The 144,179-nt window shown below is 39.8% G+C and overlaps 1 protein-coding gene and 1 pseudogene across 1 annotated transcript; one reads left to right on the forward strand and one right to left on the reverse strand.

The window, feature by feature from the left end:
• Nucleotides 1-13,490: 13,490 nt before the first annotated feature.
• Nucleotides 13,491-80,172, forward strand: DCHS2 (dachsous cadherin-related 2). Its single transcript, XM_061373798.1, has 19 exons — nucleotides 13,491-13,727; nucleotides 20,587-20,818; nucleotides 35,164-35,400; nucleotides 36,562-37,581; nucleotides 39,003-39,190; nucleotides 39,658-39,757; nucleotides 45,090-45,247; nucleotides 46,317-47,166; nucleotides 48,123-48,362; nucleotides 53,158-53,292; nucleotides 53,530-53,739; nucleotides 55,010-55,867; nucleotides 61,747-61,857; nucleotides 64,488-64,699; nucleotides 66,148-66,299; nucleotides 69,178-69,308; nucleotides 69,873-70,159; nucleotides 73,830-73,968; nucleotides 76,515-80,172. Exons 1-19 carry the CDS (start codon nucleotides 13,491-13,493, stop codon nucleotides 79,139-79,141), a joined length of 8,124 nt encoding a protein of 2,707 aa, XP_061229782.1. The 3' UTR covers nucleotides 79,142-80,172.
• Nucleotides 71,604-71,701, reverse strand: LOC133223839 (U6 spliceosomal RNA; annotated as a pseudogene).
• Nucleotides 80,173-144,179: the final 64,007 nt, after the last annotated feature.

Here is a 144,179-nt window from a genome sequence, read left to right on the forward strand (position 1 = left end):
TTATGAAATAATGAATAGTTCAGAGTAGATATCAGGAACTTTTCATTCCTTGTCTAACAACAAAAAATACTCCAGTAAATTGAAAAGACATAAATTAAAAAATATGAGATAAAATTCTTACTGAGTAGGGAATTTGTACCCATGACTTGTCTTGGTTATTAGCCTATTTAACTATTATGTTGAATCCTTTCAGGGATAGGGGGAAGGAGAAGAAGGGAGAGAAGTAGAGAGTAGTTTTATTGATTGTGGGGTTCTTGCATGTCAGTCATCAGGCTCTGGCACTGGCCATTGTCCGGGAACAAGGTCCTGGACTAAAGACTCAGTTGTTCTGCTGCAGTCTGGAAGCTTTATATCTTCATAATGTTCCTTCAAAAGCTACAGTTTCATGTGGGAAAGAAGGAAGGGGGGGGCGGGAAATAAATGAGGTTTTAATATGGCAGGACAAACTAGAAAACAAGCTCTGATTCTGTAGAGTGGAACAAGATCTTGAGAATAAAATCTGCTGGTGTATTTACAAGTAAAGTGGAAACCAGTGGAGCAAAGTGGAAAGAGCACATACTGTAGCTCCGATACCCCCATTTCTCTACTGAATGCTCTCCAGTGTCTCTTGTGTGGCTGAATTATAATAGCTCTGTTGTGAAACCTTAGATGCTGTGATTCCCATTTGTGTAGTTTAACAGGAGACAGGTCTCTTTAAGAAACTGTTTGTTTAAAAAGCTAAATGAAAAGGCTGTTGCTATGTGTTTGTGCTACAGCTGCTGGTGAGGGGAAGCTGCCCCTCTCTGTGGAGGTATGGGAAGGATGGGACCAGAGCTAGGAATGGAATGACATGGCAGCGACTGAGAAAAACAAGCTATTTTTTTGTCCAGATGGTGAAAAGCTCACATAAAGGCAGCCGAGACTGACTAACATCATGGACAGGTACCAATAATACACATGAGAGATGGAAGCACTTGAGAGCAGAATCTCTGTATTCAGCAGTTCCCTATTCTAATGTGTCTTTCTAGTTTCTCCAGAAAATGGAGGAACATTACACAACAATGAAAATTACAGCTACAAATTTAGCACATAGATGTGACAAAACTGCTGGGATCCTTTTGGCTTAATAAGAATATCTGATCTGTTTATAGTTTAAATACCATGCTACAAATGGTCTCGACGTTAGTTTGAGAAAAATGTAATGAGGAAATAGGGAATGGATTGTCTAAAAGTAGCACATGTGATAAAGTGATTTAGTATTAGAGACATACTGTCTGAATATCCAGGGAGGCCTCAATCCGCTCTAAACATACGGATACACAAATTCTGCATACACCAAGTTGGACATACAATTCTTTTTTGGGTTGCTATGTTTTCAATTTTTGTTTCTGCAGATCAGATACTGAAGAATGCCTCTACTTGCCAGCACCCGCTTCTGATCACTGAAGCTGAAATTCATTCCAGTTAACTGTTTTGATCACTGAAAGGGTTACATCCAACATGTTCAGAACAAGGCCCCAGAACACAGTATTTCCTTTTCCTAAGAGAAAACAAAAGACTTCAGAGAATTCTGGAGCTGAGCAAATGGACCTAGCCATCTGATTTTCATCATCTCCCATCTCCCACTTCAAAACAGTTCTAATGCTCTGCAAGAAGTGTAGGAACAGTGGACTCCAGTGTCATGTTTTTGAGAGAATTCCTTATCAGAAAAAAAGGGATGCTTCCCTCTGCGTCACTGATGTGGCTAATTTATACCCTGTCAGCTCTTCTCATTTCCTTCCTGGAACTTAATCCATCTGTTGCTTTTACTAATTAAAATTTGCTGCTAGTACACAGTGAGCTTTCCTTGGATGTTATACTATAAAACTCAGCCTCATTTTGTACTTGTAGATGTGCCTAAGCTACACTATGTATGATGTTCCTTTCGTTATGTGATGTATTTTGCAAAGGCTTAAGGTTCTTCAGGTATTAGATCATGCTATTTAAAAGCTCTCAACACATGCAGCAAAAGGTATTGCTGTATAAAGTATATGGAGTTTATAATACATCAGATGTAACGGGCCGTGATCCACTTGTGCTGCAGGTTTGTGGCTGTAGTACTGGTTATTCTCTCCCCTTTTTCTTTGATTTGACTGTTAGTTGGCTCTTGACTCTTCTGGCATGCAAACTTCTCTAACTTGGCAATTCTCAACTTCTCAGCTGTGAAGCAGGACAGTCTGCTCCTGGGTCCCCATCTGATGAAGGTGCATCCATCACATTGTCAAATGAAACATGCATGTAATGCACCATCTGGCTGTGTATCCTGACTTGCATGCATGTGATATGCTGGTTTCATGGTCGCCATGTAATTGGGGTTGTGCACGGAAGCTGTATGAACAGAGATGGATTGCGGGAGGAGGAAGGTTGGTGCACCTCACATCAGGTGCACCTGATGTCATTCAGACATCTAGCCCCATCAGAAAGGGGATAGAGATACTTCTAGCCAGGTAAATTCTGAGATGATATAGTTAATGGTGTTACTGGCTTCATTTGAAGATCTGTAGCCTTTAAAAGGGTTTTAATTATTGATATGTAAGGCTTAGTTGGCATGATATGTATTTGGTAATTTTTGCTTACTCTTCACTGAATGGAGTTTTCGTTGTACACATAAGTGCAATTCTCATAATACTAATTAGGATTTGTAGTTTAGGAGCAGGAAGTAATTTATGGTAAGCTCTGGTTTAGATACTGAGAGTATTTTTAGAAAAGCTTCTGTTAACTGTAGAGTGGTGGTGACTTTATGATGCTTCTGCATATCATTGCTTAGACGTCATGGCTTATAGGTGACATCCTTTATATTTTTGGGAGCTTTGTCATGTCCACATACTCAAAACTGGGCCATCTGAATTATATTTGTAAAATTTATAGCTAACTTGAATTGAAAAAATTGCTGGTTTAGTTACACACATTTATTGTGCACTCAGTGGGTTTTGTATTTCAGATCAAATAAAGTGCTAAAGGCTTATGCTTTTGTAGACAGTATCACAGATACCGCTTCATGTCGTGCAGTTGAGGTTAAGATCTTGCATATTCTGTGTCTTTTGACCTTTCTGATGATTGCTTATTTTTGCACACTGTAATCTGCTAGCCTCTAAATTGTGAGTGGAGACTATAGAGGAAATATAGCTAGAAATGTAGACATGTAGTGTTGGAGAGTAAGAAAACAAAATCGGTGTGTATATGAAAAATTCATTTAGAAGGAAGGAGAGGAGAAATGTCTCTACATTTTGTGTCAGGCTTCATTTCTGCACTAGATAATGCTAATGTTTTTGTCTATGATGAACAAAATACTTTTTTTTTTTTTTCCAAATTATATGGTTATTCAAGCTGTGAGTTTGGCCATGGTTTAAGTTTTCCATAAAGGCAGCAGTGAACTAAGAGAGCCCTTATCTGCTTAGTTCCAAATATAAACTGGCTATGATTTATAAGACTCCAGTCACTCAAAATGTATGCTTCCCTTAGGAGAGAGTTTATTCTTCTTTTTAATGCTTAGGGACACAAATTCTACAGGAATAACTGAAAGTATCGCAGCATGTAAATGAGCAGTGTCTGAAGACTGGAAGGCATTTCATATTTGTTAATATTTGACTATTTGAATGAGCATTTGGATTCCGAGTGTTAGAGGTGCAAAATTATAGAAAACTTCACCTAACTATGCTGATGTGACCTGAAAAGCCTGTCTTGAGCTAGTGCTGTTGAACCTTAGCCTGCTGATCAAAACGAGACAAACAGGATGATGATAATGATATTGCTCTTATCTGACCTACATTAGTACCATGGGCTACAGTCATTACAAAATCTGATTTTTAACGGGTGTAATAAAAATGCCTGTTTTACGAGTGTGTGTGGATGAGAGTAGGTAAAGTAAACAAATCCATTGTCACTTAACACACTGACTCAGGCAGCGGTCAAAAGGACAAATACTTGTAAAAGAAGTATGGCTAGAAGGAAGCCTACCACTAATTGAGGAAATAAATAAGCTGAAGTGGCAGGTCAAAATCTGATGTCGCAAAGAATGCAAAAGAACCTGTTTAGCTTTGATCAACTTGCTTTTTTTGGGGACTTTTTTCAGGAGGACTCCCTCCTGATTTATGGAAAGGTGATGACCAGCCAACTCACTGCTTCAGCAAACACCCAGGTGCAATGCATAGAATAGCCACAGCTGTAATACAGGAAGAGGAGGGATTGGGCTCTGGGTGGACCCTCTCTGAGGCCTTCTCTGGGCTTGTGCAAGCTGTACAGTTTCTGAGGTAACCTGGTAGGGCTCTTTGGGCCAGTAATGATAATTCAAAGGTTCCTTCTCCAGTGACAGTTGGCCTGCTATGCTACCCTTTCCCCTACATTAAGCCACCACATTTACCCGATGAGTGCAGCAATTTACAAATGCAAGTGCCAGTTTGGGCAGCCCACCCATCATCTTTGTTTAATACAAAGGTGCATTAACAAACCTTTTTACTCTGACAGCAAAATCAATTTAAGAGATTTGCACCCTGGCTGCTCATTGATTCTTGCTAGTCTGACCCTGGGGTAAACTAGGAAAAGATTTTTTTTGGATAATCTGACTATAGGCCAATAACTTCTTGGGTTTTATTTTGTTTTCTGTTTCTTTAAATGGAAGGATTAAGCTCTGCTCTTAGACATCTTGTTCACAATGTAGTTCCATAAATAGTTGTATCAGTCTAGCCAGAAGCACTGGTTGGAGCATTGTAGTTCATGAGCAGGAATTAGCAGATCAAACTGGTTTGGGAGCTTGGAAAATGTTTACACGAACATGTATAAGTGTGCAGTTTGTTCCTGTCTTAAATCCATGCCAGTGCAAGATCACGAAAATAACATGTCTTATACCAAATATTCCTTTGTGAAATAGATATTCTAATTTATTATACCCATGACTCCTTGCTTTGTGCAATTAGCACAGAATAGGGAATTTTTTGTGTTCTGCTCTTGCTTGGCAGAGATATTCAGTCTTGAAGCTCTGTAGCTTACTCAGGTTAATGAATAAAAATGGATTTGTACTTAAACTCTTCACAGTGCTTTGCAAGGTTGTAGTATGTTATAAAATCTAAAATTATAGCAGGCTATAGCAGCATTAATGAATGGATGGAACTACTTTTACTGAAAAGTAGGGTCTTAACTTTGATGATTAAACAAAGCTTTAGTCCTGCAAGTATTTGCTAGTTGCTACAAAAATTAGTTTTCCTTCTTCAAAAAATATATTCTCTTTTAATTTCTGTTCTTCCAGTTTATGTAGGCAGTAAAAACAAATGCTGCTCTATTTGGTTGTATTTGCATAGTAAGAAGGAAGGCAATGTAGACCAAATAGACTGACAGAGTAATTGGTCCTTTTAGTGGACATTTTTGATGCTGGAACCTAAGCTTCCTGCTCCCAAGATGCATTTTGTAACCACCTCTCTACCATATAATAAGGCATCAGCAGCATTGCTGCTTGCTATGCATTCAAACGTCGACAACTGTTAGTTATTTTGTAGTGGTCCAGATCCTGTTGCTGTGTTAGGAGTGATAAGGACATGCCTTCCAGATTGGACCTGCCTCCCACACTTCTGGATCCTGGCTAGCATCAAGAGGATTTAGCTGCTTGTGCTGTTTTGCAGGAGGCGTAGCAACAAAACTGAAGGCATGTCAGGAACTTTTTGGTTAAATAGGAGCGAATTCAGGCTCTGGATAGCATCAGAGCAGGAATCACAGGTTACTATAAAGACTGAATTGGCCAGTTCTTCCTGGATCTGGGCTTGGCTTGCTGGATTATGTCTGGTTTCCAGAATGAAAGCATAATGCTGTAATGTACTAATGCTGTTTTCTCCTCTGGTAATTTTAATCTTTCTTTCTTTTTAGAGACTAACTGAAAGCAGTAAATCAAAGATATGTCAATATTTCTGTTGGCAGGTTTGTTTATTGTCCTCAGTTATATACTTAGAAGCTCAGAGAAGGCTAAAAGCTAAAATCTCATAATCATTCATCAAGTAAAGTATGTTTACTTTCAGTTACTTGTCTCGGGGAATATACAGAATGTTAAAAAAATCAATGCGTTATTAAAAAGATAAAAATCAGTGGGATCTTTTAGGAGCGATTCATGTGTCAAATGGGATTATTCTTACCTCATTTTAAAACCTTGTATTTTATTGGGAATTTCTGTACAACTAATGGGCCACCCACAAACAAAAATAAAAAGGCGGGTAGCACAAAATGCGTTTGCTGAACCATTTAATAACTGTTTGAAAGGCCAAACCCAAAAGCTGTATCCTAATTAAAAAATGTGATGCTTGAAGTTACAGGGAATCACACATTCCACATGCTGTCACTGAGTACAATGTGTGTCCACTCTCTTTTTCTTCTTGAGTTTAGGCTTCTGTACTTTCACTTTAAAGGCTGTTGAGATGTAGGTGGGACTTGACTGAAAAGGTTATGAGCACCTTTGGAAAACTGACAACAATTCTGGAGTGACCTGGGGAAGTTGGCATCTGCTGCAGGCGAGATTAGTTAGGTCATGTATGTGTTGTGCTTAGTGTCAGTGGTTCAGCTGTAGTAGTCCCCATGTTATAGCAAATGAAAAGAATGCAGAAATATAGACATTAGTGAAGTGGAGATATTTTGCATCAGAGCAAAGATGAGTGCTATCAATTTTACTGCTTGTTTTCTGGAGTATGTGGTACCTGTAGTGGTTGGCAAAGTGATCAACAATGCTAGTTGAACCTTCAGCTTAAATTACAGTTATTATTTTGGCTTGTGTCTTTCTAGATGAGGCCCAGTTTGAGGATGAGGAGTGGGGCTTTTTGTGTTGTCAGTGCAAGTTCTCTTTCAAGTACAGGCTGTTAAGTTCTCAGACAAACTGTTCCTGTTGTTGAAGTCAAAGCTTATACCCTTAGGACTTCAGCAAGTAGTTCTGAGGCTTTATTCCTGTTTCTGTGCATTAAAACTCCCATACGAGTGAGATGGTGACTGAGCATGCATATTGAGACAGATAGATAAAAATCCAGAGACATAATGTATTTACTAAAAGTCTTCAGGTTTAGTGTTGGCGTTATTGTGCTTACTGCCTCAGGAAGCTATGAGGTCAAGATCATTTGAGTGTATTTTATATGCTATTTTCTTGCCAACCAGGGTTATAAGTGAGGACACTAAATTGAAGACACCTGATGATGTGTGCTTCTGGCTGCTCATGGGCTAATCTCACAGGTGTAGTTGCACCTGGATGACTCTTGAGGAACTGTTGGTATTTCTGCAGTCTCAATTTACTGCCAGCATGCCACAAAAGCAGGCTGTTCCCCTCCTTCCCTGTGGCCATGGACTTGGCATGAAGATCCGGAATAGCAGATAATTCCACAATATGGTTGTCAGCCATTTGGGTTGTGTTTGAGTTGGCTGCAGGTGAAATTGCAGTGTTTCTCTGGTAAGGGTCTGCAATCAGGCATTACTATATTGCCATAAACAGGCATGCTCTCCTTTGACCCTTTGATTGGAAGGATGTTGGATTTTGTGTTAGTCATGTCTGCAGACAGGAATATGCTTACACCGTTCATCATCAAGGTAACTCTATCACTGAACAGTCTCCTTTCAGTTGTCTGATAATTTCCCTATGTCTTCATCCATATATTTTGTCCTTTCTTACATTCTGATGATGAATATATATGATGAATATGTATTCCAATCTTCTTTGAAACTGAGTGCTGGAGATTAACTTGTTTTTCATTATATTAGTACAACTGACAGAATTAAACACACTTTTTATGCACAAAACAGAAGTCTGTCTTATGCTCTGACACTGAGTCCCTCCAAACAGATTTTATGAGCTATAAAAGCTGCATATTGGTTAGCTGAAATTAAGTGGAGTAAACTTGACAAAAATGTGTTACGGGAGCAATTCCTAAGTCGTAAAAAATTGATCTAATATTTTTTTTAGTCTCATTTAATTGCTATCTGAGATGACCACTGTCGTAAGTTATTTGGCAAACTGTCTGCTCTTTCCCATCATAGCCTACTTTTATGCTGTTTAGCTGAAAGCCATAAAATTAATTCTGGTCACTCCCATGGAAATTCAGTGTTGCAGAACAGTCATCTTTCAGGCTGCATACTCTAAATCCTAGAAATGGTCTTCGTATAGATTCTTAATTTTTGATCTGCACAGTTAATAAGATTGTTTTTTTCTGATGTGGTGTTGTGTGCACAACTGTTTTCTCCATCTTGCATATAACACAAAATATTTGCTCTGCTTTTCAGCATGTGCTCAGCTAATATAAACCAGGAAACAATGCCTAGAAAAGGAAGTAATGGAAGTAAAATCTGTAGACAGGAACTTTATTTTAATCTGTTGATACTGAAGTGGCCCAGTTCAATATATGCTTGAGGATTTTTAAAGAGTGGAAATGAAAAATAAATTTAAAAGGGAGGGGGAATGACTTTGTTTTAAAAACTAAACCATTTTAAGGGAATCTGGGCTTTAAGAGCTGATATAATTCTTTATGATCTTGTTTATTAATCATTTATTGGTAACACTGTTTCATGCATGTAAAATATAAGGACATATTGCACATTGCTGAGTTGTCATTGCTCTGCTGAAGTGAAGGGAACCAGCTGAGCATCTGCCAAACGTTTGCTTTCTACAAGCTCTAAAGTCTCTCCTTCGCATAGCACTGAAAAAATGTATTTCTATCTCCTCCTATTTAAGTGTATTGTCAGCATTTTGTTCACCATTCAAACCTGTACAGGTATTATAGGATTAAATGTACATTTAGGTGACATTAATTAATTATACAGTGATTCCCTTTACTTTCTTTTCCCCGAGATCAGCCTCTTTTCCCATATGCAAATGGAAGGTTATTTCTGCACTTCCAGCACTGTCTAATTTTCTTTCTCTCCTTATCTTCTTACAACCTTTGGTGTCTACCAGTTTCTACCATTTATTCTTCTCATGAGCTTGTCTGTTTGAGCATTGCATAGATGGATCAACTCTTTTTTTTTAATTGTTTTCCATGCGATTTCTCTAGGTCTCCCTTTTTTCTTCTCCTGGGAGAATGTCTGCATTCTGCTCATTTGTTACTTTATTGGTAGTGTCAGCAGGACGGAAGAAACTTTCTTTTCTATAATGGATTTGCAGTCTAGACAGTGTAAAAACTGTCTAAAGGAGTAGGCTACTGAAAGCATGACAGAAGTCCAGCCAGGAGCTACCCATACTGTGACTTTTGTTGGCTTTTAAAAATGATTCTGTGGGATATACTTTGTCCTGTAGTTACTTATTCCTAAGTTTACACTCTTTAATATTATAATCTTCAACTTAGTGTACTGAAAACATATTTAGTGAAAGAATGAGAAAGGTCCTGTGAGCATAGCCCTCTCTTTTATCCCCTTTGTTTTCTCCTAGATCTCAATCTCATATTCAACCTGTCAGAAAAGAGGTGTTACAGATTTGGTACTCTCTTGCCTCCCACATCTCCAAGGCATATAAATCCTTTCGGCTCTATCACCTCTGTGATGTTGTTGACATATAACACCCTTGATTAATCCACTGTGGAAATTCCTGCTTTTTCCTTCATTTCCTCCTGTTTGAACTGCTATAATTCACAGCTTTTTGGCATTTAACCACTGTAATACTCTGTAGGATTGGTACTTCTTGCAGTATGCTGTGATAACCCGATGTGTTTTGGACAGTGACTACTGTGTGCTGTAAATTCTAAATTCTATGATGACTTGGTCTCTTAACTGTATCAGAAAACTTGAATTTGTTACACATTTTCACCTTCTAAACCAGCTTTGATGATCTTGAGCGTCTTTTCCACCTAATGATTCTATGATTCAATCATAACTGTTAATTGTTCCCCTGACCTCAAGCGTAGTGCCATTCAACATCAGCTCTGTCTGCTACTGTAAACTTTTCATTCACTTTTAATGCCAGATTCTTCCCTCTTCAGTTCGAAGGTGCCACGGTGACTGATTAAAAGAAGACCTATTTAATGTGGGTGGAAATTGAATGGATGTGAAGGACTTTTACAGGGAGAAAGATCATATTTTTATAATGCAAAAGTTGATGCCACTTTGTTCTGCTGCCTGAGAAGTGATTAAAGTAGTTGGAGTGGAACACAATTAGACTCTCAAATTTGTATTACTTTGAACTATAGCATTTTTATTCAAATTTGTTATTCATTATGCCTTTGCATGTGCTCTTCAACGTCTGAGCACTGCATAATATACCAGAAATAAAACTTCTAACGATACCCTTGAATTTCATACCTGTAATTAATCACTCATGCTCAATTGCAGACATAAATGTTAGCGTATGTAACCGTGTGCAGGCAAAGGGAGGCAGAACCTTTCAGTATTGGCACCCATATTATATTTCAGGCATGAGAAATAAATTGCAATACTTTTCTTATAAGGGCCAAATGGCAGAGTACCAATAGCACACTAGAGTTATGGTTTATTATTTTTTATGGTAGAAATAACAAAGTACAAGGCTGGTGAAATACGTGTGTTGTAGACTTGATTTATATACAGCTGTAGAGAATTTTTAGGGCCAAATATTTGTTCCGCTGAAGTTGAGTGTGAGTTCTGCTTTTGACTTACCCAGAACAAGTGGTTGGACTGGGGTCAGCAGTGGCTGCACATTGCACCCTGTGCTGAAGCCATGGGATACAAGCTGCAAGGGTGTGAAAGGGGCATGAAGGGCTCTGTAAACCCAGGGCTCCCTTGGAGGAGCTTTCTATTTGCAACAGCAGCTACTCTGCTATAATGGCTCTCAGTGCTATGAGAAAACATTTTTTTCTTGGGGAGGGATGCATCGGAGTATGTGGTACAATTACAGTCACAATGATACCTCTTCTGAAATACAGCAAATCTTAAGCATCCCATGCAGAAGTGGAGAAGTCCACAGGGTGCTTAAAAATAAACAAATAGTAAACCACAACAAGCAAAAAAATAATTGAAATAACATGTGCATCTTTTGGGCTAGCAGTCATTTTTAAATTCTGACTGAAGTAACTGGTCTAGAGTGAGATTTAGCTTTATAATTTGCCTTGGCACTTTTTATATGGTTTCCCTTTCCCCACTTCTATGATTTTCAGACTTCCCAAGGCATGTTTCATTCATTTGGTTTTAATTCAGTCCCAGTTCAGTATCTTAGTGCCAAAACAATTCTTCTGTGGGCAAAAAAGTGAGTGTGTGATGAAGACACTGTTCTTCAAGTCCATGTCTGTACTAGTAGGAGAAGCAGACAAAGGGTGTTCTGGGGCACTAAGGCCATATGACCAGGCACAGTTTGTGTCCGTGCAGCTAAGTTAATTTACATCCCCCAACAGGATGACCTCATCCAAACTTATTGCTAGCAATAGTCCCTGCCTGTCCTGCTTGGTCTTTTTTGGAACCATGCCTAAAACCATGTCAGATGTTTATTTGTATGGGCGGTCATGTGCAAACCTCTACCTTTGCCCTGTCTGTGGTAGATGGCGGTGAGTCTCACCTTACCAGACCATGTGTAGGCAATGGCTGGCACAGGTCTCCTCTTTGAACTCCCAGCTATTCTAACTCTTGGACTTTGCGACAGTAAGGTTTCCAAAGCTCTCTTAAGGTATTGTACTTCAGTACTTTTTGTAAGTAGGCTGATGGAAAAAACACAGGATTTATCATCAAAAAGTAAGTAGAAAATTAAACCAACTGAGAAGGAGAAAGCTTTAAGTATCTCCAAATTGCAGAACTAAAAATACTGTCTCTCTTAATGTATGCATATTTTTATAAATTGTTTTCTTCCAAGTTGTTTGCAAATGTAAGTGAAAGCTTTCACCATAGAACATGCCAGAGAAGAGCCAAAGTCAGCAAAAAATGTTTTGCTATCAGAGATCTTAGAGCAATAAAAGTGAGGGCACAATATACAAAACTGTTCTGTTTATCAAGTACATATTTAACCAATCCACCCTTCAGCCAAAGAGCAAGAGTTTCACACTGAAGCATCCTGCTGACTTGACAAGGTGGCTGGTGAAGCAGCACTGCTGTGTTGCAGTGCTAATACAGCTGGGCAATATTTTATTCCTTGGCCCTACGGTGGATGTAGGGATCAGCAGGAGGTCTTTGCCACAGCCTTGGCTCCTCAGGGCTGTGTTACCTTTGGTTTCAAAACTCTAAGGATTGAGACCCCAGCCCCTAAGGGCAGGGAGCCTTTTCTAGTGCTGAACCATCTTCACAGTAAATACTGCTTTAGGTCTAGCTGGTACCTCTGCAGCTTAAGCTTATGGTTACTGTTTCCTCATCTGCTGCCCTGCAGACAGACAGTCCCTGAGAACAGAGCCTAGTGTTGTCTTTTTCATAATCTCCTTTAGGGCACAGGAGGGCACTTCTCAAATCCCCCACCCAAGCCTTCTCCAGCCTGAACAAGCCCACATCTCAGCCTTACCTCATGCAGGGCACATGTATGTGGTATTGGCAAAACATATTGCTACGGTAAACATTTATTAAACTGTCTAAGAGGTATGTTGATTTCTGTTCCACCCCCAGGTGTGTAAAAAGTAAAATATTTGTGTTAGAAAAAAAACTTTGGGTAAGTTCTGTATTAAAATTTATAATCACCTGATGGTTTTAAACTGCTGGGGTTTTGTGCTTGCTAGACTACTCAGTGACTTAATCATTCACACAGTTAAAGAGCATGACCTCATACTGTTAGTGTAATGCTGTATGAGTCCTTCAAAACTCAGCTGAAGGAAGGTGATGCAGCATCTTAAAAGTGACTCTGAGTTTTCATGTCTTGTTTGGGATTTACAGCAGAATTTGTGCTGTTTTATAGGTATTCCTAATATAGCTGAAAATAAAAGGTGTTAGGCTTGTTTGTCAGCAGATACAGCTGCTTGCAAGGTAATTAAGTCTCTCACAGGGGCTTGCTGTAGTCTGTGCATCTCTTGCTTTGTTCTGTACATACATGTAATGGTCACGTTTAGCTATGCTGGTAGAACTCAGGTTCCTTGGAGAGATGACTGAAGATTCAAACACTCCTGCCAGTCCTTGTATGAATCACTGTGCCACCAAGCCCTCTTTCAAATGAAAACTAAGCTGAGCTCTGGGGAATCTTTTAGAAAGAATGAGAAAGGTAAAAATGTCCCGCAGCACTTTTCTGATCTAAGTGTGTCATGGATTTTGTAAGACGTACCTCAACAGGTAAAAATAATGTGAAGGGAAAGTAGCTTAAGGTATGGCATCCTGACATAATTTAATGTGAAAGGCTTTTCCAGTCATGGGAAGTTCACTTGACAGATAATTATTGACAGATAAACAAATCATGTTACAGACAGGTTTAATCGATCTTGTGTACTTGTTGCAATAAATATGCTGTCAGTACCTGGGTCATTATTTCGCAAACTGCAGACAGACAGCTGAGGTAGCAGCATGTTTGTATTTCTTTTGTATATGCACATTCGCTTTTACAACACAAGCAGGTAACTTTAAAACAAAGTATCTATGATTTTTTGAATGAATGAGTAATGTTTTCACTATCTTCAATTTTTATCTCTCTTGTTAACCTGCAGGTCAAGGCAACAGATGCAGATGCCGACCAGTTTGGTGAAATTGAGTATTTCCTTTATGATGGATTTCATTATTATGAGAAATCCAAAGCCTTCCAGATTGACCCACATACTGGTCAGATCTGTGTTTCTCAAGACATAGACAGAGAAGGAGATCCAACCATTTATGATCTCTTAGTAAAAGCTACAGATGGGGTAAGTTTAACCTTCCCACACTGCCAGACTTGTGAATGCATTTGCAAATTTGGATGGGCTGTATACTTTTAAATGAGAATGTAATGAGTATGTGAAAGTTGCATGAATTTGAATAAAATTTCTTATCGTTGCAGAGGGCAGAAAGTGATACTTAGTGAACCATAAGTTTTTATCAATCCAAATTGAGAAAATTGGCTGTGAAATCCACATTTGCTCCTAAGCAAGTTATTGAAAACCATTTCTAGGATGTGTGGATTTTTCTCCTCTTCTCAGGATTGGTAGGCTCCAGGTAGTCTCTGCCCTCTGCTTTCAAGATGACTGCAGCAGTAATAAACCAGTGTCTTGTCCTAGAGCTGCGTTGCTGGCAGTGATTTTTCCGGATAAATTCCTTGTCCTTTCTAGCTAGCTGGTGCCATTGCTGCTCCTGTGGCTGAGCGCAGCCTACCTGCAATGGCATGTTTGAGTTTTCCCGCTTTACAAGATCTGATGCTTGGACGTAGGTATTCATGGTACAGACCTGTCTGTAATCTTTACAGTAGAAGTAAGTCTATGTGACCATTTTGGAATTTCTCTAATTTGTGATTTTTGTCTTCAAAATTCCTTTCTAGGCAAAAGTTTGAAACATAAACCTGAGTACAGGTACCTAAGCCTTGAAGAGTAAAACAGCATTACAGTGTATGGCAGCAGCAAATTACGTATTCTGCTATACTTGATCCCTTCATTTTTCTCTCATTCGCTTGTTTTGAAGCTATATTAGCATAAAGAATAGATACATGTATCTGGAATATCCAGATTAGTCTTATTAGTAAAGGCTGTGTGAGAGCTGGACAACAGCAGTCACATTCTGACAAGTTTCTAAGATATCTGGCCTGGGACAGAAAATTATTTTGAAAATGTGAAAGAAAAGAGGTTCACATGAAGACAGCTTGATGCACTTTTCAGTTAAATTATTGCTCTAGAGATAAATCTTATGTCAAAAATTAAAGGAAAACAGCCAATGCGTATTAAATCCTATATGCATTAAATACTGTAGGCTATTTATTTTATAAACTGATCTGTCATTTATCTTCATTTAGAGACCTTGTGTTTTCAGAAGCTCAATAATAGGAAGAGGGGTTCAATTTTCAATTGCCTTGTCTGTGACAAGCAGGACTTGATCTTTTATTGGAAGTCAGCACTTTATAGATCCCATTGATTTCTTTCTAAAAATTTGCTTATCTGACACTTAAATACCAAAACACCTAAATTCAGTATTAGCTTTCCAAAATTTTCAGTATGTCTGAATTTTTGTAGAGCCACTTTCCATCTTTAGTAGGTATTTTAGTAAGACATTTTACATCCTGGCATTCCACTGCTGATTTTGATGGATTAAAGAAGTTAGGTGAGGGGTTCAGAGTAGATTCTATGATCAGGGGAGAAATACGTATGGAAAAGGCAGAAGAAGAGTTGAAGGGTCACTGTTGACAAAGCAGGGGGGAGAGATGGAAAGGAAACAAAATAACAAAGTCATCAGAAATGGGGAGGAAAAGGAGGTGTTTTCCAGTTGGTGCTCAGTTTCTCTTACAGCAAAACTATCAGTTTCCTCCATCTGTTCATGCCTACTCCATTACATGGTTTTGGAACTTGTCGGTCATGTCTTTTATGCATTGTGTAGAAAGTGTAATGAGAGAACTAAAATTGCACACAAGAGCCCATGGAGAGGCAAGATTCTGCTAAACTGGTGTTAAATAAACATCCCACTGAGAGCTTGTGGGAGCACCCTCATTGATTAAGTGGGACACAACTGATGATAATGTTAGCATTAGCCTTTTCAGTTGGCAGCACCAGTTTTGGTCCCAAAGTCACTTACTTCACATGCATATTTGGTGTTGCTCCTTGAAATGCTTTTATATGAAAATAAATTATGTGACTAAGTTTATAGAAGGGTTTTTGCACTGAATTCCACAGCTTCTGCATCTAGCCTTCTCCTTGGGTCTCTGAACTGTGGCAGACTGAGAGCTGTTCCAGTAGTGAGGGTAACCCTTTGGTGATCCACATGCCACCTCAGCCTGGGACACCCAACATTCAGACTGCACCCTTGTGCACTTGTGACAGATCGGAAGGAGTTTCAGTTGGCATCTGGGGAGTTTTTGAATTTACAGTCAGCCAAAAATTTCTTGTGAAGATGTTAAAGTTGTAATTTTTTTTCTCTTTCTCTGGAAAAAAGCAGTCAGAAGAAGGTACTTTGCTTGGGGAACCTCCACACGCAGTTGAGAGAGGCTTAGATCAGATGTACTGTGAAATAAAGACCCGTGAAAAGAAAATATGGAAAACCAGGGATTGCAGTAAAAGTGTTTGCACATTTTGAAAGCATTACAGAGGACAAAATCAGTACTTATTTTGTTCTTCAATATGTGAAAATTAGGCCTTGTGTGTTCTAATTCCCCTGTTTGACTTCTTTTGTTTGCCTTCACAACATGACTGAAATGGACACTCCATTGTATGTTCTTCCCTATTTTCTTGGGGGGTCTCCAAACTATGACATATGTAAATTCATGCTTCCTTTTATGCTTGTTTTATGTATTTCTCTCTTAGTGAGGTAAACTTTTTTTTTAACAACACACATTTTTGCTGCTAGATGGCAGCAAGTTTTATTGCTTTGTATTGTGCATAATTCGATCATCTTGTTTATTCATTTGCATTTTTTATGATGACCATTACCTCTCTTTTTCCTTCAACCAAATAAACAGTAGACTGCATCTGCTAATCTGCCATAATCTAGAGAAATTTCATTGGAATAATGCTAATATATATTCTGTCAAGCAGCATGTATACTATACTACCTGCTTACAGACAACACTTGTCTGGCCTTCGAAGCCAAAATCTGAGTTGCACAATCTTGATGCTGGTGAACAGTGAGGGGTGTTCAGGAGAGTCCCACCTTGCCTCTGGGAGCTGGCCCACACAGGTTTTCTTCAGAGGCTGGGCAAAATTAGATGACCTAAGCCTATGAGAGCTTCTACCAGTTATGGACCAATGACAGCTACAAACACCTCTGTACATAACACAGTACATGTGTCAATGTACCAACTGTTTTCATCAGTAGGGTAAGAAGTTCCAAAAACTGCAGAGCACAGTCAGGGAGTTCTTCCCATCTTAATATTGTATTTGACTCATGTGAGAGAATACACTGCTGCTTCAGGAAAGAATGTTTTGTCTCCATAATAAAACTCGGTCAGTCTTCTGAGAGATTTGATTCCCCTGTATACTTAGAATTAATCAATTTCTGAAGACTTTGCAGTCTTTACATAACTCATAGGTCCCTCAGGGATTGGTGTTGGGACTGGTCTTGTTCAACACCTTTGTCGCTGACCTGGACAGTGGGATTGAGCGCGCCCTCAGCAAGTTTGCCGATGACACCAAGCTGTGTGGTTCGGTTGATACGCTGGAGGGAAGGAGTGCCATCCAGAGGGACCTTGACATGCTTGTAATGTGGGCTGATGCCAACCTCATGAAGTTTAACCATGCCAAGTTCAAGGTCCTACACCTGGGTCGGAGCAATCCCAGGCACAGCTACAGGCTGGGCAGAGAAGAGATTCAGAGCAGCCCCGCGGAGAAGGACTTGGGGGTGCTGGTCGATGAGAAAATGAGCATGAGCCGGCTTCAGTGTGCGCTCGCAACCCAGAAAGCCAACTGTATCCTGGGCTGCATCAAAAGGAGTGTGACCAGCAGGTCGAAGGAGGTGATCCTGCCCGTTTACTCTGCTCTCATGAGACCTCACTTCGAGTATTGTGTGCAGTTCTGGTGTCCTCAACATCAAAAGGACATGGAACTTTTGGAACAAGTCCAGAGGAGGGCCACAAGGATGATCAGGGAACTGGAGCACCTCCCATATGAAGATAGGCTGAGAAAGTTGGGGCTGTTCAGCCTGCAGAAGAGAAGGCTGCGTGGAGACCTCATAGCAGCCTTCCAGTATCTGAAGGGGGCCCATAGGGATGCTGAGGAGGTACTCTTCTTTAGGGACTGTAGTGATAGGACAAGGGGTAATGGGTTAAAACTTAAACAGGGGAAGTTTAGATTGAATATAAGGAGGAAGCTCTTTCCTGTTAGGGTGGTGAGGCACTGGAATGGGTTGCCCAGGGAAGTTGTGAATGCTTCATTCCTGGTGGTGTTTAAGACCAGGCTGTACGAGGCCTTGGGTGACATGGCTTAGTGTGAGGTGTCCCTGCCCATGGCAACAGGGTTGGAACTTGATCTTAAGGTCCTTTTCAACCCTAGCTGTTCTATAATTCTATAGGATAAATACAATTTGGCTGGTGAATGGTAGGTGGAGTTGGGTTGGTTTGTTTTTTGGTGCCTGTGTAGCGTAATGAAACTTGGAAGAAGCAGTTTAACACAAATTATCATGAGTTCTTGCAGATAGGTTTCATGCTGTTCCAACCATCTTTTTAGATGCTTTTTACTTTTGACCTCACTTCTTCTTTTCCCCTGTTCCCTTAAAGATTCTGTGGAGCCACAGAGCATCCTCTGACAGTTAACAAAGCACTCCCCCACTCCCACCCCTTAGCTCCTGTGCAGGGATTTCCTTCATGTGGAAATCATGGTATTGGGTAACGGACTTACAATGAAGTGGAGTTGATGTTTTGGCCATGAGCCTGCTATGTCTGCACATCTCCGTATCAGCACAGGGTTCAGGATTTTATGGCTGTTTCAGTAGTTTCGAGACTGAAGGTAGTCCTGGTCCCCAGGCATGTGTCCTGGCTGCTGGGTGCCTCTGCAGCAGTGTGAGCTCTGAAAGCATGCCTTATTTTCTTCCTGAGAAAACCCAAGCATGCCAGGAGGACCTGGGCCTGATCTCCTAGCTTGCCGTTGAAGCACAGACATGTAATACATAGGATCATCTTAATTTTCCACATACTTGAGCCTTCATGGGCATGTCACTACCACACAGCAGATACAATATTACAACGTGGGATAAAAAAACCAAAACAGAACAAAGCAAAAATCCCTATGGAAATGTGGAAGAGAATGCTGATAGTATTTTTAACCCCAGAGTAAGTCTGAACCTGTGGACATAATAACAAAATCCTCAAAAATAGTTTTGGGGAAGATTGTCATGTTTATAGAGCAAGTCTAAAGAAGCAGCATCCATCTGAATCATTGGGTAGTTTCCTGAAGGTCAGGTTTGAAAATAATTGGTATGAACAATTAGATTGAAGAAATATGCAGCCTAGTTATTTTTCTCATATCATAACTCCTGTGACTGCAAAATTAAGTTTGGGCGAGCTCAGCATAACTTATGTGTAGACACCAACATCCGATCTGTGTCAGTGGTTTCTGTAAGTGACTAATTGGCATGAGTACAGCATGCTCAGTGTGACTTTGAAGAACACAGGATTCTTTCTTCATCTGTATCTTAATGTACTGCATACAGCACATTCAGGCTACACGTGTGCAGTTTTGTGCCTCCATTGTACAAGTCAGTGCCCCACTACATTAGCTATGCCACAACAGAGCAGATTTCTTCTAAAAATGTTGGTAGTTACAGTTGTAAAATAACCTTGGAAATATCAGACCCTTGAAACTGATGGAGGGAGTCCACAGGGAGTACGAGGTAGTGCCTCTGACAAGTAAATTCCTGTTTCAGTGCTTTGCCATGGGAAATTGTGATTTTGCTGTAGCATAGTTTGATAAGCCAACTTGCAGTTGCTCCTTGTTTCTCTGGTTCCACTGCAGAGCAAAGGTAAGTATTACCCTGTGGCTGTCCAGGTGGTATTTTAGGGTATTCTTGGTGGGCATATCTAGGAGGAGCTTCAACTGTGTGAAGAGCAACTCAGTGGCTGGGCTGGGATTGGGAAAAAGTACGGTGCTAAAGCTGTGACCAAGGCTTCACTGTTTTCCCAGCTCTTTTTGTAGGGAAAAGAAACAAGAGCAGAGAGGTTGAGCCAGGCCCCCTAGAAAGTGTGGTAAGATCTCTTTCCCTGTAAAATCACAAATGTGCTGGAAATAATTTTATGGAATCAGTTATGAATTTTACATTAAGAAACTGGTTTCAGCTATGTGCTTTAGTCGAATTTGGTATTTGTTTTGTCTCTGTGTACACAAAATGGATGTGGGTATATAGACAAGCACATATGCATATATAGAGAAATACATATGCACACACTTATGTATAAGCAAATAAACATATATGTATAGACACACACATTAAACATATATGTATAGACACACACATTACATGAGCAGTACTGCTTGAACCTGCCAGGGTGGTAAATTGAGGCTAGCTCTTGCAGGCAGGAGCCTGACAGATCAGCTTTTGACTGTTCTGCACTCTGTGTTCCTAACCAGCAGCTGAAAGGAAAGAATGCCGTCATTCTTTTGCCTTCATGATGCGCATGCTTTTAAATCAGAAAAACTCAAAGATAGAAGTTATTCCCACTTTACTGGAGCACAACAATCACCTGAGGGGCATGTGTTTCTGGGGCAGAAAGCCCTGACTTTTATCTGTGAAAGAATAAGTGATGTGTAGGTTACTACAGTAAAAACAAGTGAGGTTAGACTAGTAAGGGTTTTAACACATGTGCTGCTCGTTAGTATTAACAAAAATAACTTTGTGTTCAGGCCTCGCCAATATAAGAACTTGAATTTAGTGTAGTGTGTCAGCCCATTGGAGTTGTTCTGAGCATTTAGCTTGCCTAACGTAGTATTTTGGGGTATTATAAATACCAGAAGTTGTTTTAACAGACATTTTCATTGCTCAGTATTGCAGCATGTTCTGTTCCTAATGATGGGCTGAAGACAGATGTGCATCATCTTACTGTGTATGCTTTTAAAATTGACCTTGTGTTTTTGGTTTTATTTCTTCTGATTTATCCAACAGGGTGGGCTGAGTGCCCAGGCTTTTGTTCGCATTGAGATAGAAGATATTAATGATAATCATCCTGTTTTTGAACAAGCTGTCTATGTGACGAGCATCAGCAGTCACACGAAGCCAGGAACAGAGATCATCAATGTTGCTGCTACAGACAGAGATTCAGGAATATATGGTGCTGTCATGTATGAACTGGTCCCAGGAGAATTTTCTTCTTTTTTCACAGTGGATACATCCACAGGTATTGTATGAGTCTATGATTCAGAAAGGCTATGAATATACATCATGTGTCTTTTCCTTGATGATACTTTTTCAATTTGGAGTCATGTCATACAATTGAAACTTAAATCCTAATGGAAAATAATTCTACAGGAAGTTGGAGGATTTAGGTTAAACATAAAACCTTTGCATTCACTGAAACAAACAGGAGAATGGGAAACATAGTACATGTCATTACAACACAGAACAAGCAGTATGCCACTTATCCTCTATTTTCAGCCGTAAATGTATTCATAATTGTAAGAAATAATAAAAACTTTATTTTTTTGTAATAACATTTGAATTCCTGAAATGTTTAGGTCTTACTCTTGAGGAGCAATAAAAGACCCTTCAAGATGCTTTTCCTTTCATTTCATCTCTCTCTTTCTGTCATAATCTTTTTTCCCAACACTGCTGGAATAAGTCCCCATTCTGCTCAGTCATAATGTCCAGCTGCCTTCCTGCTTGACTCAGTGACTAGCTTTGTAAATCTCTTTTTCTGTGTTTTGCTTCATGATGTGGCTCCTTGTTCTTCTGGTTTCTGGAGAGGTTCAGTGAAGGAGTGATGAAGAGAGCAAACAAACAACTATGGCAAAAGCAAACGTGGTTGAATGTTTTTGAAAATGGGTGAATCTCACAGATTGAATTATTTTTCCCATGGCCACAAAGCAGCCCCTGTAGTCTGTTTTCTAGCCTTAAGATACTTATCAAGATGAGCTAGAAAGAGCATGAGCAGTGTATTTATAAATGTCCACCACATCTTTCAGAGAGTGGGTATCTAAACTGCGGCTACCATTTTACTTGAGAACCAGCCTTTCCATATGAATGTATCCTGATCAGTGGTTTTGCTTTGTGATGGTCATGGTACAGAGGGTTATTTTATATGTTATAAGAATATTTAGGGCTGTTGTACGTGTATATGTATTAGCTGTTTGGCATACAAAATGTTGGAAGGCTCTATTCTGTCAAAATGTTGTCTATTTTCCCTTTCTTACATGGTCCCCAAAATATTCTGATGAACAGAAGAAACTAATCTTCTTAGGAAGTCGGTCTGCTTGTTTTGGCTATTTCAGAAGTTACTTAATGGCGGACTTTTAACTGCTTGTCAAATCAGATTCTCGGGGGCATAACTGATGCCAAAAATACATAGGTCAATCAATAATTAGGGAGCTGGATCTCCACAGGCATTTAACTGGTCATTTTAAAACTGCCCCAGCAGACCTGTCAGGGAGAGCCCCTGTGGATCATGCTGGCAGTGCTGGCTTTGCAGCAGTCCTGTCTTTTGAAAGGCTTCTTCCTCAGATTGTGACCTTATGGCCTTTTTTTACAGTTTTGGAACTTGTATAGGAAAAAATGTCATGCTCAATCATGAAGACCATATACGTTTATAAGTTGCTATTATCTGTGGATCAGTCATGGTATTTTATCAAAGGCAGGCCAAATTCAGGGTGAAGTTGTTTTAGGTCATTATTGCTGACATTTCATGATGAGAAGAACATTTAGGTCAGAGACTATTCCCGACATCATAGTGCTTCAAATCTGATTGCACTTAATCAGATCTCCAGGGTAATTCATGAGGTCAGACTGTGTCTATTATTTTTAACTTATTAATATTAATGGTGTGTGGAGGTTTTTTTTCTGAAGAATACACCGTTTCCTTTTATATTCTTCCACATCTACCTACAATAGCGCTTACGCTCAGTCACTGGTGAGCAGAATGATTTTTAAACTCTTAGAAAAAATACATGTTATAAACATTAAAATTGCTTATTTGTCACACAGAAGTTCTGCCATCTTTGTGGGTTAAACAGCTGTGAAACCAGTTCAGTATTCATAGTGAGGTGAAGCAAGTGCCTCACTGTTATGGAACAGAGATTTTGAGCACTTCCTCCTTACTTCATTCTAGGACAGTGGCATTTCCCAGTTTTTGTTGTGCTAAGGCTGTCTTCATATGCTCTGATATATGACCTATTTTAAAGGTGTCTCCAGTCTGAAGGTTATGTGAGGAACTTTATGTAATTATGTGGGCTGCATTTTGTGAACACAGGACAATGGACAAGAATGACAAACAACAGGAATTCTTCAGAGCATGGATCCCCAAACCCATAAGCCAAATAAGATCACATTACAGCTTTTGTCTTTGGTTTTCTGATCCTGTGGATGTGCAGTTTGTTACTGATGTATTCTACAGGGGCGTTTTATTTGCATTATGACATATTGTGGTTTATCAGCTTTTTCATTATTACAGAACCTGAAAGGACATGATGGTGTTGGAGTCTTCCATGAACTTGCCTTACTGCTAAGTTTTATTTTTTAAACAACTAATTTTTCTCACTGATAGAGCATTTAGAAATGAGCAATGAAATCCAGTGCGTTTGTCTTTTTTGACTTATTTTCACTGTAGCACTTAGCATTATATGTAGAAGTGGACAGAGACATTTTCAGTATTATGATATATAAATCAGTCAGTAGCTGTTTGTCATATTAAACTATGATACATTAAAATCATATGCAAGATGATGCTGTACTCCATGATGTGTGTAATTTCTACCTTATGGCACCCAGGTTGTGGATTTGAAAACTTGTGTCACTGTAGTTTTCTTTGTGGGTGTTTTTGGAGTTCTGCGCTTAGAATTCACTTTTTTGCTTCATTAAGATTTTCATTTTTAAAAGAGAAATGGATTAAAAAGTAAAAAACTGAACACAAATTGTTCACTGCTGTGGCTTGCTTCTGGCTGTTGTTTTGTTAAAGCAATTGTATGGATGTAGCAACAAAGCTTTTAGCTTTGCATAGTGAACTGAGTTCACAGTACAGGATATATCAGCTGGTCAAGCACTGAATGTACAGAATATATCAGTGATACTTTTGATATAGAAATATTGCGAGGTCAATCCACATTCAAACTCCTTGAGGGGGTTGCATCATTTGTTTCAAGCCCTGTGATGTGAATGTCGTATATAGATAAATTCAATGGGAGTGGGAAGGAAGAGCCTTTCATAAAACAAATAGATATTCCATTTAAAAGCTTTTTTAATTCTAAACAAGACTTTATTAGCAATATTTGTTTCCTATTTTAGCTTTCATATCGTTCATTTATTATATTTATATGCACTTGTACAAGTAAATAACATTTATTGTATTTTCCTTTGAGAAAAAAAAAATGAAATGAAGTATTTTTAATTTGATTAATGATAGAATGTCCACAAGAAAAACCACTTGAAGAACTGTGTAACTAGAAAAATGTATGGATAGGAAACTAAACCAGTTCCTCTGCTAGTTCGTGACTCTTGCTTTTGTTTCTAGTGTTGGTGTAAACAACATCTTGGCTTCGTTATGTTTCCTTTTGTAGATATCTGATCCATGCATGATCTATGAACAGCACTCATGAATTGATTAGAATAGGGCAAGTTGAAGAGCTCTTCTGGCTGAGAAACTGTTTGAGCTATGTTTGTTTATTTTCCTGTTGTTACCTCTGAAAGACAGCTTTTTATAACTATTTATAGTTATAGCTCAGCAGGTAATTCAAAATGTAAGCCACAGGATACAATCACAAGTGTGGCAGAAAACCTGTGCAGTACCTAACTTTAAAATTTTAAGATTAACAGCTGAATTTATAAACTTTTACTATGTTACAAGCATTAATAATTTCCTTCACCCAAAGGCGTGAAGGCATTATATTCACACCAAATATAATTCATTTTTACATTGAGAGCTGGATAAAAAAGATGGTTATCATCTCATTGTAGCCCTGGTTCAAGGAAGCTCTTTTACCTCTACAAAACTAATAGTGGACTTTGAAAATTACTTTAGGCCAGTGTGACTTCATGTGTCAGTCTTCAGGTAAATGGTCTGTTTCATATTCTTAGAGCAAGTCCCCTAGCTAGCCACTGTGTGCAGAGAAAATACCTCTGCAGGCTAAGTAAAAGGCAGCAACCACTGGTTTATGTTTGTTTGAAGGTGTTGATGATTTAAACCTTGTATGAAAAGGATGTGGAGAAGGTAGCATTCACATAGTGTGTGTTACAGCAGTATAAGCATTTAATTTAGCTTCTCTGTTTCTTTTGACTATGTAAGATATTTAGGCTTGTGTTTGAATCCTATCTAAATTCAATACTACACCTTTCCTCCTTTGTATTTTAATGAGAATGTTCCTGTGACTGTGGTGGGTTGACTGTGGCTGGACACCAGGTGCCCACCAAGGCTGCTCTGTCACTCTTCTCCTTAGCTGGCCAGGGGAGAAAAATTATAATGAAAGGCTCATGGGTCGGGATGAGGACAGAGAGACATCATTCACCTTCACAAACAAACAGACTCAACTTGGGGAAATCGATGTAGTTTATTACCAATTAAATCAGAGTAGGATAATGAGAAATAAAACCAGATCTTAAAAACACCTTCTTCCCACCCCTTCCTTCTTTTCAGGTTTAGCTTAGAATGATAGAAAGGTTATGGCTGGAAAGGACCTTAAGATCATCTTGTTCCAATGTCACCCAAGACTCTGTCCAACCTGGCCTTGAACGCTGGCAGGGATGGTGCATTTACCACTTCTTTGGGCAACCCATTCCAGTGCCTCACCACCCTCACAGTAAAGAACTTCTTCCTTGCATCTAATCTAAACTTCCCCTGGTTTAGTTTGTATCCATTACTCCTTGACTTACTGCTTGGCCTTGGCCAGCATCAGGTCTGTCTTGGAGCTGCCTGGCATTGGCTGTGCTGCGTAAGGGGGAAGCTTCTGGCAGCTTCTCAGAGAAGCCAGTCCCCTACTACCAAAACCTTTCTACACAAACCCAGTACAGTGAGGAATTTGGGGATCCTTCTATTGACTTGAAGATACTTGGATCAACCTTTTGTCATAATACATCTGTTACTTATTTATACCAAAAAATACATATTGAGTACAACAGACAAGCCTCGTTACAAGAGCTGGTTTAGCAAGAGCATTTTTAATGCTAATACTTTAGCATTAAAAATTTATTTTTGACACAGAAGTACAGCTTTTTCTACAAAATGAACATCCCCCTGAGGAAACTTTAACTTGCTAAAAAATAATTTATTTCCTTTAAGATGCATTCTGATTTCTTTTTAACTAAATAGCATACGCTATCATACAACTAAAATGTCCTGTAAGAGATGGAGAGCAGTCTAGGAGCTTAGTCCATTGGAGAAAAACAAAGGGAGGAATATATCTGACGGACATACAAATTTAAGAATATAAGAATTATTAACTTAATTAGCCAAAACATAGATTTAAGTCCAGCATCTCATCTTTAACAGTGTCTGACAATGGATACAAAAAGACAGATGCAGTGTAGAGCTTGTGCAGAACAGTCCTTCCATTGATACATTTTTCTTGCTTTGGCAGCGTGAAGTTTAGTGCTGTACTGCTTCCATTACTGTACTGTGGCACCATATGTAAATGTGGTTTAATGTCAAACTGACTTAAAATAAACTTTTGGTTCAGAGCACCAGAATAGATTCATTCTAGTTAAAGATGTTGACAAGTTTTGTTGTATTGAAGAAAACAGAAATGTTGTTTAACAGTCATATCTTAGGATATTTTCCATGCATGATAAAGTTTTGTCTTTTTTTAGTACAGTACAGGTGGAAAAGTAAAGCTGAAATACCAAAATTATTTCTTGGAAAAAAAAATCCAGACTTTGCTTAATTCCATGTATTATAGAATGTAATATATAGCAGATTGTAGTGTGCATCAAAGTAAAATGGGGATACATCCTTTCTAAAGAAAACAAGGCAATTTTTATGATGATTTATGATGTTGTATAGTATTGTATGAAAAAATAGTTTATTTTTAAACTATTTTTGACATTTTCATACAGCATGTACTACATTTGCTAAACATATGAAGAAGTTTGCATAAATAACATTTAAAATTAGGAATGTTTTATTTTTTAATGTTTTGAGGCCACTTTTTAAAAAAATGCAGTTTCTTCAATTACTGTATTTCTGATCTTTCATATGGAATGGATAGCATATTCAGAATGCTACAAATCAGAGGAATATGTCTGAGACATTGTTTTCACTCACCAAGTTTTCACCTTTGAAGGATTTTGTTTGAGTTAAGTCACAAAGGAAAAATTAGTGGTCTTAGCTGAGTAATTTGTGGGCATTTACATTCACTGAGATCTTATCTAATGAAAAACCTAACATAAAGAATACAGGAAATGGTATATTCTCCTTGAAGCACACAAAATTTTGTGTATTTAATGCTGGAGTGCAGATTTTGGCCCTGAAAGTAAGTTGTGCAGTTGAGCAGCACAAAAAAACACCCATAGTGCCAGCTCTTAATGTATTTTTCTTTTTTCTTTTATGAATAAAACCCAATAGAATTGACCACCTACAAAGAGAAGAATTCTTACAGGCTATGTGACAAAACCTCAACCATGCGGTAGTGTGGTGATGTGTACTTGAGTTTCATTGTACATGATACAGTGCAAATTATTTACAAAAGTACTCTAGCCTACCCGTCTTTCTTATAGTTAAGTCAATGTCAAATCTCAGAAACACAAGAACACACCAGATAAGACAGAGAGTGAACTCCTTTGGCATTGCACAGATGATGTGGGCTGCTAACAAGAAAAATGAAAAAAAGAAAAAAAAAAATATGCCCAAACCTCCCCTTTTGGAGGAGACGAGTAATGTGAGATTTCTACAGTAAAGTTCAGGCAATCAACACTTTCCTTGGATAGAGATGATATGAGTCCTAAATACAGATGTATTTAATGTACTTCATGTTCTCAGTTAACATAAAGAAAAGGAAGTGGCAGGTCACACAAAGAGAGCAGACAGCCTTGGCAAAATGCCTTCATACTGTTGGACTGTTAAAATGAATGTAGTAGGGAGTGGCAGAAAATCAATTCATAAGGATTAAGATGAACATCTGTTTTGTGATGCTCTTAATATAAGAATAATAAATGTATCTTACTGGTTATTAGGCATCATTCTGTACCTGTGCTGGAAACATGCATCTTTTGGTACTGTGCCTTCAAAGAAATAGCATTTCCAGTGACGCTGGCAGTTGAGTTGTGCACTGAGCTATTTTTGGATCTGCAGGCTGGCAGCTTGATTGAAAAGGTCCTTGGTTAAAAAGGTGTTTTGGGAAAACTTCAATAAGCTAAGCAAGCAAAGGTGACCTAGTGGGATGCTGCGGCAGTTTAGATTGTGTAATGAAAGCTCTGCCTTTGTCTTTGAAAATACAGCAGTTCAGCAGACCAGAGTCCTGCCCAATTATTGGTGCATGCTTTGATTTTTGGTTGGGGATTTTTTAAAATTCATGTTTTATGTGGAAGCGTTCTCTTTGTATGCAGTCAGACAATAAACATGCTCTGTGTTACTATTATGTCAGATTAAAGGAAACAAAACCAAAGGGAACACAAATTACATTTTTTTGGTTATATGCTGCTTTACTGACAAATTAGCATTTTGGCTGGTGTGGGGTTTTTTTTATTTTGTTAGGGAATAATTATTTAAACATGTAATAGTTAATATAGAGAAAGCTACATCAAAGTAATACTTGTTTTTTCTGTATTAAGTTTTAATTTTGATGTCCCATGGTAAGCCATAAAACCTCTGTTGTATTATTAACATTAGCATTCTACTAAGAAAAAAAACCCCACCAAACCCTAGTCATGTCCTCTGAGTTTTATGGCAGGCTGAAATAATGAGACAACACTGGATTAGTATGACAATCAGTTGGTTCAGTATCTCCAGGTTTCTTTAAATATGTACTGTGGAAAATGAATTTTTGGGAAGCTGTTAGGTTTGACAGTATTCTGAAGGATATGTTGCAAATACAAATTCATTCAGAGTCTGAGGTGGTTTTATGTTGGAATTTAAAATGGGAGATCAAGCAAAATATTTAATTTGACTTGAATGTTAAAAATACAGGAAATGAAGCAATAGGTTTGCAAAGTAAGTGAGAAATTGAAATCCCTCAATTTAACAATTGCTGTGGTGACCAGAAGGACTCAGTTGAGTTCATAAAAGGGTCTGGGTTGGAAGGGACCTTAAAGATCACCTAGTCCCAGTCCCTCTGTCAAAGGCAAAGCAGGTTGCTCAAAGCTCTGTCCAACGTAGTCTTGGGTAATGGGTATAAACTAAACCAGGGGAAGTTTAGATTAGATATAAGGAAGAAGTTCTTTACTGTGAGGGTGGTGAGGCACTGGAATGGGTTTCCCGAAGAAGTGGTAAATGCTCTATCCCTGGCAGTGTCCAAGGCCAGGTTGAACAGAGTCTTGAGTGACATAGTTTAGTGTGAGGTGTCCCTGCCCATGGCAGGGGGGTTGGAACTAGATGATCTTAAGGTTGTTTTCAACCCTAACCATCTATGATTGTATGATAATATGAAATCATTCAACATGAGAGGCTGATGCTCAGGTGGATATTCTGCCTGTGAATAATGGAGTTACCTTAATTAGAAATTAATGTTTTGTGTGTTGATGAATATTTCTTAGCTCACAAAAGTTATCTCTAACCTGTAGTATTTAAAATAATAAAAAGTGCTCTAACAGTAGAGAGCTGCAGTGCTAAAACTGTACATTAGCTTACAGATCCAGGTACTGGTTCCTTATATTGCAGATTACCAGCCTGGTCAGATTTGGATGAAGTACTCTTGAATAGACTTTCATACGCTAAGCAAAGTCTTGTGCTTAAACAGAGTATCTTTATACAGTATTGATTATAGGCACTAAGCTATTTTATTTATAATTCCTTTTCTAAGAGGAACACTGTGGGTTTAGCAGAGAAATCTGCTAGCGAGAGGCCACTGTCAAAAGCATCCCCAGTGCAAGGTATAAGGCTTCTGTAAAATACAAATGTAGACAAGAGATCAATATCAGTTGAATCATTAAATTACTAGAAAAATATTCAAATGCCAAATACTTCTGGACTTGAAATGGTCCTCTTATTCGCTGAAATGCAAAACAGTGTTTATGCCATCAAGATTAAGTTTTTAAAGCTTTTTGTTATGAGCTGAAGCTCTGTGTATTATAGCAGGTAGACTGTAAATAAGAAAGTAAGTCCTTATTAGTTCTATAATTTCCCCTGACAGTTATTAGACCAGCTCTTCAAATAGTGCATTTGGCAGTGTTGTTACAGTTACCATCAAGAATGCAGCTTCACTTAAAAAGGTGCATTTTAAATACAGGTAAATAGCTAAAACAGGAACCTAAATGGCAACCTAAAATTAGAGTGTAGACAATGAGTCAGATAAAGTTCAGTGGAAATGTCAAGTAGAAACACTGTTGTTCTTCCCTAGAACAATGATGGTTTTAATGTTCATGTCTAAGTCTACACCTCCTAACTGCATGCAGCTCTCAGATATGCAGTATTAAACAGCAGGTCCAGCTGCCAGCTTTGAAGGTGAGCTGGGGTGATGAACTGTGCATAACTTTTGCCATCTGCTTACTGTCTGAGCTGTATCAGGTCATGTCAGCTGACCCATCCTAGGATATTTGGTGAAGAAAGACTGATGTTATTTAAAGTTGTTAAGGCGTTCAGTTTTGTGGTCTTAGGGGACACTGTTGATAGTTGTTGATTTTGTTCTTCTTGCTGTGTTCCAAAGTGCCTTCTTATTTAATGAACAATGAGAAAATATTGGAAGCTTTCTAAGCAGGAACACATTCCTATGCAATCTAGTGTCCTGAAGTTAGTGTGTCCTGATTTTTATCTTTGCCTCTGCAGTGCTTGACTAGTGGAAACATTTTGCTTACCTACAAACAGCTGTAAATGTAGGTCTGGTTTTTGCTTTGCTTACATGAGGACCCTGTGGAAAAACAGGTTTTCAAATTGGTCAGCTAGAGGTTATGTGCAGAAATCCTATTGGGATAATCAGTGTTACGTCTGCTGTACAAAAAGTGCTTATGGTGAGTGAACCTACTTTGGTGATGGAGGCTGTTGTAATGTTAGGACTGAACACAGGACCGTGAAGATGATCAGATATATATTTTAAGAGAATCATTAGATGTGCACCCCTGTCTCCTGTATTTAACTCTTGAGAAACAGCCCTTAGCAGCTGACCCAACTGTGGAGTAGGGTGCATCTCCACAAAAGTAAGAACAACAGATCCCATTAGAATTACTGGGAGATAGCAGGTGCTGCAGAATCCTGTCTTTCACTAATGTGTTTGCATGTTCTGCACAAGGATTGGCTTCTTTTATCTTTCATTGTTAATAGGCACAAAGCAGAGAGCAAGAGCTTCTTGGAAATTAGTACTGTGGCATGTAACAGTGAGTGAGAAAGCATGAAGGAGATCAAAGATTTGACAGTCATGATTTTGCCCTTTATTAGTACTAGCTCTCACCTTACATTGAATCCCTGAAACTGCTGTAACCATTTATGCTAGCCAGTGGGCACAGATTGTTCTGCAGCAAAACATCTGTAAATTCCAGTGTGGCTGTGCTGAGCTAACCTGCCCTGGAGCAAGGCCTACAGTGGCAGTTTCAGCAAGCATTGCAGATCCTATCTAAAATGTGTATGTAAATCACGATGGGCAGTCTCTGTGTTATGTTTTTGATTTGTAAAGGTTGGAATCTGCAGTTAGTTATACCCATGCAGATCAAGTCTAGAAAATGAGATTGCCAAGGTGCAAGTGAGGCTGGATGTTAATGCTTCATCTGGTATGCAATTATATGATTGTTCACCTGTGAAGCACAATTGATTCCAGCTCTCTCTTGTGCGCAATGAGAAATTACTTGAAATTACATCTTCAAGGCACTGCAGTAATATAAACAATAGATTTTGAAAAAGGGAATTAAATGTTATTAAAGGCAGCAGATAAGACTGTCCATATATATATATGGGGAGCCAAGCTATAAGAAAGAAAGTGGCATCTTTCACACAGTGCCTTCTTAAAGTGGAACCACATTTGTGTCTGTGTGGTCTCCTGCTGAGAGCCTTGGTCTTGGTAAAATGTTCCTCACAGAGGAGCCATCTCATTATTCCCTTTATGTTGTCAGCATTTCTAGAAACTGTTGTATGAACTGTTATGTGTAATGGAAGAATATATTCTGTACCACAGCAATCTAATTGTCATTTAAGTTTCCTGAAACCACAGATTGCAGGCTGCGAATGACCATGGTAATAATAATAACAAGCCACTGTATTTTCTTAATTACAGAACAGGAAAGAAAAAAACCCAATGACTCCTCTTCAGCCTGTTACTTAGCAAGGCATACCTTGACTTTTCGCACACCAAGTGTGTGACTTACACAGCTAATTCCTGTCACATGCTTCTTGCAGTTAGCCCTCCATTCCTGCCTTTACAATGTAGTACTGGGGATCCCCTACACTGTACTTCAGCAGATCAAATATACCAGCCTGCTCCGAGCTATGCTGGCAGCTGCTTTGGACCCAAGCAGTTGTGGCTGTTCATTTTAGTCATAGTCTGACATTTTTATCTAACCACATAGAAAGTAGGATCCCAGATGCTGCTTAGTTCTACACCTTCTTTCCTGTCATATAGTGCCATAATAGAGCCTAATGTGTCATGTTCCTCCTTATACGGTAGAGCTGTCTCAAATGTCTGTATGGGTTATATATTGCCAGAAGCAAAGCTAATGCCCAGTCCTACAAATGTTGAAAGAAACAGAATATATATAATTAAAAGTCAAACTGGGTTATAAAATTTCCTTCATACTACAGTTTTGAGGCTGGAAAGAACCATATGGAAGACAGGTACTTTTTACTGGCATCTGCCACTGTTCTTAGGACATCCCTGGTCCTGCAAGAAAGGGCTAAATTGGTGAGATGTACTTGACTATTCCCTTTCCTCCCTAGGACACAGAAAAAGAATGAATCTTTTACCATTTTTTTCCCTGTCTCCTCTCTGTAGCTGATCTGGCATGGACTGTGCTGTAATCTGTCTAGATGAGCAGAGAAGGAATTTTGATTCTGAAATATGTCTGTTCCACCAGGTCATCAGAGTTCCTGGAATGGAGCACTATTTGCTCCCCTCTTTGCTAAGGGATACTCTGAAGTTGTTAGTTACTGCTTTGAGAGTAAGAATTTCAATATGATGCTTTTCTGTAGAAGATTTCCCACTCTTCACATCTTGAAGTATCCAAAATGGGAATGAGATATTTTTTGCCTTGTTAATAGAAAAATACCCAATTAGTCAAGTTAGTAAAAAAACAGTCCATTTGATTGGTTTCACTTGATTTGACAGCAACAGTGTTTAAAACCCACGTTTATATGTTTAACCTCTGGAAAAGAAAAGGCTAAGCCCCTTTTTCCTTCAAGCTACAGTTGCTCAGGTTACCTCAGGAAATGCCAAAGTATATGTCTAACTAACTGTAAACCCCAATCATTAAAAGACAAAAAATAAAATATTAAAAAAAGGCCAAAATAAGGTTTAGTCTTGGAAGTGCATCAGTTATTGGCATAGGAGCTGGATCAGCAATGAATTCTGAAGCCATCTGTAGCTCTTGTTTTTTTACTGTGGTTTGTCACACTGGAATGTGACATTTGTTGTTAGTGGAAAGTATTCTATCTTCATCCTGAAGACCCTTTGAATGCATTTTAAGCATGTCAAGACACAGTTTGTTATCATAATGTCCTAGCAGTGTAATTGGAAAGTATACCACATGCGTATTTGAATATTTATAAGGATTTTATATATTTCCATTATTCGGCTTCAGAATGTATTGTAGCAAGCAAATTAGTGTTGTGGCTTCACCAAGATTTTGAGAAGATATATTGTAGTTGAATAATGCACTGATTCTCCGAAGGCACTTTTGAGTTAAATCAAATTTTTACCCTGACAAATAGGACAGTTAAATGTCTGACTTGAATACCAACCAACATTCCTACTAAACCTGTCTCAGGAGCCAGGAAATTACAAATGTAGCTCAAAGTTTAAAGGTTAGGTTTTACCGAGCTGCTAGAAGTTTTGTGTCTTTACCAGCCTACAAAACTGTATGAACTGTAGGAAAAAGAGTAGGTGATTTCTTAAAAATACCTGTTGGTATGTAGAGATTGTCTCTATTGAATGACTTGAGTTTACTGTGACCTTACTACTTAACATACTGCAGTTTTACTATTTACTGCGTATTTAGTTAAACTTAGTCATCGCTGAGAATTTTCTTTCATTTGGTTACCTCCCATCTTCATTTTCACGTTCAAAACCTTACTTTACAAATAGCTTTTTGTACTGCAAAATTTGTGACCACCAAAGAATATTGATGGATTTTTCCCACCTCAAATAATGTTTAAGTGTTCTTCCTTCTGGTGTGTGATAGGGAAGATGCTGGAATGGATAAGATAAACCAATATTAATGCTCTCTAGGGCATAATTACGTTTCCTTATTCCATCTTTTACCTGTCTGTAAACACCTGGTCTTCAGCTGTGTGCCTCACATTATAATTTGTAATACTTAATTATAAATTAATCTATAATTTAGGTTATAGTTTAGTTGTACCATTTATGAAATCACAAACATACTGTGATCTGCAGTATTGCCCTTTGATCTAGTGCTTACCCCTAAATTTTTAACTAGTTGTGTTCACTTCACCTGGACCAGACATTTAATAGTGCTCTGAAGGCTAATGATTTATTTGTGGGTTTACATCTTCATTTACAAATCCTTAATTTGCTTGCAAAGGACAATATATGACTGTCACAGAACAATTAACAAGTATCAGTTTTGGATAATTGTTGTGGACCGTTATGAACATCCCATAGACACCTGTGGTTTGAATATAATTCTCATTGCTCAGTCTGAAGTCTTCACTCAAACAAAGCTTTCTTTGAAGTTCATGCAATTTTTACTCATAGAAGAAGAATGGGACAGGATTCCTGCCATGTTCATTCTTTCTACTCATACTGCCATCTTAAGTAATAATAGTTAGATGTGGGTTTCTGTAGTTATATGGAGAGTATTTGAAAATTGGGCATAATTATCTAATATTACTAAAGACTTATTTTAGCAGTCAAAAGAGAATGTATTTGGAGACAGCTAGTCTCATTCATCACAGTTAAAGGCTGAAAAATGTATTTATCTTGAGGAAGGGACATCCAAAGTGCTGTATTTCTGGACAGAGCATTGTATTTTTAAATAATTACTTATCTCATAGAGTTTATATAAAATGTAATTGTTAGCAGCTTGCAAATTCAACAGACGTTAGGATTTACCATTAAAGGTTATTTTATGAGAAACTTGTGATCAGGCAGCAAGTGACTGTTTCCCAGAAGCCCTACAAAAAGCGCCCATTATCTGACCTTCTCTAAGAGTAGAAGTTCATGTTGAAACTGTTTTGTCAGGCTGTTGAATTTTAACTTATTTCATTGCTCCTTTATTTCTGTGTACTTTCAGGAACTATTTACCTGATCTCAGCTCTTGGTCACCTGACACGTTCTGTGCTCTTCCTGACCATTTCTGCACGGGATGGGGGTGGCCTTCCCTCTGCCACCAATGCAGCCGTCACAGTAAACATCCTTCAGACTGCTTTGGCCCCTGCCATATTTGAGAGATCCCGGTATGCGTTTTCTGTTCCTGAAGATGCACCTGAAGACAGCCCAGTTGGCACTGTAAAGGCCAGAGGGCCTCCAAGTAAGTTGCATGCTCAGTCAGAGATTACATTGAAGTTAGTTTTTTAATGTGACCATTAATTGTAAATAGCTGCAGATAATTTTTTTAAGCTTTCATATTATTCATTCGGGCTGTCAAGCATTAAACAGTATTTACTGTTGGTATTTACAGCAGCTGGTGTAATTGCTGCTGTATTAGGATGCCCTTTTGAAAAGATTGAGATTCATGGTACTCTCCTTGGTGGTTCATGGGGATTGGAAACTGCCTCCATTTTCTTCCAGTTGGATTTCTGTAACTGCAAGTGGGGAGACTGCGAGCGTGTTGTGAAAGTGTGAGGAAGGATCTGTATGATGGTGTGGCTTCTCTTAAATCATTAGCCATGAGAGAAAAATCTCAGAGCAATACTCATGATTAGAAAGTATTCAGAAGCTTCAGAGAATCCTGACAGCCATGTATATTTGTTTCCTATGCAGAGCAGTGGGAGCCATAAGTCCACGTACCAACTTAATGATGGATCTATACATGTAAGGTGGTAGAGGCAGAGGTTTTACGTAAGTTTGATTAGTCAGGTCCTCCTCACTAATTTTCTTCCTTTTGGAAGGACATTGTATTGACCACCGTCCTCAGGGTGAGGTAGCATCTGCAGAGTGGCCTTTGTAATAAGCCTGAACCTTTAAACAGCTTTTGCTTTAGGTAGTGTCTGATGTATAAGGGTAATAACAATGGTTTTCCATGAACAGTAAGTTCAGTAAAATTAAGTTTGTTCAGAGAACTGCCAGCTGTTTCATTCCTTCATATAGTGAAGTGTGTAGTGAAAATAATCCCATAAAACTAATTTATAGATGTGGGTTACTTTCTATGTTTTAGAGCAGAGAAAACCAAGAGGCTATTACACTATTTTGTCTATAGAGTTTTATCATACCAGTGAGATGAAAATCAAACACTGCATAAATGGGCAAACGATATACAACCACACTTTACTGAAGAGCTCCAGCAACAGGAAGAAGGAAACATAAAAAGCCGAAAGAAGTTAAACATTTGTGTAACTTATATTTATTCCACTGAATTTAACAGCATGCATTCTTTACAGATGTTCTTACTAATATTAATGTTATCTTTTTCCTTTTTTCCTTTTTTTTTTTTTTTTTTTTTTACTTTTTTTTTTGTTATTTCCCTTTCTAGATTCTTTGGAAGCGGTTTCTTACAGAATTTGCTCTGGTGACCCACATGGAAGATTCTCTATTGACCCCCAGTTTGGTGTCATTCGCACTCAAAAACAGCTTGACCATGAAACTCAGTCTGTTGCGGTGCTCACTGTTCAGTCACAGCTGGGTAACTCCCCTGTCTACAGTAGCACCCAGGTGAACATATCTGTAATTGATATTAATGACAATCCCCCAGTATTTCTTACCAGATCTGATAAGGTAACTATTTCACATACCCAGCCTCCTGGCACTGCTGTCTACATTGCTCATGCAGAAGACAAAGACAGTGGCTTAAATGGGGCTATCAAATACAGTATTTCAAGCAAGCAGTCAAATCCATTTAGCATTGATCCAAGCCTTGGAGTGGTAAACCTCACCAGGACAGTGTTTGCAGATAAGCAGAGGGAATATACTCTGCATATAGCAGCTGAAGACTGTGGAAGTCCTCCTCTGACTTCTTTCCTGATGTTGACAGTGATTATTGAAGAACAGAATATGGGCCCTACTTTGGTTTTTCAAAACTTGGTGTATCAAGTAGAAATCAGTGAAGCTACCTCTCCAGGTGCCAGAATCCTTCAGGTTAAAGCCCACTCACTTGATCTACACAGAGTTACCTCCAAGCTGACATATTCCTTAGAGCCTAGCATGGATTCTATTGCATTTGGAATCAACTCTGATACTGGTTGGCTTTATCTTCGGAAACGTTTGAACTATGAATGTACACAGATACTAAGTTTTAGAGCCGTGGTCAGCACCTTTGAGGATGAAAACCTCAGACAAAATGCAAGTACATCAGTAATAGTTAATGTCCTGGATGAAAACGATAATCCTCCTGTGTTTATGCATGAGAGCTTCTTCTTTGAAATGGAGGAAAATCCAGTTCCTAGGGGTGTGGTTGGCACCATTACAGCTGTTGACAAAGACTCGGGAAGAAATGGACAACTTTCCTACTTCCTCTTATCTGATGGAAAGTATTTCAAGATGAATTCCAACACAGGTAGCATTTTATGATTTGTGATCTGCTTAATAGTGCTTTTGGAAAGCAGCCTTTCCTAAGGGAATGGAAGTAAAGTGTAAAGCTTTCAGGAACTGCTGTGAATCTCTTGGGTTGGTATGTGAATATCCTAACTCAGAGCTTCACAATTTGGGGAATGAAATAAATCTAATACATGTTCATGAAGAATGAGCTAACCCTTAGGATCTGATTTTTTCATTACTCCATTCTGGTGACTTGGTCGTAAGTTTTAGTGTTTGACTGTAACAAATTAAAAGAAGAAATTCTGAGTTACAGCTTTAGTAATTCATATGAGGAACTTAATTGCCTGTGATCAAGTACAGCTGAAAAGTGCAAATCAGCCGTAAATAACTGTAATGGTAACTATGACATTTGACAGTTACAGTGATTTAAAGTATTTGCAGAAAGTTCTGTAAGTTACCTCAAACCCGAGTTCATGTTGTACATGGCACCACAGAAATCAAATTGACTGAGAAAATTTTTTCACGGCACAGGGTGTACCCGGCAGTGAATCCCAAATGTCTTAATAATAGGTACTTTGTCCACATGGCTCAACACCACTGATCACAGCATGGAGGGCCCAGGGGAAGGGAATCCTGGAAGGAACACCAGCACTGTAAATAATCCTGTTTAGCAAAATGATATGTAGCAAGCAAAGATATGCCATTTAAAATTCCTGTTCACAGATATCCTGTGCTCAGGGGAAGTGAATAGGCTTTCCCAGAATTTCTCTGTATGAATCTCAAAATAAAATTGAGCTTTCAAAGCAGGTTGCTGTTGAGTACATTTATGGAAGTTTAAAGGCAAATAGAGTACTAGGGGTTAATCTGGAAGATCTTAAAATAATACATGGTTATCTGTGTAAAGGACTGTGGTCAACCACAAATCTACAGCTATATTGAGTATGGCTGAGGAAACAGAGACAAGTTTGGGTCAGATTTTTTCACTGGGTTTTCTAGAACATATAGGAGACATAAGGGTTCCTGATTAATATAGAGACATTGTGTTGAGAGCTTCCTAACCTGGGGGCATAATAAGGGCCATTTGTCAGCAGTTAAAACCCTGCATTGTCTGCCCTGAAGTGTGGTGAAGAAAAGGCCAGATGAATTTCTTTGGAAGGTCAGCACAGTGTTTTGTACTGTTTTATACCTTTGCTCCGGGGCATCCACTGTGCGGTAAAGAAAGTAATATGGAGCTAAAGTAGAAGGGCAAACTGACTGACAGGCTGCTTCTGTGGGATGGAGCTTGGAAAGCTGAGGTTTTAATGTCAGCAGTAAGATATATCAGAAGACATTTATCATTGTTTCATGTTAACTTAAGTATGTAATTGCACGTAGTAAGATGACTGCTAGCATATAGTAAATACCCAACTCACTTTCTCCTTCATTTTGTTTGTTCATCAGGTGAAATCATAAACTGGGTTGCACTAGACCGTGAAAAACAAGCTCACCACCAGCTGACCGTGCTAGTGACCGACCACGGGTCACCGCGGCTCAATGCCACAGCAGCCGTGTACATCACCGTGAGGGACCTCAACGACAACAGACCCTTCTTCCCTCAGGCAGCACCGGGACACGGGCTGCACCTGAAGGTGGGTGCTGCAGGCGGGATGCGCTGCCTTGCTCCGAGCACCACCCTGTGGCAGGAGCCCAAATCCCCCGTGCTCTGAAACAGAAATCCTGCATTGAGACTCGGATATATTTGGGAATTTCAAAATATGAATTAATGATTGCAAAATGATTACAAAAGATTTGATATTATTAGATGTAGAGGATATATACATGTAATTTTATTTAGGTGTGCATTAGAATCTCTTTTAATTTCTCACCTCTGAGTCTGCTCAAGTAAAGGCTTTTGAACTGGCAATATATGCAGACTATAGATTGCCAGAGCTGTATTATTTACCAATTCCTGAAACGCTTTTTGTATTACTGTAAATATTAATGAAATGGAAAACAGAGCAACAGCTAAACTCTTGTGTTATGGCAAGGAATTTATTTTAAGGCTCACTCTTATCCATGTGTATCTCCAAATTATATATAAACTGCTTGATGACAGGTTTTGGAGGGTCAGCCACCAGGGACACTTATTACCACTGTCTTCGCAAAAGACCCTGATTCTGGAAACAATGGTGTTGTGTTATATTCACTAGAGTCAGGTAAGAATTTAAAGTGTTATTCATAAGAAAAGATACATTGAAGTAGAGTTTTAAAACTAGAGCTTTAGAGGTGCCATGTATACATACAGGATGCTATGTCTGTTTTGTGTCTGTTTGAATAAATGTGGCTCTGTAAATAGGAATCAGGACATCATATGTCTTACGAAGTATTTAAAGAGGTGCAAACAGTTACCTTTTCTCCCTTCCCTCTCTGTCCCATCTTCCCAGGGGTTTGATTGCTTGACTGCCAGCTGGCCAGAGAGCACTTAGAAAAGATTAGGGCCACGATCTTGCACTGTACAGTTTAGTATTTCAGTTGTTAACATCTTAAAGGAAAAACAATCTCCCTTTTCCCATGACCAATTGAAAATTTTCTAAAAGAATGGTTCATGACAGTCTGAGACAGGGATTGGAAGGATCAGCAGGTAATCTGGGCAAACGATGAGGCTTGTGGTTTTTAGCTCATGTTTCATCCTTTGTTTAGCACTGTGTTAGCCTGACATAGTGTGGCCACTTAAAAACACTTCTCCTCTATAGTTTTCCCTGTAATTGCTGCATGTATTGGTTCACTTCTAGGGTAAGCTATGGTATCCAGTTTTGTGTGCAGTGGAATCGCTAACAGAGGAGTCCTAAATTGGAACATTAGTAGGACTGGGGCATTAATGCTGGTAAGAGGTTTTGCCTCATACCACTCGCTACAGTTTTACACAAGAGATCTCCATCTGTAACCAAAGAGGAAAACATGTCTGTTACTTCTGCCCTGTTTTGCTATTGGTTCAAGACAGCAAGAGGCACCAAGAACAGAACTATTTATTTTATTTCGGTACCTGCTCTATTTACCAGCTTAATGTAATCAATACCTTTTAAGCTTGGTGTTTGTAGTCTGTGGTAATTTGCTCACAAAGTATACTGTTTCATCAGAGCAAAAAAGCATTTCCAGTATTTCCATCCACTCAGTGCATTTCCTCAAGTGTTCTTTTCTGTGTAGGCAGAGCTCAAATAATGGGCTCAGTTGGTTTAAACTCATTACTATTATTTGTCACTGCAGACTAAAGAACAAAATACTGCAAAGCTACATTATTTCTCACTCTTAAAGAGCAAGGGTATCTGTCATCTCTTCCTGCCAAGGCTGAAATTACCAAAAGGATCCCATGGATTATGTTATACTGCATATTTATGTACCCTTTTGACTTCTGTGGAGTAATGGAAAGACTTTAAGATTCGAATCCACAAGGGCCAGGGAGCTAACTCTGCCGTCTTCCAACATGAGATGCTTAAAAAAATGAGACATTTAACAACTCATTGAAAATTTTGCAGTTGAAAATATTTAGATAATAAAATACTGTAGAGTCGGTTTATGGCTGTGCTATTATTCCCTTAATTTGGATACAAGTGACTGCCTCTTCCAGAGAGAATTGGAGAGAATTATACTTTTCTGCATTGTGAATAACAATATTTTGCACGAAATGATCTCCCTTAAGAAAAAGAGAATGAGTAGTGTGCAATCCTTTGTTTGAAGGATTGTGGCCAGGCAACACGGGAAGTGTTCTTCAGGGGTCTCTGCCTGTCTGTATATCTAACTATATCCCCTTTCTTCAAACAGCACATTGGATGTTTTTTACTGGCTTCACTGTAGAACCCCAGAGGGGAGTAAGTGAGAGTTCAAATTAAAAAAATGACTCGCAACACAAAATATAACTGGTCTTGTAAATGCTGTCTCTAGAAAGAGCAAAAGGATAAAAACAGCAGCAAAAAAAAAAAAACAAAAACAAAAGCAAAAAACAAAAACAAAACCAGAAACCACTAGAAGAGCTCTCCCAGCCTTGAACGAGATATTTTCCTGATAAACAAATCCAGAAACAGCTGAGCTTCTCTGATACTAATTTTTGTTGTTGTTGTTGTGAGTTGGCTCACAGCCTTTAACATCTGGTCTTGTGTTTCATGGTGAAGTTCTTGCCTGGTTTATATTTAAAATAGTATTTTCAAGTTCTGGGACATTGTTCAGTACTAATATATGAAGAAGAAATACGATCTGATTTACAGCCTTATTTGTTAAACACAGAGACACCAGGTTAATTGGAGGACTGCATGCAGACCAGTCCCCTTTTCAGCAGTTGAGGCACTGCCACAAGACTGAGAGCTATGAGTGTCAGTGTCAGCTGTTGAGCTTTGTAAGAGTCACTCTGTAATTCTTAATGTTCTTGAGACCTTAAAGAAATGCCAAGATAGCAGCAATAGATCAAGTATGCAGGAGGGCTGATGACTGATGCCAACAAATGACATAAGGAAAAATCTGTTAAAGAACAGAGATTTACACTACAGATTAATTTTAACATTCACAGGAGAAGTGTTTCCTTCAAAGTACCCCTCCCTCTTGCCAGAAAATTAAACCAAATCCTCCTTAGACATTCATGTATATGGGAATGCATGATCAATGGCCGTACCTCCACTTTTGTGTTATCACTGAAAGAGTAACTGAATTCAGAGGGAGGTGAATCTCAGCTATGTGTATTATTCCTTAGTGACACTGCCAATTGCAAAGTGATTTGCCTCGCCTTCTTTATGACTCTCAATAGCTTGTACTATAGCATTTATAACAAGAAACATTCTGTATTTGTAGTGCATCATAAACTATTCCTTTGTATGTTAAGACTGGCACTGGCAAAGTAGAGGCTTTTACAGTTTTATTTGGACCAATTCTGTGCATACATTAGTACTTGACCACCAGAGTGTTAGGAGAAGCCTAGTTTGCCCTGCTAGCACACACAAATTGACAAGTGTTGAACGTATGTCAGTGGACAAGTACTTGTTCTCCAGGGTGTTCAAGCTCTTTGGGGACATGGCATCTTAGTGCAAAAAAACAAAAGATGAAAATGGCGAACACTTTCAGAGTGGGACTCCCAAGGAGTTCTGGTTTTACACAGCATCTCTTTCCAGCATTATTGGATTTTTCTGTCACTTTCATCTCCACCAAAATATGCACAAAACTGACTGTTTCATGCAGTATTAGGGTCTTAATGGAGTTGTGGAGTCTGGTGAGTAACACTATTGGTAATTCCTGACCAGCTCTCTTTTATTCAGAAAAGTAGACTGACCATTCCTTTTTCCTGTCAAGTAAGTTTCAATCATTTAGAAGTTCTAGCTCTGTTCTACTATATGAAACAAAAAAACAAGTATTAGTCTTTATGCTAAGAGGTACTGAGTATCCTCGTCACTCCTGAAACAAGGATGAATCTCCATAGCATCATGCTCAGATTGCAATTACATACTGGGAATGTTTTTGTTCTCTGCTTATTATGTTTTTAAGTGTTGTTTTTGGTTTTTTTTTGGTTCATTTTGGTAACTGTAGCTTTATTTTGGTAGAAAAATAGGGGGAATAGTCTTCTGTTAACTGTTCTCTTTTTCTTGTTAGTTCTCCCTATCAGTTATTTCAAATGTCAGTTTTAGCAAAATGTTAAAATTCTATGCATGCAATTCACATTATGTGTTCTGTTTTTCGTATCTCCTGTGCTTTTTGCTTAGTTGGGATTTTGTGCTGTGAAACTCTATATGGAACAAAATAGTGTATCTGTGAATGTAGACATACTGTTGGGACCTAAACCAGGAAAGTAACCAAAAGCTATTTATGAAAACAGTAATATAGCACCATTAATATTTCAAAACTATCATGAAAAATGCAGAGCGCAGGACTGTCTCATCCAATATAATTGTGTCTACATATTATTTCCTTTGTCGGCAATTTCCTTGTTACATTCCAGACTGCAAGAGTCAACCCAGAAGGGACTCATGGAGCATTAGGAACCTATAGTTAGACGAAAATAGCAGAACAGTACTTGAAAGACCCCTCCTATTTGTTGATTGCGAAACCCCTGTTTTGTAGCTGGTGTGCTCAGTATTGTTTTCAAATTGTACAGGTGCAGATGTTTTCCAGCTGCAGGTGAGGTGGTTGTCTACAAAACCCAACATCTGTATATGCAGCTAACTAATTTGCATGTGCAGATTTGGGGAACATAAACAGCTTCATGCTCACTTAGGTGCCTATGGAAATAAAGTTCTTTATGGATGTTTTGTGTACTACATCTGCACTGGATTTATTTTTACCACAGCTGCTTATTAGAATTGCAGCTGTTGTGCTGCATGACTTTAACCCACTAGCACACCTTATTAAAACTCCGCATAACAAAAGGGTGTTTGCATAGTGTTCTAAGAGAGAAGTAGTAATGACAGATTCCATTTTCTCAGTTTCTGGTAAGGTATACCAGGTAATAGGTACTTTCCCATTTCACTAAAAATTGGAGAGTAATTTGTGTTGCATTTCTTGAAAATGGGGGAGATGGGAGTCAGTCTCTTTCCCCTGTAACAAGTGATAGGATGAGAGGAAAGGGCCTCAATTTCTGCCAGGTGAGGTTTAGACTGGATATTAGGAAACATTTCTTCATGTAAAGGGTTGTCAAGCTTTGGAACAGGCTGCCCAGGGAAGTGATTGAGTCACCATCCCTGGAGGCATTTAAAAGACCTGTAGATGTGGCACTCTGGGACCAAGGTAAACTTGGTAGTGTTAGGTTTATGGTTGGACTCAGTGAGCTGCAGGGTCTGTTCCAACCTGAACAATTCTATGATTCTAAGTCACAAAGAGCTGTTTACTCTTCTATGGTAGAATTTTTCTTTGCAACTCTAGCATAAATGTAATATGATGTACCTGCAAGCAGTAATTTTAATTAGAAGTCACTTGTTATTAGCATGCAGCCAGTCTTTGGTGAAGGATGTAAGCATAATTTCCAAAATTCACAAGTTACTCTGCAACAATGTACTGTGAGACTTTAGCTACCACCAGTTACCTCCCGGTTCAGAGCACAGACAGGGCAGGTGGCATCCCTGCAGTTATGGTGTCTTAGAGGTGGCTAGGGCTCTTTTCTGACCCATAGTCTATGAGGGACATGAGCCAGCTGTATGCCTAACATTACTTACTTGACCATTCATGCCAGTGCAGAGACTAAGACTTAGTTTTTATTCTGCCAGCTTTTGTTGGAAGTAGGAGTACCAATCCTGAGGTGTTTTCTGCTCTCAGTGGTGTGAATAACAATAAAACTGAACAGTTGCTTTAGTACTCTGTAGTGTTTCTCTCTGTAGCTCTCTAAATCCTGAGTGTTTTATAATAACTTTTTACTCAAAGGAAAAAAGGTGAACCAATTGAGCCACAAAGAGCTACCATGAGTGCAGCAGGTTCCCTTTCCTCTGTGTCCTGCTTTTTCTTACTGTTAATTACAATGTTCAGTACTATAGAGGAAAGCTGAAGAGATCTGCAGTAACTTATACCCATTTTATCCCCTAGAACAAGGTAAAGGATACTTCCAGATTGATGCTGTCAGTGGGGAGATAAGAGCAACCCGCTCTCTGTCACATGCTGAGAGATCAGACTACAGAATGATGGTCACAGCCAAGGACCAGGGGATGCCTTCACTTCAAGGACATGCTGCTGTTTATGTCCAGGTACTTATTTACGCCGTACAGATAGAAGAGTTATGTTAGATACTCGGTTTCTTTGAAAATAAAATAGAAACTGGGGGGGAGAAGCTAGGGAAAAAAGCTGAAGAAAGGAAGAGGTTCAAAATTAGAAGCACCTTGTCTCGTGGTAATTTAGCTGTTTTTCTGTTGAGGGAGAAAATGAGAGGGCTGACTCATTTTGATTTGTTAAGAATGCACAACAACATTCTGGATTGTCTTGCAAGTAGATGAGGTTTGTGCTTTAGTAGAAGGTCATTATGAACACTGGAAAAGAGAAGGAAAATACTCTGTCTCTGTAACCCGGTATAAGGATAGCTCATTTTTTTGTGCTGGTTTATACAGCGCTGCTCTGCGTGGGAGTGTGAAATCCAGCGTGTGCTCTTTCCACAGCCAGCCACCTGCTGTTCATTGAGCAGCAGTGGGGCTGCTTTGTCCAGGCTGCCTGTGCGCCCCTTTATGAGGGGTTGAATGTCACTGAGGCTGCTATTTTTATGTCACCCAAAAGCTGGTTCGTTTTGGATAGCTTGGGGAAAAGAAAAAAAAAAAAAAAAGGCTTCAGTCAAGACAAGGCAAATGCAGTTCTCACAGTGGAAGAGATTATTTCATTTTAAAGCATTAACTTGGAACACTGCAGCAATCTGTAATGAACGAAACCCTGTAATGATATAAACAACCCTCAAAAATCCCCAGCTATCTCTGTTTGGCAAACTGCATAACTACCATGCTTTGTCACATCTATGTCAAAGGCAATTGAAGTGCTTCAGAGTAGGGGCAGAGGTAGCAATATTCAAGTCATCTTGTCTTCAGACCCTGTTATTAAGGGGGTGAGAGAGTCTTGTTCCTTCTTTTAACGTAGGAATGAAAAACAGAGTTATGGAATGACTGGCCAAGGACAATTTGAACTTTCATGGAGCATGTTGAGTTTGTTTTCTGGCTTTGAGGCATACTTAGGATAAATATAGTCACAAAAAATAAACTATTAAGGAAAAAGAAATAATTATACTATTTGTACTAACAATGGGAAAGTATTGAGGTCTTTGTGCTTTCGTTTCAGGTAATCCCACTTCCCAGTGGGAGATCTGTCTTCTCTCAAGATTTCAAGCACTTTATCATACCTGAAAATTTTAGACCTGCGCAAGTGTTGAATGCTCTGAAGTGGCCTGATAATCACCTAACTGTCAACAGGAAACTGCATTTCAGTATTGCTAGAGATGATGATGATGATGATGATATTCATTTTGAAATAGACAGCTTGACAGGAGGCCTTTATCTTTCGAAGGCACTTGACTATGAAACAGCTTCGCACTTCCTTTTGCAAGTTATTATAAAGGATTATAATAATAATCCTCCACAGAATAACACTGTTTTCCTAAGTATTGATGTAGAAGATCAGAATGATCATTCACCTTTTTTTCAAGATGACTTTGTAGTGATTGGCATAGAGGAAAATGTACCTATTGGCACTCTGGTTTACACATTCAATGCAAAAGATGGAGATGGCAGTTTTCTGAACAGCAAAATACAGTATTCCCTAGAAATTAGTAACATGGATGAAAATCTATTTCATATTCACCCTTTGTACGGCACCTTGACCACAGCTTTTGCACTAGACAGGGAGATTATTCGCTCTGTGGTCCTTACAGTGTCTGCAACAGACCAGGCAATAAATCTGAGTGATCGCAGGGTTGATTCTCTGGCTGTGAAAATTGTTATTTTAGATACCAATGACAACAGTCCCAGTTTTACATCTTCACCTCTTTCCTATGTCATGGAGGATGTGGAGGTGGGCTTCCTTGTGCATCGCATAATTGCAAAGGATCCTGATGAGGGAAGAAATGGACAAGTTACATTTCACATTGTTTCAGGCAATGAAAACAAAACATTTGTATTGGATAATATCACAGGTACTGTAACTTCTGGAGTTTCTTGTCTTGTGCTTTTCATGGTAATATTTGGGAGTACATACAATGCCATATGCATGAAATACCACGTCTTGATGGTACTTAATGTCCTCAGGGGTGATAGCTTAGGGCAGAGCGCCACACAAGCATGGCAGTACTATGTGCAGTAGGCAAGCTCAATGATGCTTAGCTCAATAATTTCCACATGACACTGTTGCTGTGTTGTGTAGATGTACTGGAGCACCTTCCAAACAGCACATTAAGGAATGTGGGAAGAAAGTGTGTGCAGTGAAATGCTTCATCCTTATTTTTGCATGATGCTTACATATTGCTATACATACACACACGGAAAGGCAAAGTCAAGATCAAGGAGTTGTGCGTTGCACTGTGGTGGAACATGCTTGGTGGCAGCTCAAAGTGCTGATGAATTTCATCAGCCTTCTGAAATTTTCTCACTCCTGAATGAATTGTGCAACTATTATACCATCTGCATGCAAATGCAGCTCTTGCCCTAATGGTTACAGTATTTTCTGGTTCTTACTCTGGTTTTGAATACATTAGGGGATACAGCTGGCACTGATTTGTAGAGCTCCTAATTGTATTACTTATGTGCTAAAGAAGACAAAAAGTTAAAGAAGTTAAAAATAATTAAGTTTAATATTTAAGCTAAAAAGTTGAGACCGAAGTTAAATAAAAAGGAATCTCTGAACTTCACTTGAATATTCTGTGAATCTTAGTTTTTCTTGACGTCAGAATGAGCATTTCTGCGCAAATTGTCATCCTAATCACATGTAATGATTGACTTCAAAGTCTGGAAGCCATGCTGTAGTGGCACGGTGTGCACAGTGATGCTACCGCTGAAGCTGTGAGTGCTGGAACAACTGGGATCCTGACCTGAATCAGAATACTTTCTTAATACCTTCAGAATACTTTATAAATAACTTATTTCTTTATAATAGGACTCTTAACTACAGCCCAGCTCCTGGACCGTGAGACTCAGGAGTGCTACAATTTGACAGTCATGGCTCTTGATGATGGCAGCCCAGCTCTCTCTGCCACACAAGTTCTAACCATCATTGTTGTTGATGTTAATGATGAGACTCCGATATTTCTGAAGCAACTTTACGAGACTGCAGTTCGTGAAAACCAAGATCCAGGGCAGTTTGTCATAAAGGTGGAAGCTGTGGACAGAGATGCAGGTAATTTCTGTCCTTTCGCTATTAATTTTATTGTGGACCGTAGTAGATCTATCAAATCTTGCTGTCTGTTCTGCTTGAGCAAACAGCTGTTGTGATTTAACCAAGGTATATATCACTTTTGAGTCTCAAAATATGGCTTTTGGTTCAGACCCTCAACCTTTATTCAGGTCTTGGAGGTATTCGAACTTGCACACCGGGGTAGTTTCAGCTATGACTGGTAACTTAAATGTAAAATGTACACTTGCATGATGCAGAGTATCTCAGTGTACTATGCCTTTCATGCGAAGGTAGCCGGCGTGCTCTGGTTATAAATCAGCAAGCAGTGCTCAGCTCAGTTAAAGGTAGCATCTGAACGTTTTGTTGCTCTCAATCAGAACGTTTTGTGTAGTTATATTCGATTCGCGAGACAAAAGTTCTGGTTTTGGAAGAGACACTGCAAATATGCACTGATCGTTTCTGACCAGAGAGGGGCACTGTCATCCAAGATTTTCCAGCTAGTTGCGTTGTGCCGGGATCGTGGAACCGCTCTGGATTTCAAATAGGATTTTACATACATTAGTAATGTTAATGCACTGCTTTTCAAACATATGCAGAATAGACGAGTAAGAAGAGGTGGTTCATACGCTATTTGAATCACAGGTAATGACTAAACGTGGGAGAATCTTTGCAAAGCAGCAAAAAAATGCCTCCGGCTCTACAACTACCTGCTCTTTTGAAATATCTAAAATGCAGATGATGTTACAGGTAGTCTGTGTACTGGAGAGAATCTTATCTTAAGTAATACCATGCACGGCACATACAGTTCATGTAACATGAAGCAGTTACATGGAGTCTGTGGTTTGCAGGAAAGATAAAATCTGGAAAGAGAATTAAATATTACAGTACTGCTGCAGCTGGCCCAAAGGTTGTCTCAGCTCTGTGAGTTACTTTCTTTTTGCTGTGTGTTCACTTTCTGCACATCCTTATAACTGTTTACAATTGTGCTACCCAAGAAATAAGTAAAACAACAGATCTCGTCAGCAAAATAATTTTCTGTATTCAGTAACATTTGTCATTTTAATGTAGAGTATGTATTGATTGCAAAAGGCTGATGTGAGCTCGGTTGGAGGTGCTGTACAGAAGGGACGTTTCCTCACAAGTATGTAAAGTATTTAGAAATTAAGAAGCGGGGGGGGGGGGAGAGGGGCCAATAGTTCTTCAATGTTCAATGAAAATCCTTGTGACAGCTGAGCAGCATTACAGTCTACCTCTGGACCTTGCTCTTCCGAGTATTTTCTTTCTTTTGTGGATCACACTATATATATATATAAAGTGTTTGAAGTAAAAATTTGCAAGATAATAGAGAAAATAAGTAGGAATTTGCTTTATTTCCTCTCCCTCCTTTCTCTGTCCCTTATATTTATTTATTGCACATCTTATGGGAAACGCAGCAGAGGAAAATCTGGTGAGCCGCTAGGAGGAGAGCCCAGAGCTGGCTTGACTGGGTGGAGAAGAAGGGCATTCCAAGTGTACTGGCTGGCACAGTGCACGCCTGCCTGTGTAGACACTCTGGACTGCAGCACTGTTGTGGCTGATGGCTCCTTCCTGCCTTTTTCTAAATACATTTTTCAGTAACCACAGTCCTTCTGTTGGCTCTTTTTTTTTTTTTTTGCTCACATTGGCTGATTTGGCCCCTGTCATGTGCATGTAACAGCATAGTTTCAAACAAATGCTGAAGTGATGCTTGTAAGGTAAGAAAATAGGGTTTATGTAGGTGTCATATAAGTACAATGCTACTAACTTTTCTTACATTTTTGGAACTGAATTTTTGAATGAGATGACTGCTCTCATGGTGGTCTTTATTTTTTTACATCATATTTTTTACTTTATTTGCTCTTTAAATTGCAGTTCACATCCCGTAATGTTTGCATAGTTTTGGTGATGACTTTCCTGCTATCACGGATCTTTCTGGGTTTTTTACTTCATATGTTCCTTGGCTGACCACAGGGAGGAATCATTTTTACTGACAGTATCAGCCTTTTGCTATCACTGTGTAATACAGGTAAATAGTGGGGAAAATATTGCATGGGAAATCAAAGATACCTGCAGCATTATTAAAGGTAGTTCAGGGGTTTGTCTTGAGATATGTCTTTGCAGAAGCTCTGAATGGACTGAACTAGCATTTGTCAAGGTCTGCTTTTAAGCTGATGTAGACCTCTGTGGTTTAGTAGTTATGTCTGGAGCCTTAGGAGGAAAATCTCAGAACGTTATAAAGGACTGCTGGCTTAGAGTTATGTGACAGAGCATGCTGTCACATTTCACCAGACATTTGTCTTGCTCAAATTCATGGATTATCATGGTCTTAACAGCACTTGTATTATAAAGACGAGACTCGAGCCCAGGCTTGGGACAGGGGAGACCTTACTCACATTGCTTCTTCACTGGTGTTGCCACAATGTAATGCCACAGCTGCTGCTTTTGAGATGCTGTGGGAGCACAGGGGTTGCAAGGGGCTGAAGCTTTTCTCTGACTGCTGCTCAGACACCATGCATCCACCCTGCCATTTTGCCTGCAGGGAAAGGGGTCCTGCAAGGAAGGGGCTTAACTCCTCTTCCAGCTTGTAATGCAGGGTGAGAATTGTTTGTTTCTAATTTCAGTGTGTAATTTTAGCCTCCCCAATGTGACTAACGTTACTGAATAATTACCAACAAGTTGGATCAATTGCAGACTTGTCAGCTGTTATGCAATGTTATGTGAATGCATAGAGCCGTCATGCTCCTCTCTTGGGCAGGGTGTGCAGGTTTCTCCTGCTGCTAGGTGTACGCTCCTAGCAGCTGAATATAAGAAAGAAGGCAATAAGTACTTGGTAGAGAAATCTAATTAAGGTGTCACATATCTGTGTCCTTGAAGGGTTAAAAGTTTAATTTCAATAGCATGTGAATAGTCAAATTGGATGGCACCTGTATGTTTTTTAGCACTGTCTGTAAATAATGGCCATTGTGAAATCTGCCACTGAAGGCGCTGGGTTGAAGCAGTTCAGTTGCAGCAGACCAAAGGTTAATAGGTAATATAAGCTCTACAATGTCATGTGTCCTATTTTTCCCCATCTGTAGCATATTGGAGAGTAAGAATAGATAAATGCAGGCAGAGTTCATAAAAATAGTTGTTTCTAAATTGTTTCTAATAGTTGTTTCTAAAAATAGTTGAATAGCATCTAATATGGGCAGATCAGGGAGTGTGTGTTGGTAACCTTAAACTTGCAAGACATTCTCCTTGATTGTCATTACTGCTGTGATTTTTCTCCTTCCTGCTGGAAAGCTGGAAGGATTTCTGTAACTTATTTTTCCTTCTGCTGTGTATTGTATGAGTATGTCCTTCCCTTGACTTCATTTAGGTGCAAATGCATTTACAGTAGTAATTCTCTTAATCAAATTTTGAGTAGTGTTGTCAACTATTTAGCAAAGCTATTCAAAGATAAACAAAGGAAATCATGGATGTTAAAAACTGTAGGCTCTGTTTCTTCTCTCATGCTGGTATTTCTCCACCAATTCCAGCTCAGATTGTCCTGGTTTTGGCTGCAGCAAAGAACAGACAGGCAGTGTTTGACTGAATAGCATGTTTCGTATGACTAGAAGTGGTGTAGTTTTCCAGGTGCGCCAACTGTCCCTACCCTAATAAAAGACTGACTGTTGGTTGGGAAAACACAGGGTGATTGAATGAAATGTAGAAAAATTTGAAAGAAAAATAAAAAGCACAATAGTACAGGCCCTTCAAGTATAATGTAGGTTTAAACTCACTAAAATTAATATTCTAAGTGTGATGGAGATGACATTGTACTTTCCTCAGGAGGGTGATGAAATTAGAAGAAATATGAAAGAAATTGTTTTATAACCATAATAGGTAAGAATGTGGAATCATATTTCTTGTTCAATTCAGGCAACTTTGAAAGAAAGGTTTTCAAAAGCCTATACAGTTTTAGCCTATTTCCTTGAGAAAGACAGGAAAGCTAATATCCCTGTGCTACGTACAAATGGTAGGTATGATTAAGAACTGAATGGAATTGGCATTCAGAAAAACTGGGAGGGAAGGAAATTATTTAAGCCTCCCCTTCTAGAAATCCTGCACAACTTTATAAACCCTAGCAGTATCACTTCAGAGACTGTTACAAGTGGGATCAGTCTAAAAGGTCTGAGATGAACATTCCCATAGCACACCAAACTGGCTTTTCTGTTGAAGACAGCTAGGAGCTGGCTAGCCTGTGAGACCTGATGGTGCCTAGACACCTGCCTTCTCAGTATAATGAATGCTTAGAACTGCTGGTCATGCCAAGAAGTGGATGTTTTTTCAGAATGTTTATACTATTCAGAGTTGTACTCTATAGAGGTACTTGCATTGGCTCTGAGTGAAGTTAAGTGGAGAACCAGAGCAGCCCAGTACTTCGCCTGACATCCTGTTGAGAAATGAACTAACTACCTTGGGAAAGCAGAAGACAAATGTATCGATTCCACTAAGTTAATGCTCTCTTGCATCATGTTAATACGTCAGCTTGTTTGGAGGCATGCCCTGAGTGCCTAGAAATGTTGTTGGGGTCACTTTGAGTAGCTGGAAAAGCTAGGCACAAAGCAGCATCTGGACAAAGATTTTGAAGAACCAGATTTTGAATCTGTATCTTGTGTGCTAATGAAAAAGCAGTTAATGTGTTAAAAATAAGATCATACACATAACCCATTTCCCAGGGAGGAGAAGAAAAAAGAGACAAATCTGTTGACCTGAATGTGTGGCTGTGTTCTACTAAGACTTCCATTCTGCTTTTAAGGACTGAATTCCCTGCTTCAGTATGAAATCTTACCAGGAACTGATTATGAGAATTTCAAGATGAACTCAGACAGTGGAGAACTCGTAACAACTGCATCACTGGACAGGGAAACCCAGGAGGTTTTCCGTATTAAAGGTAACTGTGTAATGTCTACAAGTGCCTTAAAATGAGAAGTGAGGGTGGGTATGGTGTTACTATCAGCATTACCCTTTTTGGTGCCATCTGAATTAGATGGAAGTGGTAAGATTTTCAGTACAGAAGAGCACTTTTTACACAGCACAAAGAGCTCTCATATTCTGCTATTATTAAGGAACATCTCTTGCTGAACCTGCAACCATTGTATAAAATTTGCTTTCTTTTCATTAATCTTAGTTTTGGTTCGAGATAGTGGAACCCCATCACTTTCGAGCACAGTAACAGTTATCTGCACAGTGCTGGATGAAAACGATCACTCTCCCGCATTTCTTCTTCCCACCTCTGAGATTTGTATTCCAGAGAATCAAGAGCCTTCTGTCATTTACATTATGCGAGCTGTAGATATGGATGCTGGCAATAATGGAGCTCTGAGATATAAAATAGTTGGTAAGTTATACTCCATCATTTTTGTTAGCATAAATCAGGAAGTATATAAACAGCAGTATCCAAGATGTAGAATTTACCAGGCCTCCCTAGCTCCCACCTTGTCCATATGCTTATTTTGTGTGGAGGAAAAAAAGATTATTCACCCCTTTGTTAGCATTAATAAGCACTTGCCAGGCATACTTTTAGCCTGCTTTCTGGATTTGAAATAGTACAGAAAAGAAAACCAAAAAAACCTACCAAATGTTAGAAGGAGTCATTAATCACGGGGGCATATTTTTGTCCCTTTGTTATAGTTGTGGAATTTCTGAATGTTATATGCCCTTGCAAATAAGTACAATAATCTAATTTTATTTGTTAGTTTTGTCTGTTTTATTTCATGAGAGCTGCTTTCACCGAGAAATTAGCAGTGTCATACTTGGGTTTCATATTGTCAAGCTCTTCCCATGTCTACTGTGCCAGTGTAAGCTCCACAGCTGTTCAAACCCTCCTGTAATATCTTTGCACAAGTACAAGTTTGCTGGTCTTACTTTGGTTTGTGGCCCTCAGCAGTATCTCAAATGTAGGCAAATAGCTACTGTGGTAATAGCCAACACATTTTTCTTTGAAGAAACAGGTATAAATTCCTTTATGTTTTCTTGGGTTTAATTTCACAATCTTTTGTGATCCTTAATTGTCTTTCTACATATTATAAAGTAGGTATGCCATTCACTGTTACCGAACACCCTGACTTTTCTGTTGACTGCTTTATTATACCTATTCATACTTGAATAAATATAATATATTTTGTATTATTATTCCTATTTACCTCCCTCTCCCACACCTCCCAAATCAAGACCTTGCACAACTATTCACTTCTAAGAGACGGGTTTGTAGAAGAGAACAAAGAGCAAGTAATTAGAACTGTCAGCAATGCTTTATTGGTTTCTGGAATTTGTAACTGAGGTTGGGAAGAGGTCACTTTATGCAGCAGCGTAGTTGCAGGAGATTTTTCTCAAAGCAGCACAACTTATTAAAAGATACGTACCTAGCAAAATAGCCACTCTGTAAAATGATATGACATTCTGTATGTACTGTCATTGCCACCCACTGATTTAAATGAAAAGCAGGTTTTAATTCATATAAGAGGAATAAAAGATGTGAAAGGCACATGAGTGCATCAGCTGTATGAGCAATTGCATCATGTTATTGCAATTAACATAGCAGTATTCACAAGTGATTCTTTTTTCAAAACAATTGTTTGTGACTGGTTTGTTTTTAATGTGTTTGAAAGGTGGAAACGTTGGAGAATACTTCACAGTAAATGTCACTTCAGGAAAACTGCTTGTCACTCGTAGCTTAGACAGAGAAGACATCAGCAGCTTCACTCTTGTAATTGAATGCCATGACCTAGGGAGTCCCTCAAGAAGCTCCACTGCACAGCTCTATCTAACAGTCTTGGATGAAAATGACCACAACCCATTGTTTGCAAAGACCCAGTATCAAATCTCTGTGAGAGAAGACCTAGAGGAAGGCTTAGCCATCCTGCACCTCTCTGCTTCTGATGAAGATGATGGTCTGAATGGTGAAGTTACATACTCCCTCATTGATGACACCTTTGGAGCATTTGCTATTGACAGTGTAACTGGGTCTATAGTTACTACGAAGGCATTGGACCGGGAGACCAAATCCCAGTATACATTTAGGGCTGTGGCAAGTGACTGTAGCACACATTTGCCAAGAAGCACCACTGTCAGTGTTGTGGTGAACATTGATGATGTCAATGACAATGACCCCATTTTTTTGCAGAATCCTATCAGGTCCTTTGTGCCTGCTGAAACCCCTGTGAATGAGACAGTAGCCACTGTGCGAGCGGAAGACATGGATCTGGGGTCAAATGGAGCTGTTGTATTTAGTTTGATGATAGCAGAAACCGTATTTCATATCGACGTGAAGACTGGTGACATTATTCTTCAGGAGCCCTTGGCTTCCAAGGACTTCAGTACCCAGCTGGTAGTGATGGCTTCAGATCAAGGTATCTCACCTCGAACAGCCACAGCTATGGTCATCATCTTTACAGAAGAACAAGACGAGGAGATTTTATTCAGCCATAGCCTATATGAAGCAAGCATGCCTGAGAACAGTGCAGCAGGTGGGCATCAAATCCCAATTTGTGTTCTTGAAGTTGCCCATCTCCCCTCATTTTGGAATCATAATTGTAATGAGTAGTATAGGGAAGCCTTTTCCCTGTGAAGCAGCAGGGAAAAGTTAATTTGGATGTAGCAAATACCTGTCTGCTCTTTTCCAGGGCACAAGCATTAAAAAAGAAGTTGGAGACATTATTTGGTGCTTGAATTTGCTGCCCACGTACAGCAGCAATGCTCACAATAAACAGAAGCTTCTTTGTCAAAGTTGGTGTGTTTCCACCCCTCAGCCTGGGATGCCCTGAGCATCAGTGGGTTCATTCTTTTAGCAAAATTTCTTTAGTGATCTCAATGCACATAAGCTCAGGTGAGATGAGTGGTGTGTACCAGTTGCAACATGACATTTCTTGGTTTTGCAAAACCTGTCATGAATGGTAGTAGCTTGCAGAGAGACTGTAAAACCTTACTGAAAATCTGGACTTCCCAAAAGTAGGTGAATGACGAGTACGAGGGATGAAGGTGAGAGGAACTTGGAGACTGTAGTACATTGTCACTTGGACAGATTTCTACAGTGTACCTCTAAGTAGAGTCTGCACTGTTGAAAGCTACCTATAGACAAACCAGTTTCAATCACAAGATACTTACAGACTTATTTTTGCTCCATATAGTGATAAGAATTACTGCTCTACTTTTTATCATTCTGAGACTATTAGTAGTTATATCTCCTGCCAGTTATATATGTAAGTACCTTTTCCTGCTTCATCCTAATAAAGGGCAAGAAGCAGCACCTTTCACATTTTTCTGAACACAAATCCCACTGTACAATTGACCAGAAGTATTTTGAGATCTGACCTGTGCTGTATTCTTGATTCAAACACTGCCTCATCAGGCTGACCTTGAACAAGTCATTTATCCTCTTTATAGTTCAAATTTCCCTCAGTAAAACAAAAGCAATATTCCTTTATATCCTAAGGGTATTGTGAGACTAGTGAACTCTTGGATCTTGACTAATAGCCTGCATATTTGATTAGGAACCAGTAAAAAAGAAATATGTTAATAAATTCAAAAAAGCAATCAATATTCTTGGATAATTATAAACAGAAAAAAGGATGAAAGGTAAAGATTGCTGTTGCGGTAATTACTGATATGTTTGCTCAGCTATTCCTTCCTCTGTGCCTGTTTGGGACTAAAAGCCTAATTTTCATCAGTGTATTTTAAAATAAATATAATGCTGTGAGTACTACCGATGTTTCAATTAACACATCAAAAATAGGCAGTAAGGTGGGTTTTGATTATTTTGTTTTCAATTACATGACATTTTTTTCTTTTTTTTTTTTTTAACCATAAATGAAGTATTTTGATTTCAGGCTATTTTGAAAAATTTAATCAATCAAAGCACCAAACTAGAGCATCCTTCTAGCTCTTTCCTTGTTTGTCAGAAAACGTGGGATTTTGAAAAAAGCAAAAGGCTTCCAATAGGAAAGAGTAGAGCATGCAGTACATGGGTGGTTAAAATGCTCTACTGAAATATGAAAGGTGTAGGTTCAGGTCTTCTTAGGCAGAGGAGTATTTATTTCCCTTTCACTCTATACTGAACTCTCTGAGTAGGGAGCCTTTAGGATATATTCTTTAGTGTGCTTTATTTATGGCTTTTATTACAAATACAAAAACAAAATTAAATCCCTTAACACATTTGTCCTTCAATTTAAAAAAACCCTGGTTTTATTCCATTAATTTGACCACAATTTACAGGTAGTTTTGGACACCATAAAACTGATTTTTTTTTTTTGTGTGAGTGTAAATCACCAACAACCCAAGGCCTCAAAGCCCTGTTTTGCTAGAGTCAGCACTGCACAGTGTTTAATTGTGTGTCACTTTGCAAATGAGATTCTGCCCTGGGAGAGTTGCTGCTTCCAGAAGCTACAGTCTGGATGCCACCACAATGTATGTTAAATCCATCATTTTCTGTCTTTTAATTGATAAAATCAATTGAGAGTCAATTGTGGTGATGTATAGGGCCTTCCATCCTAGATGTCCAGGAAGCAGAGAAACCAGGGTGCTCCATAGGTGAGCTCCAGGCTCTCAATTTTGTCTGTCCCTTGCTGGAGCAACTTGTATGTTCAGAAAATATCCTGAGAACCTGTTTGTCAGGCTTCCTAGCAAAGTAAAGTAAAGATCCTGGGGTTTCAGTCTTTTCAGGAGAGACGGGATTAACCTGCATTAATCCTGCATTAAAATTTCCTTCTGGTTAAGGAAAAAATAGTAAGAGGGAAGATAGGTTTTGTTAGGTTTAAAGAAAGAAAATTAAAATCAGGGCTTTATGGCAATAGATGAACTGATCTGATCCTAAATTTTCCTAAGTGTAGGTAAAATCTGAGGTCAGACTAGAAAATCCGCCCTGGAATTACAAAATGCCCCAAGGAGCTGTGGTATCAGAATGCCATAGTCACATGCTGTCCCATTCAATCTGTAGAAAATATAAATAATTCCTGATTTAAGATGTTTTGTTTAAAGGAAATTGAGCAAAGCTGCAGGGTAAAGAAGAGGGTTTCATCCCAAAATATTAGTTTGTATATTTAATAAAAGTTTATTTACTAAGAAGATCATACTTTTTGGAGTAAACCCTAAAAAAAATGCTTTTTAGAACATGATTTTACTAAATACTAATTTTTTTTGCTGTTTTTTAATACTTTATTTATATAAGCATAAATAAATATAAAATATTTTACATTTCAGGGGAAAAAGTGTGATTATAATTAAAACTCTCATAGAAGTTAGCTTATAGAATATATGTGATCCTGGGACCCCTATAAATATGAATGGTACCAGTGTATTTAGTCCAGGGGAGATTTACATTGTTCACTGATTATTTGTAGACCTGGTATTAATAAATGTGACTTTTCCTCCTAATTTTATTTTTCTACCTTAACTAATAAAGTAGAAAGTTTATTTTTAAAATACTCAAAAATCTGAATAGTGTAATCAACAAAAGCCACAGACAAGGGTCCTTAGCCTTAATTTAGTCTGGACTCGTCAACTGGTCTTAATTTAGCCTGGACTCTCAACTGTGTGAGTGCCTCAGGACCTGGTTCTTGTGGTCATATTTTTCTTTAAGTGTTTGACCTCCAAGTTTGACCTTCAGAAAACTGCATTCTTCTACTTTTTGTTTATTATTGAATATTTAATGTCTTTAAATATTATAAACTGCATTACAACAGGTGCTTAGAAGCCAGTCAATAAATAATCAGTACTGCAGTCTCCAGAGGGTGAGAAACCTTTATTATTCTTCAAGCTTTTACTTGAATGGTTGTGTGCTTCATTGGAGACAAATTCACCAGTAAAACTTGTTAACTCCTCTATGTTTTTTTCCTGTTAGATATCAAATATATAGCCTCTCTGTAAGTAATCTCTTACTGTTTGTGCTGTTAGCTTTTTCTTTCATAAGCAATTAAGGGGTTTCAAGACATAAAGGCAAGGATGAAAGGGGGTTAGGTGGCAAAGGAGGAGGAAAGAGACTACCATAATTGGTAGAGAGAAGGAAAACAATGATATAATGATACATTAACTCAGTTCCAGTGTATATGTTATGGCCTAACACCATGGCCAGTACTTGCCCAGGTAGGCAAATACTGTCTGTGCTGCCATGCTTCAGTTTCAAGCAAGCAGGCATAATGCAAAGGTTGGTGTGAGACAATTTAAAGCAGTTTGAGGTACTTTCAAATGCATTTAGGTGGTCTGTGATTGAACTGAAAAAAGAAAACAATCAAAAAAACCTAAATATAAACATTCTAAATCACTCTTCATTTCCTTTGACATATTAGACTAATTCAGAAGTCAATTGCATAGTGTTTCAAGCCAGTTTGCATTCTTCTATGAACCTGATCTCCTCCCTTCTTTGCACTAGTTTCAGTGTTGATGTCATACACATTGTGCCATTTCTTTACAGCCAGAAAGCTACTTTCCTCTTAATTTTATCCAAGCTAAGTGTTATATTTTGTGACCTCTACTTGAAGCACTTTTTGAATCATGTGTATTTGAAATTGCAAGCTTCATCAGATGGGTACTATCTTTTGTTATTTACCTGTATGGGACCTGTTTGTTTTACACAACAAACCTCCCAGTTTGGGCCATATTTTTTTGACAATGAACTACAAAATTCACTATTTGAAGGAGTCTTTCTCTGTGAAAAGTATTAGAAACGAGAAGTTTGTTCTCTGACAAAAAGAATTGTAAACAATTTTAACTATGTGAAAAAATAGGAAACTTAAAGGGTTAAGATTTGAAGACTTAGAGCAAGAGTTTATTAACCTAAACCCTGAAAAACAGGAATTCAAGAAGAAATGATGCTGCTTCCTTTTCTTCTGGTAGTTTTTGTTCTTAAAAATACAAGCAAACAAACAGAAATACTGTTGAAAGCATTAGAAGATAAATAGTGACATTTTTCAAAAGTTGAACTTTTTTCTTATCTTCAAGTCTGCTCTGAGGATGCCATGAATGATTGTGCTTGCAGGCTCTTGTAGTACATCAAAGTTCCTTGGCAATGAAAATTCATCCTTCAACTCCCTATTTTAATTCCTAAAAAAAACCAAACCAAACCAAACCAAACCAAAAACCAGTGCAGTCTTTACCCATTGTGTGGTTATTTTACTTCCAGAACTTTTTTTATAAATATCTTACAAATATATTAACTAGTGCAGAAAATTGTATCTGTTAAAAGTGGCAAGGTTTTGCTTTTGATAGATTTTGGGAGCAAGTGACAAACCACAAAACAAAATATCCTGTGTTTAAAAATCAGTAGCAATGCTTAAAAAAAAAAAGGTAGCAGATAGATAGTTGTAACAGAAATGTTTCCTCCCTCTCATTATTACACTAAAGATACAGGTCCTTGCCTCTGACATCCAGGACACTGAGTGTGAACACCATGCTCTTTGTAATGCAATAAAATAGCTAGTTATCTGTGATACTGTTGGGAAGAGTTCAGGTTGCACAGTAGCCTCACTCCATCACAGTTGTATGGAATCAATTACAATTAAATTACATAATTAAAATCCATTAAAAGAAATTGCCATACATGCTAAAAAAGTTTGTAACTCACTTGAATAATTATTTGGAAATCTTGATAATGGTTTTTAAACTTAATGCATTTTTGTTAATATATTGTATTTGATTCTCCATTTTTCCTCTAATCCCATTTCAAACAGGATTTTTATTTCATGTCTCTTGTATTCTGTATTAAATTATTGCTCTTTTCATGGAATTTGGATTCTGCTATAATTGACACATAATTATGCATGCAGTTTCATCTCTTGATTCCCTCTGTTAAAAGATGTCTAATTAAAAAATTAAAGAATATTTCATTTATAATATTGTTTAGAAATCCCAACAGAATTCAGATAAATGAGTGAAAATAAACTTTTTATGGTGATTCAGGGGTATTATGCATCCCTATGCTGCACAAAAAAGGACTAATTTTCTTAAAAGAATTAATGAAAAAGTGGGATTTAAGTGACCACAAATGGCATAGCCTGAATAAATGGAATACATATGATCTCAGGTAAGTGGTAATTCGTGTAGTGTGAAAAATTAGGAAATCTTTGCAGTTAGGAGAAGTTAAAACTCATCATTTTATTTAGACAGGTGATGAAATTATAATCAGATGAGTAAGTCACTGGGCAAGAAGGGATAGGCAGTGCCTTGTCTATGAAGTTGTAATGCAGTGTAACTCATAGAAGAGCTGTTGTTATTGTCTACTATTTTAATTCATGAAGAAGCTTCTCACCTAATGCACAGATGTTTGGCTGTGCACCTGCTATTAATCACAGTAATACAAAATTAGAATGAAACCTTCTGAAGTGGACATGATGAAAATGTTGCATTGCTTTCATAGGTACATCACTTCTAACCATAGAAGCATATCAACGCAAATTTACAGGAGAAAGCATAAAATACAGCATCTTCAGTGACAAGGAAAACATATTTTCCATACACCCCATTACAGGTACATTTTTATAAATACATATTTTTCATCAAGTGTCTGTGTGTAGCTTAGTCTCTAAAATAAAGCAAGCTCCTACCACAAGAGCAGGGGGTACATGCCTTAAGAGTATCACTCTCTTGTTACAATGAATAAATCATTAGTAAAACCAGGAATGTTTTACTGCAGGAGAGACCTGCAGTAGTGTAAACTTGATGTGGAAAGAAGTTGAACACCAGTATGCCTGTTTAAAAAACTCAGTTCTGAGCAACTATTGATCATCAGGTGTTGCGAGTTGATAAACTATTGTTTTGTGATCCAAGGCTGAGATGCCGCTTTGTTTCTCATCATCAAGCTGCCCAAAAACTCACTAAACATAATCCTTCAAAACACTCTTAATGTAAGAAGCTTTAGACCCTTGTTGAGTTTGATGCTCTTTGTTTCAGGCAAACCTTGACAAGTCTGACAGTCAATTTTGTGCTTTCTTTTTTTTACAACTGTATCTGCGTTCTGCAGCTGATCTGCTTCACCTGCTCTTCAGTCAGGAAATTTGGATGGCAGGAGAGCAGCACATTCCCCATGTGCATTTACATGCTCTTACCTAAGGCATCTAAGAGAGCATAGCCACTCTGGTTGCCTCTGACCTCCTAAACATCTGCATCAAAAGAATTTGCCTTCTGAATAGCTGTAGTCTTTCTGAGATGACATAGACAGTGTAAACAGTTTTCCTTATAAATAGTGTGAATAGTTGTACTCTTAATAATTGCCTTTCTCCCTGGTTTCCTGGAGGCTTTAGTCTCTGATTATTCTGGTGTCTGCAGGTATCAAGTGGCTTTACTCCTGTAAAGCTAGTATGTTTGATGCTGATGGACAGTTAAAATTGGTTTGGTTTGTTTAGATGAAGTGCACTTAAAGTGCATACACTTGATCTCAACGTCTTTCTTTCACTGAAATAAAGATGTGCTTTAAGATTAATCTTAAAAGACTGAGATAAGTTTATCCTCAAGAAAGTGATTCTCAAATGGGATTTTCCTTTTTTTTTTTTTTTTACCAAACCAGGCTGAAAAGTGGTTACATGATGTATCTAAGAGTCTCAGAAGCACTCTCTTCACAAACAGTAGTGGAATTTCTATAGCAGTGAATGTCATAAGTCTTCCTTTGAGAAATTTGAGCCATTGTGGTTTCTTCTGGTTTCTTTCTTTTGTGTTTTAGAAAATGTTAATTGAAATGCAGCCTTTCAGGACATTTTAAAAGCAGTTCTTACCCTCAGCATTAATTATGACACCAATAGCTCTAGCCATTGTTTCTACTGCAGACATATTTTGAGCTATATTGATGCTGTTTCTGTGTTATGTATTTTTAATACCCAAAGGTCTGCTCTACTTGTCTTTATAAGCACTGATGTTAATTAATTGCACTTCGGAGATTTTCTCCCTTTCTAGGAGGATTCATATAAAAAGTATGGTACAAAGTGATCTAAACACAGATTCTGCAAACCCCCTCAGTAGTCTGTCTTAGCAGTTGGAAAGGTTTTATTCATACTTACCTCAATGCTTATTGAAATGATTTAAACTTAATACTTCTTAACCTAGTAATAGTGTAATAGTAGACGTAAGACAAAGACAAAAAAACCCCTATTCTTTAGATATTTGGAGTCTGCTACCCTGTTTCTTTTTTATGTGTACTTCCCTAGAATGAGCAGCTCTGGTTCTTTCACTTTTTCCTCCTAGGTGGTGTACCTCAAACTTGGTTATTTGCTCCACCCTACACTATAGTCTTCCAGTTACTCTCTGTCATCTTGGAGTGTATTCCTTCTGTCACTGTTTACTTTTTCTGTATATAGAATACAGTAATTTTTAAGTGTTGTACTCAGGAGAGATAACCTGAGGGCTTTGAAATCTTTATGTTCAGGATGCAATTCTTGAACACTGGACAGATCCATAAGCAATAGCCAATAATTGCTGCATCATAGAAAATAAAAACTAAAAAGCACTAGCTTGGAGAGGCACAGTAGATGAGTTGTTCTGCTATCACAACTTGGGATATAGATATTAATGGCACTATTATTGAAAAGTCTATGTGAACCTGAATTTCAGTTCTAATGAAATTAACATACAAATAACTATGTTTGATGTTTAGATGTAATGATGAATTTTGAATATATTACCATATTACCTAGAACATCAAAATAGTGACCGTGGATTTTCAAGGACATTGCAGAAGTTGATACAGCTGTTGCCCAGTTTGGATATAGATGGAGGGCTGGATGTAGCCACTCTCAGATGAAGGACACGAATCACTCAAGAGGCACAGCTGGCTCACTGTCACATGTCAAGAAGCACACATCATGCAGCCACTTTCTTCCTGTGTCTATTCCTCTACAAATAAATCAGCTTTGTTTTAGGAAATTGCCAATGTGGTAGATGTTCAGCAAAAAATCCACTATCCAAGACTTGTACAGTAATTAGCATGGGAGGGTGATGTTAGGTAGAAGAAGAACATGGTGGGAAGGGAGCTTGCTGGAATTTGGTCATGTGTTCGGTAAAGGAGACCGTATATGTTAGGGCCTTCGTGACTGCATTAGTGCATGGTTTTCCCTGAATGCGTATATCACATCTCCCTTTTTTATTCTATTTTTTGTTTTAATAAACCAGGTGCAATCACAGTAAAAGAGCCAAAGTTTCTTGATTATGAAGTTAAGAATAAAATACATTTGTCAGTTTTGGCTGAAAATAGCTTTAACTCAGCACTTTGTGGAGTGACAGTTTTGATACAAGATGTGAATGACAATGTACCTAAATTTGAGCAAAGCTATTACAGAGCATCAGTATGGGAAGGCCAAAGTCCTAAAACAGACATCATACAGGTAAGTGGAAATACACCTTTCCAAGCCCAGTGCTGCAGTTAAAAATACATTTGGTTGATCTGTTCATGATTACAATCCTGATAAGTCTGTTCTGGACCACTGTCTCTTAAAAACTGAAAGCAGGGTCCTTGGTGTTGCTAGTACTTTGTTTAAATACCTAAAATATTCACGATTTTTTTTTTTTCTAGACCACATTTCAGATTTCTTTAAGTTGAATTATAACTCTTTATATAATTCTTTATCTTCTTAATAGTTGTGCAGCTGGACTTGAAATACATTTTTGTTGTTGTGTTTTTTTGGTTTTTTTTTCTTTTTAATTTTTTGTTTCCCTCTTCAAGTAGTTGAAAAACACCATTCAAAGCTGTGGTTCTGGTTATAATATAAGGCTGGGTCTTGCATTAAAGCATCTACTGAAAGGGCTATAGCAATAAAAAGAATACTTTCAACTCATCAGAATAGTAGAGTCAGCCCAAGTGTTCAATTTAAAACCTGATGCCTAAAGAGCAGCTTGTCTCAATTTAAATGTGTAAACATTTCTTCCTCTGAATGGATCTATTCTCCGAAAGTGTTTCCAGCTGGCCATGTTAGAGCAAAAGAAGACATCAGTTGGATTAGAAGAGCACATTATTTCCTCAGTTCATGTTCTTGCATTGCAAGTCAGGTCACAGCGAAGGTCATGTTAGGTACTAAAGATATTCCTCCTCTAGAGAATAAATAAATGGAAAGCTACAAATGCCTCCAAGGCAAAGCGATTTGAAACTGATGGACATTGTATTTAGAGAAACATATGTCCAGGAATGGAGAAAAATCAAAAAGCAGTCAACACATATGTGTAGTCAAAATTTTATGACAAAACACATTCTATTTCCTTTATTCACTCTGTCATGTTGCCTCTGCTATGGTTTGGATCCTGTACTGATTATAATGCTTATTCAGCAACCAGAAAAATGCAAAGACGGCTCTTCAAAGAGACAGAAGAGTCTTTGAGAAACCTGTTCACTGTTGTTAAATGTTACTTATTCTGCTGGTTTTATAGCTTGCCTCTGCCCTTTTTGCATTTTCTGGTTTGTATTTTTAAAAGTAATCAGTGAACTATTCCATGAAAGTTATCTGAAAACTTCATCTAATTATTTTATCCTTTTTCTGTTAGTATAGCAGTAATAAGTTAAGGGCTTGTTAGTAATATAAGCAGTTTCCAATTATTACGTTCAACCCTAGTGCTTTATGTAGTTGAATTTCAGATTACTCAGGGAAAGAATTTGTATGCTTCCTATCATGAGCAGATTTTTGTGACTGCACATGACAGTCATGCTGGGGACCAATATGATTATTTGCTTAAATCTGTGCAGTCAAAAGTAACCAGAAATACATGACTTTAGCAAAGGGGTTTTATTTCTGAAATTGCATTCTGACATTTTGAATTAAGTTTCAGGTTTGCTCCCAAACAGGTATTTGCAACTGACCTTGACAGTGGGATGAATGGGGAAACTGAATACTCAATTTTATCTGGTAATGAAAATGCAGCATTTCTAATTGATTCAGCACGAGGGATTTTAGCAACTAATATGGTCCTAGATCATGAAAACACTTCATCTTACAGGTTTGTATGCAAGGTTCTTATAAAAATGTTTTTTTCTTTATTCACTTTGAGATTGCTCATATTACATATTTTATAGTTTTCTGTTGATATCCGTTGCCCACAAATCCTGTGTGCAAGCCAGACAGCACTGAGAACAGCACTAAAGCTGCTCATTTGTATGCATGCTTCTTAAATTTAGGGGAAGAAATAAAGTCTGGTTTAACCAATGGGAACACTTACCGATACAAATGAGTGTGATGATTCACTATAGGAATGATCACGGTTCCTGGATTTTAGTTGATTAAGAATTGTACAGCTATTCCCTGTCTGGAACCTTTTTTTTTTTTCTTTTATGCATGTAAAGACACAGGGAAAACATTTAAACACAATGCAGGAAATAGACACACGTGTTCTGTTCTTTAATTAGAATATCGTTCCAACTTTCATCTCCATAATCTGATAAAGATGCTTCTGAAAGCTCTTTCCATCTAGAAGCTGTCTTGTACTAAGTATTAAGGTTTTTCCTGTTTCCAAGAAACTCTGAGTAAATATGATCAAGTGGACATGGCAATTTTTCTATGCAGGTCATGCCGTAATTGGAATTAGGAAACAAATAAATCATGCCTTGAAGAGAAAATATGAGTATGTGGATTCATACTCATATTTTTATCTACTGCAATTTATATAAAAAGTAGCTTTCTGTGTATGTGTCTGTAAAAATTACCTTCTTTTTTTTTCATTACATGTTGTTGTGACATCAGGTAAAGTATTCACAAGGTTTCCTATCCTCTGGACCCACACAGTTTTAAACATCCAACCGGAATTCTTAGGAACCAGAATAACTTTTCTAAAACCACATCAAAAAAGCTCAACAGAATATGTTGGGTCTCAAATATCAGTGTAATTTGACAGTAGTGTCCTAAAGGAAATACTTTGTTTTAACTTAATATACAGAACAATTCATTTGAAGTTTATTTCTTCAGTTTTTCACTGACTCAAAAGCGTCCATTCTCATTTTTAGTCATTTAAATAGTGTAATAAATTTTATTAGTAACCAGTACTTTAAAAGAATGCCTGCAATAAATCCTTCAAAGGAAGGATGTTTACTGTTTGTGAAACATTGGATATGTAATCATAATGATTCTCCTATCTGTCTCTAACTGAATGCCTGATGTATTTCACTGTTTAGGTTGAAATTCTAGACTTTTAAATTGACAGTTTGTTCAAGGAATTAGAAGCTTTATGTTCCTTCTCTTTATTAATATATTATTAATCTGTACATTGTTAGGTGAAATGTGAACAGCAACAGAAACTTTCAAAACCATTTTCCTGTTTAATTTCAAAATGTTACAAAACAAAAATGTTTCAAACGTGCAAGGAGTTGTTTATTTTATCTAAATTGAACATTTTCATCTCCATAAGTTCTAAGTCCCTTATATAGGAGTTATAAGGAAAGTGTTGACAGAACCTTAATTTTAATGCCTTGGCTGAGATGTTTTTATGAGGGTTTTTCCCATAGAAAGTGATTTATTTATTTTTTTAGTAAAATATTTCCATATGTATACTTTACCAATACTCATTCTAAAAAAATACACTTCCTATATGGAATTATGCATGGTCATTGTTTGAATACTAGCCTGCAGTTTGAGTTATGTGTTCAGTTGGCATGAGAAACCATGAGGAAACACCAAATTACAGCTGGTGTGATTCAGGAATGGAAGTGCTGCAATCCACTTAAGTAATCACCTTGGTATTCCGTATTGTCCTGTGAACATGCAAGAAGTAACATCTATTTGACACTTTAAACAGAAACTGAATTAGAAGAAAGAGGGAGATACAAAACATTCAGAATATTTTCAGAAAGACACAGAAAACGTCATGCAACATACAAGCATTTGCTAGTACACAAAATACTTCATTGATATGCCAAGCTCTGACTTGTATATCCTTTTGCATAGCTGGGTGGTTGGTTTGGGGGTTTGTTTAGCCCACTTGTTGAGCCTGTTGAGCTAGATTTAATTTTTAACTCCCTTCTGGATAATTTTTAATACTGAAGAGTGGTCTTCTAACGAATTCCTGCTTACAATAAACATTTGCTCTTTGCTGTTCAGAGGATAGTTCCCACAGAGAATAAGCATCCTTTACCTAAATTTATCAGTCATTGCTGACCTTTTTTTTTTAATTTTGCTCCACTGTTTGTGGAAATTTTAAAGTTGTTAAGAGAATCTACAACCCATCCTTATGCAGGTGTAAAATGGAAGTGTACAGGCAAACTCTCTCAATTTGGCAGTGAGATTGTGGTCCCACTAAAATCAGTGAGAACTTTGCAAATGTCAAATGGCGTATGTATCCTGTTTTTTTACTTTGTCGCTTATATTTGTAAATTAAAAGAGGAGACTATATCTCTGCAGACATTTTGGCTGAGTATTACTTTATATGTTTTTATCTTACCCAATTTTCACATTCCTGTTGTCCCTTTAGAAAAAACGAGGACAGTCAGGTTCCTCCAGAGGACAATTTAGTACTTAAGTTTTAATTCCTGCATTGAATTACCATCTGGAGAAATACGTCTTATTTGAAAGAGTCTTTATAGCTTGTTTTATTTCATTTGGTATGAAATTGGGTGAAACGAATACAAATTATACTTTCTCTTTTTTGTATTATTTTGTCATGGTCTTGCCATCTATAATCTCCTGGACATTTTTCCTGAAAGACAAAAAAATAAAACTCCAGACAGTTAAATGTCACATTTGTCACAGAAAGATGGAATTGAAGAGCTGCAATGAGGGGCAGAAAGGGCTAACGTTTTAGTTTGTAAATTTTCCCCTCCTTATAACATCAGTGGATAATTCAGTGATTTCTGACCAGTAGTGAAAATTGCTGCTTCCTATAATTGTAGGTTGGTTGTACAAGCTGCTGATAAAGGAAACCCCAGACTTTCTGCTACAACTATTGTGCAGATACAAGTATTGGATGTTAATGACAATGCTCCAGTTGTCCAACCACTAAGTGAAGTGGAGGTCCCAGAAGGTATGTATGATAGTACAGCTAAGTTTTGTTAGGATTGGGATTTCTCAGGTGATAGTGCTTTTGCTGATTGGTGTAACCAAGCAACTGTAGTAAAAAGCATAATGGATTGCATTAATACCAAAATATCTGCTTTTGTTCTCAGAGGCATTATTCTTAATCTTCAGATATTGTGTTTAAGAATTGTTTGGAACAAAACCATAGGCAATTCAGAAAGAGGGAAACAAACTCTGCAAAATTACGTCTGTAATCTGTTCGTTTTGGACTCCTGTGTAGTATTCTTCAGATGTCTTCAGTTTCTGCTTTTCTCCAATAAAAATACTTGGTGTTAAGCCCAGTATTGCTAAAAATTAGACATTTTGAACTTCATTGTCATGAAATAAATAATTTCTGTAAATTTGAATGGAGTATAAAAATGTCCTATAGTTTGATCCAGTCAAAATACACCAAAAGCTAATACAGAAAGATTACATATATCTAAGATGCAATATTAAAAAATTGGCAAAATCTTCAGAAACTGTAACATCATCTTTTAGCTATGACTTACTCTGAAAATTATTGTTTCAGATGCCCTACCTGGTTTTATAGTGACTCAGGTGTCAGCAAATGATGTGGACTCGAGGCCAGCACTTCAGTTTGGTTTTAGTTATGATAATAGTCCTGGAATGAAATTTTCCATGGATCAACACACTGGTGTAATCAGACTGGTGGAACCATTAGATTTTGAAGAAACTGCTGTATATAAGCTGAGAATTATAGTTTCAGATTCTGTACATCAAACAGAAGCAGAACTTACCATCCTTGTTTTGGACGTCAATGATAACCCACCAGTGTTCACTCAGGATTCATATCAGGTGGGAACATGGCAAATGGACAACAAATATGTGATGTTTGTCTTTATATTATGATAAACAGTAGGAGTGCTTATATTTGTCTTGTTTATGTTTGTCTTATAAATGCATTTGAACACTGAGAAGAAAGGTCTCTGCAAACTATTACTGAGCAGAAACAGAGCAGAGCTCTTCTGGGAAACTCCAGCCCCTTCCTGGGAATTCTGCTAAAAGGACTGAGGGAATTGTTCAGTTTTCATGTTTGCGGTTTCTGACTTCAGAAGAAAAGTGGTGTGGATGCTAGCTGTACTCCATTACCACTCATTCATTCCTAGAAGTTACTAGAGACAATTCAAACCAGTTTGGGGAACAGGGTCCAGTGCTCATAACTCTGTCTTCTGAGACAATGGTAAACAAGTTGGTACATTTATTCTGGCCCCATTACTGTGGCATGAATTTCTGCCATTTCAGTTAGATGGATCCACAGAGGTGTAGCAAATGTCCCTGTGATAGATTATGCACATATAGTTTGTAATATGTAACCCTGCTTCATCGCAATGGCACTCATCCGGAGAGTGAAGCATATGAGTTTTGACCTCCCCAACATTCCCTACTAGACTCAGAAGGGTACAAGGCTCAGCTTTTAGACTTCTGGACAAGCATTTGAAATGCTAGGCTGTTGTAGAAGTCAAGTTGTCCAACAGTGTTTTGAAACAAATCTGGTTTAGTGACATGGACAACTATGGGCCACTAAGCCAAGTAAGGGAATTGCAGCCTGAATAGGAGTAGGATAGACTAGACTAGATTAGAATATTTAGTTGGAAGGAACCTACAGATCTTCTAGTCCAACTGCCTGACCAATTTAGGGATGACCAAAAATTAAAGCATGTTGTTAAGGTCATTGTCCAAATGCCTTCTAAACACTGAGAGGCTTGGGGCATTGACCACCTCTCTAGGAAGCCTATACTAGTGCTTGACCCCCTTCTTGGTAAAGAAATGCTTCCTAATGTCCAGCCTCAGCTTCCCCTAGTGCAGCTTTGAACCATCCCCACGTGTCCTGTCAATGGATTGCAGGCAAAAGAAATTCAGCACCTCCCTCTCCATGTGCCTTCCTCAGGAAGCTGTAGAGAGTGACGAGGCCACCCCTCACCCTCATGAGGTCACCCCTCATCCTCCTTGTCTCCAAACTAGACAAGCACAAAGTCCTTAGCTGCTGCTCATAGGACATGCCTTCCAGACCTTTCATCAGCCTCACATCCTTATACTGTTGGGCTCAGAACTGCACACAGTATTTAAGGTGAGGCCACACCAATACCGAATAGAGTGAGATAATCACGTCTGTTGCCCAGCTGGTTATACTGTGTTTGATGCACCCCAGGGTGCAGTTTGCCATCTTGGCTGCCAGGGCACAGTACTGACTCATACTGAGCCTGCTGTCAACCAGCACCCCCAGATCCCTACAAAAATAAAATATATGAAATGCTTCATGAATTTGGGTGTTGTCCTTGCACAGGAACCATGCTAATCTGTGTCATTCCAATTTTAGCATAGGTGCTGCCAAAGCAAGCATAATATCCTACAAAGCTCTGAAAGGTAGGCTGCTAAAAGGATTTTGCCCTGACTTCATCAGCCCTAAGGCTGTGGGGGTTGGGCTAAGTCTCAGCACATGTAACAGCTTGGAATTGTGGTTAGGGATGGGAGACAGACAAAATCTGGAGCTCCAGGTGAGGTTAGGCTCCATAGGAAATGTGAGGTTGCCAGAGGAGTTGTTTCCTTAGGACCTGTGTGGGGCTGAGCTGTGCAGCTTGGGCTCAGGCCCAAGAGAGTCTAGAACATGGATAATTCAGCCTAGAAAATAGAAGGGTTGGGGATGATCTTACCAATGTACGTAAATATTAGTGGGGGGAGTAAAGAAGACAGAGCCAACCTCTCCTGTGCGGTGTTCAGTGATGGGACAAGAGGCAGTGAACACAAACTGACATATAGGATATTCTGTTCAAACATCTGGGAAAACTTTTATCTTTCCTTTGAGCTCTGACAATGACTAAACACTGGTACAGGTTGTCCAGAGAGTTTGTGGATTCTCCATCCCTGGAGGTATTCAAAACTGAACTGTACACGGTTGTGGGCACCCTGCTATAGTGACCCTGCTCTGAGTAAGGGTTGGAAAAGATGCTCTCCAGAGGTGCCTGCCAGCCTCAGCCATTCTGTGGTCGTGTGAACTGAGCTGTTTGCTTGACTTGGTGCTTTCTGTGTGTGGTAGATGTGCTCAGAGCCAAAAATATGAGGCACCACAGAAGTGGTGGATTTACTAATGCTTCATTTATAAGTCTCAGACAGATTTAGTCAAGAAATAAGTCTAAACATTTGTTTTAGTTAAGAAATTTCAACCTCTGATCGTGTGCAGGCACAGCAATTTAGTCACTTACCAAAGTATGGGGCAGACTGTAGGCACCTGTGAAACTTTCAGGTGCCTGAGTTGTCAGGATTTGTGTAAATTGCCCACTTAAACTCATAAGTCTAAGTTCTGGAAAAAAAAACAAAAAGAAGCACTATTATTGCCCAAGTGATTTTTAGACCTTGACTTAAGTTTTCCTCACCCCCATCTGTGTCTGATTTTGAAGAATAGTTTAGACAAGTACGTGCTTGTGCAAGTGCTAGGAATTTTTCTGTAGATCAGAGCAGACATTACAGGCAGGATTATTAACTGATGCAAAACAGTGCAGCTCTATCGACTGTGCTAACATAAACAGCTGAGCTTGTCTCCCCATAGTCCTTATGTTTTGATGTGTTGCTTGGAGGGTAAGATACACTGCTGCTTTTTGGTTGATGGTACATATAATTCCCTATTCATCATCCTGTAATTTTTACCCTTTTATTGTCCTTTCAAGTGTTTTAGTATTTATACTTTTCATATATAGTTTCATATATGTTTATGGCTATTATATACATATACTCTCTCTGTTAAAATGATTTAAACTAACACTTGAAATTATGACAAAGGTAGCTGCTGTATCGTACTGTTCATTTGAAACTGGATTTATAAGATGGAAGGAGACTTTGGACTCAAAAGTACAGTGTCTAGATTTCAAATAATGGAAGCTCTTAAGAAGGGAAAGGATTTTACTGGTTTTCTAGATTATATGAAGAAAAAAAGGGAGCATTTTGAAAAACTAAATTCTAGGAATAATCCAGTGATGTTTAAGTGCTATTATCTGCTGGAATTTTCAGGGTATGCATGTTGTTTTTTGTAATGGTCAATCATGTACTAGAGATTGTGACTGCAGACTATATTCTGTGTACAACAACCAAGGTGATCCTAAAAGTAGGGAGTAAAGCCAATTTTAGTTCCAGTCTATTGTAGGTATTCTTTCCATTAGCCCACTATTGAAAAAAGAGATTCAGTGATTCTCTGAACTCATTGTCATAATGAACTAGAACTAGATGGATTTTACTACTGGTTAAAGTTTACTATAAGATTTGGCTGTATTGTATGCACCATTTTCAATATCTCAACTCTTTAAAGTTTTGTCCCAGAAGAAAACAGGTGATTTTTTTTCCAAACCTGGGAACTGTGTTTGGGTTTGTTTTTTTCTTTTTTCCTAATGAGATCCAAGTGAAGGAAAACACACTTTTTATGTTCAAAATCTTTTATTAAACTCTATCAAAGCTGTAATTTTGCTTTATATGTCAGGTGAGCTTGCCAGAACTCATTTCTATGGATGCCCCTGTTCTGACAGTCTCTGCGGTGGATAGGGATTCGGAGCAAAATGGAGTGATTTCCTACAAAATCCTCTCTTCCTCTGGGGGTTTTTCCATTGACCACAAGAATGGTGAGTCTGTAAGCATGGTTTGTTACTTCAGCTTTTTCAATGTAAATTGAGCAGTCCTATTGTACTTCCTCATCTGTTGCCAGTGATTATGTGTGTTCTGGAAATCTTTGGAGGCAAAGTCCACTACATGTTTTGGCTAAATCTGCCATTATCACTGAAGAACTGATTGCATTGAAGGCTGGAGTTCTCAGTTTGTCCCTGAACAAACACAGGGCAACCAGCCACAACATCCTATAGGTGCTATTCCTCTGGTGTGCTTTGATAAAAAAGTTACTGTATGTTTTGCATTGATTCATAACCTTTCTGCTCATGTATTAGATTTAATTCAATTTAAGTTCATACTTCCTATTTTTTTCAGTGTAAATTGAACCTGTCATAATGAATCTTCTCTACAGCTTAGTATGTTTTTAATATTGCATCTTTACAGAGCTTATGTTATCTTGTAATCTTGTAAATGGAATTTAAAATTTTTCTAAATTGAGAACACTCTTTCAAAAGTACATAATTTTTTCTTCAATAGTTATGAGATTTAGCAGTTCAGATTTTCTGGCCTAATACCATAACATTCTGGGAGAAGGAAAAATGTGTGTCTCTATACGTATATGAACATAAGATTTTTGGGAATATCAGCCTCAGAGATTGCTAGATGCTGCAAAAATGATGTGCAGCTGTTGTTCAGTGAGCGAGTTCTTATCTCTTATTTGCTGTTCCTACATGTTTACATGAGGTGAATTTTTGAATGCAGTGTTTGTTGGGTGATGGTAACTGCAAACACTGAAATACAGATGTTTCACCCAGTTAAAACAGTTTTCTTTTTTACCCATTTTTTTTATTCTGTAACCTCTTTATGTTTTTCAAGTGGCTGTTTTCCACTGCAATCAGAAAATTGCCATCTCTGGTGCTTAGCTATACACCGCTATACACCATGAAGGGTGAAGTAGAAATAGATGGCTTATGAACATAGAGTCATTGAGTGGTTTTGTTTGGAAGTGACCTTTCAAGATCATCCAACCCCCATGTTCAGATAAACAATTTGAATGAAACATGTTTACATAACTTATTGGCAAACCTATCTAAATAACAAACAAGCCCATAAGGCTGTTACTGGGCTGCAAGTAAAATGGAAGAAATAATGACTTTCAGTAATGAACTTGCACAGCATAGCTGCCTCTAATAAGGAGCCCCTATTTCCTTAGCTTTGTTTTACTTTTTACTTTATGTATTTTTCATGTTCAGTCTGTTACTAGGAAGAGAAATTTTTGCTGGTCTAAATGCAGTATCTGTGTTTGATACTGCATCATCGTGGGTAGGCCTTGGCTTTACAGCATAAGCTAGGATTCATAGAATCATAGAATCATTGAACAGTTTGGGTTCGAAGAGACTTTTAAAGAACGCCTAGTGCAACCCCCTGCAATGAGCAGGGACAACTTCAGCTAGATCAGATTGCTCAGAGCCCCACCCGATCTAACCTTGAACATTTTCAGGAATGGGATGTTCACAACTTCTCTGGGCCCGATCTAACCTTGAACATTTTCAGGAATGGGATGTTCACAACTTCTCCGGGCAACCTGTTCCACTGTTTCACCACCCTCATTTTAAAAGATTCCTTATTTATATCTAGTATGAAACTACCCTCTTTTAGTTTAAAAACATTACCTCTTGTCCTACTGTAACAAGTCTTGCCAAAATCTATCACCATCTTGCTTGTAAGCCCACTTCCATGTTGAGAAGCTGCTATAAAGTCTCCTCAGAGCCCTCTCTTCTCCAGGCTGAACAGCTCCAGCTGTCTCAGCCTGACTTCATAGGAGAGGTGCTCCAGGCCTCTAATGATTTTTGTGGTCCTCATCTGGACCACATCCAATGAGTATTTTCTGTGCTGAGGACTCCAGAGGTGGACACAGTATTCCAGCTGGGGTCTCACCAGAGCGGAGTAGAGAGGGAGAAATCACCTTCCTTGACTTCATTTGACCTGCTGGCCATGCTTCTCATGATGCAGCTTTCTGGGCTGTGAGTGCACATTGTCAGCTTATACCCATTTTTCATCCAGCAGTACCCCCAATTCCTTCTCCACAGGGATGCTCTCAATCCCCCAGCCTGTACTCATACTGGGGGTTGTCTCAACCCACGTGCAGGACCTTGGGCTTGTTGACTTTCATGAAGTTCACATGAGCCCACTTCTCATGTTTGTCTAGGTCCTTCTGGATGGCTTGTTGTCCATTAGGAGTGTTAACTGCACCACACAGCTTTATGTCATCGGCAAACTTGCTGAGGTGCACCTGATCCCACTGTTTATGTCACTTATAATATTAAACAGTACTGGTCTCAATACAGACACCCTGGGGGGCACCACTCATCACACTTTTGTACCCAGACCTTGAGCCATTGACCCACTACTCTTTGGATGCAAGAGAATTACTTTGGGGTATGCAGACATTATAGTTGAGTCATTTTCAAGTACGATTAAATAGCTATAGCTTTTGGAATCACATTTACTTGCCTTAGTGAGTGTGAAGTGTTGGCTTTTATCAATTTTGTTTTATTTTCAGGTTCGGTGTTTGCTACGGGACCAGTGACACAACTGGAAAGGATTTCCATTATTCAGCTCCTGATAGAAGCCACAGATGGTGGCAGTCCAGCTCTGACTGCAGTCACTTCTGTAGAGGTGCATGTAGAAGATGTAAATACCCATGCCCCTCAGTTCACAAAGGTTCTGTACAATCTCAGTGTGAGTGAGAATGCCTCAGTTGGAGAAAGAATCCTCATGTTTTCAGTCATTGACAATGACTGGACACATGAAAACACGTATGTTGAATACTCTATTATTGATGGCAATGACAAGAATTTATTCACTGTGGAAACAAGTGTCATGGAGTCAGAAACATCCTACAAACTTGTTGGCAGTCTTGTTTTGATCAGTGTTCTTGATAGGGAAATAGCTTCTTCTCACCGTTTGGTCCTTCTTGCCTCTGATCATGGAACACCCTCCTTGAATTCAACTGCTATTGTGCTAATAACTGTCCTGGATGTTAATGATAATCCTCCAGTATTTAGCAGCCCAGAATACCATATTCATGTCAAAGAAAGCATCTCTGTAGGTAGTCACATCACTGAAGTCTCAGCAAATGACTGTGATGCAGGCAGTAATGCAGAGGTCACTTACGCTATCATCTCTGGAAATGACAGGGGACATTTTCGCTTAGATGGAAAAACAGGGTCAGTGGATTTGATGAAAACGCTGGATTATGAGGATACCATAAAATTCACTCTGATCATACAAGCCACAGATGGAGGAGCTGATGTAAAAAATGTGGCTTTTTCTGTTGTCCATATTAGTGTCCTAGATGACAATGATTACTCCCCACTGTTTCTGTTTCCCAGCCTGATCTGCACTGTCAGTGAAAATCTGCCTACCTTTTCTTTTGTGTGCTCTGTTAATGCACTGGATTTTGATAAAGGCTCCTATGGACACCTTACCTACTCCATACAGTCATCGTGTTTGGCTCATCGTGAAGCTCCTAGAGATCATGACATGTTCTTCATTGATCCTTTGATGGGAGATATTCATACAAAACAAATGTTTGACTATGAAAGTAAGAATAGGTACTGTCTCATAATCCAAGCAAAAGACAAAGGTGACTCACTGGCTACCATTACAGTTCAGGTAGATATTGAGGGAATGGATGAATTTGACCCAGTGTTTACACAAGATCGGTATTTCTTTAATCTCCCTGAGAAGAATGAAGCAGGCCAGTTGCTTGGTAGAGTGACAGCATCGGACAGTGATGGTGGACTGGATGGAGTTGTTACTTACTCTCTGCTAAAAACTTCTCCATTCTTTTCAGTGAATAAAACCAGCGGTAATATTTATCTGACTCAGACTGTTCACAGGAAGAAAAATGGCAGCAAAAGGAATGATGATACCCTGGAATTGTTGGTAAGAGCTCATAGCCCCAAAACTGAGTCCAAGTTCACAGTATGCACTGTTTTGGTAAATGTTTCCAATTCTCCTCAGAGTTACCCGGTAGTGTCAGCCTACAACCTAACCATTAGCATTTCAGCCTTCTTGATAGTGTTGCTACTGCTTACAGTCAGTCTTTCTGCACTTACTGTGAGATGTAAGCAGAAAGATCTGATGAACTCTTGCGTGAAAAAAGAAGCATCGTGCTCCTCAGCTACTGACATGAATTTAGCCAGCAAAGATAAGGACTGCCAGAAAATCCATAGCACCGAGAGCAGTATGCTTCCCATGGGTGCCATAGCAGAATGGCTGAGCCTAGCAGGAACTGGAGAGGGAAAGGATGATAATGTCCCCTGCAGGCATTCAGACTCCAGTGGCCATGGTTCTGCTGAAGGAGAAACAACAGAGGATGAGGAAATCAAACGGATCAATGAGCATCCATGCAGAAAGAGTGGCAGCTCATCACTGAGTGTGTGCAGCTCACGGGTACCAGATTCGGGGATCCCAAGAGAGTCTGATCAACTCTCCTGTCAGTCTGGAGAAACAGATGTTGTGGCTAACACACAAAGCATGGAAAGCATGAAGGCCATTAAAAGAGGGGGCAGAGAAGAATCCTGTGACACAACCTATGCACACAAAATGTCATCCCCAACATATAAGAAAATTAGAATAAAAGAGAAGCACATAATGACAGACCTCACGGGAGAGTATGTCTTAATGTCAGATAGGCAGGACTCTGGGTATCATTCACTTGCAACACTTGGCACCTGTGATGAGGATCCTGGAGGTGGTTATAACTGGGATTATGTGCTCAGCTGGGAACCCAGATTTCACCATCTTGCTTCAGTGTTTAATGATATTTCAAAACTGAAAGATGAAGACATGTACACTCATAGCTTCCCTAAGGAGAAGACATCTCTTGTTTTCCCTCCTCCCTTGATAACATCAGTAGCTCAGCCTGGCATAAGGACAGTGCCACCACGAATGCCAAATATAGTATCAGGACAAGCATTTAAAAAATACCCTCACACTCCCGTTATCAGTAATCTTGGATACCCTCCACCAACCATGACTCCAAGTTTTTCTCCTTCTCTCTCTTTACTTACTGTGCAGACACCTGCTGCTTCTCCAGTAATGTCTGATGGGAAAATTATAGGAATGTGTCTTATCGATCGAAGCCATGAACTGGCAACAGAGGAAGAAATTCAGGTCTAGGTTATTAACTGACAGTAGGTTATGGTATAAAAAATAATGCTTATAATGTATTTTGTTGCTGTTTAAAAAGCAAAATATGCCTGTCAGAGATACATCACCAGTATTATTTTTGTTTTCATGAGCTGAAAAGGTTAAGATACAAAATAGTTGCAAACTTGGTAACTATCCGTCTTGTTCTTCCCAGAATTCACTGTGAGGCCATGAAGCTTCTCCTCTTTCAGCTCCAAAAAACTGTGGTAAATCATACAGCCAGTTGCCTGATAACCAACTTGACCAGTTTTACTGTTTTCCTTATAAAGTATGTCAATAACAAGTAATTGTAGCAATTCTTTTCTGTGGAAAAACTTTATTAGCATGCTGGTGGGTTATGACCACCTCTGTGGTGGTACTAGAAGAAGGTACTAAAGGCATGTGTAAGTACAGCAGGTTTGGGGATGGGCAAAGAATAAAGCAAGGATTCTTACTGAGCTCTTTCTCGAGTGTTTGCCCAGGCTTTCCACATCTCAGCCCCTGGGTCACAACAGCCTGTTCGGCTTGGTGCAGTTTCATCATCTGCCATGGCTCCCCAGTGGGTTTTCTAAGCTGTCTTTGTTCTGTGGAATCCCACTTAGCGGTTTCTGTGGACATATTGTTTATCTCATGGTGTAAAGCCAGTGAGTAACATTTATCTGAATAATGATGGGTCACCCTTGGAAAACAGATCAAAGGTAAAAGCAACCATTTTCTCCATTACTAGAGCTAAAATAGATACCTACTGTCAGTCCTATTACGGAAGTTGTCCTTGTCCCCAGGCACCTGTAAGAATAGACAATGTTACAGTTCTGAAGGGCCTCTATGCCTCCACCCTTGGTTTTGGTTCTGGGCTGGGCATACCTCTGCAAGACCAGATAATCTGGCCTTTTTTGTTGTATCATACATATGGCAATTTGTGTATGTATGTATATCCAGACACATGCACATGCCTATACTGCTGTGTATGCTTGTATATTGTATCAGATCAATAAAATACACAGAAAATGCACCTGAAGTAACTCTTGTTTCTCTTCAGTGTATATTTAAAAGTCTTGGCCTCTTCATTAGGGACTGTAGTGATAGGACAAGTGGTAACGGGTTAGAACTTAAACAGGGGAAGTTTAGATTGGATATAAGGAAGAAATTCTTTACTGTAAGGATGGTGAGGCACTGGAATGTATTGCCCAGGAAAGTTGTGAATGCTCCATCCCTGGCAGTGTTCAAGGCCAGGGTGGACAGAGCCTTGGGTGACATGGTTTAGAGTGAGATGTCCCTGCCCATGGCAGGGGGTTTGGAACTTGATGATCTTACAGTCCTTTCCAGCCCTATATTCTATGATTCTATGTGTATTAAAATTGGTCTGTAGCGAAGGGTCTAATTGTTGCCCCGGAATCTGTTATAAGTTGGATGTGTACAGAGGTGTACATTATACAGGTCACAGCAGGTGGAGGAAAAGCATACTGTGCTGTAAGACTGAGTGATTCTGTGCTATCAGCATCATGTGTGCAGTGGCTTTTGTCATTTCCTCAGTCATGCACGTCAAGATTTGCAGCCTGCGGGCTCATAACTTGTCTTTGAATAAGGTCCTGTTTCTAAGGCTGCACCTGCACTATCCTATCATGGGTTAGGATCCATACTGCTCTGCCAAAGTGCTTCTTTTAAAGCTGGCATTTGTTCTTTGCACTTCATGGAGTATGAAACGAGACATAAGTTAGAAACTCTTCAGGACAGACAAATATTACTAAGAAAAGAGACAGTGTGATAAGTTTTATAGTCAGACAAACCCGCATGCCAGGAAGACGAAGGCAAAGAGAAGGAGTAATTCGTAGTTTTTGTCTGAATGTGGAATATCAGTTTAAGGCCATTGTTTCAGAATGAATATTATTCTCCACCTGTTAACATTATGCGATCTACAGCCTGTTTGGTTTTGACTTGCATGACTTGTAATTTCTAATAGAATGAGAGGTGTTTTTTGTGGTGCGCAGTTTTGTTCAGTTACAGTTTCAGGAGGCACACATGGCATACAAAGCTACCTTTTCTATACAGTCAACAATTTAGCTAATCTGATTTTAGTTTCAGGTGGTAATGGTCAAGTGGTAGCTCTTGCCCAGAGGAGCAATGATGCAAGCTGTCCTGATAGGGGTCATCTTTCCAATGGGTGATTGGTGGAAGAATAAATGCTTTACACAGGAAAACTCTGTTTGGTCTTTCACAGTGATAGATATGAAGTGGCAGCTAGGGCTTCATTTCATGCATAGAATCTAGGCTAATGGATAAGCAACGTTTTCCTCACTAATATTGCTGCTGGAAATGAAATACTATTAGTATCAGAAGGCATTCGGTCATCACATTTAGCACAAGATTTGGAGCTCACCGTGCTAAATGTGTGCCCACTTCCTACAGCTCTGCTTGAAAAGTGAGAAAACCTGTTTCTCTTTGTAACCTTTTTGCTCCTTCAAATGCAGCTTGTTTTCAATGCCTTTTTAAAAAAGATTAGATATTATTTGCATTCTATTTATCAAACACACAACATAACCAATGCATACCTTGTGCTCCTTCTAAGTGTTACAGCAAACTTTTCCTTGTCTCCTATGTATTTGTTCATTCTGTATCAAATGAAAAAGAATGGTTAGACAATATATTGTTATTTCGTATACAGTCAAGCTTAAAAATGTGACCATTTAAACAAGTGTCTGCAATAAATGGTATAGTTCTTTTAACCTTAATGTTTTTTTTCCCTAAGTAAACAGTAAAACTTCTATAATTTACCATGAGTTTAATATTAGCCTGCCTCGAAGAGGCTGTATTACTTTGCAGTGCTGCACACCAGTTTTAGCACTTTGGAGAAGGTACAGAACTTGTTAGTGGAAAATCATATTAAGCTCAAAATGCATAAGCTATAAAATAAAAGACAGTTGTCTCTTCTGGAATTTGGCTGCCTGCCTTCTGGATTTGCTTGTTGGCAGCCTTGAAAACACTGGTGTAAATCACTACCAAATGGATATAAAAATTCCATCTACCAGTAGTAATCATTAAATTGATGTTCAAGCAGATTCCTGTACAAAGAGGAAAAGCCTTCATATTTTTAGGGAATTCATAATGTACAGGTTATAAAAATATATATACTTATTTCCTAGAATGATACTAAAAATGCTAGTTCCCTACACAAGTCCAAATTTAGTTTGTATTTTATCTTCATCTACAGTCAAGAATTGTTTGTTCCTAAAGAAGTTTTAGACAAAAATGAATCATCGTTGCTAAGTCTATGGCACCACCAATTCCTATTATCATTTACATTTGGTTGCCATCAATTCTCTGTGCTGTATCTCACTTGTTTTCTTTAACTGCATGTAGTTTCCTGAAGAACTGTGTTCTTTGGGACACCTATAGGCCTATAATGTTGCTAGAATACCAGACTGATGATTGTGCCTGTATGGCCTTATACTTCTACACTTCATGGAGTCAAAGGTCAGTTAGCAATCCAGTTGGCCATGTAGGTGTGCAGGGCCACTGGGATTAGACCTCCTCCCAGTGCATGCTGGCTGCATCGCTCTTTGAAAACCACCCCCCTCAAGGTGAAGGACACAGAGGAATCCTTGCAGAGAGGGAACTGGCACTGGCTGGCTGAGAGTGAAGGGTGGTGTTCCTTAAAATCCTGTAAAAACTCTAATTGGAATAGGAGGCAGTTGCCACTTTGTAATTGAATATACTCTGGTGGGAGGTTCATATTTAGTGCTTGGCTTACTTTGCAAGTGAAATGGCTTTACAGCTTCTTGCTCTTAGTATTCTGGCACAAAAGAATCAACTTACTATGGTGTTATGTGGCGTAGTTCCCTGTAGATGATCTGGTTGAAATAACTAAGGTGTTGCAGAATCAAATTGAGTATACTTTTGGGTGTTATACAGCTGTAGCTCTGCTAGCTGTTCACTAGCAAGTAAACAAAGCCTAATGCATATTCAATACATATATGGATTTGGATGTTCAGATCTCATAAGAGGAGCTGGAATCTGGCATCCAGATCCTCTCTGTGACTTTGAAAATGCCATGATAAGTATATACAACATTTTTTAAAAGAAAAAGGAGGATCTAAAACTTTAGACCTGTACTTTACATTGGTGCTAGGGCTATTCCTCATAAAATGTCAGATGCTTTTCTTCTAAAATGTGTAAAATGTAATAGAAAAGCATCTGTAAGGAATATAAAGAGTCATAAGGGTAGGGTAGAATTGCAAAATGGTTCTGTTTCTGATATATTTGAGTTACTTGAGCAATGTAGAAAATAACAAAACCTTTAATTGATGATGGTCACAAAAAAAATAAAAATTGCTGCCTCATTATTATATAAATGTTTGACTGACCAAAACAAGTCCTGTCCTGAATGAAGCATGGGATGCTAGACCACATGCCTGAAAATGCAGCTGTCATGGTAAAGAACTGAAGTGATCCACCATGGTATTCAAAACTTCAGTTGAAAATCTCATTATAATCAGAAAACTCAAATTTCTTGAATATCCTGTTCAAAAAAAAAAAAAAAAGGATTGCCACACTACAAACTACATTAAAACTGTCAGCCATGTCCATGTCACCGTATCTGCTTGAATATAATCTTATGTTTAACTTTCTTTTTAGAGTATTTAGTACAATTCTGGCCACCTTCCCTAAAACTGCATGTTAATTGCCTATGAAAAGCTCTCAGAAGCTCAGGAAATGAAAGTTTAACTGTTGATTGTGGGAGCTGGTCAGCCAACAGTAGCTGTTATGTGAAGGTGGCATTTGCAAATGGATGGGGCAGAAGATGTCCACTCAGTATCCCAACCTGGAGGAATATCTTTCTGTTACTTATATATGCCTGCAGTGTTTCATTGAAAACTTTCAAATGGGAAATCTTGAGTTTCTAAAATGGTGTTACTGGTGCCAGAACCAGAAGAAATGAGTAGCAAGTCAAGCTTGCTTGCATTGACCTCAAAAATTCCTGTCTCAAGCCCTGTCTAGCTGGGTGTAGACTCATTTCCAGCATCTCCCTTTTAACAAACTGTAGGGTTCATTTAATTTCAAAAGGTTTGAAAATACCGAGTTCTGATCCAACACCCCAAGACTTCTTCCACTTATTTCAGTGGGACTTGAATAAAATATGCACCTGGAAGAAATGGACAACATGTGTGCCTCCCTGGTACAGTAACAAGAGTCACTGGCAGCAGAAAGCTGGCGCCCCAGTGTGCAGGGCTGTAAACCAGCAGGAAGGAGCATTAAAAGAAGGGAAATCAAGAGCCTGGAAAAGAAAGTAGAACCAGCATGGGGTGGTGGGGGAAGTGGGATTGAGAGGGGAGGTTCCTCTATGCTTCACAGTGATTGATGCAGGCCTTGCTTTATATGCTTATTTTGGAGTGACTTTTAGAAAGGTCTGAGAAGGTCTGTAAGGGAAAGGTCACTTACTGTTTCCTCATTCTACTTTTATGTAAACTGCAGTCTGCTGCTTGATTTGCTACTGCTTTTACTGAATGCATAGGGTAATCATGCCTTCAGAGGGGGATTTCACTACTTGTTTTTGTCTTGTAAGCACTTCACCTGAGGTCAAGTGCTGGGTAGCACTCATCTTCAGAATGGTCCTCATAACTTTTAACATTAAGGTAGCCAGGAAGGGTTTGGGGTTTGTTGAGTGGTTGGGGTTTGTGGGTTTGTTTGGGTTTGGGGGGGAGGTTGTGGGGTTTTTTTTTTGATGCATATGGGTTTTTTTCAATTTTAAGCTGAACTCCACAGTCATATAGCTTTTGCACTTTGAATTTTGGCTTGTGTCGCACTAATGGAACATCCTGTGCCACTGTCTGATCGCACATTCGCTGGGTAGAATGGATAAGTTTCAGCAGCATGCTCTGTTTGCTGGCAGCAGAATTACATAAAACTACATATAACTTTGTTGCTGAATATCATACATTGTACTTGATCAATGATGTGTTTGAACTCACATAACCTTCAGATTTTTTCCATATCTAGCTAGAATGTTCCAGTGTCCACCATTTCCATCCTTCGTATATGTCTCGTAACTTAGATTTAGTAACCGAAAATACAGGATTCTGATCCCTAATCAGTTAAGGTGTGAAGCCAGGATGTGAATGTTTCCTATTAGATGAATGTCATGTTCATTTAATAGGAAATTAGAGAGAAATAAAGATTTAGTAACACAAGCCTCATATTACCAACAGTTTTGGGATAGGATTTAGTGAGGTATTTTGTGACTTAAATTTAGCTAAGTAGTGATGTTTATACCATAGAAACAAAAAGCATCAAGGAAATTTGGTTACTGCAAGTAGTGTACAGATGAAATGGTGACGCAAAGAGGACATCTTGATAACTGAGTTTTAAAAAATGAGACTGAGTAAAAAGCTCATCTGGTTCATCTGCTTGCTTGAGGGATTAACTGCTTAGGAAGATCTTGTGATGGTCAAGACTACTAGATAGTGCTTTGGGGTGTGTAAAGCTGCTAGTCCTTTATTACAGCTCTTCTCTTTTATAGCAGTGATAATGCTCACATGTATAAACAAAAGTGCCTGGTATTGTATACTATGGCGGGATCATCAATGCTTTGTGGCAAGAGTGGAGAGTGGTAGAACACCACAGAACCTATCATCCACTGTGCCGCTTAATTAAAATATATATATGTGTATTTATATATATATATAAAAGATGTGGGAGTATTTTCCTAAAAGGAAAATTAATTATGAATAATCTGAGCACAGTCCTTCCAGTGACTGCTGGCTGCATGTTTCTGAAATGTATGTGCTTTTTCTACTTTGTGTATCTCCTAAGCAGAGATGTTGTGAGTCTCAGCAGTGAACAAAAAGGGTGATGTGTGAAAGTCTATGACAGAGAAGATGGGATAAACTGCAGTTGAAAGGAAGAGCAAAGTTACATACAGACATGGGGCAGATCTCTGTTAGTGAGATCTACCTGTTAAGAAGAACTGAGTACTTGTTGGTCCGGAAGACCAGAGTTGTGCTGCCTGCCAAGGACAGTTACATGTTAAAGACCTGACATGGAGAAATAACCTCCGAGGAATAAAAAAAGCTTCGCTTGCTCACCTGTGGTCTCTCAACAAAAGAAACTGTCTGCTAGAGTCCATCAAGGATATTCATGAGAGGTGGAAGCTTCAAGACCTTGCAGCTTAGATGACCTTCAGTAGAGTTCTGCCGGTCTGTCAAGAAGTAGAAAAGAATCAGGGAAGACAGTGTGGAGAAAGTCAGGAAGGACACATATAATTTCTCAAGCCTGGATCTATTACAAGGAAGAGAAGAATCAGGTGAGTTGGGGAAGGGATAAGGGAAAAAGGAATCACAGAGGCAAGGTGAATGGACAACAGATTTGGAGGTTTGCGAAACTGAATGGTACCCTGATCAAATTGATATCTTTGAGGCTTGCATGGCTTTGAGCAAGAGGTATAATTACAGATTTCAAGAGGTCCTTTCTGACTTAAATTATTCTGTAAGTCTGTTATGGTAAGAAAGAAGTGTTACCACCAAGAATACTGATCACGTAGATGATGCAGTGGGTGATGACAGGTTAGGTCTGATATTGAATGAGGTTGGTCACAACTGAGGTTCCTCTCTTGAGCACTGTACTTTGCAGTATGGTGAAACTTCAACTGTTCATGCAGGATATGAAATCAAGTATAATAATTACAACTGGAACACAATTATAAAAAAAAATATGTGGGCTGGCCAGGGAGAGCAGAACTAAATGCAGAATGTGATGTGGCAGCACCATATATTGCTAATGTGGTAGACTGTAGAGAAATGGGAAGGGACAGCAAAAATAAAGCTGATCTGAATTAGTGTCACTTTGGCAGAAAGTAGCCAAAGAACTCTTTTTGGGTTTGGTTGATTACAGAGATGGCTGTTGTCCCTAAGTTTGGTTTAGACACTAGTATATACATACACATAGAATTTTCTGTGATTGTATTGCTGGGGTGTTTCCTTGTAGAAAACGGGCTTATATCTGTAATCAAAATTTAGTTTTGTTTAAATTAAAAAAGTTCCGATAAAGGGAAGAAATAGGTCTGTAACTAAGAACTATGTCTACACAACATTATATAGCCAGCAAAGAGAACCAAATTAGTTCTGAATGGGCTGATTTGAATATCTAAAGCTGTACTGCCACATGCTTTGCTCTGGCTAACAGATTCAAACTATATTAGCTCAAGTGGAACATCACGCTGACATAGCTACACTACCCAAAATAGCTTTGATCATATTCCCTACTGCGTCATGTAAGCTAAATGCTAGGATTACTTACTTCAAAGAGCAAACTTTCATGAATATAGAGGTGAAGACATTGGGACGCAGCAGTCTGAATGCTGAGGAAGTTTAGGATTTTATCAAGCCAAAGATGTGAACATTTGCTGGAACTGTCTGGATAGCAAAGATTATCCAGAGAAAAGAAAATAGGACATGGACTGTCTGGTAAGGAGCTTTTCTGTTTTAAAGGGGACAAAGTGTAAGGATTGCAAAAACTCAGTGAATAGATTTAAGAAACTTACAACAAACTGACAAATCTTCTTTGCTTGTAAAAAGGAAGGAAAGAAGTAGGACCCATGAAAAATGAGGTGGAGGTTAGAAATAAGGTCTCCTGGCTCAAATGAAAGCATTTTTAATGTTAATTTGCAGTAAAGCTAGTGGTGATGTTGACCATGGGCTGAATGACAGGACAGACCTAATAGTAAGGGCAGGGAAGGAAGGGAGACCACACACAAAATGCAAATAGTCCTTAACTGAGACACTGAATAAGTATGTGTGTGTGGAGTTAACATGCCCATGACATGGCATAACATTTAAATTATTTCATCAAGGAAGGGATGAGAGCATGCTACTAGAAAATCATGATGGAGTTCCCCCTAGTAAAGAAGGGGAAAATAAAGTGATTCACACAACTTCTCTTGGATTAGAATCAGGAAAAATCATGGCACAGTGATGCGATCTCATTGTGCGTGGGTTTCAGTGTAGGTAGGTCATGTGCCCAAACCCTGCAATCTTTGAGAAGGTAGCTTCATAGATAAATTCAATGGAATTTTTGTATTTGAGTTTCAGAAAAACATTTGACACAGTTCCAAGTAACAGTTAATTCTAGAATTCCAACATTATACATTTATTGCAGATTATATTGCCAATTAGATTAATAGCACAGTGCTAGAGCAGGAGCAAAGGGTGACCATTAAAAAGAGAAGAGAAGACCTGGAACAAGGTCATTGGTAGAGACAGATTTTTCTGGACTGGTTTTTACAAATAGATTTTTCTGGCTCGTCTAATATTTTCCAATAGACCCAGTGACAGAAACAAGCCTGACTGGAAGAGATCTTCATCAGTTTGTAAGAAGGAATATGGACTAATTTCCAATATGAATTTGTCAAACTTCATTGTCCAGATGTTGGTTCCTATAGTACCTTGTTCTACTCTAGATTAAGGAGCACCTGAATTTCTAATATGATTGCTCACTGTAACCTAATCTATTTTGATCTGTATTTTACCTAGTAAAAAATATTGACCTTTTCTACTGTCACACCATGAGTCATTTTTTCTAGTCCCTGAGCAATTTTTGCAGCTGTCATCAGAACTTACTTTTTCAGAATCTTGAAATAAATTGTTATTCCAGTATTCTTTTACTACCAAAAATTATTGCAACTTAGCATTTGTATACCTGAAGCAGTTGCAGTCAGTTCTTACTTGATTCTTGAATGCAGAATACCCTCGCTGTTAATTCAGCCATATTCATCCTCTTATGTCTTTTCTGACCTTAGTAACATTATCATTCCCTTCACTTATTAATGAACTGGGTAATGCTAGTTGTTCCTAAAAATGGTGAAGCTTCTTTATATTTCATAAGTAGTACAAACCAGAAAGAGGTATTGACTGCTTTTTGATTAACAGCACTTCACACGGTTGTATTTGAAAAAAAGAATTTAACTTGATTTGCACAGGAAAAAAAATACTATCATTCAGAGAAGTTGCATAAAACATGAATGCAAATACAAAAGAGAATGTGCTGAGATGGTGGTGTCCAGAATCGTGAATATTGGCATGGACCTCAGTACTCTTAAAGGCACCATAACTCAGAGAGCTCTGTTTAATACATTAGGCTATCTAGAACTGCCATTTCTCGATGTAAAATTTGGAACAATAGAGTTGTATCAGGTTTTGCTCAGGGATTCAAATATTTCAAAATATTTTGTTTGAATTTTTGTCAAGATATTTTGAAACATAATAGAGATTATCACATATAATAAATAATGTATGAAAATTCAAAAGCAGGCACATTTAATTTAAGCTTCCAGTTGCACAAATCTACCTCTCCTTCCTTCTCTGTTTTCCTGCCTCTTTTTCCTCTCCCTCCTTCCCCAATATTTCTTCCTGCCAAAAATTGTTTTGGGAATTGATCTCAAACTGGGGAGCTGTAGTAAAATGACTGCAAGCACATTTATCTATTAAATGTTGCATTACCGAATCATCTCACTGATTTTAGAGATATGAAAATAAGAAAGATGTATATGGGATATATAAAGATTGTAACATTTTTGGAACGTGGTCTGAAAAGGTTTTGCGGCATGTATTTGGAAAGGTGCACTATTTCTGAGTGAAAATGCTGTTAGTGAGTTATGTAGGTCATCTCCAAGAAGCAGCAATAAGACCTTTAGAGTATTTGACACCAATGTGTGCTCTGTGGATGCCTGATACTCTACAGCAACTTATTCGTAAAATATTTTAGTAAGTTTTAAAGTTTTATTGTTGCTATTTCTGTCTCTGCCTGTAAAGCCAAGCTCCATTAATGCTACAATTCCAACTGTAACGAATTTTGGGAGAGGAAAGGAACTTATAAATAATGCATTTAGAAACCTCTAAAATTGATTTGCAGAAATTTTGACACATTTCTTAAAGTGGAATATCTTGTGATCAACCACAGACAGAGATTTGGTTTTTAACCATGGACAGGTAGAAATTGCTTCCTGGGTTTTTAATGAAATTAAGTCTTTTCTTTGCAGCCTAGGAGGGACATTAAGCTTATTGGTAGCTTTTATTTGGAGCAGGCTAATTCCAAGGGGGAGATTCATAGTTTGTTAGTGGGGAGAGGAGTCAACCTGGGGATAGTGGCACCCTGCTCACAGGGATTAGGGCCTCAGTTCTCTGTGAAAATGAAACTGCCATAGCTGAATCCCAAGTTCCCGATTGCTGAAAGTCTGCAGAGAGTCATCTATGGCTCAAAGGCTGAATCCGTCACTGGATGTTATGTATTAGAGCTTAAAATCTGGATGGTTTTATGTGGAAATTTTGGAGGAAATTCCCCAAATACAACAGTAGTATCTCTTTCCTAAGAATTTTCACAACAGGCTTTGTTGTTGTTGTAAATGAATTGTTGGTGGTTTAATTAACTTTTTCCCTATGGGTACTGCTCCTAGTCAGAGTGCTGCAATGCAAACAGAATACAAACAATTCCCTTCCCCAAGTGGCTTTCAAGCCAGGGACCAGTTTATGTGATGAGCCACGGGAGAGAAATGTCCTACTCTTTTTCTTGTCTGTAACATGTTTTCCACTTCTTGGCATTATCCACGAAGTTTCCCGCTTTTCAATATCTGTAAGTATAAAAACTGTAACTTAGCCATCAGGGATTGATCTTGATGATCTTAAAGGCCTTTTCCAACATAGCTGATTCTATGATTCAAATAATTCAGTTGAATCCAATTCTCCCTCAGGGCTTCAGTGGGATTCTCACACAGGGAAGTTATCTTAGATACATGGAAGGGTGCGCACAACATGAAAATTACATCATTTTATGCTTCCCTCTGCAATAAATCTAATGCTTTATGATTTTTGCAAAACTTGCTGCTCGGAAACCGAATTTGCAAGTCAAAAACAACTTCAGTGAAGACACTGTAGAAGATGTAGAGAAATGAGAAGAAAAGAGGTAGCCTTCCTGTGGGAGCTGTGGGAATTGCCAGTGGTTGAAATACCTTTGGAAGCATGTGCTTAAATCCTGTGCAGATTCATTTTTAGATCTAGAAGGTGTAGCAAAATGTAGTTTGAAAAATATCAAGAATTCCTTGCTGGCTTTCACCAAAGGAAAAATAAATCTTTCATTTCTTTTATTTCCTTCTCTTTATTTTATTGTGGACATTTTGAATGCTTTTCTCACTTTTTCGTCTTCCGATTCCTCAGTTTTTAAGTATTTCAACACTGTACAAGCATCATCAGTATTTAAGCTGCCCTAAGGAATGGAGGGCCAGGTTCTTTTGTCTGCTACATTCCCATAAATGTTAAATAGTTCCTGTAGTTTGTACAAGGTACAGGCATAACAGAATACAATGCAAGAAATAACTTTGATATTGTTATGCTGAAGAACAAACCTGGTGATCTTGAAGGGGAAAGCTGGAGGCTGGACAAACAGATAGAAAAGGAAGTGAGCTGAATGCCCTCCCAAATTTTGTGGTTGTCAGATGGCTTGGCACAATTTTCAAGTTTCTTTCTTTGGTGAAGTTCCTGAATTGCAGCTAGGAGTTTTAAGCCAGGTTTTGCAATTTCTGTCTTTGGAATGTGCTTTGTTCTCTGGTCGGTTCCTGATGTGATCCACCCGCTGCTAGGATGAACTTTAAAGTTGTAATCCAGTCTTTGTGGGATCAAAGGCAACCCATCAAAATAAGAGACTCTTGAGGATGAATTCCTTATTCTGTATCTTGCTACTTGCAGTCCTATCCATTTACTGTAAAACCATTTAGCACATGATCAAAGTCTTCTAATGGCAAGCGACGAAAATTAGGAACTCAACTAGTGGGATTGGGAGCCCATAAAAGAAAAGATAATTTAGGGTTTCTAACAGAAACAACTATATTAGATTGCCAAGGGATTTCAAATCTGACTCTCTCCATGGGTCTGACTAGGTTTTTTTATTGTCTAAGCTGAGATGCTTCATATATTCCAGTACTTCCTCCAGTGGTAATTAAAGTTTGATTAACCTAACATTAAAATAATTTTTTTTTAATGTTTGGGGAAGAATACATAAATTGCTTATTTTGATTCAGATGCTTATTATACTTCAATCTGGAGTACTGCTAAAATTAATATAGAAAATAATTCTTCATTTTGAAAGAAATAGGAATTGTCATGGATTCTTTATCTTTTGATTTAATAGGTTTTATTCAGCTGTAGCTGCATCTTTGCAAAAGGGTTGAAACTTGTAATGCAGTTAAAACCTAAGATTGTACAGAATTTAAGAAATTTTATTTTATTTATACCTAACCCTGTACCAGGTCATCCACTATGGTGTTCTGTATATTAAAAGTGATTCTAGCATCATGTTCATGCATAATCTTCTGTGGCCAAACTTTTGGCACTTCCTTTTCTCAAAGGGCATTATATATGTTGAAGAAGGACAAAAAAGATAAATATATTGAATGACAAGAACAGATAAGCATCTGAAAAAAAACAAACAAAAACCATGTACAATAAGTGTAAATCATCTAAATAACTTTTAGAGTTCTGTGTTTCAACATTGCATGCTGGGTAACAGCATTTCCTTGTGATGCATAAATTCAAGGTAGTAATCTGTCATGCATCATCCAAATGCTATAAAGACCTTAAAATAGGAATAAAGCACAATAGCAATTTCCAATGAGTCAGAATGATGTTATCTTTCTTTATTCTAACATTTATAAAATTTGTTCAAAAAAAGGGTTGCTCTTTTATGTAGTTATCCAAGGAAATGATTCCCAGAGGAAGAATCTTATTTTAAAGAGCTATAAATTGATGCATCGGAAATTGCTTCATAAGAGTTTCTTTGAAGGTTAGTGACAGAAGTCAGTTTTCTACACATTTGGCCCTACTAAGGTTCTTGCCTAGTTTAAATTTTACTCGGTGAATTTCTCATAGAGGCAATGGGTGCCTCTGGGAATGTTACACGAAGCAGTCAGATGTTTAACTTTGTCAACTTCCTAAAGAAACTGGTCAGGCTCAGAAGATGACCCAGCCACAGCCAGCATCCCACAGACTTCACAGAGAAGAGCAGGAATCTCCAATTGCCCATGTTCACCCAGGAATCATCCTGTTCCCTGGCTGCAAATGAGTCAAAGCGTTTGTCCAAGAAGCAAGAGTTATGAGGTAAGACATATCTTAAGGCATCCTAATCACCACGGTTTGTATCTCAGAGAAGTTCCAGTGGACCACTGGGTTTTCTGAGAAAGGACTCTTCCCGTGTAAAGGTGAGCTGCGTTCGGTGAGGATTTCGTTCCCAGGAAGAAAGAGTGAGAAGCTGATCCTTTCGGACTCAGTAGGGCTCTTGGTTTATTGATTCCTTGGTTTATTGATTCCTTCCTTTTTACCTCTCCTACCTTATTCCCTCAGTCTGAGGATGCACAGGGCCCTCTCACACCTGGTGGAGGTTAGAGGAAGTTCAAGGGCTGGATGGGCTCAGATCTTGTGAAACCAAGCCCTGGAGGATATTTTTTTAACATCACACCCATAAAAGAGAATTTATACAGGGTGACTTCAGTGAGCAGCAGGCTCTGCAACAACATAGGGATCTCTATGAAATCAGTGTGTGTGCTCACTGACTCCTCAGTATGTCCACCTGTAGACAGTATCTCAGCTGTAAGTGTATGACACGCTGTTTTTAAAAAGCCATAACTTTACTAAATTCAAGCCAATTGATTTCAAAGCATGCAAGAGCACTAATTTTCATTGATTACTCAGTCATGGCCAAGTTTCAGATTTCATCTGTTTTTATTGTAGCTCTTCTGGAAAAAGTTTGGTTAGAATCATTCTCCCATAACCTAAAAATGGTTGCAGGGATTTTGCTTTGACTTTAAGGGGATAAGAAAAAAACCCCTCTCTTTAGGCATGGAAAACTTGAGCCTGAACAATGAGTGATTCAGAAGACTGTGGTTGTGAGAAAAATGGGCTTTTAATTGGCTTCATTTTGCTTATGTAACCATACATAACCAAGCAGCTACTCTAATAATCGTTTTGCTTATCAGTGATATATAATCTCCTCTAAACTAGTGTATCTATAGCAACAAAAGCATGCCACATACGTATGCCCGTGTTTGTATGCGATGTTTAAAAAGTTCCTGCAAAAGTGTGTGGAATAAAAGTCTGCTCTGGGGTGTTGCTAGGAAGACATAGCTTCTGGCTCAGGGAATCCTTCAGCCGCAACTGGCTGGAGCTTGGGAACATATTCTGGAAAAACTAGATTTGCTGGTTTTGATGAACCTTTGATCCAGTTCTCTCAAACTTGGGTGAACAAAACAATAGCAGTATGAAGAGAATCTTCCTGTGAGAAGATGGAATGTTTACTGTTTTGTCCTGAGTTCCATGGAAGAACTCCAGGCTTAGCCTTTTCGCTGCAGCTGTTGTCACTGTCAGTTAGACAGACATGCTGAGTTTGTTCTTGGTGAGCTCCTGCTCAGGATGGTTAAAGAAAGGTCTTGATTTCTTGTGGCTGTGTGGAGACGAGGATCTGGGGCTTGGCTCTTGGGTTTGTAGGTGGCTTTGGTGTTGAATGACTCAAGCTGTTAATCCCACTGGGTCAGCCATGGCAGACAAAGCTAAGCAGAAGGATTTAGCACTGAGGTTCCTGTCAGGCAAATACTGGAGATGACAGATGGAAAAGGCAAGCAGGCAATGCTTTTATGCTGGTTGATGCTGAAATGCCTTCCACTAACATAGTAGTCAAGCATGTTAAGCCACAGGTCTCGATAATTAGATCATAGGAGTTTGTAATGAGCTACTTGAGAAGGGGCTGGTTTTTAAATGTGGTGATCCCGCACACCCTGGGGAATTAATATAGATGTAAATAATAAGTCAGTGTTTAAATGGAGACAGTTGGAGTAATCACTGTGCACTTGTCAGCCTGACTGAACAAAATGCTGGAAAGGCCGAGATGTCAGTTAAGAGGGAACTTAGCAGCAGTAAAATACATAATGCCAGTTTGCAAAGGCTGAGACAGACTTAAGGTGAGGGAAAAGAGAACTTACCAGTTAAATTTTATAGAGCTGTGCTAAGGTTGTGGGTTTACTTGGCTGATGTGAGGTTCCTGGTGTTTTATTTGGGGGCTTTTTTCTCACTATATTTTACTTTTGATGTAAAAAAAACGCAAAATCCATACAACCTCACCAGAGGAATGAACAGGATCAGATCTTGGACCAATACAATTTCCTGCCTTTTATCAATAGCCTGAAAACATAAGTTGCAGTTAACCTAGAGACCAGTGAGTGAAAAGTAGTCAGGGGATGTGTTACAGTGAAAAGGGCAGATAATTTCTGTTCTGGTATGGTATTCTGTCCTGGTGCAATGCTGGCCACATTTGTCATAGTACTCTGCAATCCAAGGAAAGCACTGGGAATCATGGTGCTCATGGATTAACTCCTGGTCCCTGTACAGTTCTCCAGCTAAAAGAGTGAACTGAGCCTTCAGCATTGTATATAAAATCAAAGAGATATTAGGTGGTGTGGGGGCTTTTTCATGTTTGTACTTAGCACAGTGACTGCTGTGCAAGCTCTCCTTTTCTGGAAACCATTATTCAAAAATACGTTGAATATGGGTTTGGTTTAGATGTGAACAGTAAGATTGGTAATAGCATTGCTAAATGACGCTGATTTTCCTCTGCTGAAGTTGTATTGCTGAGCACCAAATAAATCCAGATTTGGTTAGATGAGAAAGGCCTTCTGAGAATGAGTCTGACCTTCTAAACTGCTGATTAGGGCCTTTACCTCCAAGGTAACTGCTGACTTTAAAACACTGAAGCTCTAGGAGGAGGCAACAGTATGACCCCATTTCACAAGTGAGAGGCTGCTTCTTCTGGCATAAGAAGTAGAACCAAGAGGGCATTAAGAAGAATAACTTCCTTTGTGAGGTATTTAATGAAATAAAAGGACCTCTAGGCACAAGGTCTCACATAGGTAAAGACAGACCCAGCTCTAGAGAAAAGTAGGAAATTGTGCACCTAGGTTTGGAGCATAGTGCCATGCAGTGATCACAAGCTCCTTGAACATTTTGAGCACTGCCACTTTGCCTATGAGCTCTCCTCTTGTTGATCAGCTGGATTAGGGAGTGTTAATGCTTTGCAGAAGCAAGCCTCACTGGGAAGGCATTTCTGAATTGCAGGACAAATAGTTATCCCTGACTGCATGAATGGCAGACAGGCTAAGACAACAAGCTTTTGGTTTTGGTAGACAACCCAAAAACTGGAGTAAAGGGTGAAGAAGGTTCAATGAATTAAGTTATTGTAAAATCGTCACAACCACCAAGAACAGATTTAACTGAGAGCTGAATAAAAGTATTTTTTATTTTAAAAAGTCCTTAGTAAAACAGGAAGCAAACCAGTTCAAGTTAATGACAAATCAAAACTGAAGTGTTCTGAAATGTTTGAACGTTTAATCATTTTTGGCCAAAAATTACCAGACAAATTGCAAAGAATTTTGGTTGACTCAAACAGATGTTTTTTAGAGGAAAAGCATTTCTTCCAAAGAAATGTCACCCTTCTTTAGTCAACAGAGCATTAAGCAAGCCAAGTAAAATCATTTATCTGTTATGCAAAACTACCTAAAGACCCATCAGAGAATGATATTGTCTCTTGAGTATATCTGCTTCAGTTGATCAAAAATGTGAGCAAGAGCTTAGATATGATAATAGAGTTTTAAGGCTAAAGTTTCCTCTCTGCCCCACCTTACAAAGTTGGGCAGTTTAATTCAAGTGGTCTAGTTTTCAAATCTCAGCACACATCTACTGATCTGCAAGATTTCTACATATTCTGTCTGGGTTTTTTTTTGCCATGGAGTCTAGTAGGATATTTAGATATATGACCATTGAGAAGGTTGTTTAGGATTACAGTGTGTGGCTGCTTGCCTTCTCCATGCGTCAAGAGCACTGGGCTCAAGTCCTTCAGCTGGCTCTTAGTTCTGGATGATGGGTTAGGGTCTTCCCAGTCTTCCACCATGTTTATCAGTCAAGTCCCAGCTACATTAAAAGGTTGAATATCAGTTTGCATGCCACCAGCACAGCTGTGACACTGCAGACCGACACACTCAACTGCATTGTGTGATGGCTCAGGTACAAGGGCCTGAAATGGATCAGGCAAGCATAGAGTGGATGCCTTGAGGAAGCACAGCAAGACCTCCATCTTTCCTGCCTTCTGCATTGCCATTTGCAAAACTGACTGTCTCCTTTCAGTTGCTTCCTCCCTCCAGCTCTTCTCAACCATATTTTCCTCAAAAAAGAAACAAGTCAGAGATTATAGAAAGGTCCTGGTGGATTTTAGTAACTTAAACAATGTGTGCTCAGATTTATTTATTTTTTAATGATGGACATCATTAGAAAACTCAAAGTTAGTTTGGGTAGGCTGAGAAGAGTTTGGAAAAATGCAGAGGAAATTAAAACAGTATTTTAAAAGGCAGCAATTTATTTCACAATAAAAATGTCATCTTTGGAAATACATTTCCTTTTTATTATACAGCGAGAGAGAAAGGTAAGAGTCCAATATTTGGCACTTCACACTGTAGGTATTTAAATTAAGGAAGAGCAAAAAGAAATACTGCATCTCCAGTTTGCTGTTTCTTCAGATGTGGCTTCAGTTTGAGCACAGAGGCATCTCTTAGGGAACTGCCAGATGCATCAATGTCTTTGTGAAGATGAACAAAATGGGACTGTCAATTGTTTGAAAGTGTAGATGCAGCAGTTAGTGAGCAGTCTGCTGTCTGGCATTCCTTGCAAAGAAGGGTGCCAGAAATTTACTGGCAAAACACTTTAGCTAAGTGATCTCAGATGAAAAAATGACAGCTTCTGCTAATGAATACTCAGTGCTGTGAGCGTAAACATTCATCAATAGTCCCAGAATGGAAGGGGTGTGGTAATATTTGACTTTGCAAAGACTCTCATTTTCTTTGCACCCATATGTGCATTTAGCCCAATCTTACTGTGTGGTGGTACCAGAGCTGGAGCACATACCACCAGAAGAAAGAGCAAAGGGCATCTGCTCCCAAGAGCACAACTCAAACACCTTGGTGGTCTCATCCCAGAGTGTCATAACTTTGCTCCAGAGGCAGCTGCAGGAAGATTTGCTGCATCCACAGCTCCTAAGGGAGGCAGAGAAGATCATGGGAACCATCCCATGTCTTGCCCCAGCCTTGGCCAACAGCAGATACATGCGAGAAGAGTACCAAAACCAGCACAGTATGGTCCACCAGAGGCCTGGCGTCTGCCACGACACATGGTAAGCTGCAAGCTGTATGGGCAAACTTGCATTTGAGAGCCATTGTGCTAACTTGTTTTCTATTAACTGCCCTAATCTCTCTTTTAATCCCTTTAAAATTCTGGTTTCCATAAGGTAAGGGTGACACATTTCACCATTTGATTTTGCACTGTGTGGGAAAAGGCCTTTCTTCGTGGCATTCAGAGCGAAATGTTTTGGGTGACGTATATGTTTGGGAATATTTCTGTGCAACCGCAAATGAATTACTAAGACTGATACAAGTGTCAACTTGATTTAGAACGTAAAGCATTAGCTCAGCAGTTTATGCACTGCAGACAGTAACAAACACTTTAAAGTGTTTTATAGTCAAAAACTGTAGAGAAAGGAGTCAGCTGTGGCTATAGTGCTAAAGGCTTAGTGTCTTTATTTGTGGGAAGCCCATGTTAAGTGACATAAATAACACCCTGACATTGCCAAAAGGGGTCTTTGCAATGCCTTTCCCTCACCTCCAGATGACAAACACACACACAGATGTGTACAGCACTTGCAAATTGAATGCAAGCCTGGAAGAGATTGGGTGTTTTCAGAAGGATTTTCTACAGCATTAGTGGAAAAGAAGTAGGAGCTGTACATATCAGCGTGGTGTAAGAAAACTTGCAGAAATGTCCAGTCTCTGAGAAAGTACAGGCTGTTGTGGCCGGTCATGCCATGGGGTTGACCACCCAGCTCTCACCTGCCCCACTCAGGACTTCTTTAGAATGCCTGATAGGTTATTCCTTGGGCATGAAGAAAAGCATATTCAGAACAATAAGTTTAGGTCAATTGCAAAGTATAAAACTGAGGAAAGGTATTTCATTCTTTCCTCAAAAGAATAGATGAAGCCAATAAATCTGATCACACATGCCAAGGATATGTACCCAGGCAAACGAAAGTGTTACTGTCGGTGGCCAAGAAAAATCCCTGCCCCTCAGATGGGGCAGAGGTGAATGAAGTTCCTGTCAGTTAGTTTACATTCACTGCAAAAAACTACGTTCTCATTTTAAACAGGTATTGTCAGTGCCCTGCAATAGTCCCTTAGTGAAATCCACCTTCTAGAATGGACTCTAGATAAGCAGAAATAGGATGCATTTAGTTCAGTCAGGCATAACTCAACAACTTATCTTTTATCCTTAAATGTTATCCACTTCGTATTTAGCCTTTGTGGTTTTATTGTACTCATACAATGTTTTACATGTCACTTTTCAGGCAGAAGGCATGATATTAGCCAGTTCACCACAAAGTGCAGTTTTGTTTAGGTAGCTATTAATCTCTGCTGTGCTCAATTCACTTCATGTGGGAAAATGTTAGTAAATAATATAATGGCTCCTGGAGAAAACTGCACAGCCATCTGTCTGTGTATCTATCTGTACATATTTCCTGTGTTCAGCAGTAGCAGTCATTTTTCTCCTCTTAGCAGCTGGTGCAGTGCTGTTTTTGACTCTCAGCTTAGGAACAGTGCTGATAACACCAATGTTTTTGGATGTTGCTCAGTAATGTTTACTCTGACCAAGGACTTTGTGAGTCTCATGCTCTGACAGGGGGGAGAGGAAGCTGGGAAGAAGTAGAGACAGGACACTTGACCCAAACTAGCCAAAGAGGTATTCCATACCACAGCACGTCATGCCCAGTATATAAACTGGGGGCAGTTACCTGGAAGGGCTAGATCACTGCTTGGGTCAGGCTGGGTATTGGTTGGCTGGTGGTGAACGGTTGTATTCTCTCCCTTGTTATTTTGCTTAACATTATTATTAATGGTGGTAGCAATAGTATTTTTGTGTTATAGAACCATGGAATAGTTAGGGTTGGAAAGGACCTTAAGATCATCTAATTCCAACCCCCCTGCCATGGGCAGGGACACCTCACACTAAACCATGTCACCCAAGGCTCTATCCAACCTGGCCTTGAACACCGCCATCACACTTGAGCACTGTGAGCACACACTGAAGCCGGCTCATGTTCATTTTCTCATCGACCAACACCCCCAAGTCCTTCTCCGCAGGGCTGCTCTGAATCTCTTCTCTGCCCAGCCTGTAGCTGTTGGTGGGATTGCTCCGACCCAGGTGTAGGACCATGCACTTGTCATGGTTAAACTTCATGAGGTTGGCATCAGCCCACCTCACAAGCGTGTCAAGGTCCCTCTGGATGGCATTCCTTCCCTCCAGTGTATCGACTGAACCACACAGCTTGGTGTCATCGGCAAACCGATGGGGGAATTCTGAGCAAAATCACAGCCTGTGGATGTAGGCAAAAATCCATATTAAGATAACTACAGGAGACCTTCCTCCAGATGCAGCAGCACACCTGAAAAGTGAGTTTTCTCTGAAAGAATTGGGCTCGCGCACCTGCCAATCAGGTGGTCACCATAAAATGCACAGTCTGCGAGTTAAATAATATTTTACCAGTCTTACGGGCTCTTTACTAATGTTCACATAAAAATGTTTTATAATCCTTGCTATGTTTCTGTCTTTATTTATTTCCCACCCTTGATTCTTTGTCTTTTTAACTCTTTTTCCAGGGTTTGCTTCTCATCCTTGTGCTTGTTTACCTTTTCGAGCAGCCCTTCCCCACTGCTCCCACACTCTTCCCAGTGGGCTTTTCTCCCCTGGCTTTACTGAGCTGTAGTATTCTTTCCCATGCATGTTTTAGATATGTGTGGGTACTTATGCTGCAGACTTTTCTATCTTACTCTATGAATGTAGTTGGTACTTTGCAGGCCTGAGCTGATTTGGCTCATCTCAGTGGATTTTTCATCTGGTTTTGCACCCTCATTTTATATGCTTGTGCAATTGCTTTAGTGTAGGGCATGGAGAGGCTTGTTGAACTGGCCATTAAGAAGCCATTAAGCAAGGAGCGTGGTGGTGCTCCTTGCTCTTTCCTGCATGAGAGGGAGGAGCAGGGAGAAAAGAAGTGACTTGATGTCACTCAACTGTCAGATGTGACAGTAGGAGTAGAAGTGGGGCTTCCAGCTTCTTCTTTCTTATCTCTGAAAATGCCATGAACTGTCATTCCCACCGTACTATCCTTTAGGGACCTTTAGATACGAGCTGGAACTGGTGCATAGGAGAAACTGTGCACTGAAATCAGTCTGTTAGGAGTTAAATATAGACATTTCTAGCCAATATGACAGAAGGAGACTGTAGCCAATTTTCCTCGCATCAATCACTTGCAAAGCTGTGTTTTCTAAATGCATGTTAAATACAAAAAATTGATCTGAGCTGTCTGAGGTGATCCATTGCATCTCTTCTGCAGCTATCAAATAATAGCAAGAAAGTTGGTTTGCTGTCTCACATCCAATTAAGTAACAAAATTAATTGGCCATATTTAAGACAGCGACTCCCTACTTGTGAAAATTTTTGGGAAATCACTGGGAGAGAAAAATAGGGTTTGAGTGTTATTGAAGATAAATCTGTTTTTTTAGACAATGAAAATGTTTTATTCTCTAAGTTAAAACAGAATGTATGCAGCCTGTTTCTAATTCACATTGTCCATGAAATTAAAGCAATGTATTCATCTTGACTTTCATGCTTGTTGTCCCTAGTAAAAAATGTTCTACATCAAATGTTCATTATTTGCTGAGGTTGTTTACTGTTAAGCTTGTGTATGATTGCAAATTAAACAAGCACATTGAAACTTCATCATCTAACATATGGCCACTATTCATATCTGGCAAGGCCTATTTTTCTCATTGAGTACTGAAAAACCACTGCAGATGGAATATTTTCCTTGATACTGAAATAGTGCTGTGTACCAAATCTTCTGCTAGACAGAAAGTACAGGAGATAAGCATGGAGGGGTAGTATAAAAACGAGCTGAAATATTATTTCATGCCTGAAATACTAACTTGTTCTATGCAAGTGATTGAATGTTAACATTAGCTTAATGAAAGGTAAGAAAGTAATGATTTTGTCAATGACTCTATGTACAAACATCCAGCAGAACTACACTGATTAATTATTGCTACATCAAAATTACAGTTGAATGGGTTATAGAAACATTTTTTTAAATATACTGGGGTTTTTAGGGTCAAATTTCTTGTATGCTTATACCAAATATAACTTAGAAAGGATTCATTTTCAGAAGGTTACTGCTTGATGCTTTCTGAAGACCTGGCACTTGTGGAGCCTCTCACGTTTAATCAATTTTACCCACTTTCATTCATAAAAATGATTTTAAAAAATCTTCAGAAAAGTAGCAGATTTACTAAAGGAAAAAAAAAATCTTCACCACCACTTTTTCTTTCTGATGAATGACTACTTTCTAAGCATCAAGCTGTGCAAGTACACCAAAACCGGTATGTTCTCTTCAGAATAATCTCCTCAAAGCCATACTTTCAGAAGCTTGTGAGTCGGCCAGGAGATGCTCCTGGCACCACACTTGGCTGGTGGTAGACATTGTCTCTGCTTGCCATGGATGCTTCATGTGGTTGAAAACACCCATTCCAGCTACAGCTGCCTTACATGGACTATTGCTGCGTGCTGTAGGAGAGCTTACTGGCTGTTTATCTTTTATTTGCCTCCAGCTGCTACAACCCATCTATCATGATAACTGATTTCTCTCCCTCACTTAAGGACCTTCATCTGGTCTCTCCTGCTTGGAGCCTGATCTCACAGGAATCTGGGAAGCCATAGCCTACTGACATCTGTGACAGATGAAGAAGTAAAAGTGAAGGATGGGGCACTGCCACCCTCAAGCAAAGCCTGCCATACCTGCTCTTTCCAATTTCTTCCTGTTTCCTTTCTGCTGCTGCCTCTCTTGGAAAGACGGAGCCCTGCGGTGTTGGAGACAAGCTGGTACAATGGCAGTTGTCCAACAGTTACTGGCTAAGGATACTAGAAACTGTAGCCTCAAGTTTGAAAATTACATGACAGTATCCCATTGTCAGTGCTGCTGCTCACCATCAGCCAGGGATCTTCCCATTCCCAGTGGCCCACCAGCAGTGTTTGCAACAGGGTGATCATCAGCTGTATCAGTGGGGTAAATTGCACTGGGTTTTCCCCATGACCTACAGTTGTGAGCATGCAAAATCACAGCAGCCAGGCATCCACCACTGGGTAGATGAAAGCTGTATAATCTAGGAATGGCATGTGACAAGCTGCTGGGGGAGAAAAGGCTGACAGCAAAACAGGGAGAGTAGCAAATTTTATCTTCCATGTGGCAGCATTTGGTGATAAAACAGCACTAGGATTTGTGTTCCAGAATCGGACTTGTCACTGGCCAAGAAGAAGCATTTCATGGGACAAGTAGCAACATCAACAGAACATGCATGTGCAATTTACATTTCTGAATGACCCAAGAATGCCAGCACAAGGTAACAGCTGACATCAAACCGTTACTTCTTTAGGCCTCTATACCTTTATCTTGGTCTCACACCGGGCGCAATTTAACCCTTGGGTCTCCAACTCTTAAATTTATCTGTTGTAAGACTATGTAACTGAGCCAAATGCTTTGGAGAATAAGGTGACCCAGCTGAGTTAACTAGAAATGGATATTGATAAGCAGCCTTGGAGTTCAGGCTGTAAATGTTATACAATTGCTCATGATTTTGCAGTATCGCATTTGACACAGGGATTAAGTTTCTTAAATTCTGCTGTTAAAGAAGAAAATGATGCATTTTTCACACCATAAGGAGTCATAGACAAATTTACGGGAACACGCAGGTATCCATAGATGTTGGGAGACTTGTGAAACTGATAAATGGGGGGAGCAGCCTGTTCTTACCCAACAGGAGCCCTGCCAGCTTTTCTTCATGGGCTCCACCTGCAACAGGTAGGCATCAACTTACAGGTGGTTTGCTGACACTTGGGCACAGTCCAACGCATCAAATTAAATCACTGGTGAAGGCAAAAGGGAGAATTTTCAACTCATACTGAAGAGGACCTGCCCTCTGCTATTTAAAATCAGATTGTTCCAGTTTCCTACTGTGGTATGTTGGTGAGAAGATGGACATCATATGCTACCATGTCAAGGATGGATATGAAATCTTGCTTCAGAGAAAGCTTGTCATTCTGATGCGCTCAGTCATACAAAAAGCGTTTGCTACTTTCTACAAATTATGATGCTTGCTATATTTTTTTCACTGCCACAGAGCAAAATGTCTTCTAATGCTTCACCTCCATTCCCTAGCTCTGTGTAAGGCTGTGATTTGGAGTGGGGAGGAGAAAGGCTCCAAGCACAGGAATGAGACAAAATGATCTTGTGGTCATTCATGTAGCTTGTCACCAGCTCCAGGGGAGGCAGCAACAGCTCTTGTGAACCTGACAGCCTTCACAAGGCACTGAAACTACCTGGGATAGCAGTGAAAATGCACAGGAGGAAAAGTCCTGGCATGAAGAACCTGTTACTCTTGTGGAAAAAGACCACCACAGAGTGTAAAGCTGACCCAGCAGTGCCATCACTCTGGGGGGATGCAGAGGGGTCTGAGAGCACATTAACGCCAGGTCACTGGTGCTTTTTCCTGGTACTTTCTGCACCCTCACAGCACAGATACACAAAAAATACTACTTCTGCAGGGGTGGATAGACCTGTCATTTGCTCAGAGCAGTGTGCAGACAGTGAAAAGGACAGTGCTTCCCCTCATGGGCAGGAGGAGAGCCACCATTGCCCCATGGCCCTCTGCCTGGCCTGAAGCATAGTCCCTGGAGCCAAGAGATGCCTTATCCTCCAGAGGATGCACTGTGCTTTTCCTGATGGAAAATCAAATTATCCACGTTTCAGCTCCATGGGGGTCTTTTCCAAAAGCAGGGAGCGCCGAAGGGAAAAAATGAAAATGACACCCTTCTTGTTCCAAAGAAAACAGCTCTCCTCCTGAACCCCTAATTACAATGGGAAGATTTAATATACAAACCAGCAGAAAGCTTAATCATTGTGATTCAGCTCACGGGAAAGACGTCCAGCGTTTTGGCTGAACAGCAGCACATGGTTGGCTTCCTATGAGGAGAGACTACTGTTCATCATTCCCTGGAAAGTGCCTGATGTTTTGATTATAGAGGATGTAAACTATGGCCTGTTGTCTCTCATTTGCAAGGGAGACAAATTCCAGTGAAAGAGGTGAGGGCCTCCAGGAGAGCAAGCCTGGAGTTCTAGGCTCTCAGAGCTGTGGTAGAGGTTGGACTGTCATCCTGCAACATTAACTGGACCCAGACTTTTGTTAACAGGCACTTATTGGGTCTGATCTTGAGTATCTCCATCCTCCACAGTCAGGCTTGGACAGTGCTTAAGTTAGCTACATTGTGAGAACTTTTTTCTTGGTATCTAACCTGAGTGTCCCAGGGTCTGTCCTGGCCATCTAGTGCCACAAGGGGCACCAAAGAGCCTTGCCCTTGTTCTGACTGAACCGTGCCCTTTACTTGCCTCTACTGAGGTCCAATGTTATGTCATTCAACTCAGGCATTATATGTTTTCAAGTAAGCAACGGATGTAGAGCACCTGATAGAATCACAGAATGGTTCTACATAGCATGTAGATGCACTACAGTTCAACACAGCACGCATGTACGTATATATGTATGTGTATGTATTTATGAGTTTTTACACACACATATATGTGTATTAAGTTAGCACCAATCTTCTATTTTTATATCAGCTTTGTGGTATAATATGAAGTTAATGACTTGTTATTAATAAAAAACATGAAGCTTCAAGGCAAGTACATTTACTTGTAAATTCATGTAAAACTCCATTAATGTTTCTGGTCTGAATAAAAAGAAGGAAAAGACAGAAAAGGAACACCATTTTTTCAGCATTTGATAAGCAAACTGGAAAAAATAATAGAATTTTGATAGGTTTTTACCTGAAAATTAGTTTGTACTAAAATTTTTTAGGGTGTTTTAGTCAACTGGAAGTACCATTGAGAAGTATTCTGGCGATGAAAAACGCAAATGCAATTTGAAATTGGGGTCAGTCTGAAACAATTTCCCTTCTGTCTCTCTCAGGTTGGCTGGTGAATTGAGGAGAATTAGTTGTATGGTTTCCACTGCCCCTCATTACAGGGGTGCAGGAATCCTTGTACCCTGGATTTGTGATCACAAGAGCCCGTGAATCACAAAAGAACATTTAAGCACAGGACTTTGCAAGTAAGACTATATCTTTGAGGAAATCTAATGATCAGATAATACACAGGCATGTTTATTAGTAGGAATCCTTTGCATAAAATGCATGGATAAGTCAAAACATTGATTAAAATACCACCCAGGTAAATCAGTTTCCCAGGCAATATATGGAGAGCACTGCCATTTAACCGCTCTGAGGCAGCCAGCAAAAATGCTGGAGTGGCCTGCCAAATAGCTAGATGTTGCTGATGGAAAAAATTAGCCTCAGTACATTGGCATCTGGAGTCTGTGACTACCATCCAAAAAGAAAAGGGACTGGTGCTGTGGAATTGAGTAATTGCACTCCAGAAGCCTACCACAAGTCTGCTGTGGCTTTGTCGTTAAAGAAAAATTAGAAAAAAAAAATAGGTGTTTTTAATTAAAAAGTCAGGCTTTGAAAGTACACAAAGTAACATGTTAGGGGAAGACATACAATTAACTGGAGAAAAGGAATCACAGGGTCTGTGTGTGACTCCGTAAAACACAGACGTATATGCATCAGTGTGCATGTGCCAGTTTGTGTTTCTGAATATTTGTTTCTGCGTTAATTCTGTGTCCATTTCACAAAGAATTATACACTCCATTTACTTGAGATTCCGAAGTATATTACTTGGAGAAAAAAAGGCAATTTCTGAGTATAGCCCATGTTTTAGCAATTATATTCCTTTCTCTCTTTTTTCTCCCCTTTTTCTAGTTTGGGATTTTTTTTTATCATTATTCTGGGGGCAGCTGTCAGATGCAGGCAATAACCCCCTGTTGTGATTCCCAGGGTGGGGGCGTAGCTGAAGTGACAAGAGTGGAGCCAGTAGAAATAAGTTGCCAGTCTTTAATTTGAAACATGCTTATTCATAGCAGAAATTTACAGGAATCATGATACTTTAATACAGACCTTATAGTTTTATCTGACTGGTCACAGTTTGCTTTACTGCTGATGCCGTGAAATGACACTGAAACCCCTCTGTTTATATTTCTGCATGGCATTTGCTTTTGACAACTTTAGTCGCAGGTGCTTATAAGTCCTTTCCTCCAAAACAGCAATAGCACATACTTCTCATATTTGAAACTTTAAGGAAAATTCACTTAGGCATTTTCCCATCAAATTAAAAATTGCTGTATTTCTTGTACAAGACTGTCTGAAGAGTGGTGTAAGTTTAAAACTTCAGGTCTACAGAACATCTAGTTCTCCGAGAGGAATACGCTCAGTGCCAAGTTACTCGTTTCTAAGAATTCAAGTGTTTATCAATGATAAACTGCTCAACATGTGGACATAAAATACTATTTTTATCTATTTTATATATATATATATGCATACATATATAAATGCATGGATTTGATAAAATCTGATCTCTCCTATCCACTTCAGAGGCAGTGAGAGGAAGCATATTATTTGTTGTAGACATCGATGGGATTAATCATAAAGTTAAGGGAGCGCTTAAAGTGCTTTGCTGGATGATGGCCTAAAGAACCATGTGTGCTGCACCAGGTACTCATAAGAAGGATCAGTGAGGGATGCAATGCAATTATATTGTAGCCCAGACTTTTCTGGATGTCTTTTTGGCCTTCAGCGCTATTTGTGTGTGTCAGACAGGAAATAAACCTCACTTTCTATAAAGAGAGCAGCAAATAGGACATGGTTCATATGCTGTGGTGGAATGCCCACAGAACAAGACAGGTATTTCTGCCTGCCACAAGCCTTTCCACACTACAAGCCAATGTGCAAGAAGGTGAGGGAGAAATTAGCTGGAGGTCACTACTGGGTTAAAATATCTGGTGTCAAGAGGGGTGTTCAGAGGTGTGCTGAAAGACACGCTCTTTTCATGTGGAATGCTATAAGACATACTGAAATCAGCGTTTATTTTCAGAGACAGTTCTCGTATGCTTTATTAGTGGCAGATAAGAAACATTACTGATAAAGATTTTAAAATGTTTTTAGCCGCATCTGGAAAGCTATCCTTAAAATCAAATGAAGCAGAAACAGAATGCAAGAACAAGGCAAGACACAGGTTATTGCAGGAAAAAACCTCCTTGACTTAAACACAACCTTATGCAGCAAAGCACTTAAGCAGGTACTTTAATTTCGGTATATACCTAACTGCTTTCCTGCATCATAGCCATGATTACAGGGCACTCATTTGCTTTTTGTAGTGTCCTCAGGTCCTGCTTTCACAAAGAAACCACAGTAATCAATCAAAAGGCATTAGCATTCCCACTGCTGGGATTATGAATTACATTTATGTAATAAACGTGAATGCCATTTCCCTCATCTCCCGTTCTTTCAAGAGCCCTTGAAAGTTTTATTTCAACTTTCAAACTTGCACTGAGTGCTTTGGCTATGAGTTAGTGCTTCTGGCTTGCTTGAGCTAATTTGGCAAGTAATTTTAAAACAACTTCTACTGTATGTAGAGTTTCAGGATTTGAAATAATGTTCAGTCAGCTCTTATTTCATGAACGGTTTGTTTGATTAGGCACCTATGCGAAACACAGTCAGGGGAACCTGGTGAGCTGTAAACCGTCCATGGGGAGGAGGAAATGAAGTGGATTTGCTTATTCATTACAGCGTTACAGCCAGTTGGCTTTTGTCTAAAAGGGGTATCGCCTCCCTCTGTTCACCCTCTCTCCATCCTCCAATGTCATGAGCATTGATGCTCTATTTTCTGAAAACCCTGAATTTTCTGAAAATTCTGGCAACACCTATTAGGCATGCCCTTGGGCACCTACTGGAACAACCCTATAAGGGGATCTTGTTAGTGGGCCTTGACCTGGCTTAAGCCCCAAGGCTTGACGCAGCTTCTGGTGTGGGCAGAAGGACCATGTCAGTGGGGCATCTAGTGTGGGCAGAAGGCCTTTGTCAATGAGGCATCCAGGTCCCAGTGCTTCTCGGTAGGTCAGCTCCATGCTGTCAGGATTAGTGGTTTGGATCTAAACTTTTAAACTTGATCTGAGCCCTACTTCAGGTCTCTCAGGACTTTTCGTGGACTTTCACCCATTAGAGCTTCCTAAAAGGCTCTGTGGTTGGGGTGGATTTCACAGCATCCATACAGTGATAAAGGTGAGCTGGAAGAAAGGGCACTGGTGTGATCAGGCTGTTTGGGGTCTCACCAATTGCTCACTGATCATGGTGGGCCCATGCTGGCAAAACTGGAGGCTTCAGGATTTAGGACATGAAGTAGTGTGGATGTGGGCAGAGTTACCCCTGCCCAGCTGCTGCTGCAGCTGCTGTGGGGAGCCTTGCTCACCAGGTCTGCAAGGGTAAGGAGTCCTAAGACCACTGACAGAAATCCCAACAATAAAGAATTTGCCTTCAGCAAGGAGTTAATAGCTAATTAAAACCCAAACCCAGTGCATATTTTTAAACTCTTAGTAAAGAAAGACATGCTGTATCCTAAAGACAGAACAAGAAACCAGACCAAGTTTATGTAAAGCAGCATGTGGAAACCTCCCCGTAACAAAATGAGCAATAAAAATCAAATATCAATGAGAATCCAAATATTCATCTTTAAAATCACTGAGCAGTAAATTACACATCACAGGCCTCTTCAGTCTTCTGGCAAAAGCTGCACAAATGGAAACTCCTCAGCACAAATAAAAACCGTGTTTGTTAAATTCTGCAGCTAGAGGATGTCTCTGTACAAGATGCGTTTTCTAAATAAGGTTTCACCTGGGTTGAAGAATGCCTTTATCCAGCAAAACTTACAAAGCATTTAATCAATCCTGGTGGTAAAATTAAAATGGCAAATTCCTTCCTTCCTTGCCCAAAAGCTAAGAGATGGGCACGTTTGCTAGGACACTTTGAAAGGGTTTGTCGGACTTTCTTTACCAAAACCAACAATCTTAAAACAAATCCAAAGGAATCAGGTGGGATTCATGTTCACTTTCTGTCAGGAGCTTTTGTTTGTTTTCCACTGGGGCTGGATCACATCATGGTATCATGGGAGACTGCTCAGCAGTGCAGAGAACAAGCTCCTGTTGTCATCTTCTAAAGCTCAAGCACAAGAAAGAGGCTCAGGGTGCCTGGGGAGGATGGGGGAGAAACACAGGTGGCATTTGGATGATAGCTTGAACCCATCTTTTGCTTGTGAGCTGTGAAGCTGTGCCAATTTATGTCCAGTCCTTCAGACTGGCATTTTGCCTTAATGCATCACTCTGAAGACTGATCTCCTTTACAGGTAAGGGACATTTCAAATAAGTCAATACTCAATTTCCTGTTTTTCCTGCATCACAAGGCAACAGCAAGCCCAAGTGACTGCAGCTGTTGGAGCAGTTTCTGCTCAACACAGGGGTTGCAGAGTCAGCCCTTTAAGAAGCAGGGCTCTCATGCAGAGATTGATAGATACAGGGCTTTCACATCACCTTTATCCCTGTAGTGATGTGATAGGCCCATGGTCCTGTGCTCCACAGGTGCTCTGGTTTTCTCAGTGCCTTATGTGTTGGTCATGGCAAAGTCTCCACCACCTGAACTAGGCACAGACAAAAGGTAGTGCCTTTCTGAGCAACTGAGGTGTCAGAAAGACCTTCATACAACTCATTATTATTTTTATTGACTGGAAATAAGGTGATATGCCATCTGATATTTTATGAACACACAGACACTGTTCCTGCGAGGACCAGCAGAGTGGTGTTGCAAGCCCTTAAAAGTTGTTTTAGCAGTTCTCTTCTCCAAACTGTTTTAAGGTGACTAGCACAAAAAGCTGTATTGATGATTATTTGGATCTTTCCCTTTTTTGCCTTTGGTGAGCTGTGGTGAAATCATGTGAAATGCCCATTTTTGGTAGCATTTAATTGTGGATGTCTGCACAAGACATTTTAAAGCTTCAGTGATAGATTATGAACCCTTTCTTTTAAACATGCCATTACAATTTCCCATTATATTGTTGCAGTGGACTGAACATAGCAGCAAACCAAATCCTAAATCCATAAAAACAGTAAATTAAATGTGGCTCCAGTGGTTTTGGAGCTTGACCAACAAGTTATCTTTATTAATGCATTGAGGGAAAAGGTTTCATTTTATTACATTATTTTCTTAATGATAAAGGCAGTAATGGAATCTCAGCAGAACACACCAAAGGAATCTTAGTTTGCTGGCAGTTGGGTCAAATTCTTGTCTGTGTGTGCTTGGTACAGGGTTAAGACTTGGCAGTGTCTGACTCGCTGACTTCTGTCTTGAAAAGCACAGTCTTTTGCTGCTTCTCTGTACTTGCTGGTTGACATTTTCTTGGCTTTAAATGAAATTTTGACACATAAATCCCACATGTCAAATGATATTGTAAAACAAGCATCCAAGTGTCAGCACATAGCCCAATAGTCTAGGGAGTAGAGAATAGAATAAGGAACACCTTTATGCAGTCTTTCATCTACATCCAGCCATCTGCAAGTAATCTGAAACCAGTTTCAAATGAAGCTAGGTTGTTTGGCCTGTTAAAGCACACAAAGCCAAAGCAGAAGTTTGGAGTCTTCATGGCTTTTATTGACTTGCTAATAAGTAGATAAAGCCTTTATTTTCCAAAACTGTTCTTTTCTCAGATAGCCCATTCCAAAGAAAGCCTAATTGAAATTACAGAAGTCTCTTGCAGAGTGCCACAAATTACATTTTTAAATAGCCTGCTGATATTGAAAGACTTCATGATGAGCCTTTCACTTGCAAAGTGAACGGCTGTTTTGTTGGACTTGGGAAGACATTAATGATACCAGGTTCCTACAAACCAGCACCAACAAAGGAGTGTGGATTTACATGATAGACTGGCCCCAAGTTTCACCACAAAAATACTAGAGCAAGCTTCATATAGTTGCCAACTGCAGTGGGTACTTCTTTTCTGTGTAGCACCATTGGAAGAACAGTCTCAGGTAAGCCAGAGGTTACAAGGGCATTCAGACATGGCAAACTGTTAATTCAGTAGAAATAAACTGCACATTCAAATGATATTTTAGATTTGAAACCAGTTATGAGTTTCAGATGACACAGAAATATGGACTTTGAAAAAAAAAACAAATCCAAACCAATCAACAGGATTTACATGTGTCCCTAAGAAGAAAGGTCCTGTGAACCTCAATGTGTAGGCACTGTCAGTGGAACCAGAGAAAAGTGGGAACAAGCACTATGACGTGCAGAATCCCAACAGAGGCTTGTGAAGATATCCAGAACATAATCAGTGTGAAACAGGTGTAGATGTGAAGAGCCAGGAGCTTGGGATACCTTAACTAAATGCAACTATTTGTAGCTGTCAGTCTATCAAATATGAAAAATATATATATATGTGTGTGGATGGTATACATATCTGTAAATACATAATTCCTAGGAAAAAAATCAAAGTGATTTTAGGAAATGCCTATTATAGCTGTCTGAAAAAAAAAGGACACTGAGGAGGCTTAACCTTGAATTACTTTTAAAGGAGAATAAACCCCCAACATTTAATTCCTACATGATTTTCCTGGACTTTACGTGATGTGACTGGTTTTACTTCACTGGCAGCGTCACACTGAGGACAGTGCATTGAGGTTTGCCAGAGGTCAACTACACAGCTGTGATACTCAGACTGAGTGTACCCTGAGGACAGGTCCAGGTGGCTTCTGACTGTCCCCCCCAACCTGGGGCTCCCTGGAGGTCCTTCTAGCACTGCTCAGTGGCTGTTCCCACAGGCAGCCTTCAGCAAAGCTTAAGGAGATCCAGCTGCTGCCCTGCAACACTGGAGTGGAAGGGGATCCCATGCAGCCAAGGGCTAGTGTGGGAAGAGCTGAGCTTGGCTTCCTTCATTGGAGGCCACTAACTGTGTGTTTAGTTGTGTAACTGGGGTCTGGGTTGTAAAAAACCCAGTGTCCCAATAGGCTTTGCTGAAAGCCACACATCTATCTGACAGAGAGTGTCCAGAGCAATAGACCCACACCCACATCATTAAGCACATCCAGTCTATTACTTAAGTTCTTAGCTAGATAAACAGATAGCCTTTACAGCTGTGATTAAACATGAAAAGAAACCAGTGGAGGCCAGCAAGACAAATCCATACAGACAGGAGTGGGTAGTGGTTTTTGTTGTTTTTCAGCCTGATGGGGCCTTTCAGCTGAATTAAGTGTTTCTGTGTTTGGGAAGGTGCCAAGACTGAATAGCACAACTCAGCTGGGGATGCAGAGGTAGCTAAGCCCTCACCATGTAATTTAAATGGTTGTTTGGACTTCAGCAAGTGACTGAGATGCCGACATTTTGTGCTGATTGGTTTTAAGGACAAAGGAAAAGCCATTCACAGCCAATGTATATGGTGGTGTAAAACAAAAGCAAACACTGATGGTACAAGGCTGGAGTTGCAAGAAACTCTTTTGTGAACTACTCATATGACTAAGGCTTTGAGAGATCTCAGTCCTATTTTGTCTGATTCTTGTCTGTGTTTATTGTGCTGCCTTTTGACTTCTTGGAGTGACTTGTGTGAGCAAGCAGGTAATCAGGTATTGCAGTTGGAGGTGGTTTCATCCTGGTGCTGAGGTCCTTAGCCTAGCACTGAAGGTAGCCAAGCCCTCGGCAGCTACTCCTGCCTCTGCTGTCTTCTGACTCCCTAGGGTGGCACAAGCAGAACCCCTGGGAGCTTGAGTGGCTCTGAGAGGAGTGCAATCCCAGGGTATCAACATCCCAGAAACATATGTCAATAGCAATAGGCACTGTCTGCTCACCACAGGAGCAGCTGCAGCATTTCTGTCCACTCTCGGCTCTTCACACACGGCTGAGAAGTGCCGCTGGGGTAAGTGGACACAGTCACAGCTCCTGTTGGATCAAAACATGCATCTTTCACTCCTTGGCTTCTGTAAAACCTGTTGAAGAAAGCTGACATGTGCCGTGAGGAAGAGGGTGGGAATGCTGGATGCAGTGATGAATGCCAACTCTCTGTCCTCTGTTTCAGAGAATTTCACTTTTCCAAGTGTATTCACAAGACAAGACTGCAGTTTACATGGGAGGAACCTCTAAGAATATTCTTTTATTTAGATTAAGGCTGATTTTCATCAAACTATTTGCTGCAGTGACAAAAAGAGTTATGGGAGCAGCTAAAGAAAGAAGTACTCATCCCTTGGAAAGTACGTAATGATGAATATGGGCCCACCAAGTGCAATGTGGAGATAGCAATCTTTCCCCACCATGCCTAGAAACTGTTTAGGAGAACAGGTAGGGACTGCAATAACAACATGTTTTCTGGCACTGCTTAATTTACTACTGTTTGTGTAGCTGTCTTGTCGGGAGCCTTGTCTGTTATACCTGTAGAAATGTGGCCATTGTTATTGGATTAGATTCTCAGCATCACATTTTATTGGGTGCCCAGGCTTCTCAGGATTTGTCTGGCTGTCTTATTTCAGAAACATAAAAATGTATTTAGCTGACTGAAAAATAATAGCGGCTTTGCCTTCCCCTTGCCTAATACAGCCAATGTCTTGCATTGTTAATATGTAATACAGTACACTACATGTCATCCTTCTTTGCTCAGCTGTGCAGCATAGAAATACAGTATAACAGACATTTCTATGAGAACTCATGTAGAAATATGAGTCACCTTAGCATTTAATAACTGTTTGTATCAAATAATTGTCCAAAAGCATTTTTGGTGTAACCCCCTTAAAATCCATGCAGCTCCTCTTAGGGGATATTTTTATTCACATATATTTATTTCACACTCTTGCAATGTTTTATTTTCATGAATTATGAATTTAAGACTCACAGATTTCGCATACTTGAGGCTGAGTTCACTGACGGAAACTGCAGTTACAAAATCATGCAGAAAAATTACAGGACCAAGTGTAAGATCTAGAATTTAAGACATGTAAAGCTCGACCTATTTTTGAGGATGACATAATCACACTGAAAACGAATGTGATCCATTTAATGTACTGATCTCATGCAACAGCTAGCAAATTTCTAAGTGTTGCTTACAGAGATAAACTCCTCACTTTTCCAGTGAGTGGATATGAATTTCTTCCAATACACTCACTTTCTCCAGCTCACAAGGCTACACCAGGAGCTGGGTTTGTTTCATACTTGTGTGCAGCCAGCAATGCATACCAACACACTTAAACAGTTTATTGATCTTGGCCATTAACAATGGCATCACAAAAACAGTGATGCAAATTGCATTTTCTGGAGTTTCAAAATTCTGTTCTTTCACGTTTTTGGAGCAGTAAGCCTGAGAGAAAGGGGAGAGAGCTAGCAGAAAGGTATGTTCCTGCAATGACTGTAATTGTGTTAGGGCAGCGCAATCACCGTGATTTTAACTAGCTTCACTCATTTCGTAATTAAAAGTTTCATCAACACAGCAGAGAGAATTTGTGGCCTCTAAAGACTTTGGTTTGTTTTCATTGCAGTGTTGATTCAGGCCAGACAAATAGGAGACTAATGCTATCTCAAGGCATAAGTTTCTGCAACAGATTTTAGATTCAGTGCTTTTCTCCACTCAGGGGTCAGCTGTGTACCCTGTATATTGGCAGGATAGAGATAATAGTAAGATAGAGTGATTTTCTTTTTACAAAACTTGGTCTTTGTTAATAGTACTGAAATGTACAGCAAACAGCCTGATGAGCTTTCAAGAAATTACCCATCATCAGAGACTTTCCTTACCCAGAAGAAAATGTCCCTAAGTTGAGTACAGTCATAACAAAGAAGCTTTCTTACGCTGCCAACTTGACAACCACTGAGTTCATCCACGTTTTGCTTGTATACATCTACACATGGATGTACATAATAGACTTCGAAGAAACTCCCTACCATTTATTTTTCTTACACACATCGATAGCACTGTACAATGAATTATCTTAAGTATATGAGCAAATCAGCCTCATGTAGCATATTCATCTACTTCACCAGCTGGGTTAATCTACCTCTATGGCATTCAGGGCAGTTTCATATAGACTACTTTTTTAAAAACATGTGGTTATAGCAATGTTTCTTTTCTCCCTGGGTTTTTCACTCACCACCAAATATACTTTAAAATGCAAACTGAAATTTAACCCTCAAACAGAGACACGTTTGAAGGATACATGGGGTTCAGCATGCAGGGTGAAATCCAAAGCTGAAGTATTCAGTTTTCTTCTAGACTTATATCCAAACAGCTGAGAGTGTAAGTTGGTGTTACATACTGCGATCTAGAAGACAAGTTAGGAGGACCTGATTTAAGGGGCTTGAGTATTTGGCTCTTTGAGTTGCTTGACTGTAGGATTTTTCCTAGCTTTCTGGTCTGTGTCTTTCTTCCTCTTTTTCTGTTAGCCCATTTGCATGAGTGCAAAATGCAAAATGCAGGATTTGTATGTCTTGTGAGGGAATGCTTTTGCTGATCTGCTGCATCTATATAAAACACATACGCTATTATCAGGAGCTGCCTGAAATAATAAGGAACTTTCTTTAATATCCCTGAAGGCACTGTGTTGAAAAGATATTTTTACTGTTAACACCATGACTAAATAAACAAATAAAATATTAAAAGATAGTAGCTGAATTGAAAACATTTGCATATTAGCATGATTTCTATTAAGTGCACTGATGCTAGTCACAAATATTTGAAACTTACTCCTGCATTCAGACGGCTATCTTTTCTTAAAAATTTCCTTGCTTTCCCCTTCCTCCTACATCAAGTCATTGATCATGGGAATTCTCAGACAAAGAGTCCTTATTGCCTACTTTAACAGGGCAAATTTTCTGTCTGCCTGTTGGAGTCTAAAATAGCCCTTAAGTTTTTCTAACCAGACTTAGTTTAGAAGGTTGAGAATGTGTACAGGAATAATGCATAATAATACAACTGGGCCCTAAGATGTTAGGAGACACTCGGCATGCTTAGACATTGGCCTGATCTTCATTAACATTATTCATGAGACTGTGCTAGAGAAGACTGAACTTCAGCTCCAAAGTGGGAGAAAAAATGTTTAAGAGGCTACAGTAAAATTTGGGCATAATTTCCACATGTAATTTTAAGCCTGTAATTCTGGATATCCACTTTCATCCGCTCCATAACTTCATATAGAGCTTCTCTCTTGTTCGCCAGACACCCAAGCTGTGCCTCTGAGAGAACAGACGTGTTTCCTCCAGGGAAGACTGTGGCAGGGATGCATGAGTTTGCTGTTAGGAAACTAAGACTTATGCAGCTGGGAAAAGATTTCAAGATCCATCCCTGCACACTGGAACAAGGTCAGCTATACCTTCCTCATTCTTGAGAAAAGCCTTACTTGGTCCTGGCTGTAGAGATTCTATGCACAACTGTGCTGTGCTACCTGTCCTATTGGAAGGTCTCCAAAATGTCTGATTGGAACCTTTTTCATGTTAAGCTGAGTCCTCTACACCTTGGCCTATTCCCAGGGACACAGAGAACGTGTTGCTTTTCCTTGCAGCAAGATGAGATAGCTACTTTCCCCTTTCTTGGTCTTTGTATCTCAAGGGTATCCTGAGCAGTGTCAGTTTGTTTGGCCTTTACTCAGAGGTCACATTTTTGAGATCATTCTTGCTAATCTCTCCTCTGCACTCTCTCCAGTGTTTGTGTATTTGATCTGGTGACTATTAAATATAAAATGTGGCCATGCAAAAAGTTGCTTTTGGCTCCTGTAGGTGCTCCATGTGAGCCAGGATTTCTCCACAGCTGCCTTGGCCCTTCTGTCCTCTGTGGAATGCCTGTGGCAAGAAAGCCATACACGAATTGAGCTTGCAGCAGCTCATGGGGAAAGGGAACATATGTGAATATCCTCTGACAGCTAAGAAGACAAACAGTGAAAGGATGCTTTACAGGGAGAATACTTACGGTAACGTGCTGAGAAAAAAATAAACATATTTAATTTTCTTGGCAGCCAATCAACCTTGCAAAAATCTGCTCCCTTCTGTTTAGGGATGGCCTCAGGCAAAGTCAGTGGTACCCAGAAAGCAAAAAATGCTGTGTTTGGGAAAGCGATCACACTGAAACAAGTAACTGTTTTTGCTGAGATGCTGCAAGATTCCTCATGCTTGGGTCATGGTCTTGGGGATCTGGGGTATGTGCAGCCCTATGGGACTATCAGGTGAGAGGTGCCTCGGGAGTGTGTCTGCACCGGCTGTGCATCCCAGGCATCCCCAATGGATGCACGGCTGGGAAGCATGGTGGCAAGGCTGGAACCCTGGTCTTGCAGTCCCCTGGGCTCCTGCCAGCCTTAGGCAGAAGAGGAAGCTGACGCTCCTTCCCCTGCCTGCAGCTGCAATGGCCAGTGCCCCGCAGGGGAGGTGGGAGCGAGGATCCCTGACCACAGTGTCTCGCAGGGGCAATAAACTGTAGTGCCGGGAGAGGTGTGGGAGCAACAGAAACATGCGGAGCCTGGATGCAAGCAGTCAGCAGAGAGGATGCCAGCAGAGGGTGCTCCAGCCCATGCTGCCTTGCTCTTAGGTTTGCAAAGGTTAGTACTGGAAGTTCTCTTGTTCTGAGGAGCATCTTGCTTGTTCTGCTCTCTAATTTAGAGCTTGAAGCACCACATGATTTAGAGGATGGAGTCAACTGCTGAGGACCGACAGAATTTTGGGTACCAGCTATCAAATATGTGTAGACGATAGTTAATGACTGGTATGTAGAAGAGAAGCAGACCTATAAGGAAGGACTGTTACAAATGTGATGGATAAAACAACAGTTTGAGGAAAACACAAGTTTTTGTGGTAATACTGAGGACAGACAAGGAATGAAATTAATTCTTAAAAACTAGACATTCTCTGAATTATTTATAACTCAAAGGAGACCTCGGGAAATCCTGTGTATTTTTTCTTCCACCTTCATGCTTCAGCAGCTGATAGAAGCTGAGATTAAAAATCTTCCCCACAAGCTGGGGAGTTGTACAATAATGAAACATATACCATAAGTTAATAAAGTCATCTTACTACCCTAGTTTTATGTCCGACATAATGATGCTAGCCTTCTTGCAATAGCACAGTAACTCTTTAGGCAAATCCATCTATGCACTTACCCACTGATCCCCAGTGGCTGCTTTAGAGTCAAAGTACTCAATTTTTAAGGGCTGCTAGTATAGGAAACAAAAAGAAACTGGAAGCTTAACTCCATCTCCCACTTAAAAAAAAAAAAAAAGAAAAAGAAAAAAGTGCGATCCCATTTCTTTTTAATCAGGATAAAATATATTGATAATTGCCTACTCATGTTTTTGAAAAAAGCGTTAAAAACTGAAGGTACATACATTGTGTCTATATAGTAAACCAATATAGCTGACAAGGCTTTTTAGCAGACAAAGGTAACAGACACTGCCCAGAAACAATTCCTGTGTCTCTTCTTTATCTCTGTTACTGCTTGCATTTTGCTCTTCTCTGTACTTTTTACTCTGTATGGACTGTGTTAATAGTGTTTAATCCATTCACTTAAAATCCGAGACTGAAATGAAGACCTGCACATCTTATGGTGCTCAGTGAACCTGTGCTCCGTATGTAGGGGTGGAATTGGATGAAGCTGCCATTCACTTAAAATCTGAGACTGAAATGAGGAGCTGCACATCTTATGGTGCTCAGTGAACCTGTGCTCCATATGTAGGGGTGGAATCGGATGAAGCTGCCATATCTTATTTCCCATACCACTGGAGGGACAGGGCTTTTGGAGACAGGTTTTTATCTTGGCCTGCAATGAGGTTATACACAGCAAAAAGTCTAGAGGCTTCCAAGGACTGAGTTGAGGATTCCCTCCTTGCTGTTACATGTGAAATGCCAGCAGAGATACTCCGTGGACTTCATCTTTATGCAAGAGAACGCCAGTTTGTCATCCTCAGCCTCACTCTTCCCTGCTGTTTAATCCATCCTCTGCACAGCCAGATCTGGGACTGAAATGAAATCAGTTTTCTATCTCATGTCACCTTCTCTCTAGCTGTTTGTCTCACTCCTCTTGCTTGTTTTTAAAGAAATCAGTGCAGGTGATACCTAGAAATTGCTTACTCTCTTTAGTCTCTAAAGCACTTTAAATGGTGCTGCCTTGCTGCTGTAGCTCTGCAATGCTTGTTTAACATTTTCCCCCTTGCCCCGCACACACTTCATTTACAAATGCTATTATTTTGGTATATACCAAATAGATTCTTCAGTCAGTCAATAAAATCTTGTGGCGGTATCCCTATAGATGGAGGGTCAATAATTTAGTGTAATACAAAGAAGCATTAGTAGGTGCAAGTTAAACTTGTATGACTTCTGTCAGGTCCCATGGCCTTGTGCACCTTCAGGTCCTTAGATGGCCTCAAACCTGATCTTCTCCTACAGTGGGCAGTTCTCCATCCTCCCAGTCTCTGCCTTTGCCTTCTGTGACATGGGCGGTGTGGCTGGAGCACTTGCCAATGGACTGAAGCAGAAATGTTGTTGGGCCCTCTAAATCAAATAACGGTTCTAAAAGTAATGTTGCTTCAAAACAGAAGCACCAAAATGTTTCATTCTGAAATGGACAACATTGACAAAGTTGACGAAATTATAATTGCACACATAATTCCTTTCCTCCTATCTTCTGGACCCAAATGACCCAGGAAATCAAGCCAAATCTGCTGTTGTTTCTGTTGCCCAGCAAAACTTTGCTGTACTCAAACCAATCTCTCAGTTAGACCCATGCAGCTTTCTGTTCAGCATCAGTGCATTTTCCAAACCAGCTCCTGCAGTTGTTATTTGTGTTAGCACCTGTTGGTTTAGGGGTCTGGCTGTGCGATAACAACAGTCTTTGTCTCTTAAACCTCACTGTTTTCAACATCTCTGAGGGATTCTGATGTATGAAATCATCCAGTTCTGCTGCTCTGTTTGAACTAACTTGTTATTTAATTCTTTGAGTGATGCGCATAAGATGCTGGGGTACTGTGAAAGAAACAGCAGGCATGACTCCTGACAAACCACTCCATAACATTTACCAGATTTAGATGTCCTCATTTTCATTCTATCTCCAGTCTAGTGACATGAAAGACCAAATGAATGAGCTATAAGAAATTCACACTATGCAAGATTACTATAAGTAATAAATCTCTTGCAGTAAAGGAATTTGTATATAAATAATAAAAGTATAGGATGCTAAGAAGAAGTAAAACCAGCTGTGTAATATAAAAGAAAATCCTTATCCTTCTTTCACTGGTGAAAACTAATTCAAACAAAATCCATTACATAAATCATACACTCTGAAATTATTTACATAAAAACAGATGGAGAAAGTTCCTGCTGCGATAATGATGTTTTAGCAAAGAGTGTCTTTTAGAGAATAACCATCTTTCTGCAAACAATGGGGTTTATTCACCAGGGGTGTAAATCTCTGATAGCTCCCCTGACTTCCCTGGGGCTCAGGTATGGAGCAGGACAGAGCCTGTTGTTGCTGCAGCATCCGGCAAGTTTGCAGCTACAGACTGCAGAAATGTTAGGGTCCACAGGAAAGCAGTTTTTGCATGTTCCCTGCTTTCTGGGGCCAGTGCAGCACATACTGGTGGTTCTCACAAACAGCAGTATGGCCTGAAGAAGCACATGCTCTGCTGAGCATTCCCCACCATTGCTATTAGTTAGCCCAATGTGCTTTTATGTGTTTGCCCATTTATCAGTTTATTTCCCCCCATGCTGGTGAGCTGTCAGCCCATAGGCTTTTTTGTGGGCTATCAGGTGGGACCACATCCCTCTTGAATGTGATTTTCTGTCCCAGAGTGCATCACAGCTTTTCAGATGGGCTTTTGCTAGGGGGTGCAGGATCTGCTCACCAGCCTGGGAGCCACATCCCACGGTGGCTTGAGAAACCATGTCTTCTCTCTTTAAAGCTCTTCTGCTCCTGCAAATTATTCTTCTTTTTAAAAATAGAAATTGAAATTGCTGTAATTTCTACTATGGTTCATGGTGCTTCTCCCACCAGAGAGTCCCCAAAGAAGCTAACGCCACAGCTTCTGTGCTGCTTCTTCAGCTGCTGTCAAAAACTGCTGCATGCTAGAAGCACATTATTCCTGTCAAAATAACAGCCTTCATTTCTTCCACATGATGGAAATATATGCTGTCCCTTTAAAAACATATCATGAAAATGAATGTTCATAAAAAATGAGTCAAGTTTCTGTATACCTTAATCAAATTCTAGAGGGTCTCTGGGGGACAGCACTTACACTGCAGCTGTGCAATGTGAAGTTTGTTCCAGTACTGCTTGAAAATATTTTTGTGCATCCTTCATTTTCGCCAGTGAAAACCCCAAGGCACTTTCTGCAGTCTAAAGGTGCTGTTATTTGGGGTGACAGTGATGGGTCACAGTGATGGTGCAGAGAGCTAACGAGTGGATTGGAAACTAGCTGAGTCCCCAGACTGATTGTCAGTCCCCAAAGTGATTGAAACCTTCAGAATAAAATGTGTCTGTCTTTCTCATTCCCTATTTTTATTCCGGAGGGGAACAAGCAGGACCAGGTTTGCATGAGCTATAGAGCTTGTCTGTAAAAACAATAATGTGATTGGGTGTCACAATTTTTAAATGCTTTCTTTTAAATGAACAGTAGGGTTTCTGGACTTGTTCAATGTGGTTTGCTTCCCTTCCTCTATCGCTTTCCTCAGCAGTAACCATCTCCTGTTCTGTCAGGCTTGTGTAGGTCAGCCATGGCAGTACCTACAGTTGGCCCATGATTTCTTCCTAGTCTAAACATCTCCACTCAACCCCAGATTTTCCATCAGGGAGCACATTACCTTTGTAGTCTTTGCTCTTTCCCAGTGTTTCCAGTGTTCCTGGGCAGCTTGTCCTTTTGCTAGCCAGGAATCTTCCTCCCTCTGGTGACACAGGACTGTTCAAGGTTCAGGGCAGCTGTAGCAGTTCATTTTTAATAGAGGGTTCTCCAGTCTGCATTAGGTTTTAATTACTGATTCAGGAAAGGTGCCCTCATCTGATGCATTAGGTGAAGACTTGTACAAGTCCTTCAGGTCCAGACAGACTTAAAAGCCTTTAAGCAAATCAAAGCTTAGCCAAAACCCCTGGATTTCAAAAGGATCAAAAGCCATCCCAATCCTCAAACAACTCTGACCATGAGGCTCCAAACTTTGTTCTATCATGCCATGTACATGGTACCCACCTGGGTGAGGTGGAGGTAAGTGGTGCATGTTGATGTTGATGAATGCTGCATGCTGCCTCTTAGCCAAGTTCCCAGGTATAAGGCCTGGTCTCAGTTGAGAGAGATTTCCATGATCACATCAGGATGAGTCCACTTGTACCAAACATATCCTGTGTGCTTCCTGGCCACTTTCAGATGCTACTGATCTGGCGTTTTGAAGCCTTGGCACCTGAACTCCCATACCTCCCAAAATGACACTGGTGGTGACTTTTTGAAGAATGACAGAAATCAGAGATCTGCCAGTGGAAGGTAGTCCTTCATTCGCAGTGTGTTTTCCCATGTTTTTTCCAATCCAGTTTTAAGTGATTCAATCAATTAGGCTTCCCTCTGTCATCTCACTGGGGTGGATATGTGTCTGGATAGTAGACCTCACTGTCAGGAAGTTTTTTCCCAATATTCCTCCTCAAATTTCTTTTCTTTTTTTTTTTTTTTTCTTTTTTCCTCAGAGAAACATTTTGCGTGTATGTCACTGTCAAATGAAAGACAAAGTCGGTGTTTTTATCATCTGGAACAGCCACTTCCCTGGTACTTGAGCGGATGTTCATTTTGCTATTCAGAAGATTTGTCAGGCTGCTTCACCATTCCTCTCCAGGCCTGACCTTATTTTTATGAGCTACTAAAACCATCCGCTTATTATTACTGGCAACAAGAGCCATGCATTCTCGAGGACATAAGAAATGATCCAGCTCTAGACATCACCTGAGCAAAGACACGTAATAAATGAGTGGAAACCATGGTTAGAATCCCCATGTTTCTCTTCAGCCTGCCAGATACTTGCAAAATGAGGAATTTTATGAAAAATGAACTGCACAAGGATGTCAGATTCTTGCTATTGCATTTCAAGGTTGGTGATGATACCCCTTTTTCTTGATCAAATTTCCAGGCACAGCTGCTTTAAGCTTTGACCCAAAAAACTCTACCTACGAGCCCACATTTATTCTCCCCTTCCACGCTGGAGCAACCTTCTTAGACTTGTGCAATCAGATCTGTGTTATTCAGCCTATAGCCTCTGTATTAATTGACAAATACATCTTGTGTCTAGATTGAATACCAAATCAAAAGAAATAACACAGGAAAATATCTCATGCATATTTTTAAGAAATACTACTTAAGAGCAGCAGTTATCTTTTTAAGAGCTTATTTTTATGCTCACTGAGGATGGTGAATCCCATCTTTTCAAAACATACTTTTGGTTGAAAGGAGGAAGGTAATGGGAATATTGATCTCTTTTTGCCAGAAAAATGTATGGAGCTCAGTTGGGAGATTTGTATTTGTTTATAGACTATGAACAAAGCCTACAAAGATGCTGAAAGCATGTGAACCATGTATATTCTTCCCATAAAAGTAATTATATCCAGACGCAGAATGAAAATGGCTACTGCAAAATGTTGCAGCACAGACCTTTTCCACCTCCAACTGTTCAACACTTAGCATAAAGTCCATTTTTTCCAAGTTTTGAAATGTCTGCTCTGAAAACACTCCAGGTGTCCTTTCACAAGGTACTCTCTGGAAGAACATGAGGAAAAAGACGAATCGAAGCAAAGTTGCATACCTGTGTCTGAAGTTTGGATCTCTCTTGAAGTTCTTCCCTTGGAGTTCTGTTGGCAGCAATTGATGCCAGGACTGGGGATGGTTTTTAAGACTCAAAGCCAAAGATGAAAAGGGCTGCTGAAAGTGAGAGAAAGGGTTGCACCTTTTATAGGCATTGCTGAAGGGTTTAACAGGGTTTGCGTAGTATGTTCAGTGTCCATTAGTGTGTAAGAAACCTCAAATGCTTTTTAATTTCCTACACACCTAAAGCACAGTTTCACAGCAATTTGCTAATAGCCATGGAAGCTTTGGCCCAAATCTTGCAGTCTTCGCTCAAGCAAAATTTCCACTTGCTCAGAGCTCACCTTGGTTAATGCCATTTACTGCTCAGACCTGGAGAGAAGTTTGGTCAAGGCAGATAAACCTGCTCTGATGCAGAGGATAGAATCAGCACCCGACGTGACACAGCTGTTTTCTTAAAAACTAAGTAGTGTTGTCTGGAGGCAGTATTTTACAGTTTTTGTTGTATAACACCATGACTTTCGGTGTTGGTGTGTTTGGGCTTTTTCAAATGCTTTCTTCTATCAGCCTGATTGGTGTCACTGGGACTAAGTTTTGAGATTTTAGTTGGGATTTTTTTGACATATTATTACTTTTGTGGACCTAGAATAAGAGGTGTATGTTAAAAAAAGTTGTAATGGAAGTGATTATTAGAGCCAGCATGTTGGAAGAGAAGGAGGCTTCTCTGTTTCTGCGTTAGCAGTGCTGGTCTTGCGGGAGTAGTAGAGTCAGGACAAGGTTTGTCTATGCTCCCTCTCGGTTTTGGGGAGTTGTGGGAAATTGCTGGGACTTCTGGAGGATGGGAAGGTGGGGTTTCTCTCTGCTGGGTGGATGTCCTTGGAACCTGCTCTAGAATAGGCAGCTGTACCGTTTGGTGAGATACTAGGAGGCATCTGCAAGCAAGTTAGCCATTGCTGCTATATGCTTGAACAAGGTAGTGATTGCTTGAAGACTTTCTGAATACAATTGTGGATGGAAAAACAGAAAAAAAAAAAGAGCTTTGGTACACTTATATGCTGCCTGTCAGATTTACATATGTGCCTGCAGAACTAATGAGCTGAGCTGATCTCCCAGAAAGGCTGAAACTAATGAAAGGGCATCACTGAGTTCAGTGGAGGTAAGCCCATGTCAAACTTATATAAATACACGTGAAATCAGGTTTCAAGTAGCATTTTTAGGCAGTAGAAATATTTCAAAATCACCCTGATTCTGTAAACCTTGTGCAGGCAAAATTCTGGGATCAAGCTCTCATAACATCATGGCTGACAATTTGCATGTCTGAGACACAAAAAATAGGGTCTGGCTTTATATGCTGTAAGGAAAGTGAGAGATGTGAAAATAATAATAATAGGCTATTTTTGATCCCACCCAGCAGTAAGTTCATTTAACTGATAAAGACAATTGATGACTTCTAACTTGAGCATCTGCTGTCAACAGGCATCTGAGCTTTAGAATTGAAAGAACCCTCAACAAAAATGGAAAACCTTTGCTGATACTTCAGATGGGTTTCATTTCACATTGCAAAGTTGCCAAGGCTAAGGGGAGGAGGGAGTGGCTGTAAGATTTAGCATTTTTACACACTTGGAGCAACATTTGAAGAAAGCAAAGAGTGAGGGGCATAAGCTGGGGACTGGGCTACAGCTGTCTGCTGGAGTTTGCAGTGTGTGTGTGCGCATCATCTGTGAGCTATTAAGCTCTTATTGCTTTTGCCATCTAATATCCTTGTTCAGGAATGTACATACTTCAAAATAAATTAGACAGAGATATGGTATCTTGTATCTGACTTAACTCATCTGTCTCTTCAGAAGGAAATTCCCCACTCCTGGGGCCCAAACCTTTCGGGTTACCCAGAAGCAGCAACAACCATATTTGAAGCATTCAGAGGGATTCAGAAGCATTCATAGGGAGGTGAGAACTAGAAAGTCCTCATGTGCAAATAGGTGTGTGGCTCATGAGGTGGTCATACAAGGGTTGTGCAATGACTCCAGTGAACCTTGTACAGCGTTTTCAAGACCTGAACTGATCTGGCCTAGTTGTGCAGAATTTGCTGACTTATTTATTGTTACAGTTGTTAATTACAAAAAAAAAAAAAAAAAACACCAAACCCCAAACCCCCTCAAAACAAACAAAAAACACTATTAAAGATATGTCTATAAAAATAAATACAATAAAAATACTAATTAATAAAAAGAAAAAGAGACAAGGAAGTGAAGGCTGCATTTCTGAGATCAGCAAGGGTGGGGGGCAGGATCCTGGAGTTGCCCCAAAGGAGGCTGTGCCCTGCATGGGGCAAGCCAACAGATCCCTGCACCCCCGGGCTGGGGACACATCAGGCACTGCCATAACCCTTTCCCAGTTAACACTGATGAGTAATTCCTTAGACATCTATTGGGCTGAAATTATGTTGCTCAGACTAAACATATTAAATGAATTACAGCAAATTAGTCCACGTTCCCTGGTGACCTAAGCCCTGTTAAAAGGCAGCTATGATAGTTATTAGAGCATCGCCTTTAGCTACTGCTTTGTGGATTCAGCGTCCCTTGCATGTAAAAAATCTGATCAGAGGTGGGTTGCTCTGTGGCAAACACGTACTGGATCAAAGGGACAGGTATCACACTCCACCACAGACATGTCTCCCAGGATTCTAGGTGAGGTTTGCTGGAGCGGCACTGTAAACATAGGTGGCTGTTGTGGGCTTTCCTCCATGTACAGTAAAATCCCAGGTGTTTGAAGGAGTCTGTGACGCAGAGGGACCACTGATAACTTCATTAATACGAGTGAGAATAGGACTTCCTGAGTCTTGCCCAAGAGGTTTTCATAAGTCAGTGCTCTTCCCCTCAGAGGCTTCCTCCTGCGGGAGAGGAAGCAGTGAAGGAAACTGAAAGAAAGAATGGGAAAATCACTGTTCAGGGGCAGCATTTGCCATGGTTTACTATTGCACATCCTTTGAGGGCTGCAAACATCTGCTGGGGACCAAAGCTGCACTGCTGAGCATGTGGAAACTTGGAAGTCTCCACAGGCTACATAGGACAAGCCGTGAGCAAAATGCCATGAGTTTTGAATCCAACTGACATCTACTCCTGAAGACAATTTCTCATAAAACCAGGATTACCCTGAGCTGCTGGAAAATACGGGGTACTTTGACTGCTGGAGTCACCTTTCTCCCCTGGGGGCCTTGCATCTTGAGCTCCTTGCTCTTGAACAACAAAGTCAGTCAGAAGTGGCTGCTAATGTTTAACCAGTCAGGTGTAATGGCAGTATGCCTCATATCACATACTAAGATTATTGCTGTGAAATGGGCTGGGTTTCTCGTTTATTAATTTTTAAGATGATGATACAGGTATCTGTATTTTTTTCTCTTGTAATTTCAGCTAAAGAAAACGCTATCCTAATGTGACTATCTACAGAGAGTTCCTGAAGAAACCTACAAAGGCAGGTAAATGGAACATTTCACTCAACCTATTAACCCAAAAAAAAACAAAGTTGTGATTTTTCACTTATAAATATTTTACTGAAAATGCTTTATGTGAAACAATTGATGACTTGATGATCTTAAGGGGCTTTTCCAACCTAAATGATTTTACAGTCAAGCAATGCAGTGAAGTACTTGCCTTCTCATGGCTTGTTGAACCTTAGATGCTTATAATTTTGATTCTCAATATATATGAATAGAGTTGTCAGAAATACAAATTTAGAGCAACACGAAGACTGAGAGATGAAAATATTTCTCCTGAAGGGCTGTATAATGTAGTAATTAGAAGTGGAAATAGGACTCTGGCCATAGAAGTTCTCTGAAAGTCTGGAAAAGCTACATTTGGCCTCTGCGTAGGGCTCCTGGGATAAGCAGGACCTAGAAGGCTTTGCTCCTGGCAGCCAGGGTTCTGCTTCATATTGTGGTTAATTAGAAAAGCAATGCAGCCCTCGCATGGCTCCCTGACAGCACTCCAGGTGGGTGAACATCAAATCCACCTTGAGCTTCATCCTGATACCTCATCCTTTCCTCATTGCATCCTCATGTGTTCCCCAGGACCCCCATGAGTTCATATTTCCTCCTTAAAGCTCTTCTTCCCAGTTCTGCTGATGAACCACTGGAATTCCAGGCTCATCCCAAGAAAATGCCCTGCAGCATGGAGGAGATCTTTGTGGGGAATTAATGGCTCCAGTGATGCATTTCAGCTGAGGACTGTGCAGTTCTATTTCTAGGCTAGTGGTTAATTTAATTTGGGAGCATGTTTGTCTTCAGAACAGCTCATATCTCCTCAAAATAAGCTCCCTATTCTCTGCTACCCAAAGGAGCACCACTCAGATGCTTGGGCCAGGGAGCCGACACAGGAGCATTGTTCGACAGATAACACTGGGCTAATCCCAGATTCCCACAGGAGGCAAATGGTGAAACAGGGCTGAGACAAGGTCAGATTCCAGTTTCCTCTGGTGTTTGTATAAAGAACAGATCAGGTTTCTTTCTGTCAACTAAGATTTGGCTATGAGCACAGCACTGGAATAATTCATAAAATGACAATGTCTGCCAAAGTCTTCACTTGAATTGATCCTTTGGGTGTTTTATTTTGAGGTTTGTTTTGGTTTTTTTTTTCCCCATTTTGTTCCTCACATCATTTTATTTCCTATTAAACAAAGTCATGGTGTGACATAAGCGTAATTAACCTTATTCCTCAAAACCTAAAAAAAAACAGTGCTATTCTAGCCGATATCATGAGCCATAGCATGTGCAAGTGAGTTTTCTCTTCATACTTTTAAGAGGTTTTCTTTGTGGACAGTTTGGGAGCTCTAAATTGGAAGACTGTTTTATAACCAACCAGTGAAATATATGTTACATATATATTCATATGCATTCATTTAATATGTATTCAGCTATATTAATAGTGATAGAAGGATGGACATTTCCATTCCCGTGAAAGAAGGGTGGCAGTCCCAGATGCAAAGGGATTACATACAGCACCATGTGTTCGCTGGGTGGAGAGCTGGGAAGGGCATCTGGAGGCCCTTTCCCATCCCAGGCAGGATTACCTATACCTAATGGATCATCTAACTTTTCTATAAATACCCTGATGCAGAGGGCTGAAAAATTGCTTTTGTTGAGCAATTTATTTCATGCCTCACTACCATTTCTGGTAAAATGTTTTGCTTAAATCACCACTGCTGAAGTGACAGCCCGTCCTTTTGTGTATGCTTGCAATGGACACAGAGAAAAGTTTCTTCCACTCCTCTTGGTAGCAAGCTTTTACAGGTAATCACATCTAGCCTACATCTTCCCCTCTTGGGACTTCATAACTCTCTGATGTTACTGGTCCCATTGTGTAGTTTCTCTGCTCTTATCCTGACTGTCTATAAATGAGTGATGAAGTGACCCAAGGGATTCAACCCATGTTGGACCAAAGGGATGAACATCATCTGAAATAGTGTTTCACAAGACTCAATGATCTTAAAGGTCTTTTCCAACCTAAGTGTTTCTATGATTCCACGATTCTATACTCTTAGATTAGATCAGTTTTCTAATTGGTCAAGTCTTGTGGATATCAGGAGAGAATCAGTGACAACAGGATGGAATGAAAACTGTCTTTAATGCCCCCTCAGAAAGGTGGCACTTCTGAAAGTCACTAAGGGATGAGATTGGAAGATATCATGGATACACAGTGGGATAGTTCATCCATTTCTATGGCAAGAGGCAGGGCAAGGGCACTCCCTTCAGCTGTTCCACAGGGCTCATGGGTCTGGGGAGAGGTGGTGGAAGGATGTATTGCGGTGGGGGCACGCTCTGCAGCTGCTTCTCCATCGGTGGTTTGCTGCTCCAGCTGAAAAGCCAGTGGCGTTTTGCTGCAGGCAGCTGCCTGCCAGCCAGGGGTCACAGAGGCATGAGTCACCACGGCAGGAGCAGTGTCTGCAGGGAGTTGAAATGAAGAGAAGTTCGCAACTCTTAAATAGTTGGGGGATGAAAAAAACCACTGCTGACGGGTGCTGAAACCCAGTCTTTTAAACACCGTGATAATCAAGAGTCCCTAGAATTTTAAACTAATTAAAATAAAGCTGGATGGAATTAATACAAACCAGCCTCAAACCAGGCAAAGGAAAAACAAAACCCCACGCAAGCTGATCTAATGAAGATTATGGAATGTAAGTGCCATTCAATTTTCTGGAATACCACATTATTTTTTATTCTGATGTTAATAGGAAAGTATTTTACAGACTCCCTCAATAGGTTATGTTGGATTTGATTCCAGTGTCTCCTTTTGCAATAATGCTAGTGGCGAAAGAAATGCACATCAATGTTGTTTTAGCTGCAGTAGAAATGCCAGGGAACTCAGACCTACACTGTGCACTATCACCTCGTCAACTGGTAAATTACTAAATCGGAATTTTATGAAATTACTCAATCAATATTTGTGCAGATGGCTTCCAGGAAAAAGCACTTGTGTGTCTGCTTAACTCCAGTATGTAACAGATGGCTAGAGACAAGGCATTTCTTTTCAGCCAGGCTCATATTGACATTTTAAGATAGCTTCCTTCAGATGCTTATTAGTTCTTGTAAGCCAGCCATTAAATCTTACCTTATATATTACAGTTAAAATAAAATTCCGTCATATAAAAGGCCTTTAAGAAATGTTATAGCAGTTGCTTACAAAGAAATTAAGTGCAAACCATCGCTTCAAATTTGTATTTAGTTTTAGGTTGTAGCATTTAGAGGTTAGAAATCAGTTACTTGTCTATACTGCTGTTCTTTACTGAATTATGGGTCAGAGCAGTTCAGCCCTTATTACTAATTGGCATATATACCTTTTTCATTTTGTTCTCTTCTTCTTGCAGCTCTAAAATCCAGTCACGCTCTAGGCAGTGTAACACATCCCAAGATGGACCAGTAAGGAGCATGCAACACCTAATTCTGTAGGTTGCATCTTTAATCGCTGTCTCAGGTCGCAGTGACAGACGCCTTATGGGTAAGGCTGCCAGAGAGCCTTCTCCCCCTGGGGTCAGGAGTAGTGCTGACAGCCTCCATGTCTACCCTGTCCATGACGGTGCATAAGCAAAACCGCACGTCTCTACCTACAGTTCTGCTGCTGTGCCTTCAACTTCAGCACCCTGTGCCAAAGCTGTCCAGGTTTAAGCCTCTTCTTCCTCACGTGGCAATATGGAAAAAAGTGGGAGACTCTTTCACAAGCCTCTAAACCACCCTGACTTCTGCTCTGTGTTTATAATCCCGTTACACAGACACAAGTGAGGTAGGTGCTGGGATCTAAAAGCATATTCTCTGACTCAAACCATTTCCACCAGCCTCAGGCTCTATTGCCTCTAATGTGAAGGAATGTATTTCTCTGTAAGTGTTTCTCTTCCATCTATCTTTTCCAGCCTCCCAGCCATAATTACTACATTGGAGTTTTAGTATTTAAGTGGCAAAACTTAATCATCTGCTGTTTCACACTTGTTTCTGAAGTGTTGTAACCATAAGGGTAAAAAGAGGACAACACGTTTCTGAAATTAATGGCAATCAGGGAATGTAAATACAATTTCCCAGCTTATCCCCAGGCACTGTGTGTCTGACTTAATGCTTTTAGATGAGTCCTTCATCTGAATGCATCTTTGTTGGGGTTTGTACATTCACTGTGCGCTTTGCCAAATTTTACTGTGCAAGAATAACACTACCAGAGGTAGATTCTGCTTTCTGGTATCATCCTGAAAATTATTATGTGGTGACTTAAGCATTCACTTAGAAATTTTAGCTTTGTGGTAACGAGTTGCTTGCCAGAAAACGTTCATGATAGAACTCAATACTATTCGACACCTATCGAAGAACTACTATTAAATCCTGAGTAGTTGGCATTTTTCTCTGTCATTGCACCCACTGCAGTTGAGACATTATTGAGCAATGAACAACTTATCTGCAAGATCCATTCTATCACTCACTCCAGTGTTTTGCTTTCCCTGCAAGGGAGAGGTGCCCCAAAGTGCTTTTGAAGTGTTATTGCAGCCTTGCAGTAGGGGCAAAGAGCAGTTTCACTGCACATCTCAGAATGGGTTTGCCACCCATAGCTGTGTGCTGCAGCCTAGCAGTGGGATGCTTACTCCTTCAGGTAGCTCCAAGGATGGTCTTGCACCCAGGACAGGTTCTGCCCACCAGAGATGTCTGTGCAAAAGAAAAAGAAAATCCCACTCCTAAGACTTCGTTTGCTTTGACAAAGGGATTGAGAAAGAGAAGCTCTCTTGATCAGCACATAGTTTCACAAGCATTTCTCACCAGCCACAGTGGAAAAGGAAAACAGTGGCATTGTCAAAATAAGATAAATTTTGGTGATATTTTACACCAGGAAAATTCTTGCAGAATCCTCTCATTATTTCAACATCACCCTATGGAACAAACTGAATCCTTACAGATGTTCATAAAGCCAATTTCTCTAGCAGAGTCCACACAGGGTACCTCTGCCCCTTAAGAAAGACACTGACTACAGACAACAGAAGGGAAGATCCTTCAGTGACTTCTACTGCCAACCCTGCTCAGCTGTTGGTGGCTCTCTCCACATTTTTCATTCTCCTTCATTTCCCCTCTTCCCACTCCTTCTCTGTCTAAATAAGAACTGCGGGATGTGATAAAGGCTGAAGTGCTAAGGTTTTATACTCATTGTTCTGAAATGGAGAAAGATTTCCACATGGGTGGTTGAAGTCATCCTACAGCATTTCCTACTTGGATGCTTTATCAGTATGTATTTTCAGCAAACCCCCCTAGGGTGTAAGTAACTCTAAGGTTACTTTGGCCATGATGACCTACACATACATTTTCAAGGATGCAGTTACCTGAAAATTAATTTCTTCTCTCCCTACAAAAACTGCTGCCTCTGTGGAAATGATATTGCTCTCTGCTGAGCAGAGTGCTCCCCATCTCTCTCTGACCCAGAAAGTAAGACTCATTAAACAAATGGGCCTGGCTTTAATGGATTTGACAAAGAGGAACTTTTCATTACAGATATGGCAATAACAGCACAGTATATACTGTAAGCATGTCACTATTTTCCTTGACCTAGGGAATTTGAGTTCTGATTTTTTTTTAATCACAATGTGTTCCTTTGAATAGTAAATTTGTGTCACTAGTCTCTTTTTAATACCCTATCTTAGAAGAAGTCACTGTATACAAAAAACCCTGAGACATTTAACATAATGGGGGCTTGCAGACTACATAAACCACAGATTTATTTTCAAATGCTCACTGAAAAAATATTCCTCTTATAGTACCCTTTACATAGCTCCACATAAATATTTATATATGGTCTATATTTTAAAATGCCTGATCCTTCAGCTTTCAAAACCAGCTTGAAGTGAGTATCTCCAGAGAGGTGACCTGTTTCAGCTGAAGCACAGCCCTGTCCCTGCTCCATCACTTAGGGCACAGTGAGACTTTGTGAGCTGGACCAGCCGTAGAGCGTTGCCTGCTACAACGCTTCCAAGATTTCTGCACCCCATGCACAGCAGAATTTGCAACTGGACCCTTTTCTGTGTGAGACACTTATTTTTCCTTTGAGGCTCCTTTGGCAGGGTATATGGGGACTGCATGGAGCCAGTGATGCTTCCCCTGTTTTGGGGCTTGTAGGAGAGTGGGAAGGCAGTTGCTGAATCTTAGCTGGCTCCATCCTTGGGCCACAGATAGGGAGGAGAGAGCCCCCATGCTGCTTCCCTGCTGGCAACCTGCCCTGTCCCAGGACAGAGAGAAGCTGTTCTGAGACAGGTTTGATGAGTGTCATTGCCAATTTATGGCCATTCCTTCATGTTCTTTGCTTTTTCATAATCAACGCTTGGAAAAGACATCTGTGAGGTTATCATCCCTTAGAACATTATTAAAGTCTAGTGGAAGTATTCATTTAGTACCAGCAAGCTGGATATTTCATATAACTGCTACTTTTTCATAATACAGCATGTTATTAAATGTGTTTTAAAAAACAATTGTGGATCCCATTTTGCCAGTTGTATAACATAGATACTTGCTTGTCCAAGCAAAGCAGCCCAGTGCATCAGTATATTGCACAGACATTCATATGGGCAAAGAGCCTGCTGGGCTGAAATCTGCATTCAGATATTAGTTTACTTATGTCTAGGGAATTTTACAGTCATCCATTTAGAATAATTTTATGGCAGCTTGTGCTATCAGAGAAGCATTAAGAGTCTGCTCAAGGCCTACAGAGGAGAAAAGCAAAAGGATGGAAGTGACCACTTCCAGCAGGTCATGCCCTCGTACTGGAGGAGTTGGAGGAATAAAGGCTGTCTAAGCAGTGCTGCTCCAGCCTGTGTGCTCTTGTGCTGAGGTGGCTGTGGATATTATCCCCAGATCCAGCCATTCAAGCAGGATGACCAAACCTGGCTCCTTTATCTCCACCCCTGCTTTTTACAGGCAGGCTGTCTAAACTGTTTTCCAGCTAAACCACTGTCAGTTAAACTTTGTGCATTTGCACCAACAACATCTCCACTGTTGGGAGACCCCTGCAGCTCACCATCCCTCTCCTCCCAGGGGCTCCTTCCAGCTCCTGGCTCACTTGGAGTCAGCAGGCAGGAGCTTACCATGCTTGGTGTGGGGGAGCTGGAGACAGTATTGCACTCTGCGTGTTGCAACCCATTACGTTATTGGGACTGTGATTCTCAAAACCCCTCACACCAGCAAGAACAAGAGTATATTTTATTACCTTGATGAGCAAAGGCAGCCCTTTGGGTTCAGAAACTTGCAGGTGGCTCCATAAGAACAAGATCTTGCATCTTAACATCAAGTCCCGTACAGCTGGGACTCGATAAACTTCCCCTGAGCAAGGGTTAATAGTGATTCATGCCTGTGTGTGTACTGTTAATGTGTGTGAGTGAGTTTTACTGAAGCTTAAAGGAAGTATGTGCCAAAGTACACACAACAATGCACTGATAGTCACTTTGTAAAAGTTAATCATGAGATAAATGAGAAAAAAAGACATTTTCTTTAATTAATATGCAGAAAACTCTTTAAGCGGAGAAATGATGAGCTACTTTGAATGTGTGAAAAATGCACACTGATAAAGGAAAGTTTCATATTGACATCAGAAAGATATTTGCATGCCCTGAACTCCCAACCTCAGGCCATGTTTCTAGGCAGATACATTTTCCCAAGGCTAAGCAGACAGCAGAATATGCTGCTGCACCACCTTCTGTTAAATGGGCTGTTATTCATCCTGCTAGAAAGGTTGTGCTGTGCACTTCTCAGGAGGGCACCCAAAGCATCAGCATATTCAATGAAAAATGACACACTAAACCCAGAAAATCACTACAGATTTTCTATCCTTTTCCAGGAAATCTGGGAGTGGGCAGCAGGGTGAAATATTCCAGCTTACTCTATAAGCTACTGTCATAGAATCATAGAATAGTTAGGGATGGAAAGCACCTTAAGATCACCTAGTTCCAACCCCCTGCCATGGGCAGGGACACCTCGCTCTAAAACATATCACCCAAGGCCTCGTCCAACCTGGCCTTGAACACTGCCAGGGATGGAGCATTCACAACCTCCCTGGGCAAACTATTCCAGTGCCTCAGCACCCTAACAGGAAAGAATTTCCTCCTTATATCCAATCTAAACTTCCCCTGTTTAAGTTTTAACCCATTACCACTTGTCCTACCACTACAGTCCCTAATGAAGAGTCCATCCCCAGCATCCCTATATGCACCCTTCAGATACTGGAAGGCTGCTATGAGGTCTCCACGCAGCCTTCTCTTCTCCAGGCTGAACAGCCCCAACTTTCTCAGCCTATCTTCACTATGGGAGGTGCTCCAGTCCCCTATCATCCTCATGGTCCTCCTCTGGACTTGTTCCAACAGTTCCATGTCCTTTTTATGTTGAGGACACCAGAACTGCACACAATACTCCAAGTGAGGTGTCATGAGAGCAGAATAAAGGGGCAGGATCACCTCCGTCGACCTGCTGGTCACACTCCTTTTGATGCAGCCCAGGATACAGTTGGCTTTCTGGGCTGTGAGCGCACACTGCTGGCTCATGTTCGTTTTCTCATTGAGCAGCACCCCCAAGTCCTTCTCCACAGGGTTGCTCTGAATCTCTTCTCTGCCCAACCTGTAGGGTTGTCTGGGATTGCTCCGACCCAGGTGCAGGACCTTGCACTTGGCATGGTTAAACATCATGAGGTTGGCATTAGCCCACCTCACAAGCATGTCAAGGTCCCTCTGGATGGCATTCCTTCCCTCCAGCGTATCAACTGAACCACACAGCTTGGTGTCATCGGCAAACTTGCTGAGGGCGCACTCAATCCCCCTGTCCATGTCAGCGATGAAGATGTTGAACAAGACCGGTCCCAACACCGATCCCTGAGGGACACCACTCGTTACTGGTCTCCAGCTGGACATTAAGCCATTGACCACAACTCTTTGTGTGCAGCCATCCAGCAAGTTCTTTATCCACCGAGTGGTCCATTCATCAAATTGATGTCTCTCCAATTTAGAGACAAGAATGTCGTGTGGGACAGTGTCAAATGCTTTACACAAATCCAGGTAGATGACATCAACTGCTTTACCGCTGTCCATCAGTTCTGTAGCCCCACCATAGAAGGCTTCCAAATTGGTCAGGCAGGATTTCCCCTTGGTGAAGCCATGCTGGCTGTCACCAAGCACCTTGTTGTTTTTCATGTGCCTTAGCATGCCTTCCAGGAGAATCTGCTTGAAGATTTTGCCAGGCACAGAGGTGAGACTGACTGGTCTGTAATTCCCCGGGTCATCCATTTTTCCCTTCTTGAAAATGGGGGTTATATTTCCCTTTTTCCAGTCTTCGGGAACTTCACCTGACTGCCATGATTTTTCAAATATGATGGCCAGCGGCTTAGCAACTTCATTTGCCAGCTCCTTCAGGACCCGCAGATGGATTTCATCAGGTCCCATGGACTTGTGCACGTTCAGATTTTTAAGATGGTCTTGAACCAATTCTTCTCCTACAGTGGGCCCAAGGTCTCCATTCCCACAGTCCCTGTGTCTGCCTTCCAAGACTTGGGTGGTGCGGTCAGAGCCTTTGCTAGAGAAGACCGAGGAAAAGAAGTCATTCAGAACCTCAGCCTTCTCCAAATCCTGTGTAGCTAGTTCACCCGAGAGCTTCCTGAGGGGGCCTACATTCTCCCTAATCTGTTTTTTATTTATTATGTACCTGTAGAATCCCTTCCTGTTATCCTTAATATCCCTAGCCAAGTTTAATTCTAACTGGGCCTTAGCTTTCCTAACCTGGTCCCTAGCTTCCCAGGCAATAACCCTGTACTCTTCCCAGGCTGCCTGTCCTTGCTTCCACTGTCTATAAAACTCTTTTTTTCATTTGAATTTTCCTCAGGAGCTCCTTATACATCCAAGGAGGTCTCCTGGCCCTCCTGCTGCACTTCCTTCTAGTTGGGATGCAACACTCCTGAGCTTGCAGCAGGTGATCCTTGAAGATCAACCAAGAGTCAACATTTGGTTTTATCAGCAACTAGAATGAGCTTTCCAAATGTCCATTTTCCACAGAGGGGAAAAATTTAAGAGAAATATGATTTTAAAAGGTCAGGATAACCTATGACACTGCCACAGGCCAGTCCACAATAGCAAGTGGTTCTGATATGGCTTTAAGTGTAGCTTTAGATATATCAAAAAGCTAAACTCTGGTGGCATGAGTCCAGAATATGTACCCTCATATATCCTCGGTCACAGGCAGTTTCCCCACAGCAGCATTTCAGTTTCTGCATACACAGCCACTGCATCTGTTGTGTAGCCAGAATGTCAGGATCCACCATAACCAGGTGGATTTGGCAACTGATGGCATTTGCAGCATCACAGCATTTCGGGCAAGTGCCAAAGGGTGCAAAGTCTGAGGCTCAACTGGTATGCTCCCATGTTTTTCCCTGTTTTAGCCACAAAGTAAGTGATGACTTTAATGTTTGTTTTTATAAAGTGAGTAGGAGTTATATTGGCTATACTGTTACTTGGCAGTCTTAATGGCACTACACTCACTATTAATAAGGAATAACTGTCTTGCAGTTCAGCCATAGAATGAAATGGGAAATTTCGGTAGCAGTAACCAAAGAAAATGTTGGCAGTGGGTGCTGTCCATGGGCTATTTTTGCCTAAGCAGACTAATGTGAATAGATTTTTTAAATGGTTCAATCGTATAAATATTCAAAGAGATGGCAGTAGATTTTATTAAAACCAGCGTGTTGCTTGAGAGGGCAGAAGGAAATAATGGCTCAAGGGTCTGGGAATGGGAGATGAAACCATTTATGTCTAAGTCACTCTTTCACATCCAGCCAGGGTCAGCAGTAAACAAGAATCATATCGTTACCAGCTGGTGGCCCACAGAATGAGAAATAAATTGATAGTGTAAGTCCGGTTTCCATTAACAAAGGCAAATATCACAAAATCAGAACCAGAAGTGGAACTAACTGACAGTGTTGCTGGCTTTACCTGGAAAGTTAAGGACAGAGCTGTGGTGGAAACCTGACCACTTTCTCAGCATGGCGGGTGGTCCCACCAGAGCCAAGGTGGAGCATGGCGTGGCCCCTTCCTCCTCTGGCGCAACACGCCCAGTGTCCAGCATGAGCCCCACAGAGATGCTAAACACAGAGACCTTCTCCCAGCAGGGGAAGGAGGGACCCCCTCACCCTCCTGCCTTCCCTGGGAACCGTATGTTTCCAGGACAAATGCTTATGTCTGATAGTTTCATTGGAATTTGCATCAGTAATGGTCTCTTCCTCCACTTTCCTGTAATTATACGTCCTCTTGAAATAATAAAGTTTTAAAGCATAATAGGTGAGCTTAGACTGAAGTGGCAGCTGATATTTATTAACATCTTACTGTTTGTTTCTTCTAGATTTTCTGCTGTAATTAATCTATCTAGCCACAATATTTTAAGAACACAATCGAATGTCATTTTAATTTGAAGCCAAAAAATATACTCACAGTATATGAATGTTTAAGAAATGATGGCTCTTTTTTTTTTTAATACTACAAAGAGAACATTAATTTAGCAAAATTACATTAAAGAACAATCCCTGAGAGAGAGAGGAGAGGGGGGAAGAAAGAGTAAAGACCTGCCAAAAATAAAAAGACTGCACGGGTCAGTGGTCACTTGATTACAATGTACACATTACAATATACATGTGTATATATAAGCACATACATGCTTGTACATAATCATATCTAAACCAGCACACTTTAGCACTTGGCTCCAAATTTATACTTTACAAAATGGTCCTTTCATAGGTATTAAGAGAGCATGAGATCCAGAACTACAAAAGGAAGTGTGCTGGTTTGTTTTTACTTTTCTCATATGACAGGCCAAATATTGCCTTCCTTGATGTTAATATCTGGAAATTTGTTACACAAGTAAGGTAGGGGGAAAAAATTAATAAATGGGACTCATTAAAGGTATTGCCAGAAAAAACTTACAAGATTTGTCCAGGCCACTGATTTAATCAACATTTTTTCTTATTGAAAGCAAATGTTCAAGCACAGTGGAGTTGAACTGGCTAACTGGGGAGTTTCAAAAGACGGAAAATGAGCCTGTATAAGTCTATATATACCAAATATTAAATGGAAGATAGCTCTGTCTGCATATTCTGGGAAAGGCAGAAATAAACTCAGCAGTGGCCAGCTTGGCTGGCTGTGTCTCCAAATCCCATCAGCTGCCCTGGAGAGTCCAAGGGCACTCGTGTCATGTTGCTGGGTGAGGTGGCTGAATCCCACCTGTGATCGATGTATCTGTGGGCAAAGGTAAAGGCAGCTGAGGTGGTGGGGGCAGTTTTCCGCCATCACCCTCAGACATCAGTACACATATGCTCCTCTGATAGCTGTGCCTGGTAAGGAAAGTCCTGGTGTCTTCAGCTCCTTGAAATACCACCTGTAGCATGTATGCACATTTATGCACCTGAATCAGGCCTTATAGCTCTTGGGACATAGGGTGGGCAGTCCTCTACATCAGTGGATGCAAATGTTACCATCACCTGTGCCTGAAAGGGGAACCTGTCCTTGCTTTCTGCACAAGGGCTGGGAGAAATGGCCAGTCTACATTATCTTCCCTGTGCACAGAAGCAGAGGAAAAAACAGCAGCATCCAAGATAAGCAAGATGAGCAGTTTAATCTCATTTCATTTCCTTTCCTGATATTCAGGAGAGAAACACTTCATGCTTTACAACAACTGGCATAGCAATGGGTTGAAGCAGATAAAAACACTAAGTAGGCACTATTTGAAATGCCGCATCTACAAGCAACGCAGTACAAGGCAGTTGTGAAAGCTAAACATTTTCCTTACCCCTCTGTGCGTGCAATCTGCACCTTGAGTCAACTATGCCACCTTGCTGTAGATAAAGATTTAGTTTTATGTACTGGAGTCTTAAAAATAACCTTCACCTCCTGAACCCCTTTCTGCAAATGCTCCTCCACTTAGCCACAAGCTGAAGCTAATTTTCACACAACATCTGCTGTAATCAAAACCATCTGTGTGGATATAAGTTAAGGGCAGAGAACTTACATCCCATGTTCTTCTCATCTGACACTGGGAAGCTTTTCTGTGCATTGTCTATATGTCTGCATTAGCTATATGACTTTGGGTCCAGACACCCACACTTTGTTTCTTTTTCGAAAGTACTTTTTTAAGTCAGCAAGGAATGCTCATTACCATGATGCTAAGGAAGAAGTAAGTGACGCCAAGCTGACTCTAGCAGAGACTCAGGCTACTGTGCGCAATTGATTGTTAGGCACGGAAGAGGCTTGTCGCGTTTTTTTTTATTGTCCAATGTGTTCTATAAAGGTTCCTCAGCTTGGACCAGCTTTGCCTCACTATAGGTAATTAGGAAAGAAAAATAAATGAAAGCCGGACTCCTTTGGCTGCAGAGTAGTGCTGTGCTCAACATAACCCCTTCAGCTGTACAGTGCCAGAGGGAGCTGCTAACAGCACTGACAGTTTAGGGGAGTGATTTATGAAGCTTTTCTTTTGTGAAAGGTTGGCTTCTAGACAAGCTATACCCCTGCTGCTGCCTGTGTACACCTCTGGCAAATATATAACCTGAGAATACTCTATAAACAGACCATTATGCCCAGTGACTCCTCTTAAAAAACATGATTAGAAAACAAAACAGCTTGATCTACATTCATTTAATACGTGTATCAGAGATTATGATTCAGCAGCAGCAGAACAAGACACACACCATACCACCTGGTACAACAGAAGATAAGTAACCATTATTTAGATATAAACCTGATATAAACCTTAGATATAAACCTGAAATTCTCTCCTGCTGAACATGTATTGCTGAGCTAATCTACTCTGTAATATCAAATGTATTTTTCTTACAGTACATCACTAACGAACAGCTTCTCTGCTGGTTTGGATGTAGCAATGACAAATCTCCATCTGTATAATTTATTGTATCCCGTTCTTGTCAATTCTCCAAGAGCAGCAGTATGCACAAACTTTGCAGGTTAGTTTGGTGACAACCACCAATTCATACCTTTTACACAGTTTCTAATGTCCTCATGCAATTGCTCACAGATACCGTGCATGAACGGTGTCATTATGTTAACTGGTATTAGTTGGTATTAGTGCTTGCTCAAAAACATCACCCCAAGAAATATCCCATACCCTTCCTTGGGCAGCAGACCATTATGCTGTATTTATGACAGTTTAAAGAGTCAGTAAACTATTTTTAACTAATCATTTGCTGGGAAGCTTAAAATTTAAAAAGTCTCTGATGCTGTATTTCTGTATCTCACAAGAATGATGTAGTCCAGCTTTGTGGTCAGAGGTAACGTAGCACTAAGGAGTTCTTCATTATAAGAAATTTGTTTCCATGCAAGAACAACTGCAGAGGCAGATGAGAAAGAGCGCTGCTGAGCCACTCAGATATTGAAAAGCTGCTCATAATTTGGGTGAAAACCAGTAACCCGGGTTTAAGGCAGCTTAAGAATGGGCTAACATGCTTAACCTACAAATAACTCAATCAAAGCTTTCCAGATCCTGCTGTAAGTGTACAATATACTTAACCCAGTGCAAGAGATACCATCTCTGCAGCCTCCACAGGGGTGTTTTGCTTCTCTGTTGAGCTGGTTTTGTTAAGGTAAATGGACTGGACTGTCACAATCAGCACTGAATCCACACACATTTCCAGGCATGAGTTAAATTCCCCACGATGGCTGGATTCTACTTACGCTGAGAAGATGCAGAATGATGAGAGTATGAAATGCAGAGGGGATAGAAAGGGCGAGCACAAGTGTGGGCACACTTGCAATCACTTCAGAGCTAGGTTTACATAACATCAGCTGAGAAGCACCTCTAGTGACTATGCTAGCATGAGATCCCCAAGTGTCTCATGGCAGAAGGACCAGGCACAGTGGAGTCCTGCTCACCTTGTCATTAGCATGACCCAACCCAGTCAGGAGGCAGCGGTGATGCTGCACAGGCTGGACAGCATGCTCAAGGCTGGACCCTTCATAACCCAAACACTGGATGTGAGCTTTGTGGCGCAGCTAGTTTGGATTATTGTTCATCTGCATCCCTTTGTCAGCACAAATCAGAACTGAACTGTTGTGTTTGTTACGAGGAGAAAAATGCGAAAACAGCATTACAAAATCTCACACAAAGGAAGTTTCAGTGACTCCCAGAAGACTGTTTCATATCACTTCTAATTCATGAGTCTCTAGTTATTACTGGATGTTCCAGCTAACAAGGCACTCCCCCTCTACGCTGCTCTCGTGAGACCTCACCTGGAGTATTGTGTACAGTTCTGGGGTCCTTAACATAAAAAGGACATAGAACTGTTGGAACAAGTCCAGAGGAGGACCATGAGGATGATCAGGGGACTGGAGCACCTCCCATATGAAGATAGGCTGAGAAAGTTGGGGCTGTTTAGCCTGGAGAAGAGATGGCTGCGTGGAGACCTCATAGCAGCCTTCCAGTATCTGAAGAGGGGCTATAGGGATGCTGGGGAGGGACTCTTCATTAGGGACTGTAGTGACAGGACAAGTGGTAATGGGTTAAAACTTAAACAGGGAAAGTTTAGGTTGGATAGAAGGAGGAAGTTCTTTACTGTAAAGGTGGTG

Source organism: Neopsephotus bourkii, unplaced genomic scaffold, assembly GCF_033783945.1.
Source record: "Neopsephotus bourkii isolate Nb327-2 ecotype Australia unplaced genomic scaffold, CSIRO-AGI_Nbou_v1 NB_168, whole genome shotgun sequence".
Classification (NCBI taxonomy): domain Eukaryota; kingdom Metazoa; phylum Chordata; class Aves; order Psittaciformes; family Psittacidae; genus Neopsephotus; species Neopsephotus bourkii.

What these genes read in the sequence shown, in the direction of transcription:
- DCHS2 (XM_061373798.1), top strand. Translation starts at nt 13,491, where the DNA reads ATGTTTTCACTATCTTCAATTTTTATCTCTCTTGTTAACCTGCAGGTC. An exon ending in TAGTAAAAGCTACAGATGGG is followed by an intron (nt 13,728 to 20,586) that starts GTAAGTTTAACC and finishes TTTATCCAACAG; the next exon opens with GGTGGGCTGAGTGCCCAGGC. An exon ending in CAAGATGAATTCCAACACAG is followed by an intron (nt 37,582 to 39,002) that starts GTAGCATTTTAT and finishes TTTGTTCATCAG; the next exon opens with GTGAAATCATAAACTGGGTT.